This window comes from Pyrus communis, chromosome 10 (assembly GCF_041283825.1).
Source record: "Pyrus communis isolate YQ-2024b chromosome 10, ASM4128382v1, whole genome shotgun sequence".
In the NCBI taxonomy this organism is placed as follows: Eukaryota; Viridiplantae; Streptophyta; class Magnoliopsida; order Rosales; family Rosaceae; genus Pyrus; species Pyrus communis.
Window position 1 is genome coordinate 14349065 of NC_142574.1, and position 144179 is coordinate 14493243.

The window sequence follows — 144179 nt, forward strand, 5'->3', positions numbered from 1 at the left end:
TGTAATTAACCTATTAATATATACATGTAGCCACTAGCCAGCAAAGCGTTCGTGACTGCAATTGGCACATTCAGGTGTTTATAACTTTCATTTGTAATATATATAATTCCCTCAATACAAGCACAGTGTAGCTATTACTATCCATATATGGTGTACTTGTAAATTGGGATTTGTCTCCTGTAAAATTAAGTTAAATTATATAATGTGAGCTTATATAATTTTCAGTTATTAGGTTTTCTTTCACTTTGAAAATTTTAAAAAAATATTGAAAACTTATTTAGTAACGGTTTTTAGTCCAATTTTCAAGAAAATGAAAATTTAAAAACCAACAGAAAAAGTTTTCCAAAAAACAAGAACTAAACAACTGAATTGAAGTTGTGATCAAACGGCATAACAACTATCTTCCATGCATTTGAGGTTTTATTTTTTAATCCTCATCCTCTAATATTTTCTTGTATGAGAAAAAAAATGATTTTTTCCGCTGCACAAGAAAAAAATAATGTAGGATGAAAATTCCAAGTCGTGCCACTGTATATCCACGAGAGTATGAAAGGATCCATATGACCTCTAACTAGTTAACCTTTAAAACGCAAAGCCCAATGTCAAAACATGGAAGACAAAATTGATTGATTCAAAACATAAAGGGCCAAAATTATGTTTTGCAATACATAAATAACTATTTGAATAAAATTAGTGTAGATAATATCATTTGTTTAAAAATAAAAAATAAATAAATAAAAACACCATTTCTTCTTATCGTATACAGTCAAATAGTGCTACTGTTAAACTATAATTGAGCTCGCACAATAAAGGGGATTGTTCGGAATGCATTCCAAAGTTATGGGAGAATTGACCTTTCATGTGCTTATAATAAGTTCCATGTAAAAATTTAAGAAGTACAAGATCAAGTATTTTCAAAACTTAATGTCCTAAAATATACTTTAGAAGCATATTTTGAGAGAGTTGAATTGAGAAATAGAAGTTTTGTTAGGTTAGAAAATAGTAATTGTTCAAGTAAAAAAAAAAAAAAAAAAAGAAAATCCTAAATATGTATTATGAATATTTATGTTTTATTTCTTTTATTTATTTCTTCAATTATTAATTTATATATTTGTTGGGTCTTAAAGGATGTTGGGGACCTTTTGATCCAGTTGGATTTGAGCCTTGGTGGAAATTCTCAGCTCTCCTAGTTCGTTTATGGTACTAAGTCCTAAGATACCTTGAAAGAATTAGTTGAATCAATGGTTCAAAGACTGAATAATTGCAATAAATTATAACTTGCCTAAGCGAGGCTTGGCATGGAAGCTAAAAGCTTATTGGTTTAGCATGAGAGAGAACTCGATGCATGCTTGCATGGTTTTGGGAATGGCTAATCTAAGGTTCTTGATGTTCTGTGAGTATTCGTAGTGGCTAAGGAAATCTAAGGAAACCTAAAGAAATCCCTGGAAAGCTAGGAGAATTCTTTCTTCAAGAATCAAGGTTTCCTACACTCAGAGAAAAGCTTGCTTTGCCTGGTCCATCTTGCCTTGATTCTCCCTACGTTGTCTATGTTGTTTTCCCACGTTGTGTCCTCTCCCCCTATTGTGCTAAATTCCTTCCAATTTTATAGGCATAAGACTCCTTTCTAGCTTTCCCTGAGGAATCTTTTGGTTTCCTTATTTCTTCATCTTTTTGCTATGTCTTCCCTTCTCCTTTCCATAGGCGCATCTATGACTTTCCTTTTTGGTGTATCGTTTGAAGGACACTGCTAACCTCTTAAAGACTAGGTTAAGGGCATTGCCCACAACACCCTCATCCATGGTCAATTTCCATAGGCTTCTCTTTTGGCAATGCGTTTTCCATCCTCATTTTCCTGTGTAATTGTGGAAGGGAAAGATCCCTTCTCTCCTCATTAATAGAGCGTGATCCACTATGTTTGAACATGATCTTGTAGGCAACCCAACTTTGGATTTTGGTTTCTTCCTATGTGTCCTAATTGGTTTGCAAGGAAAAGGGAAATTTAGTCTTTCATACTTACCCACATGAAACAAAAAATTATAGGCTTGGACTTTTGATGCTCCTAAGCAGCCCAAAGTCTTCCATAACTTTAACCTTGTGCGGGCCCAATAAACTTCTGTAACAATCCATTCCACGATCCACTTGGCAAGCCCCAATATGGCTTGGGCCCACTTTAGTGTGTAGCGTGCTTGGCATGATTTAATTACAATGATGGTGTCGTAACATGGCTTGGCATGATAAATGTGCATGACTTTTCATGGGCTTGGTGCGGCTATACAAACGTCCAATTTATAGATTATTATTATATTGGCATGGTGTGATTGGAAATTCACATACCCCTCGATTTCGCACTTTTGCATGTATTTAGGTTTGGCTCATAGTATTTTTACAACGATCGGCCATTGAGATGCAGCTGGGCTTATAAGTAAGATTTTTGGGGCCTAACATTAGCCCTTTTCTTTTTTCGGTTTTGAGAATTGAATTGGGCCAAATATAATCAAACCTAGGCCGAAAAGTTTTCAAAACATGCTCCACTCTAATAGGACCCCTTCCCTTCCCACGTACCAGACTACATCGTGATGATGTCATTCTTCTAGTTTCCCATGCATGACACATTACCCTATGGAAACTCGTTACCTTTTAAAAACAATGGTTTAATTTAAAGCTCCTCTTTCCCTAAAAGAAGTCTTTAATTCCCCTCTGTTTTGCTCATTTTTCTTTAATTTCTATCTTGCCGAACCTCTTATCCTTCTTAGCTTCTTTTTCCTTTTCCCATAACTCATCGCTGACTTTGCACCACACTCTACTTCTGCGTCTTCTCTAAGCCTCGGTTCACAGCTTCCACAGATAAGAAAAAACTTCGGCTTCTGATTCCATTACTGTTACATGCGTGTCCTCTTCTCGTTGAACCTTGTAGTGAGTTTGGCTGTGATTTCTTCTTCAAACTTTATTTCTGCTACTTTGTTCTTCTTGCAAAATTTTTCCTTCGAGTTTTCCCCTGCTTGCATGTAGGTAAAAAATTCTAGGGTTTTTGGCGCTCGCCGTTTCTAGACGAGCATCAGCACTCGGAAGGCAGGAGTGCAATTTTCTAGGAAATTCGATTTATGTTTCTTGCAGTAGGTTTAGCTTCCTTGAGGGTTTCACATGCCATTGATTGATTCTTATTACTTCCTTGCATGCTTTATAATTGCTAATATTTGGAGCTTAATTTGATCACTTGACAGTTCTCATCGAGTCAAGTTTGTCTAGAGATGCCCGTTACTTTGGCATGATTGCTTAATTGTGATTAATTTGCTTTTGACATAGACATCTGTATAGCATGTTTTCCTTTTTGTTGAGAATTGTTTTGTTGCTTGTTGGCATGTCATGCAAAAGGGAAAAGATATGTCTTGCATGACAACATGGGTGTAGGACAACTTTATGCCCTAAAATTTAAAATTTTGACATGTGCTTGTTGTTCAGGACTAGATTCGCACGCTTTTATTTAAGCTCATTTTCCTTAATGAGTTTGCACATCTTGATTTGAATGGCCTGGTAAACTTTTGGCTCTTGCTTTCTGTTGGCTATTTCTTGTAGATGAACCATGGCTTCGAACTCTCCAGAGTGTCTTTCTGTAGTCAATGGCTCATCTTCCATTGAGGATAGACTTCAAAGAGGGAGGCTGCCACCGCATCTCGAGTTTCTGAACAAGGCCATCAAGGATAACGAGCCCTCATGGATTTCGTTGCTCCAGTCAACCCGAAGTGTATATATAGATGCTGCATCGAGAGCAGTTGGTTCGCAATAGTCCATGTGAACCACTACTCTACCCTAAGGAAAGCTAAGGTTCTGAATGTGGTATTCTTAACAAAGAAGCAAGTGGTTCAGGTCAAAGTCGAATTCCTTCATCACATAGCTAGAAGGTGGAGTACAGATACTCATACTTCGTTTTATGCTTGGGAGAGTTCATTCTGACTCTCAAAGACATGACCAACATCCATTTACACTGTAAACACAAAAATTCTGTATCGAATGAAACGAGAACACGTGTATAAAGTATATTTGTATAGATTTGAATTTGTAGGTTACAATCTCTGAGTCAATCTTCAAATTTGATGTAGATGGTTGATTGTTGATCCAAGGGTGGCAATGACTTGATATCGGACGAACGATTGAACAATTGCTTTAAGTTTTAAGCTTGAAAACAACACGTAAACGGTCTTCGCTTTAAAGATGCGGCAAAGATGATGTTGATGTAGGATTTTGTTGATTTAAGGGTCTTGGCGACTTGATCTTGAATCGAACATCGTTACAAGTTTATGAGCTTACAACAAAATCTTGAAGGAATCGACACGAGTGCTTGTTGATTCTTCAAGAGGAGTGCTTTGGCTTTGGTCAAGAGAAAGCTTCAGCTTTGATTTAATGTTCTTTGAAAAGAGTTTTGCCAACGTATTAGTCTTCAAAGGTTTTGCAGAGGTTCTTCTGAATGCAAGAATTTCGACCCTTATGCTTGTGGAGGACCTTGTATTTATAGGCTTCTCAAAGCTTGCCTCTGGGTGGATTTGGCTTTGATTTATGTCCTAATTTGTCCATGGGAGAATTTATGCATGTTTTGTGTCTTAATTTCAGCCACTTTACTCCCTTGGGCGAAATTATGAGGCCTTGTTGCCTATTTTGTGAGCAATCTTCAATTCTTGCTTGTTTTATGAAGATGCCTTAACTTTCTTTTTAGTTTTAGGACCAATCTAGACCCTTTTGCTGAATTTAAGGGAGTTTTCTCCCTTGTGCTAATTTTTGGTAAGATTTTATATTTTCTTTGCTTGATTTGTGCCACATATTATTGATGACTTGTCCGTTTGTGATGAATCATATGTCACGTGGAGCTTTGTGATGCATCACTTGTATGCAACGAAATTTACATGTCTACCTACTTTAAGGTGCGTTGTAGGCATGTGCTTGTCACATGTAGGAAACATGTTTTGAAGTCCTACAATGTGAATGTTCTAACTCAAGGGTCATTGAGACTTGATCTTAAATTAGCTTGCTTCTTCAAGGGCCGTATAGGCTTGATCTTGAACGAAACATTTCTTTAAGGGCCATTGAGGCTTATTGAATTGAGATGATGAAATTCATCAAGGGTTGTTGAGGTGTATTTCTTGGACAAAACATTTCATCAAGGGCCGTAAAGGCTTGATCTTGAATTGAGATGATGAATTTCATCAAGGACCGTTAGGGCATATTTCTTTGACGAAACATTTTTTTCAAGGCCCATTGGGGCTTGATCTTGAATGAAATGAAAATTTTCTTCAAGGGCTATAGAGGCTTGATCTTGAGTGAAATGAAATTTGTTTCTTCAAGGGTTGTAAAGGCTTGATCTTGAAAGAAATTTTGAAAATGGATAAATTGGTATATACTTATTGACAAAATACATTTGGTGCATTTTGAATTTTGCCTTGTGGTTGTAGGACAAATGTTTTCCTTCCTTCGATAGGAATCCCCTTTAATTTTGGTAGCGAGGGTGACTTCTTTCAAAGTGTTGGAAAGCTTTGGTGATTTCCTTCAAGGTTTTGGAAAGATTTAATGCTTGTCTTTAGGTAAGTAGGATGTGCATTTTTTCTTTCCTTCTTTCTTCCTCACAACAAGGAGGAATTTTTTTGTTTCCTCTTTTCTTTTTTTTTTTTAATTTTTTAATTTTTAATTTTTTTTTTCATGGCAAAGAAGGAGATTTTTTGTTCCTTGTTTTGATTTCCATGGCAAGGAGGACAATTTTCTTTCCTTTTTTTTTATTATTTCCCACGACCAGGAAGGAGTTTGTCTTCCCTTTTTTTTGATTTCCTATAGCAAGGAGGGATTCTTTTTTTCTTTCGATTCCCCAAGGCAAGGAGGTATTTTTCCTTTCCTTTTTTTTTTTTTTTTTTTTTGTTTTGGGAAACATGTCATCTGACATGCAAACCCAGTTTGAGGTTGATTTCTCTTCTGGAAAATTCTGTAAAAAGAAGCGTAGCTTTATGTCTTATCTTTTCAGGCATATATCGCATGTCACTAGGAAAAATCAGGAATATCTTCAACTTTGCATTTTCCTACAGCTGCGCAATCCTGACTGGAAAACAACTTCTAAGGGAATAACTTTGAAAACTGGAATGTTTGGCTTTAGGAAAAATTATGAAATTTGGATACAATGATCCTTAACTACTTAGCTTCCTTCTCTAATTGGTCTTGCATCAACACTCCTTCAGAAAGTTGAACTATCACCAAAAACGTCCTGCTTGTGCAGATTGGCTGAAACTTGCAACTTTTTGCTTGGAATTTGCTTCATTCTTTTGGTTGGAATGTGCTTCCTTGTTTTGACTTTTCTTTTGCTATCCGGGTATGTATTTTCCTTCTAGCATTAGAATCAATTGACTCCATTTATGGGACCATTGGGTTTGTATTTTTTCACACACATAATTCCTTGTCGTGGGCTTGCTTGGAGCTTTTGCCGTGGGTTTTACTTGTTGTTGTTGCTTGGAGCTTGTTGCAGTGCGTCATTGTTTACCATGTGGTGGTGTGCAAAAGACTATAGTGTGTTTATGCTGTGTAGTGCCTTTTGGTCACAGTATTCCCTTAGTACTGACGTTGTCAAGTGCATTTGTTGCTGCTGCTGCCATGTGCATTGTTGTTACTCCTTGTTATCCCCTTGTTACTGTTTGGTGCAAGTTGTAGTTGCTTGAAGCTTGTTACAGTGCGTCACTTTTACTGTGTGGGGCTGTGCAAAAGATTGCAGTGAGTTTATGCTCTGTAGTGTCTTTTGGTCACAGTTTTCCTAGGTGGTGACGTTGCCATGTAGTGCAAGAAACTGCTTGTGTAATCGTTGCGGGGCTACGTAGTGCGATTACGTGGCGTTTTGGTTTTCTTTGCCATTATAGTGCGCTTTGAAGGACCATGATGTAGTTGCCCTATTCACCATGCAATACAAGAAACTCCTTGCGAAATCTTGCGGGGTTGCATAGTGAGATTACATAGCGTTTTGGTTTTCTTTGCTATTGTAACGTGCCTTGAATGACCGTCTTGTAGTTGCCCTCTTTGCCATGCTTGATCAAGCTTCGTGGCTGATTTCTTCTTACCATTGTGACGTTGTCACCATCATTCTTCAACGTTCAAGAGGTTTGTCTCGCATGTCTTTTGGTTTAGTGAAACGATTTTTTTCTTCTTTGCCGCCCCAGTTTTGTGCTTATGTAGCTTTGTTTATTTTGTTGCAGCCATGGTATTTTCCAAGTGCTTTAAATGCAATACCATCACCATTCTTGCGAACGAAGGTGATTCGCAAGATATGGGGATGTCATTAAAACTTTGCACGCCGTTGACTGGCCCTAAGGTGCTTGTCCTTCCTGTAAAAGACAATTTGATGCACATCAAGATGTGATCTTCTGACACATCTTAGTAGGTGATAGATTTTGGTAGATGAAATACGAAAAAGAAGGCGTGTACGTCGAGGATTCGTATCTTGAATCATTCGCACCTTGTCAATTACTAGAGAAGCCATCTTTGGTTTTTTTTTTTCTTTTTTTTTTTTTCACTTTGTAATAACGATTTGTAGCCGAATTCTTCCTTTAAAAAAATAAAGTATTCATATTTTGAATTTGCTCTTTATTCTTCAAGGTGTTTGTGTTTCTGTTGATGATGTGACTGTACTTGAAGTTTTTTTTGAAGTTTCAAGTTGCCTATGTACCCTCGATTGAGGAAGGATCAAGTCATAACGTAGTTTAAGGGTGTGATGGGTTTTGGCGATCTTGATAGTGATTTTTTGTTTTTGTTTTGCTGTACATAATTTATGCTTTTGCGGGCCTGGAGCTTTGTACCGTGTGCAGTTTAGGCTCATGCAGGTGAGGAGCATTATGTTATGTGCAGTTTAGGCTCATGCAGGTGAGGAGCATTGAGTGTTTGGTTTAGGGGTAGTAGCGCTTCAAGAATCTACCATTGATGGGGCCGATCTTTAAGCCGTCTTCTGCCATGATTAGGTAGGCGCCGTTGGTGTAGACCACCACTTTGATGTGAACTTGCCTTTTGTTTTGTGAGTTGTGATGATGGGCCTTCGTAATGCCAAGACAAGATCTCCAGTTTGGAAAGACCTTGGGCGAACCTTCTTGTTGAATGCCTCGGATAGCCGTGCTTGGTAGCATTCCAAGTGTTGTTGAGCTTCGAGCTTCCTTTCGTCGAGTGCTTCCAACTCTTGAAGTCGTAGCTTTGTGTTTTCCTCTTCAGTCAAGCCTTCTTATATAGCCATCCTTAGTGAGGGGATTTGACTTTCGAGTCGCGAAACAGCTTCTACGCCATATACGAGAGAATAAGGCGTAGCTTGGGTAGGAATCCTATGTGTAGTCCTATATTCTCAAAGTGCTTTGCTTATTCTTTCATGCTAGTCTCAATCACCTTTTTCAGAAGGTTGCACAATGTTTTGTTGAATAATTCCACAAGATCGCTAGCCAGAGCATGATACATGGAAGACTTGTGCAGCTTGCATTTGTATTTCTCGTAGATCTCGTCCATGAATTAGTTGGAGAACTGTTTTTTGTTATCGATGATGATGTAGTGAGGCACACCATACAGGTAGATGATATGTTCCTTGATGAAAAGGACGACAGTCTCCTTCTTGACTTCCTTTAAGGGTACAACTTTATCCCACTTGGAGAAGTAGTCTGTTACAGCTAGGATGTAGGCTTCTTTAGCAGACGACTTTGGTGTGATTGGTCATATGATGTCCAATCCCCACGCATTAAATGGCCATGAAGCAACCATAAGGTGTAATGGCTCAGGTGGTTAATGTATGAAGTGGGCGTGGAATTGGCAGACTTGCCACCTTTTGGCATGTTCTAGGTAATCCTTCTGCATGCTTGGCTAATAGTAGCCCATCCTTTTGAGATGGAAGTGCAGCTTTGGTCTAGACTGAGGTGCTTCATATACGCCTGAGTGTACTTCTTCTATGGCTTAATTAGCTTATTCCTTACTTAGGTATCTTAGAAGTACTCCTTCAAAAAAGTGTCAGTAGAGTGTTCCTTTGTAGTAGAGGAAGCGAGGTGCTCATCGATGTATTTTAGAGCGGTGTCTAGGATCGTCCGGAAGCTTTCCGTGCTCCAAGTATTCGATTAGTGGCGATCTCCATTCTTCAGTGTCGACTAGAAGTACTGAGATGATGTTTGTATCATCTAGTAGCATTTCAGCAACGAGTGAGATTACCCATATTTGGCAAACTGGCATATCTCCAGCTTCGTCTTCTCCTTGCGCTATACTTGATGCTAAGTTAGCAAGAGCGTCTACTATTCAATTTTCTTTTCTTGGCACATATTCTAGCGTCATGGACTTGAAATTCTGTAGTAGTTGAGTTGTTAGCCGGATGTATAGGATGAGATCATCTTTCCTTATTTCTTATTCAGTCAAGAGTTGATTAATTATGAGCTTGGAGTCGCTATACACTTCTAGCTTTGTGATTTCCATGTTGATTGCCATTTGGAGTCAGATAATTAGCACTTGGTATTTAGCGACGTTATTGGAGCATAGCTCACTTAATCGGAAAGAATAGGGTAGTATCTGTCTTTGTGGTGACATGAAACTATGTTCGTGCGGATCCATCAAAGAACATTGTCCATGTAGGGAAAATGTCGATGTAGAACACCTTATCATCAGGCAAGTTGTCTGAGATGTTCCAATCGGCTATGATTGAATGATCAGCAAGGAAGTCTGCTAGGGCTTGTCCCTTGACGATTTTGGATGGGATGTAGATGATTTCATATTGATTGAGAAATAATGCCTATTTACCTAGTCACCCTGTCAAGATTGGTTTGGACATGACGTATTTGACTGGCTTAGCTTTAGCAACCAAATGGATGGTGTAAGCATGCATATAGTGTGTAAGCTTTTGGATGGCAAAGGCTACAGCAAGGCATATCTTCTCGATTAGTGAGTAGTTGATCTCGGCACCAGTGAGGGTTCTACTTAGGTAGTGCAGTGCTTTTTCCTTTTGGTATTCATGTTCTTGTCCCAAGAGTGCTCCAATGGAACCCTCTTGTACGACAATGTATAGGATGAGTGGCTTTCCAGGCATAGGCGCTCCGAAGACAGGTGTGCTTGCTAGGTACCTTTTTATGCTCTCAAAGGCATTGCAACATGCGTCATCCCATATGAACAGAGTGTCATTCTTCATGAGTTGACTGAAGGGTTGACAGCGTCCAGCAAGGTTAGAGATGAAACGCCTAATGAAGGCTGGCCGTCCTTCTAGATATTTCAGCTCGTGTAGATTCCTTGGCTCGGGCATGCTTTGAATGGCCTTAATCTTTGATTGGTCCACTTCAATGTCGCGGTGCTTGATAATAAAGTCGAGGAACTTCCCAAAGGTGATGCCAAATGCACACTTCAATAGGTTCATCTTGAGGTTGTAGTGTCATAGTTTGTCAAACACCGTTCGTAAATCCTTCAAGTGATTGGATCTCTTCTTGGCCTTGTCAAGTACGTCGTCTACATAACACTATACGTTTTTGTGTAGCATGTCGTTGAAGATCTTCTACATGGCGCATTGATATATGGCTCCAGCGTTCTTCAAGCCAAGGGGCATTACCTTGTAACAATAAATACCTTTTGGAGTGCGGAAGTTATTAATTCCTCATCTTCGGAAGCCATTCGAATTTGATTGTACCTAAATGAGCCATCCACGAATAATAGGTCCTTGTGGCTAGTGGTCGCGTCCACCATGATTTCGATGATTGCCAAGGGAAAGTCATCTTTTGGGCAAGCATCATTGAGGTCTCAAAAGTCTATGCAAACACGCATTTGTCCAGATTTCTTAAGGACAAAGACAATGTTGGAGATCCACTTAGGGGACGACAGGTTCATCATTTTGTTGCTTTGTACTCGTCAACTCCAACATGCTTATGCTACGGTGAGTGATGTAGAAATGGTTAATGAATTCCCTTTCATCCTGATCCCAACTGTTGATGGATTCGGGCTCGAGGTCGGTGTACTAGTCAAAGACATTACCTTTCAGCGAGTGCACAAATTGTTTGACAAGGTAGTCTCCCTCTGTCCTAGCGTTGTTGCAAGTTTTGATGAAATGGGCAATATGTTTTTTAGAATCGCCTTTTCCATCGAATTGCTTGAACTTTGGCGGTTAATAACCCATTGGCATCCTCAAGGTGTCAATCTTCTTGGAGTAGAGCTTTGAGTACAACATAGAGTCACGCAAGCTTCCTTCGCACTGCGCCTTGATGGTGCTAATGATCATTTGCTACAATTGCTGAATAAAAAGAGATCCCATAAGTTCCGTTGTTTGGTCAAGCTTCTCATCACCTTGCTTCATCAGAGGCTTCTCTTTTTCTTCAGCTTCCTCGTTTGGTGGATCAACCTTCGGGTCAACTTTGTTGTCGTGTTACGCCTTCAAACGGTTGATAAGCGTAGCAGTTTGCAAGTCATTCTCCTCTATGGTCCTTGTCAGCCTTGCAATTGCTTCACTCATTTGAGCCAGTTGCTTCTCGATGAAAGTCGCGTTAGTAGTCATGACTTGCATGACTACGGGACACGAGCTGCCTAAATCGACGTCAGAATTCAAAGACTCAGAGTACTTCCTCAAAATTTCTTCCCTTGGCACCCTTAACAAGGCCAGGGTGATCACAAGTTTGTGCCTCGGGTGCTCTTACTCCTTTGGCAGAGTTGATGTAGGGGTGGAAGGCACGGCAGAGAGAGCTCTTACCTTGCTTCAAGTTATGACTCCCAAAGTGCCACCACTTGCAACAATGATGTTCTTGTTCTTCACGTTGATTGCAGGAACAACTTAATCCTTTCTTGATGTCATGTGTGTTTCTTGTGGATTTGAAAACAGAGATAAGAGGTAGAGAGATCCAACCGGGCGTGCCAAATTTGTAAACAAGAAATTTTTGTATCGAATGAAACGAGAACATGTGAACAAAGTAGATTTGTATTTATTTGAATTTGTAGATTACAATCTCTGTTTACAAATTTTCCTTTGATTCAGTCTTCAAATTTGATGTAGATGGTTACGATTGAATGATTGCTTCAAGTTTTAAGCTTGAAAACATCGCGTAAACGGTCTTCGCTTCAAAGATGCGGCAAAGATGATGTTGATGTAGGATTTTGTTGATTCAAGGGTCTTAGCGAGTTGATCTTGAATTGAACGTTGTTACAGGTTTATAAGCTCGCAACAAAGTCTTGAAGGAATCTGCGCAAGTGCTTATTAATTCTTCAAGAAAAGTACTTCGGCTTTGGTTGAGAGAAAGCTTTGACTTTGATTAAATGTTCTTCGAAGAAAGCTTTGGCAGCGTATTAGTCTTCAAAGGTTTGGTAGAGGTTCTTCTGAATGCAAGAATTTTGACCCTTACACTTGTGGGAAGACTTTGCATTTTTAAACTTCTCAAAGCTTGCCTTTGGGTGGATTTGGCTTTGATTTATGTCCTAATTTGTCCATGGGAGAATTTAGGCATGTTTTGTGTCTTAATTTCAGCTCACACACCCCAACTGGCGTTGAGGCATGCTGGCCGTCGCCCGAAGGTGACGTAACCAAAAGTGGAAGTGATGTAAGAAAAATGTGGATAAATGAAAACCAAAATTAGGACTTAAATTAAATAATAAAGTGAGTGCGCAGTAGTGGGTGAAACCCCTAGAAAATTCGTGCGTCGCCATCTAGTTTGTCGGAAACTGAAAAGTGGCCAGTTTTTGGGGAAAAATTCAAAGCTTTATAACTTTTTCAATTCTCAACCATTTTTGATGAAATGTATATGGAAATGAAGCTCTTGAGGAGTAGAACGAGTCTATACCTTTTGGGAGTCCAAAAAATGGACGAAAATGGTCTGAAAATGGCTTGAAAGGTTCAGCCAAAAACTTGACTCCTAGAATTTAGGCATGTTTTGTGTCTTAATTTCAGCTCACACACCCCAACTGGCGTTGAGGCATGCTGGTCGTCGCCCGAAGGTGACGTAACCAAAAGTGTAAGTGATGTAAGAAAAATGTGGATAAATGAAAACCAAAATTAGGACTTAAATTAAATAATAAAGTGAGTGCGCAGTAGTGGGTGAAACCCCTAGAAAATTCGTGCGTCGCCATCTAGTTTGTCGGAAACTGAAAAGTGGCCAGTTTTTGGGGAAAAATTCAAAGCTTTATAACTTTTTCAATTCTCAACCATTTTTGATGAAATGTATATGGAAATGAAGCTCTTGAGGAGTAGAACGAGTCTATACCTTTTGGGAGTCCAAAAAATGGACGAAAATGGTCTGAAAATGGCTTGAAAGGTTCAGCCAAAAACTTGACTCCTAGAATTTAGGCATGTTTTGTGTCTTAATTTCAGCTCACACACCCCTACTGGCGTTGAGGCATGCTGGCCATCGCCCGAAGGTGACGTAACCAAAAGTGTAAGTGATGTAAGAAAAATATGGATAAATGAAAACCAAAATTAGGACTTAAATTAAATAATAAAGTGAGTGTGCAGTAGTGGGTGAAACCCCTAGAAAATTCGTGCGTCGCCATCTAGTTTGTCGGAAACTGAAAAAGTGGCCAGTTTTTGAGGAAAAATTCAAAGCTTTATAACTTTTTCAATTCTCAACCATTTTTGATGAAATGTATATGGAAATGAAGCTCTTGAGGAGTAGAACGAGTCTATACCTTTTGGGAGTCCAAAAAATGGACGAAAATGGTCTGAAAATGGCTTGAAAGGTTCAACAAAAAACTTGACTCCTAGAACTCGTACATGCTTGCGTCAACTTCACTCCAAAATTAGTCTTGGGACCTCAGGGAGTCGCCTAGAAGCTTCCACAACCTTCAAAACCTTGTAACTCAGTCGGAATCACGTCGGGGGGAAACTCGACCGAGTTGGAGCTTTCGAGTTGCTCCGTGTTGAACACCCAAAACTCATCCATTCAAGAATCGGTTAGTATGGTTGTGTTTGTGAGTTCGAGAGGAACACGATGGTATAGTTTGTTGGTTTTTTTTAGAGGTTTGAGGGTCGTTCTTTCCAGTTGCAGAGAAAGAAGAGAGTTTAAGGCGAGAGAGAAAGAGTGAAAGCTGAGTTCCGAGTGGTGATAGAAAATAGGAGTCGGTTTCTGATTAGAGTAAGGTAAGTGAGGGATGGCTTTTGATTGGTGGTGAGGAGGATTTTAAGGACAAAGTAATTGGTGAATGTATGAGGTGAAGAGGGGACCAGATCCACTTTTTTAGGAGAAAGGATTGTATTTGTTTGGTGAAAAGCATAGAGCACGGGTCCAATTTTAAAAAAGGAAAAGGATAGCATTTGTACAAACATAATCAGACGAAATCTATCCCAAACAGTGTTTCTAACACAGATAAAGTAACACGCACTCGTGTACAATTCTACCTGTCAATTATGTACTTTAATGTAACTAACTGTTTCGTTACGATCCCGATTTGGGTCTCACTGGCTCTCACGCGATCGTATCAATAAGTACTATTTAATTATGATAGTGAGAAAAATAAATTAAGAGCGAATAAACACATCCACGTCACTTTGCCAATAGTGGCATAACAGCAATTTACACAGTTGGGGAGAAATTACATAGAAAATTAGTGATGGGTCGTCACAACCTACCCCTCTTAAGAAAATTTCATCCTTGAAATTTCAAGACTGACTATAGATTATAATTAAAGAACAGACGTGGATAGAGATCTCGCATGCGCTCTTCTGTGTCCTAAGTAGCTTCCTTAACTGAGTGGTTTCTCCACAAGACTTTCCCCATGCAAACGGTCTTGTTCCTGTGAACTTCATCTTTCTAGTCAAGAATGGTAATGGTCACTAGAACCTCGTCGTAAGTCAAGTTTGGGTTGATCTCTAATGGCTGAGGAGGAATCACATATGACAGATAAGAGACGTATCTCTATAACATCGATACAAGGAACACATTATGTACCCTCGACAAGTCGGTAAGCAACTTCACTAACTCGCTCAATGATCTGATACGACTCAATGTAACAAGGGCTTAGCTTCATTTTCTTCCTAAATCATACAACACTTTTCCACGATGACAGCTTCAAGAATACCCAATCACCAACCTTATATACTCTGTCAGTCGAATGTCTATCAGCTATACTATTCTGCTGATCTTGGCCTACTTTCAGGTTAGCCTTTATCGCCTGAATATTCTATGTCATCTTATCCACTATCTCAGGGCCCACAAAAACACTTTCACCTACCTCATGCCAACATAGCGGGGTACGACATGGTTTCCCATACAACACTTCAAATGGTGACATACCAATGCTAGAATGGAAGCTGTTGTTATAGGAAAATTCTATCAACGGCAAGCATTTGTGCCATGCGTCTCCGAGTTGCAGAACTAAAGATCTCAACATATCCTCCAGTGTCTGGACAGTTCTCTCTGACTGCCCATCAATCTGGGGATAGTAGGCAGTGCTGTAGAGTAATCTTAATCCCAAAGCTTAGCCACCCAAAACTTCGAAGTAAATCTAGGGTCCTGGTCAGACATGATACTAATTGGAACACCATGATACTAGATGATTTCAGAGATGAACAGTTCGTCCAACCGACATGACAAGTGGGAAGTATGCTGACTTGGTAAGTCGATCTACTATCACCCAAACACCGTCATAGCCATTTTGCATACGAGGTAGCTTGTACACGAAATCCATGGTGATATCTTCCCATTTCCACTGAGGTATCAGAAGTGGCTGTAGCAATCCAAAAAGCTTCTTTCTTTTTGCCTTGACCTACTGACAGACTGAACAATGACTCACATACTCTACAATTTCTCTTTTCATTCCAAGCTAATAATAAAAGGGTCGGATGGTATGATACATCTTGGTACTCCTTGGATGCATCGCATAAGCTGAAATATGCATTTCATCCAGAATTTCTTTCTTCAGTTCTTCTACATTTGGTACATACATCCGATCGCCTTGTATTAACATGCTATCAAGCTTTTGAATCTTGAAATTTCCCTTTTTGCCGTTAATCACTGCTCGTTTTAACTCTTGGGATTCTGTGTCATTCATCTACGCTTCGAGAACACAATTCAACAAAACTGGTTAAAGTTGAAAACTGGCAAGTAATGCTCTATGTTGATCCATTTCTAAAGCTTGTAGATCTCAGATTAGTGAGGAGAAGAACATGACATACATAAAAAGCATTAAGTCAAGTGAGATTTCCTGCTAAGAACATCAACTACAGTATTAATTCTCGGTAGGTGGAACAGAACCTCAAAGAATTCTTGGTAGTCGCCATAGAGCTCAACCGCTTGTGAGTCCCCTTCTTAAAACGACAGAGCATCTCCTTGGGATTCTCAGCAATCTCGGGACAATAACGACATAAATTTGTAAACTTTCGGTGGTATTCTATGGCTGATATTTTACCTTGCCTCAGCTTAGAGAATTCATCCCTCTTACGATCCAAATACTCTGGAGGTATAAATCTAGTTTGAAATAGATGCTTGAAGGTCTCCCAATTTGTGGCATCTTATGCTGACAACGGGCGTGATTTTTGAGCCCACCATGATATTGCTCCCAAACGAATGAACCATGTCACTGTCTCGACCCATCTCTCTTTTGAAAGATTTCGTTGTCGTTGCATAACTCGGAAAGTTCTCACAACATGATCGAGCCAAAGCTTAGATTTCTCAGATCCATCATTGCCAAGGAAATTATTGATCTAAAGATGGGACACTGTCTCCAAAGTATTCCTTTGAGGATGACGAAGTGAGGACTGAATGGTGCTAGCAATAGCTTCACCAAGATGTTTGAAATTGGGAAAATTAGCCTCAGAAAGAACACATGGCTCTCTACGAGGTAGCATGATTCTGACATAAGGGATCAAAATTTATTAGGACCTATAGTACATTATTAGGACCTCTAGTGCTATGATCACGTGAAGACTGGCGCTATACGCAGGTCACCTATAAGTCGAAGTCACCTAATGCGACCTATACGACAAGACTGGCACCTACTTGGATCCAAGGCAAGTGTGTGGTGTGGAAGGTGAACATACACATGAAAGACTGGCCCTAGCCTGGGGCGGGAGCACTAACACTAGGGTGTAACATTGATGAGCAAACTATATGAATATGAGCATGCTATACTGATGCAACATTTCCAATCCACATAATAAACTTACCTGTACTTACCTGCACATCTCGTAAGGGTACTTTAGCATTGTACAACAGTATATTATTTTTGAGCAGGTAAAATGCATATGCATATGCCATGACAATATATAAATCTCAACCATGTAACAGCATTTTTAAAACTAAATAAATCATGGCATAATATGCATAGGTCAATTGAAAGCATTTTATGGAGACTATACAATATATATAACAAAATGCCTACTCACTGGTATGTTGAAGGATCGTAACCCCTTAGCCTCGCTTGTCCATGTGCGTCCTCAGGTTAAGTCTCTCCTATACGTGAAACAACTAATAACAATTATTAATTAACACATAAATGAAAAACTAGGAAAGACTCCCCATAATTTACTCAAACGAAAGGTTTGAATGTACGAAAATTTTCTACTCGAAGTCACGGACCCACACGTGTCAACCACCCACCAGTCGGAGGCCGGACGTGCCCTCAAGTGCCATCCAACCCACAGCCAGACGCACTACCATGCACAGGCACGTGCACAGCAAAAGATGACGGAACCTTAACAGACATTAGGAATATTCCATCAGAATTGATGGAATATTTCGTTAAACAGTAACGGTGTTACCTGATGCTGTTAGAATATTCTGTCAACTATGACGAAATATTCCTTGTCTTCTCCGGTGAGCCTCGTCATCCGCCACTGTCTGGTTCGTCGGAAACTAGAAAAAGTGGCTGGTTTCTGGGGCAAATTTCAAAGATTTATAAGTTCTTCAATTCTTAACCATTTTTTTATGAAATTTATATGGAAATGAAGCTCTTGAAGAGTAGAACAAGTTATACCTTTAGTGAGTCCAAAAAGTGAACGAAAGTGGTCTGAAAATGGCTCGAAAGGTTGAGCCAAAAACTTGACTCCTAGAACTCATAGATGCTCGCATTAACTCCACTCCAAACTTAGTCTAGGGACCTTAGGGAGTCGCCTAGAAGCATCCACAACCTTAAAACCTTGTAACTCGATCGGAATCACGTCGGGGGGAAACTCCATTGAGTCAGAACTTCTGAGTTGCTCTGCGTTGACTTCTCAAAACTTAACCATTCAAGAATCAGTTAGTATGGTTGTGTTCGTGAGTTCAAGAGGAACACGATGATGCAATTTGTTGGTTTTGTTTGTGAGGTTTGAGGGTTGTTCTTTCCAATTGCACGGAAAGAAGAGAGTTCGGGGATAGAGAGAGAGAAACTGAAAGTTCAGTTCTGATTGGGTGATAGAAAATAGGAGTGGGTTTCTGATTGGTGTAAGGTAAGTGAGGGATGGCTTTTAATTGGTGGTGAGGAGGGTTTTAAGGAAAAAATAGTTGGTGAATGTATGAGGTGAAGGCAGGACCAGATCCACTTTTTGAGGAGAAAAAATTGGATTTGATTGGTGAAAAGGATAAAGCATAGGTCCAATTTTAAAGAAGGAAAAGGATAGTATTTGTACAAATGTAATCAGACGAAATCTATCCCAAACAATGTTTCTAACACTGATAAAGTAACACGCACTCGTGTACAATTCTACCCATCAATTACGTACTTTAACGTAACTTAACTTTTTCATTACGAACCTGATTCGGGTCTAACTCACGCTCACCCAATCGTATCAATGAGTACTATTTAATTACAATAGCGAGAAAAATAAATTAAGAGTGAATAAACACATCCACATCACTTTGCCAACAAGGGCATAAACATCAATCTACACAGTTGGGAAGAAACTACATAGAAAATTAGGGACGGGTCGGCACATTAGCCACTTTACTCCTTTGGCTGAAATTATGAGGCCTTGTTGCCTATTTTTGTGAGCAATCTTCAATTCTTGCTTGTTTTATGAAGATGCCTTAACTTTCTTTCAAGTTATAGGACCGATCTAGACCCTTTTACCGAACTTAAAGGAGTTTTCTCCCTTGTGCATATTTTTAGGAAAATTTTATATTTCCTTTGCTTAATTTGTGCCACATGTCATTGATGACTTGTCCATTTGTGATGAATCATATGCCATGTGGAGTTTTGTGATGCATTATTTGTATGCAACAAAATTTACATGTCTGTATACCCATTATAGGAAATGTAGATCCTTTCATTATGAGATTTGTTCCGCGGAGACGGAGATTTTTAAAATTCTTCAGAAGGATGCTCCTGTCTCTCTTAGAAATACCATTTTGGTTCAATGAATGGGTCAAGCCACATTTCACCTTTTCAAGGTGGTGAGGACCCGAAGAGGCACCTGAAACACCACTGCATCGTGATGATCCTTTATAGGAACAATGACACCCTCATATGCAATATTTTTTATACTGTTGGAACCAAATTCGCTCACCACCGTAAGTGATGGTTAGGCACAAACTGTAGCAACCTGTAAAATAATAAACAACAATGAGCAAGCCTAAGACCTAGGGGCTGTGCCGGGCAAAGGCTCTCTAAATGTCAAATTAGTGAATGATTTTAGACTCAAACAGTGGGCAATGGAATTAAAGTGTTTAGGATAGAATGCTCGTTCTAAGTCGGGAGAGTCCTACAGGATATCTAGAAGTAGATATTGCACGCTTTTAGGAGTGATGATTGCAGTGCACGCCAATTCCTAGATTGTAGAAACTTCGAAGCTTAAAGGTTTTGATTGTGTCCATATTTGGATCAGATCGCGTGTCCTGTAGAACAAGCAGTCATCTAGCAGAGTCGCTAGGACTCTGCCTATTGCCCCAAAACAAGGTGTGTTATGTCTGATACAGCTCCGCCTGGAACAGGTGAGTTTATAACCCGACTTCTGAGGTAACTATATGCGGATCAACCGTTACTCCATGCTTAAAAAATCATGACCCCATAATTGTCCCTAACCATTCATCTGAGAGGCAATCCGTTCCCCTTGAGGATAGATTGTTTTCTAAAGACCATGCTTTTAAGAGTAAGCTTGAATACCTACCGTTGATGTTCAGTTTTTATACATGTAATTCAACTCTAGGCATTGAAGTGGAGGCATTTTAGATTCAGACATGCAAACTTGAACATCGTGCCAGAAAGTTTGTAATGATGAGATTTTGCATTTGTGTCGCATACACGAGAAACGAGAATTTTCTCCAATATTCTTCATTAATTTCAACTGTCAGATTGAAGTATACCAAAGCAAGTTCATCTGGATGTGATGGCTAGATGATTCTGTCGAATGGCACTTATATATCCTTAGATCTTTCCCTTCCACTTTACCAAAAAATTTCAAATCCTTTGGTGCAGAAAAGGGCTCCTACCAATTTCAATAACGTTTCCTTGAAGCTCTTCACATGGCGTCTTCAAGCAGCAAACCTAAGTCAGCCAAGATTTTGAAGGAAAATTTTGCGAAAACAAGTTCATTTTGGCAACATTTATGCATGCAATTAACAATTAAGTGCTGAATCGTGCTTGTATGCACTAAAAAAAACAAAAAAAAAAAAACTTTACCCATGAAATTCAAGGCCTAGTAGTTGTGGTAAACCAAGACTCAACTTAAATCTTAAAGAAATGAGTTGAGAAACTTTTACACCTTTGAAGCACCTCTTTGCTTAGCAAAGGATATTCACCCATCTGAGGGCCTTCTTTCCTTAGTCTCCTTGCTCCTTGGCTCCATGGATTTGGATGGAGGAACTTTGCTTCTTGGCTCCATGACTTCTTGGATATGGATGAAGGAATGAATTCTCCAAGTTCCCAAGAAAGGGAATCTCTAAGTTTCCACAACAAAGAGAGCATTGAGGAAGAGATGAGTGACCTAGGAAGAAATGGATGCTAGTCCGTGTCCGACCTCCTAAGAGAAGAGAGAGCTTTTGTGTTTTTCTCTTTTCTCTCTAGAAAACCCTTATGAGGGAATGGGTTATAATTTCTTTTCTATAGCCACTTACATTGAGTGACATAATTAAAGTTAAAACCAATTCTCCCTCAAACTCTCTATGCCCGGCCATGTGATTTCATTGGACTTTCATGCCGTTTGTGTTGTCAAGTTGTCAAACAACTTGAGTTACTGGACTTGACATTTGAAGCCCATTAGACCTTGAGGCCCAAAACTAACCCGAGGTCTAAAACAAACTCATTCGTTTGATTAATTAACATATTAATTAATCCTAGCCATAAATAATTAAACCATTTAATTATCCTTACTTATTGTCGTTGTTTCTTCAATCTCTACCTTACACGGTGCACGATCCATTAGGATCCTTTTAGCGAGGCAGTGGGTGATTAGAATTCTTCAAATCAATTGTGAATTGAAACTTACTTTTCAATTCTCCCTTTAGTGATTATACACCTTTAGGGCTTCCATAAACCATGAGTGACACCTAGCAGTATGTCATTGATGCGAGAATTATATGCGCACAAATTAAACCCTCTTTTTGACAATTGTAGTATAAGTATAAGTAGGGATCGTTCTGGACCGGGGATTAGGAGGGATTGCAAATCTCTTGGAAACTGACTCAAAAACGTAAAATAAAGTTTAAAACACTAAACTAGACTCAAAGAATGCAAAATTAAAGTTTAAAACACTAAGACAAACCAAAAACTCAAAATGCTTTAAAAACACAAACTAAATTGAATTCTAACTAAAATGAACATTAAAGCAAAAGGGGGATTGAGGTTTTTACGAAAATTGAAATAACGAAACAAGTTAATAAACTAGACAGAATGTAAATATGAAATTTATGGATGAATGCTAGCTAAGGGGTTCATCTCCAAACATGTTACACTTGCATACAAGATTGATTCTCAGTTGGTCTTTCGATAAATTATGAAACTCAACGCCCCGGGTTAATTAGGTCCGCTTAAATTAACCGTCAAGTTCTCCTTAAGTTAATGAATTGGATGGGTTAGCGCAACGCAATTCACCACATTCTCCAAAAGTCCTTTACGTGAAAAGCACAATAAAGATACAATCAAAGATCATTAAGCATTATGAAAACTATAAGTGTTGACGAGGCATTCGTTACTATGGAATACGCATGAAACTTATGCCAAGAATTCGTTTAACGCGATTGTTTATAAGCAACCTCCACTACTTGTGAATATAAGTTCATAACGATTAGGTGAAATTCACTTATATTCTAGCGTCATATTTATGCATGAAAATTAAGCGCGCATTCTTAATAAACATTCATAAATAAGTTATCAATCAAACGGTTAAACAAATTGAATTCAAAACTTATGAAATTCCAACGAAAGGTAATCAAATCAAAATGCAAGTATAAACATTTATTTCGAATCACCCCCTAGCTAAAGGGGGGGTTTATTTCCTCATAACTTTGAAATTAAAGAAACACCTAAACATTCCAACAACTCAAACTTGAATTGTATGAACGTTTAGGCACTCTTCTCTTCCATTCCTCATACGTACAAAACAAAGAGAATTGAATTTAAACTTTGAAATCAAAGAAACACCTAAACATTCCAACAACTCAAACTTGAATTGTATGAACGTTTAGGCCCTCTTATCTTCCTCGTTGTTGTAGCACAAGGTCTAAGGTGAGGTTTGGGGGATTATGGAAATGGTAGAGGAGTGGTTTGGAGGGTTGGGAAGTGGTGGAAATGGAAAGATGGTTTTGGATTCTAAGGGGACTCACGGCAAAGAAAGAATGGAAGTGTTTGAGGGGTGTTGTGTTGTGAATGAGATGTTTTGAATGATGGGAATGCAAGGGTATTTATAGGAGGAGTGGAGATGTATATGGCTATTTGTTTAAGGTGTTTGTGTGGAGGAATGATGGAGAATTGCATGTGGAATGGCTGCAATGATGAAGAATGAAAGCTGGAAAATAAAAGGGAAAGCTGGAAATCTGAAAATGCAAATGGGAATCCTGAAATGCAAAGGTGGCCACGATTTTGAGTGTGTTTTGTGTTGGAAATGCATGTGAATGCATGTGAATGTTGTTTGTGTGAAGTGTGTGTGGGTTAAAGAGTGAATGGTGGTGTAATGATGAAGTGTGATGGCTGAAAATGTCAAGGGAAATGCATGTGATTGCATGGCAAAGAATTTCAGGATGCATGTGTGTGTTGAATGGTTTCTTGGTGAGGGATGTGGAGTGGTTGAATGTGGTGCAATGATAATGTTTTGTGGCTGAATTGGTGGTGGAATTATGATGGGAGTGCATATGATTAAAGAGTGGGAGTGCATGTGGGTGAATGTGAAGGGAATGCATGTGTTGATGACTAGGTTAGTGGGTGGAAATCTGAAAATGGCATAAGGGAATGGGAGCTCACGGTTTTGAGTTGTTTGTTTGTGTGAAGTGTGTGTGAATGCATGTGAAGATGCTAATAAATAATGCATGTAGGGTTAGGAAATAAAATCATAACTTAAAGGGAGATGATTAAAGGGTGTTGAAAGGTTTGAAATGCATGTGTTGAATTGGTGGTTGAATGATGAAAGAATAAGTGAATGATTATGATAAGTGTATAAGTGAATGATTATGATAAGTGTATGATATGTTAAGTGATAAATGAATGATATGTTAAGTGATAAATGAATGATATGTGGTGAGTGATAAGTGAATGGAAGTGATAAGTGATAAGTGAATGGAAGTGATAAGTGAATGGTTTGATAAGTGAATGATATGATAAGTGAATGCTTATAATAAGTGAATGATATGATAAATGAATGCTTTAAGTGTTTAAAATAGGGAACAAAGCCCTTCCTTGCATGGCAAGGAAGGGAGACACAAGGAAACACACGACAATGTCCTAAGGTTGCAAGGAATGTTGTTTTTGTGTTCTAAAATGCGTAGGAGTCTTCAATGATGCTTAAACATGAGGTCTTTTAGGATTTAACTTTCCTACTTCAAGTCTTTAATTTCGTCCATCCTCTTGGCTCCAAGCATATGATATCCATTTCAATCTCTAATTTGCTCCAAAAGGCTCCAAAAGGCATCATTTTGCATACCTTGCCCTTAGAACCTGAAAACACACAAAAGAAGCATAAAGGACTAAAATAACTAGAGAAACATAACGTAAATGCACGAGAACAAGCCATTTAAGTCGCATGAATATGCTCCTATCAGTCATGGCTACCCAAGCTAATCAAAAGAGGTGGAGAACCTATTCAGTTTGGGATTACAATGCAATACGGTCTTTCTCTAATATAATACTCTTGACCACATTGTTTGATTTGATAGTTTATTCATGTCTATTATCCAATGTGATTCTCTTACTTATATGATAACCTTGAATGTGATTTGGAACGAATTTCTAAATCTCATTCATACTCTGGCCAGAGATTCTTAATCATATCATAGAGTAGTCTCCCTTAAATACTTTGAAGGTTAAAGATCCCTTGTTGTGCATTCACTTGCCTTCATGGCTAAGTGGATTAACCCCAATTATGTCATGGACACCCTTTCACGGAGTGACTTTGACAAAGTCAAAGATCAAGGACCTGACCACAAGACAACTATGATGCCTCAGGTCAAATGACTACTTTGCATTATTCCAACCATGAGTTTTCCTATGACATGAGTATGAGAACTCCTTGTTGATCGTGTTCAGTGGACTTATTCTCTATTGAGCACCTACATGCTTGTCTTGGTGTTAGTCATACCAATGACTCGAGACCAGTCACTTTCTCTAAGAGAAGATATAGCACGTACTGATCTTAACGGACTGTCAATGCCCAATTGGTAATCCTATGAACACGAACGTTTAAGATATGTATACGAAACAGAATGGTCCCATGAATCTAACTTCTTTAGATCACATTCTCCTAATTACATATTCCTTGGACTTATCGTTTAAGCATATAACATTTATATGAGATGGCTTTAAACAATAATCTTTGCCCTTTATGTTAAACTAGATTAGTTTAGCATGCAAAATGTCTGTAAAGTATCATCATATAAATTACCTACTTCACCTTCTTCTCTTTTAAAGCCAGTGTTGCCCCTGTCATCTGAACCTAAGCTTGAATTCCCTTTTTGGCCTTCATACTGGCTCTTCCGCCTGTATTAAATGAAACCACTTAACTTCCTACAACATCAATCTCTACTCCTATTCTTCCATCACAAGTGCTCGCGGCTGCACTTTCCCTACATGAGAATCCTTCATTGGTCATCTCAACAAGGTCTTATGGTATAGCGTGGCTTCCTTTCATGATTCGGCCTTTGGTTGACCACGTTGCCTTATTTTTCGAGCCTTCCTTGGAGCTTTAGTTTCCCTTGATGACTACAAAGAAGTTTGTACATCTCTTGAAGATGTCTTTACGGGATGATATGGAAGTCGTTACGAGGTGACTTCTTTTCTATGTTTCCTTTTTTTTTCTAACATATGTTGTCCTGATTGCCTTCCTTAATAATTTCTATGTATTAGGCTAACATTTGGATGAAGATGACCCTATTTCGACATGTGGGATGAATTCGGGAGCTCGAACAGATTGTTGGCTTAAAGATTGCTGTAAAGAGTAGGAGCTGATCAGCGATTGTTATCCCAATCAGAAGAGCTTAAGAATACACGAGTCGGGTAGCAAGCTTTGAAAAATGTTGATGAAGCAAAGATAAGCCCGTATATCAACCTTACTATACTTAAGTGGTTAAAGGTTAAAGATTACCAGAAAGATCTGGCGAGGACAAGGGAAGAGCTGATGATGAAGAGAGTGGCCAAGGAAGAGGTGGATCAGACTCTCGCTATCTTAAAGAAGAAATCGGAATGCGTGTTGGCTTTGGAGCGAGGTTCTTGGGAAAACAAGAGTATCACGGATTTCTAGCAACTTACCAAAAGACATGCCTCTAAAATGTCGGTGCTTCGAGATGACCATGAGAAACTACTCGCAGAGGAGTACGAAGAAGGATATGACATTGGGTATCTTATTGGTTAATCCTGGTTAGATCACTTAAGGGTTGGGATGACTACAAGATCTATGACAAGGTCAAGCGCATAGATTTCCCTTTTCCACAACATCTACTTGATGAGATCTAGGACTTAGAAGGGAAGCAAGTCGCAAAAGGAAATTAGCTTTGAGGCTTTTTTTGGCTAAGAGATGAGGCCTTTCCCTTCTGTGATTTCAAGCTTTTTCTGTCATAATATGAATTCTTCATTGTTTTTTCTCTGTTCGTGAAGGGATCTTAATATGATAAACTTCTCTCAATTAAATGAACTTTATATAAGAAATAAGTGGCGGAGTGGAATACGAGTAAGTTTGTGGGGACAGAGCTCAAAAGCCCCCTTAGCAACATTGATTTGGGAAAATGTTGCCTCCCAAACTTAGCATTAAATCATACCTGAAGATATCCTATAAACAAGGGTTGATTTCTTTATGCCTTCCCCCAGTTCTTGGGCTAAGGGTTTTAATACTTGCAACGTGGTGCTAGAGAGAGTGACCTATCATAGCCCGAATTGTGTATACATTTCCAGTGAATCTTAAACAAAAGTTCTTTGGAAACTTGGTCGTCAGCATATAGGTTGGAAATGCTTTTTGAATCCTTTTGTCAGAACCTGTGCGTCGAACTTGGCCGTTTCTGATCGGACTACTTTAATTGGCTTAATTAAACCACTTCCATGTATTGAAGTATCATTGGAATAAAATTCCTTTTGGGGATTGCCTAATTTGATGCCTGCATCAAACCTGCTAGCATATGATGTTGTAGAATATATTTGGCTTAGTATGTTGTTTCAGGATAGAAGTAGTCGTACTTAAGGTCAAAGTTCAGAGCCACATTCGGATGATTTATGGATCACCATTTCGACTATTCCCTCAAATGGTGTAGAGCCCAGGTTTAAATGTTATAACCCACAACCTTGTTAGTTGTATAAACTTTCCAGAGGCCAGATGATGCATTTGATTTCCAGGTCAAGACGCTATATGCCCGTGCCTGTAGCCCACCATTCGTTACCGCGCTTATTATGATTTGAGTCTCCCAAGCTGCTAACCCTTCGAGACGGACTGGACTAAGAGAGGCTCATTTGATAGTGTTACTTTGAACTTTTCAGACTTGCATTCGTGCAAATGTTCAAAGTTTATGCTTTGTTTGGGATGAGTAAAGTACTCCGTGCATCACCAAAAAAAAAAAAAGAGGAAAAATGGAACGGATATTGAAAGATCAAACTGCTTTATTCTTAATCAAAATAGGATTGATTGACAATGGGTTATGATTGAAGTCAAAAATGATTTTCTTTATATCTTCGGGATACAGAATCAAATCACTAGTGTAGTTCTTAAGAAAAGATGATATGGTGTAAAAATTACATTAGGGATCTTTGACGATAAGCCTATGGTAGGGCATGAAAAGATGAGTTCTCCATAGACTTTTCTTCGCGTAGACGGTGGCGTTGCAATTTGTTATGAAACAGACTACATGCATATCCCCGAAAGACAATCAAACCGTGTGTAGCTCGGATGGTGCTTGTTTTGTTTAACCCACTTATAGTAGCCTGCATGGGGTTTTCCTTTCACTAACAAAGGCCATTCTTTTGAGCATCAGTTCTTCAGTTTGTCTGGTGTTTAACCTTTCGTTGCTTGTCTCTATACCTAGATAATATTGCATGATTTTTCTACGAAGGGAACCTTGCCCATGATGTGCAATCGAGGATAGTATTATGGGGGGTTGGGTTGTCCATCATATGGAAGATCATCAGATGGTCAGACATTTTTGTCTGTACCTTGAGTTGTATTGTTCCTATAGTGCTGAGTAGAGTTCCATTAAGGGTTTAGATAATGGATCATCTGAAGTTAACTTTGTTGAGGATGCTCATCCTTTTAGTGGCACCCACGAAGATGATGTTGTCTTCTAACCTGTTATCAATTAGGGTGTGTTTGTTTACCTTCACTAACTTGGACTAGAATGGATTGTACAACTTATTAAAGTAGTCCCATGTTTATTATGCCGCAAGACTAAGTTTAGTGGGACTAAAGAGGACTCGCCTCGACTAAAACCTTCGCTAAAAGATCATAGCGAGAGCCCCTGAAAAGCACCGAACTAGCTAAACTACTTCGCTACGAACTGAGATTCATTTATTTCACTTCAACCTTGACTCATCTGCTTTGTTTTAACCTCGACTCATCTACTTCACTTTGACCGCAACTCATCTGCTTCACACGATTGACGATGGACCTGCATCACTGCCATTGAAACCCAAATCCCCAAAACGGGATTTTTGTGAACACAGTGGAGGGTGTGGAAGGAATATTAAGGCTAAGAACGCCAACTGAAATGCTGGGATGCCTTTCGAGAGTGGATGAGATTTTTAGAATTGGCTTTGATTTAATTTGATTTGCGATTGGAATTTGGAGATTTGTAATTATGGCTTTCAGAGAAAGGAAGAGATTTCTAAAATTTTGGTTTAATCTGATATGCAATTAATGGAATTGGGAGTTGGTTTTGAGATAAACCACCTGACCTGCAATTAATGGAATTGGGAGTTAGTTTTGATGTTCATCTCAAATTATGGAATTATGGAATTTGAGAAAAGGAAGAGTTTTAAGAAAAAATGAAAATGAGAAATGTAATAATAAAATATAAATATATATGAATTAAATAATGTAATATTTGAATTTTGTTAATTATTCTACTTCTTAGTCCGACACTGCACTAAATGCTTCACTAAGTTAGTCCACTCAACCTATTACAAGCCATTCCAGCATAGTTCCTGAAGCTAGTCCAATCCGAAACAGTCTAATGCAACGAACATACCTTTAGAAAACTGTATACCATGACATCAGAGATTTGTAATTTGATAACAAGAGTACCATCTGGGGAGGGGGGTGAATAAGTAATTTCCATCTCGATGACAGGGTTCCTTAGGTGATGCTTTCCTTGCATTATTGTCATTCCCTTTTATGCCTTTATGAAGTATTCATGTTGTCCTCTTACACTGTTGACGGTTGGGAGAAACTTCCCTTCTGGATTCCAGGACGGTGGTAAACCAGGGTCTTCTACAGCTTCACCAGGTGCACCGTTGGGATGAGTTCATGGTCTTACTTGCCCGGATCTGGGCCCACCATCTTTGGAGGGGCTTGAGCGGCAGAACTTTCGAGGGAGGCGATGGTGCCTTCAATTGTTCTTAACCTTTCATCTAGCCTGGTAAGTCTTGTCCGTTCCTTGATTTGTAGATTCTTTTGAGGATCTTTCATCGACATGCATATCTTTAGAATGCCATCCTATACCTGATCCATGAAATAGGCATAAAATGATATTCTAAACATATCTTGCATATGGTAGAGTGATCTGGTTAAGAAGAATAAGATTTTTCTAACACACCAACTATTTGAACCAAGTTCACTCAACGTTGTGAGTGGTGGTTGAGCACAAACTCAAACAACTTGCAGAACCGTGAACAACCCTGAGCTAGCCTAAGACAAGGAGGTGTAGTGTGCTGGCCAAAAGTTCTTCGATAGTCAAGTTAGCGAATGATTTTAGACTCAAGCAGTGGGAATGTCACATCCCAAAAACAGGCACTTAACAGTGCCACGCCTTATTGATAATGCAATGTTATAGTATTAAACCCCAACATTATAACACTACATTACCAATAAAGTGGCTACTTGAGAGGAATAAAATAAAATATTTATTTTTAAGCAGTACGGAAGCCAAAATCATTTTGATAAATCAACGAATAAAAGGGCAACGGGATTTGAATAACATTTTTACATCAAAAACAAATTTCACAACTTACAACAAAACCAAAGACTTAAAGGTAATTGTTGTTAATAATTGCAAGTGTACAATACCGTCCAGGTAATATAGTGATAAGTAAAGTGTCGTTCAAACAAGGATCGGATTAACCTAAATTTACTATTGAGATTGACTTCAAACTAAACTTCAATAAAAGAAGGATTACGTTGTCAAATTCAAATATGCAAAGAAACGAAATGTAAGTAAAAATAACTATTGATCGACCACAAGGTAAAGTAAATGAATTATAAAAGATTAAAGTATGGAAGTACTAGGACATCAAGTTCCTCTTTCTCAATCCCATCTAATCCCGTTATTCATAATAACTTCAAATTATTCCCATGTTGCTAGCAATTATCCCTTGATTCGTCAATATTTCCAGTCAAAATATACTAATTGTGCTTCTAACTATCTACCCATGCTATGTCTAACCACAAATATAGATAATCAAAACTCTTTACGCTGATGGATAATTTCACGATACTACACAAATCATAACCAGTATATCTACTCAATTATGTAATTCATGGTAATTGTTAAGAGAAGCAATCTACTAAACTCAACCTGTCAGTCACAATTTAGTTCTTCACACAAATAATAGTCAGTTATTTGATAATGATAAAGCACAATAACAATTACTCAACATGGAAAACAACTGAGGTCAATATAAAATAACGAGAATTAGATGTTCATGATAAAAGTACACCCTAGTCCTAGCAAAAAGACTTAATTCATGATCAAACAAATAAAAAACATGATTGAATTCGTTGACATGAATAAAACCCAAAGCACCGACTCCGTATTCGTGTGCGATATGCCCTGAGAATCTGCAACCTTCTGTCAAGTTCTCTAACTGGAAGTCTGTGAGTGTGCGTGATATCTCCTCATTTTTCTCCCTCTTCTTGCAGCGCTGGGTTCCTCCCTTTTATATGTCTCCTTTAATTATTATTATTTTCTTAATTTCACCACAAAGGAATTGATTCCAATTCATTGTGGTGATGGTTCACATCCCCAAACCTGCACCGCCTAGTTAGTTGGGCTGCTTAATTGGGCTGCCTTTAATGTCCAATGCACCACTTCATTCCTTGCTCCGTGCTCCAACCCAGCTGGCAATTCCTTGATTTTCTCCAAATTAAACCTCCAATTCCCTCTTTTGTTTTGTTCACAAATTATGTTCTCTACAAAAATTGCACAAAAACACATCAAACTCACCAATTTACTATAAAATCATGACTAAGTTATAGGGTAAAAGAGGTATAAAATATATATAAAATATCATCCTAACAGTAATTAACATACTAATCAACTCTTTAGTATGATTAGGAAAATACCAAGCATTGAGTTTGGCTACAAAAAGGTCCATTCAAGACGGTAAGAAATATGTACAGACAAAAACCTGTGAAAGAGTCAATAAATGATTGAGAAGTTAACAAGTAACAAACAACACTTGTCCCAACTTTAGTGCAGATTTTCTATTTGTAGGTGCACTAGTCTTGTAATAAAGTAGAGGGTGAGCATCACAAACGTTCATCACTCCCCCTCAGGGAATCCACCCTAGCTAGGTTTGAAAATAGCGTATGATAATTTATGTACTATAGGAAAATGATGCACAGTAAAAGCTTTTGCTCAGTTTTGAAAATAGATTGTATGCTCACACAATTTCCTTCAAAAATAAAACAAGGATCCCAATGATAAACCTAGTTCAGAGAATCCTACAAACCCTACAGATCAGTCCACGTCAGCACCAGAAATTCAAACACAACCTTCCCGCTGCAATTTGCAACAGAAGAGATTGGTTCCATCTCAAATACCCTCAGTGTTATCGTAACAACACAGTCCATCATCCACGCAACTCTTTCAAATACTTTTGTATCTGATTCAAATATTTGTATTTATCTTTCAAATGTAACAACCTTATCATTTGTAATTCTACATAAGGAAATGAATGAATACTCACTCATTATCGAGCCGAGCTTATACCACTCTTCAACCAGCAATACCCTAGTTTTTCAATCTCCTTTATGGAATCTTAGAGCTGAGAGTCTAATGACAAAAGCTTTATTTCTTTTCTCTCTTTCATGGTGTCCAGTTTAAGTTCCTCAAACCCCATCCCTGTCTCATCTCTTCCCAATGTTTCCAACTTTCTGACTATAAAGTTGGACCGTACCAACTATCCACTATGACATACTCAAATGGTGCCCTTGCTTCATAGCAGAAATCTGGTGTCATTCGTAGATGGAACCAACAAATGTCCTTCTACCTTCTTGAATGATGATGAAGGCAAAATAACTCATGCAGTTAATCCTGAATTTAATGCATGGATTCAACAAGATGCTATGGTCCTTTCATGGATCAACATTCGGTTTATCCCACAGTTCTTGCCTTTCTCATTGGTAAGACGAGTTCTTATTCTACATGGACTTGTTTACGTGAACGGTATGTCTCTCAATCTACTGGTCGTCTCCTTCAATTGCGAAGTGAGCTTATGAATACTCATCGTGGTGACTCCTTTATTGCTGAGTTTCTTGATCGTATTAATTATCTTGCTGACACACACTCTCTCTTTGGTTCTTCTACGTCTGACTCCGATCTTGTTGCCATTATCTTAAATAATGTTGGGCCTGCTTATGAGAGTATTGTTGCTTCTGCACAAGCACGGGATGAGGCCATCACTTACAGCGCCTTGGAGGCTCTTCTTCTTAGCGCAGAAAGACATGAAAAGCTTCATACAGTGTTCGAAAATGGGCCCACTGCTCTTGCTACTGGACGAGGTCGTTTAGGACTTTACCACGGTCGTGGTCACTTCAATGGTTGCTGTGGTCAGTTTTCTCCTCATCTTCAAGGCCAAAGACAACATGCTCCTTAACCTCGACCTACTCATGATGGTGTTCTCGATGTTCATCTTTCTCCCACCCAAAATGGTGGTCGAATCCAATGTCAAATATGTCATCGTCATGGCCATTCTACAATTGATTGTTTCAATAGGCTGAACATGGCCTATGAAAGACGTGTCCCTCCTACACGTCTCCAAGCTTATGCTGTTACTGCACCTCCTCCAGCATCGGTCTCTCCCTCTAGCGTTCAAAACTGGCTCTTTGATTCTGGAGCAAATGCACATATCATCGATGATTTGAAACAGGTTTCGAATCCTCGTCCCTACACTGGTACTAACAACGTGAATGGCGTGGTTGATGGCTCAGGTTTGCAGATTTCTTATGTTGGCACTTCTTTTATTCACACACCCAATCACTCATTTACCGTTCCCAACACCCTTCACTGCCCTCATACTTCTACTAATGTAATTTCCATAAATCAATTTACCAAAGACAACCATTGTTCACTAACCTTATATCCCAATTCCTACCGTGTTCAGGACTTTCAAACGAGGAAGATGCTTTTACAAGGCCGGAGTAGAAATGGTTTTTATCCATTTTCAAGTTCTTCTATGGTCCACAATGAAGTTTCTGCTTTTATTGGTAATAGAGTGTTAGATGCCATTTGGCATTCTGGGCTAGGTCATCATGCATTTTCTGTTTTACATAGTCTAGTTTCTCAAAATAAATTACCATTAACTGGTTAAGCAACCTTTGACTTTTGTTCATTATGTCCCTTCGGCAAAAGCCATAAGTTGCCATTTAATTTCTCCTTCAATGTCATATTTTCCTTTGGAATTAATACATTTAGACGTATGGATTTCTCCCTCTTATTCAATTAATGATTACAAGTATTATGTTGTTTTTGTGGATGATTTCTCTCGATATGCATGGCTCTATCCCTTAAAGTTAAAATCTGACGTTTTCCAAACCTTTGTTAATTTTAAAAAGCTAGCATAAAACATGCTCAACACCAAAATTAATTTTTTCCAATTTGATGGTGGAAGAGAGTTTGTCAATTCATTTTTTAAACAATTTTTCACTCAACATGGTATTCATCACTAAATAAGTTGTCCCCATCATCCTGAGCAAAACGGTCTTGCAGAACGCAAGCATTGTTATCTTGTCAAAACTGGTTTAACCCTACTTGCTCATGCTTCTGTTCATCAAACTTTTTGGGATGATGCTTTTCAAACTGCTAACTATCTCATTAATCGTCTTCCCACAAAAATCTTGAATGGCATCTCTCCTGTCCAAAAACTGTTTTCCAAATCACCATAGTATGATTTTCTCAAAGTATTTGGTTGTGCCTGTTTTCCCTATTTACGTCCATACACTGATACTAAACTTCAGTTTAGATCCAAACTATGTATTTTCTTGGGTTATTCATTAAATTATCAAGGTTATAAATGTTATGATCCTTTCACTGGCAAATCATTCATGTCTCGTCATGTTGTTTTCAATGAAAAAATTTTTCCATATAAAGAACTTGCTAATCCTAGTGCATCGGACCATATCCTGAGTATTGATTCCCTTCATTTTCCACAACAACAACCTACCCCACAATCTTCTACTACTATTCCACCACAACCTATTGCCATCTTACCCACTCAACTGCACCCTACACTCTCTCCCACTCCTACCATACCTCTACCTACCCCACACTCCCATCCTATCCTACCTCAATCTATTCCATACTCTCATTCCTAACCACACACTACCCTCACACTTGTAAATATTGAACCTGTCAACATCACTTCTAATACTACTTCCTCCACTCATCACATGCTCACGTGTGGTTAACCTTAATCCACTCCAGACCCTCATTCCCACCCACACACTAACCCCACTCCCATGAATATTGAACTTGGCAACATTACTTTTCATACTGCTCCTTCTACTCATACCATGCTCACGCGTGGTCAACGAGGCATTCGAAAACCTAATCCTCGGTATGCTTGCATCACTAATGTTACTAATCTTATGGTTGAGCCAACTTGTTTCTCCCAGGCTAATAAGTCTCCACAATGGTGCCAAGCAATGGCAGATGAATTCAATGCTTTACAATGTACTGGCACTTGGACTTTGGTTCCCTATCAGCCTTCCATGAATGTGTTACCAAATAAATGGGTGTATAGCATAAAAAAGAAATCTGATGGTTCAATCGAGCGTTTTAAAGCAAGACTAGTTGCAAATAGCTTTCATCGACAAGAGGGAATCGATTTTTGGGAAACTTTCAGTCCTGTAGTCACTCATGCTACAATTCGTCTCATTCTCTCCATTGTCCTTCATTTTCAATGGCTTCTCTGATAGCTAGATGTATAGAATGCCTTCCTTCATGGGACGTTGAATGAGGAAGTTTATATGAGACAACCTACAGGGTTCATTGATCCTCAGTTTCCTTCTCATGTGTCGACTTCGAAGATCCTTTTATGGTTTGAAACAAGCACCCCGTGCTTGGTTTCAATGCTTTTCTCAGAAACTCAAAGACTTGGGCTTCATTACTTCACAGGCTGACTCCTCACTTTTCACCTATTTCGATGGTTCAACAATCATTTATCTTCTCATCTATGTGGATGACATATTAATCACAGGGAACAATAATGCTCAATTGTCTCATTTTATTATGCAGCTTGGTACTCAATTTGCAATGAAAGATCATGGGCCATTACATTATTTTTTGGGCATGGAGGTTTCACAGACGGCTTTTGCTATGCATCTCACTCAATCGAAGTATATTTTGGAGCTTCTGTAGAAAACTAATATGACTGATGCCAAGCCAATCTCAACACCAGTTTCTAGTGATCGACGTTTACGTTTATTCGAAGGTGAGCATCTCTCGGATGGGACTTCCTTTTACAATTTTGTGGGAGCTCTTCAATATCTTTTATTTACACGCCCTAACATTGGTTACGTTATCAACCAAGTGTGCCAGTTCATGCACTCCCCAACTACTGGACACTGGGCTATAGTTAAATACATATTAAGGTATTTAAAAGGTACTCATGATCATGGTTTAATTTACAAACCTAGTTCCCTTACACTCACTACCTTTGTTGATGTTGACTACGCTAGTGATCCTGATGACTGTCGATCCACTGGAGGTCACTGCATATTTCTCAGAGATAATTTAATTTACTGGAGTTCCAAAAAGCAATGTGGTGTGTCAAGGTCCAGCACGGAGGCAGAGTATCGCCAACTTGCCTACACTTCTGCTCATCTATCATGGTTTCGTAATATATTCCGTGACCTACATCTACCATTACCGCCGCCTCATCTCTGGTATGGCAATATTAGTGCAATTGTTGTTGCTTCCAATCTAGTTTATCAAGCTCGCATACGTCATGTTGAAGTGGATTATCACTACATAAAGGAAATGGTCATTCGTAAGGAACTTGAAGTTGGTTACGTGGCTACAACTGACCAACTTGTAGATTTTTTAACCAAGGGTTTGTCTTCTGTACGCTTCAACTATCTTGTCTCCAAACTTCTAGTTCATCAACGTCCTGTCATTTTGCGAGGGCTTGATAAACCTATTTCAGAAAATCCTATAAACCCTACAGATCAGTCCACGTCAGCACCAGAAATTCAAACACAACCTTCCCACTGCAATCTGTAATAGAAGAGATTGGTTCCATCTCAAATTCCCTCAATGTTATCATAATAACATAGTCCATCATCCACACAACTCTTTCAAATACTTTTGTATCTGATTCAAATATTTGCATTTATCTTTCAAATGTAACAACCTTATCATTTATAATTCTATATAGGGAAATGAATAAATACTCACTTGATATCGAGCTGTGCTTATACAACTTTTCAACCTGCAATACCCTAGTTTTGCAATCTCCTTTACCCAATAGATCGCTACATGTCTGATGACCGGTCCAATGACCAACTATTCGCTTACCTGGACCAACTATGAATGAATATACTTATGGTAAGGTGTAGCAATAGTGTCCTTTAATGCCCTACCCTTAGATATGCTAGTACCTCTCCTTGAAAGGTAGCAGTACTAGTCCCCAAACTTTTGATAATTGCACTTTGGCCCTTGAACTTATAAATTACACACTTGCCCCAAAACTAAAATTGTTTTCATAGTTTAGTCCTTGGTGTGAAACTAGCGGCTTCTAGGTCTATTTTCCCATAAATTCAACATATATTTTCAAGCCAAAACACAATCCATCAATAGTACAACTCATTTCTTCCATAAAAACGTCCTTTAAAGTCCGAATTCGATGTATTTCGAATGAAACATCATATTTCTCTAAATCTCATTCATATGAAAACTTGTACAAAATCCCAGCAATCTAAGCATATGTAAATCTTTACCTTAATGTCTCAAAAATCATTCTCAAGTCATCAAATAGACTTTAAAGCCCTCAAATTGTGCAAGGACAAGCTTGAAATTGAAGATTTGAGCCTAATTAGTCATAAACCCAATCTGAAAGAATTATTCAAATCTATATAATAATCCTCAAAATTTACCTTAAAATGTTGAGTTCGATTCACTAAGCATGTTGGGGAAAACCATTCCTCAATCGGATTCCCGTAAAAGTTATGAATTTCGAAAGATGAATTTTTCCTTTTTCTGTTTTCGTTTAACGTTGCCTCACCTCTTCAATTTCTAATGTCCAATGGCAACTTGTCAGTGTCAAAGTAAGAAGCAAATTTGATCTTTCTTGTCAGTGTCAAAGTAAGAAGCAAATTTGATCTTTCTTCCATTTTTCTATTCCTTTTTCTTTTGGTCCAATCCCAACTTACCATGTAATAGGATGGTGAAATTAGATGATGACCAGCGTGCCTTTTGCTAGAATTAGTGGTTGCTGCCATGTGTAAAAACCAGCCATTCTTTGCTTCCATGTGTTCTAACCAGCCATTCTTTGGTTGCCACATGATGTTCTCCAATCCGTCAATTTAAAGTTCCAGTATATGTTTATTTGAGCTTTGAAAATTAATCCGAAAGATGCCATGAGCTCGTAATCTCGTCCACTAATCTTTTCACCTTAAAATAATCTTTGAACTCAAGTAAAATTATCACCCATTTAAAATGAACCGTAAATCGTAAAATTCGTGGGCACCCAACAATTCATAACAACACTTCCTAAGCACTTTAAAAATTCTGGGTCTCACATTCCACCCTCCTTAAAACAAATTTCATCCTTGAAATTTAAAATGCTATTAAAAAGATAGGGATATTTTTTTTCATTTCGAACTCCAATTCCCATGTGGCTTATTTAGTTCCATGATGTTGCTATTTAACCTTCAGATAAGGCACTTCTCGGTTCCTAAGCTTTTTCATTTCCCGATCAAGCATACAAATCGGTCTTTCTTCATAGGACACATTATGCTCCATTGGCAGATTATTCAAAGGGATGATTTGTTGGATATCGGGTGCACTCTTTCTTAATTGAGATACATGAGACACATTGTGTATGTACGACAACTCTGATGGCAAATCCAATGTATAAGCAATAGGTCCAATGCGTTCACTAATCTTGAACGGACCTATGTATTTGGGTGCTAACTTCCCATTCAACCCAATGCGTTCACTAATCTTGAACGGACCTATGAATCTGGTTGCTAATCTTGAACAAACCTATGTATCTGGGTGCTAACTTCACTAATCTGCCTTTTCCCGCCAAAATCATGCATGTACGAAGCATATCCTCCAATAGTTGAATTACTCGCTCTGACTGTCCGTCTATCTATAGATGATAAGCTGTACTGAAATCAAGGTTAGTTCCAAGCTCATCTTGTAACTTATTCCAAAGTTGTGATGTGAATCTTAGATCTGGATCTGAGATTATTGTCTCTAGAATTTTGTGTGATCGAACAATCTATTCAATATACAATTCAGCAAAATAATTGATAGACGAATCCATCTTCACAGGCAGAAAGTGAGCTACCTTAGTAAGTCTATCAACTATCACCCAAATACCATTATGCTCTTTCTTCAATCTTGGTAAGCTAGTAATAAAGTCCATCATGATGTTGTCCCATTTTCATTATGGGATCAGTAGTGATTGTAGCATTTCAAACGGCTTGTGGTGTTATGCCTTTACTTGTTAGCACACTACACATCGGCTAACATAAATAGCAACATTAGGCTTCATACCTTTCCACCAATATCACATTTTCAAATCCTTGTACATTTTAGTACTTCCAGGATGCAATAGCAAACTGTGTTCTGTGTACTTCATATAAAATTTTCTTCCAGACTTCTTCATTTTCAAGTACAACCATTCGGACTTTGTACCTCAAGCTATCATTTTCATGAAGCTTCCATTCATTAAGTGCTTCTCCTAAAACTATCTTCTACCTTATTTCTTGTAGTTCAAGATCTTCATGTTGTTTTTGCACTATATATTGATCCAATTGAGGTGCTAAACTAAGATTAGCCAAATAAACACTTATTTCGTCATGTTGCACCTTTAGATCATAATCTTGTATTCTATCAAACCTCTTTATCCGCCAACATCTGACAGGATAAAGAGCTCCTAGTCTTTATACTTAAAACATTAGCATATACATTTGCTTTTTCAGGATGATAGGATAATTCAAAATCATAATCCTTTATGTACTTCATCCATCTTCTTTGCCTCAAATTCAAATCACGTAGAGTAAATATATACTTAAGACTTTTGTGATATGAATAAACAGTGAACTTACTGTTGTACAGAAAACATCTCCAAATCTTCAATGCATGTACTACAGCAGCCGGCTCCAAGTCATGTATTGGATAATTCCTTTCATAACTCTTTAACTACTTTGATGCATAAGCTATAACTCTTCCATTTTGAATTAGCACACATTCAAGTCCTTGTGCCAATGCATCAGTGTATATCTTAAATGGATCCTGGTTATTAGGCAGTACTAATATCAGTGTTGTCGTAAGTCTTGTTTTCAATTCCTTAAATGATAATTCACACTTATCGTCCCATTTAAACCTTACTCCTTTTCTTGTGATTCGGGTTAGTGGTGTCACTATCTTTGAGAATCTCTAACAAATCTCCTATAATAGCCACCTAACCCAAGAAAACTACGTATCGCCAAAATACTCTTAGGTTGCTCCCAATTCAATACCGTTTTTATCCTACTTGGATCCACACAAATTCCATCACTAGATATCACATGTCCAAGGAATTTCACTTGTGTTAGCCAGATATCACACTTCAACTTCTTAGAATACAATTCATTGTCCATTAAAGTTGGTAAGACTATATGGAGATGCATTTCATGGTCTTCCCCAGTTTTAGAATAAATAAGGATATCATCAATAGAAAACGATAACGAACTTATCCAAATACGACTGGTATACTGGATTCATAAGATCCATAAATGCAGCTGGTGCATTAGTTAAACTAAATGGCATGACTACAAACTGAAAGTGTCCATAACGAGTGCAAAAAGTAGTCTTTGGTACATCCTCTTCTAGTACTCATAATTGATGATAGCTAGGTCGTAAATCAATTTTTGAAAAGTACTCGCTTCAAATAATTGATCAAACAACTCATCAATTCTTGGCATAAGGTACTTGTTCTTGATTGTCATATTCTTCTTATCATTAGCAATACCATCAGAGTACTCACTCAACCCAATAGATTTGGCAACATACTCAGCCACAATCATATTCCCTTAATATAAAGAAATTCTTGAATCTTAGTATGCTTCATTGCATCAAGGAAGTAACCCTTGAGAAAAGGTTGCTCAAAATCATCAAAATTCATATCTTCAACATTATACTGAGTGCGTATAGTACCCACCATAAATTTGCTTCACCTTTGAAGACATGTGAAGCAAGGTTAATTTGAAGTTTTGGTGGTACATAAAGAGTTCTCATCTTCTTCTTAATATGTTCCAACAAACTCTTAGCTTTTTCGGCATTAGGCGTTCCCCAAAACATGAGCGACTTATTTTTCATAAAACAATCAAGATAAGACATCTCTCAATCATGTGCACGTTCCTCCTTAGTGCGCATATAAGTATTCGTTGATGCTTGAAAGGCCCTAAACATTTCAACTATTTGTTACGCATCTTACAGTACTCTATTTTCTTTTGGACTTGTCAAAGAACTAGGCATCTTGCCAATAGAGTAGGAACTAAAATGAGAGAGATTGAATCCACAACTCATTTCAGATTTGACTCGACAACTGAGGAAGTAGAAATTTGAACTCAAAGGACAAGGCAAAGCCTTTTAAAATAAGTCAAAGTTAATCCGAAAAATAAATCGATAGGGGAATTGAAAACTATTTTTAGAACCAAAACAATTTAAAATAAAGAAGAACAACAAAACTCTTTTGAAATGGATCAACCATTGCTCTGATACAATTTTGTATCACGCCCCAAAAACAGGCACGTCACAGTGTCACACCATATTAATAACACAATGTTATAGTATTAAAACCCAACACTATGACACTACATTACCAATAAAACGTAAGGCTACTTGAGAGCAATAAAATAAAATTTTTATTTTTAAGCAGTACGGAAGCCAAGATCATTTTGGTAAATCAAAGAATAAAAGGGCAACGGGATTTAAATAACATTTTTACATCAAAAACGAAGTTCACAACTTCCAACAAAACCAAAGACTTTAAGGTAATTAACATACTAAACCAACTCTTTAATACGATTAGGAAAATACACAGAGCTGAGTTTGGCTACAAAAGATCCCTTTAAGATGGTAAGGGAATAAGAAATATGTACAGACCAAAACCTGTGAAAAAAATCAATCAATGACTGAGCAGTTAACAAGTAACAAACAACGATTGTCCTGACTTTAGTCCAGATTATCTATTTGTAGGTGCACCAGTTCTGTAACAAAGTAGGGTTGAACATCACAAACATTCATTGCTCCACCTCAGGGAATCCACCCTAGCTAGGTTTGAAAACAATATATGACAATTTATATCTTATAGGGAAAGGATGCAAGACAAAATCTTTTGCTCAATTTTGAAAATAGATTGTATGCTCACACAATTTTCGTCAAAAATAAAATAGGGATCCCAATAAATTGTTACATGTTTGATGACTTGTCCAATGGCCAACTACTTCTTTAACTTGACCAACTCCAAAAGAAATAAACTTATGGTAAGGTGCATCAAGAGTGTCCTTTAATGCCCTACCTTTAGATATGCAAATACCTCCCCTGGAAAGGTAGCGGTACTAATCCCTTCGTAGTACCCCCTCCTGAGGTTTAGGGGATTGAAACCCAAAGTGATCACCATGCCTCCTTCACTCCCAAGTCATCAATTTAGTTTGTCGCGTAAAAACAACATGCATAGCATGATATAAAACAAAACCATTTTCCTCATGGTTCTATCACAACTAAATCTATGCAGCCTTCACAAAATTCCATACCTAGGGTAAGTGAGGATCCCCCTACCTGGTCTCCAAGCCAAGCAAGCAATATTCCTCGCCAACACCTCGGTTAAACACTAGTGTCACGAGTAATTGGAGTCCCTAATCCAACAATTAAAATATGTCCATATATAGTAACTAAACTTTATTCCCCACAACTATATCCAATAGGGACCTTCACTTAATCAAAATAATAATTTTGTCATTAAACGTTTTAACATTTCAAATAGGTTTATGAACTTTTGATAATTGCACTTTGACCCTTAAACTTTTAGTATATTACACAATTGCTCCAAAACTAAAATTGTTTTCACAGTTCAATCCCTAGTACGAAACTAACGGCTTCTAGGTTTGTTTTTCAAGAAATTCAACATATATTTTCAAGGCAAAACACAATCCATCAATAGTACAACTTATTTCTTCCATATAAAAGTCTTTTAAGGTCCAAATTTGATGTATTTCGAATCAAACATCATATTTCTCTAAAATCTCATTCATATGAAACTTGTACAAAATCCTAGCAATCTGATCATACGTAAATCTTTACCTTAATGTCTCGAAAATCATTCTTCAGACATCAAATAGGCTTCAAAGCCCTCAAATCATGTAAGAACAAGCTTGAAATCGAAGATTTGAGCTTAATTAGTCATAAAACCCAATTGTGCAAGAACAAGCTTGAAATTGAAGATTTGTTCTAGCTCCAAAAATTAATAAGAAAGATGCCACAAGCTCGTATTCTCGTCCACTTTCATTTTTTTCACCTCAAAATAATCGTTGAACTCAAGTAAAATTATCACCCATTCAAATGAATCATAAATCATAAAATTCGCGAACACTCCACACTTCATAACAACATTTTCTAAGCACTTTAATAATTTCGGTCTCACAAGGCAAGAAAATTCAAGTGTTTAGATTGTGTTACCATAGATGAACCCTAGTTGGGTGATTTATACCTCGGGGAGAAAGAACCTTTTTGGGATAGAAAGCTCGTTCTAAGCCGGGAAAATCATAGAGGATATCTAGAAGTAGATATTGCACCCCCTTATGAGTTATGATTACTTGCGGTGCACGCCAATTCCTAGATTGTAGGAACTCTAAGACTTAAAGGATTTGATTGTGTCCATATCCAAATCAGATCGCGTGCTTTGCGGAAATAGCATGATCATCTAGCAAAGTTGCTAGGACTTCACCTATTGCCTTGGAACAGGGTGACGGTGGCACCGCTGCTCTTTTTGATACAGCTTTGCCCAGAGCTGGTGAGTCCATGACCAAACTTCTAAGGTAATTGTATTCAGATCAGCCTTACTCCGGTCCTAGAAAATCATGGTCCCACAAGTACCACCCTGCAAGGCGAACCGCAAGACTGGTTCTACACCCTATTGTCGTGGCCCATTTGGAGTTTCAAATAAATATATTTGGTTTTCACTACAGAATATTCGTCTTACTGCTTGATCAAGAAGAAGTCTGACCACTTGTTTTATATCAAGAAGGATATGGAGGAGACCTTTCGTAAATACATGAAGAGGTTCAATGTGGAAAAGGTCAAGATTATCGGTTGTGATGACACGATAGCCAGTGCAGCCTACAGAAATGGGCTCCTAGTTAGACCACCCACTGTTTAGAGAATTGATCATGGGAGAAAACTTAACCATGGTAGACTCATTTTCTTTGATAGAGAAGTATGCACTCTGGGACGAAGCCCGACAAGCCCACAAAGCACTCGAGTAGCCTTAGAAGAAGCCAAAAGTAGCCAGACAATGGTGGATGAAAAGAATTCCAGCAACAAGAGCAAGCTAGGATCCAAATGTAGGGACTGCTCCCCGACAAAAAGGGGCCCGACGCCCAAGACTTATACGAAGTTCTCAATCCTAATCAACCAGATCCTCTACGACTTAAAAAATGAACCATGGTTCAAGCTGCCACCATTGTCTAAAGAAGACACTTCCAAACTAGATTAATCAAAATATTGTGCATTCCACTGAGCTTCAGATCACACAATGGAGAATTGCTTCAAATAGAAGGATTACACGAGAAGCTTGTGAAAAAGGGAAACTGTGATAATACTTAGACAAGACAACTATGCAGCCCAAGCGAGACACTAAAGAAATGTGAAGCCACTACAAAGGTTAACTAAATCTATGGGGGCCATCAATAATTTTGAGCACCTGGAGTTTGAGCATTTTGAATAGAGATCTTTACCATCGACACAAACACTCATTCAATTGTCTCTTTGTAGACCTTCTTGGTCATTAGCAACCCAACTTCCCACAACGGGATCCTGGGCCAGCCCTAGCTAGTGAAGAATTGAGCAGTGATTTCAATCAAATATCAAAAGAACATGATTTTGCATCCTAGGATGAGGAGTCAAAGAGTTCAAGTCAAACCAAGGCACATCCCAATGACGCATTGTACAAGTTCTAAAACAGTAAAATAAGAAGTCATTTACCCTAGTTAGAGCAGCTGAGGTGCAGAAAAATGACCCGACTACCTAATAGCAATTACAGCAGATAGACGAAAATGACATACCCCGACCCCAATAACAGAAGTTACAAGGCCGAGATGTGCTAGCCATCACCAAATTGATTAAATGGCCCCATCGGAGAATAGCCTCACAAGCCAACTCAATAACATCAGTCATAGTAAGATATTTATTATGTGCAAGAATTTGAACCAAAACGTTCATTAATAATAAATTCAAAGCTACTACAAATTTCACTTATCAACCTCCCCACATAGGGACACAAAACCTTAGGATTTAATCCCATTATTATAACATCAAAACAAAGCAGCTAGAAGTTTCACGCAACAGTAACCACATAAAAGTGTAGTATTGTGCATTATCAAAAGTACGGTCATGCAATTATTACAATAAAGATAAAACTACAGTAAAAGAACAATCACCCTAAGTCCAGAGGATGAAAGCCTCACTGCCAAGCCCACTCGTCACCACCAGTATTCTCCTTATTCTCGTTACGTCCTAAAGGGGTTGACAAAACAAAACGTGAATAGACCAGCTTTATCTCGTCAAAATCATTCGAATATAATAACCCCCATTTTGAAATCGCATATATAGTAAAAACTACATACATAATAGTACTATAATAATAGTGGTCAAGATCAACTCAATCTTGCTCGTCATATCAAGGAAAGTAAATCATTCACAAATAATGTAATGTATAGTAAGCAGGTGAAATGGTGTCTACTTGATTAATATCTACCATCTACTAGCAAATTCTAGCCTCTATTGGAATAGAAAATGTGACTGCAATAAATCTTACGACCGTAGATAGCTATCCGATATGTATGATAACCATGTGGTGAAAATAACTCACCAATGATCCCAAGGTATCTTCTAAGTTAAGATATGTATGATAACCTCGTCAATAAGCTTCTTGCCTATACTCACTTTATCCTAAATAACACCTATGATTATACTATAAAGCTTAAGCATTAATTTACATTTTATGGAAAATTATCCAAAACTACCATTTAGGCAATGAATTTGCCCAAACGGAGGATGTCACTCGATTCAGAACACAAAAAAACCTATAGATAGGTTATGGGTCCTGTATGCACCGTCGGCGTTATGGTGTCACTCGCCACTGTGTTGTGTCGTCACCAGCAAACGCACAGCAGTACTCGCCGTAGTGGTTTGGCAAGTATGGGTCACGCTTATCGTCGCTAGTGCCACATGCCGATGCAGTTAGGGTTTAAGCAAGTTAACAGAATATACCCTCTCCTTTAGTAGATTCCATTAAGTCTAAAGGAATCTTAGCTCTTACCGTTAAAGGTAAAGGTGACCGTCGTCAATTGGTGGATCTTTGCTAGAAATTATAAAGAAAACCCAAAACACGATCAGGCTCTCCTAAGCTCGATTTCAACGATTTTATAGCCAAAACTAGTAGAATTATGTCCCGAAAATGACCAGAAGCGTACCTAAAACCTTTTTAGGACAATGAAAGGGGTTTAGGCAAAGGGCATGTATGGTTCGCAAGATTCTGGAAACGATAGACAGAGGGCATGCATGTTAGTTCCTAGTAATTTTCAACCAAAAACTCACATGCAAGAAGGTAATTAGTTACCTAAGACTGTTTTTAGAGGAGTTCGTGCACTATTTTTAGAGGAGTTCGTGCACCACCAGTTACAAACTTATTGGAGTTTGCTCAAAGAAGGCCACCAAAAACTGGAGAAATGCACAGAATAATGCAGGGATTAAATCCTTTGTTTTCGAATTAAAAATTACCGTAAGTTTTGTCCCAAGGAAAAATAAAACACATCTACAAAAGGATTAGGACAAAATCACACCTGGGTTTCAGCTTTGGAAACTTGAAACTCTCGGAGCTCCCGAGTTAGGACATTTCCCCATCCCAGAACACACATGCAACGGCCTTACTGACTCATCATGTCACATCCCGGCCCGGGCTGGATCACTTCCCGGGCCTGCTCCACCACCGTAGCACGATATTGTCCGCTTTGGGCTTACCATTCCCTCACGGTTTTGTTTTTGGGAACTCACGAGCAACTTCCCAGTGGGTCACCCATCATGGGATTGCTCTAGCCCCCTTCTCGCTTAACTTCGGAATTCCTACGGAACCCGAAGCCAGTGAGCTCCCAAAAGGCCTCGTGCTAGGTAGGGACGGGAATATACATATAAGGATCACACCCCTGGGCGATGTGGGATGTCACACATCAGGGTATGGCGATGCATGAATTAAAGGTTGGGAGTGGGGATTGATGATGGAGAATGGTTAAGGTGGTGGTGGTGTCTCTCGGCGTTAGATAGAAAAAGGCTTTAGCATAAATGGTCCCTGAATGACACGCCTTGATCTTGGTGTCCGAAGAACAACAAAGTGGCCACATGCTGGCTGACACCCGAGGGTGATGCAAGCCCTTTCATTAATGCATATGCCGACAACATATAAAACATGTATATAATTTTTGCGTATAGCCACGCAATGTAATATCAAAATACAAATCTTAACAAAATAATAGTAATAAGGTACAGGTCACTAAACCAAATGAGAATATTCAACTGCCAACATGTAAAAAGTGATAATGCATAAACATGTTCAAAGCATATTACTAATTCGAAATACAAGTGAAAGGAATATTAGAAAGGGTGATTATAAGAGGTGTCCTACTAGAGAAGAGGACACAAATTCTCTGATATGGGAATGCCTCGTAGCTCGGATCGTATGCCTCATTCCTAGGTCTTGAAGGGACTGCAAAACAAAACATTAGTAGACCAAGTGTATATATAAGTAATAATAAATCAAATACTCATCAAAAGTACTACCCCCAGTTTTGGAAAACTCATATAGCATAATGTGTAATAGGTTTTCCAAAAAAACTAGCATGCCATAAAAACCTTCATAAAACATATATCATATATAGTGTCTTTAGTAGTGATATCATAATCGCTCGAAGGCACATCCATCGCCTGCCCGAAGGCACATATATCATCCTCCCGAAGGCATATTGTATGAATCTCTTACAAGTAAGCATAGAAAATCATGAACATAATCTTTCCAAAATATATACCATCGGAGCTCAATAGCTCAAACATCATATCATAAATTAATGTTCATAAATATCTTAGTAAGCGTAAATTTGATAATGCATGATATTCCATAAAGTGTAAATCCAATAACTCATAAACGTTTCATAAAATGTAGTCATAAAATTATGCTTTTCATGTATGCATTTCTAGTAATAAAAACATGCATTTTGAAAGGGGTCCACTCACAAATACTTTGTCGTTGAAGAGCCGTTCAAACTAGAGAGGATGAGGTTGCCACTAACAAACGCACCTAAGTATATAAAAGGACCAATTAGTAAAACTCTACTACATGATCGAATTTGGGAAAATGGAGCACGGATTTGGAATCAAGACGTTGAAATTAGTCTAGGAGGGGTCCCAGCCGAAACCCAAAAAAAGTCAACGTTGACAAGTCAACGGTCAATGATCAACGTTGACTTTTTTTTTTGTTCTTTTCATATTTTTCTAGGAGTTATATTGTAAGCCTTTACTTTTTTTTTTTGTTCTTTTCATATTTTTCACTTTAAGTTGTAAGCCTATAAATACTTGTATTTGTCAAGAAAAGGGGGAGAAGCTATTTGAATTATCATATTGATATTTGAGTTGTAAACTCGTTTTTATGTGCCTTTCTCTTGTGTAAAAGTCTGCTGCTTTGTTCTTTCTAGTGTTTATGTTGTAGGCTGGTACTAGAACCAAAGTTTATAGGGTTTTCAGGCCTCTCCTCACACTAGGAGATAGTGGACCCTACCTATCAATTTATTTCGTTTCTATCCACAACGTCTTGCATCAGTTGTTATCAGAGCGTCAGCTCGATCCAAGTGTGACGCTATATTCAGCATGTCACAGATGCCATTAAATGAAGATCTTAATCTAGACCTTCCTCCAATATTTGATCATTGCTTGGATAGTTCATGTCCAATATGTTGTGAAAATTATTCAGGTGATTGATCTTCCTCCTGAGTTTGATTGTTCTCCATATGGCACTTATCACGTTTGCTGTCAAAGTTCTTGTGTGGTTCAACAAAATGTTGATATGGAATTTTGTCTAATTATTAAAAATGCTAATTACAAAGAATTTGTAAAGTTAGAGTTTCATGATTTAATGAGTTCATTGGAAACTTCTGGATATGTTGATCTAATTGGGGTTGATGTCTTCTACTTCAGAATTTCCAAAGTTTTGGTTGACATTATAAATCAAATGAAAGAGAATGTCAAGGTTGCGAGGTATGCTATTAGGGGTGCTTTTCACACTTCAACAGTCAATATTAAATGCTCCAAATATCTATTTGTTTGGACCAGTAGAGTTCAATTTTATCGCTCCAAATCAGATGGTGATCCGAATTCGGGGACGAATTCTCTCCAAACGAGAATGATGCAGGCCAAGGACTAAAGGCTTTATTGCATAAATTACTAGCAGCTGGGATTTAAGTTTTATAATATAATACATGCATTTTTAGAGTTATAATGCATGTATCTAGCTTTAAATTTGTGGCTTATGGAATTCCTAGGTTAATGACATTTTATGAAATCAATTAGTTTTTTAGGAGTTATATTGTAAGCCTTTATTTTTAATGTCTTTTCATATTTTTCACTTAAAGTTGTAAGCCTATAAATACTTGTATTTGTCAAGAAAATGGGGCGAAGCTGTTTGAATTATCATATTGATATTTGAGTTGTAAACTCGTTTTTATGTGCCTTTCTCTTATGTAAGAGTTGCTGCTTTGTTCTTCTAGTTGTCTACGTTGTAGGCTAGTACTAGAAACGGGACTTTGGGGTTTTCAGGTCTCTCCTCGCACTAGGAGATAATGGACCCTATCTACTAGTTTTCTTTTTTCATTTTTTTTTTCTATCCACTGCACCCTGCATCAGTTCCACTATCTCCTAATGCAAGGAGAAGCCTGATAACCCTATAAACTTTGGTTCTATCCGCTGCGCCTTGCATAAAATTCATTCTTAACAAGATCTAGATAAATAGTATACAATTACAACTATACATGTTGAATAACCCTAGCATTCGCCGTACGACAAATCTCAGGCATAATGAGGTGATAATCATCCAAATCTGAGTAACTCTAGCATCTGTCGTACGACAAATGAGATAATCATCCAAACACGACGAACCCTAGCATTCTTGTCAGTTGGGGATAACTCTCCAAGAGAGAAATGCAAAGGAGACTCTCTCAAAAGTGAGACTCTCTATGAATGCTCCATCAACATGTTGGCACAATTCCCGTGCCAACATTATAAAACATTGTGCCAAAAAGATAAGGTGGCGGAAAGTCAACAGAAAGTCCTACTTCGAAAGAATCTTCTTAGCGTTTCTCAAACACAAGACAGGAAGTAGTGTTTTGAAAAGTCGTGTATTTTGTTTCTGTTACAATGTCAAATTCTGCAAAGAGTAGTAATTCATCCACGTGGCATTTTGTAGCTAGCTACTGTGTGCACATAGAAAGTGTTATAGAGAATCAATCGCATTCATGAATCTGAACCATAAGTACAACCTGAATATAAATAAAATTTTAGGCAATGAAAGGTGATGAGTTCGAAAAGTCAATAATGCAGGAAATAATTTGTGCTAGCACAATAGTGTTGACAAATTCAAGTCCGAATTATCGCCGGATCCTCTTCGTGAGGATCTTGAGGATCCATAAATCATATTCGTTCATTGTACATTGTGCGATCAAAAATTATTTTAAATATTTTTATTTAAAAATAAACATAAACAGTACTTGACAAAAACTGATCACACGATGTACGATGAACGAACACGATTCACGGATCCCCAGAATCCTCACCAAATGGATCTAGAGATGATCCTATTGGGACAAATTCTAACCGCTGATGTACTGCAAGCCTAACATCCATCAATTATTAGAAGAGAGAGACTTGGCTGCTCAAAATTGAGGAGAAATTTTCTATTCACATAATTTTATTAAGTGTGATTTATAATATGAACAGTTTTAAATATAAATATAAAATTTTGTGAATCAGTCATGTAGTGAACTGAGGACCCAAGTTAATTCTTTTATAGAATTCGCCCACCCGTTACAGTGGCAGAGCCAAGTACAAGGCTCCCTTAGGTTATAGCATACGTAGAGTTTTGACTCTTAAGCTTAATAATATTAATTTTTTAGGCTATTTTGTAATTTTAAATTGTCATATTCCACTTAACAAATAAAAATTGTATCTTAAAGTTGCTTTTATAAAAAAATCAGAGCTAATAAATGTTAAATAAGAGCATCACTTTAACCAATATTATAATTTAATAGTAATATACTAAGAGACCATACAACAAATGGTTCCCTATTTCATTCTTGAAAGTTTGGAAGACTGAAGCCTAGAAAACATAGTATAAATTTGTTGCTTCAAATTATTACCTTCAAGCCACTCAGCACTACGGTGTGAGAGTGTTCCTCTTCACTCAGAAGTGAGAGGTCTTAGGTTCGAATCTCATAGATGGTGAATTTGATACCAAATTAGGTTGCTCATTGTGTGGCTTAGCCAAACTCCCCCTCTCTTTAGTGTAAAAATATCGATGTACTAAAAAAATTAAACAAAATTATTACCTTCAAATTAACTATCATATAACTTCATGTAGGCAACAAAAGATCAAAAAATTGATTTCGTAATAATAATTTTAGCTTAGCTAACCCACCAAATAATTCCTGACTACGCCGTTGATCCATTAGTCAACTACCTTTAATTTGTTTTTTTTTTTTGGGAAGTGTTACACTCCTCACAAGTGTATTTTTCTTTCCTAATATAGAAAGTTTGGAGTGTAGAATGAGATTTTTGGAGTGCTAATAACAATTCTCTTTTTTTTTTTTAATGAAATGATATTATCTACACTAAAAGGAAGGATGTGCTTACCTCACAATGGCTAGCAATAATGTGATTCAAATTCGCCTTTGGTGAAAATCGAACCTATGACCTCTCACTTACAAATGAAAAGGAATACCACTAAACCGTAATACTAAGTGATAACTTTAATCTGGTAATTAAACGAGAAAACTAAGATAGTAAAGCCAAGTTTACCTTTTGACAAAAAAAAAAAGGCCAAGTTTTCTTTTTCGAAAGTACCAAGTTTGCAATCTTTAAGTTGAGTACAAGGATACAAGTACCAACAGTGGACCAAGAACATATGTCATCCATGCGACTGTCCTCCGTTTCCGGTTGAACCCACCGGTCCGACGTTGCCATTGCACTTGCAGAAGTCCATCTTGAAGTAGAAATTATCTCCTCCTCTCCCTTGTCTGCTTAATAGACAAAGAATAAAGATAAACCTAATAAGATACAGGCCACATTTTTCTACATTGATAATGCTACATACAATATATACACATCAACACTTCTACTGCAGTACATGCGTAAACACATTGATTATATGTTGCAGAAAGCAGTCGCATTAAGAATTACTAGATTTTCCCCCATGACCTAAAAAACCTAATCAGGGGGTCATGGAGGTCTTCTTTGGCTTTAACGCACACAATGAAGTCGATATGACCATAGTTCTCGAGATAAAGCAACTCCGGAGTGGACTGCAATTCCTTGAGAGTGATGGAAATCTGTCAAATCCGCTAAATCATCATTTCCCCCACAAGCCATCAACAGTGGCAATGATTCGGGTATGAGGCTAAGATCAAATGCAGGGGGTTTCAACTGACCATACAACCCTCCTAACTTTTTAACAGGCCATAGTCGTATTGTGAAAAGGTTCCCTTACGGATCACCGCCCAACACAAAATGCAATAATCAGTGTACGAAAATAATATAGAATGAGAGAGGGGGTGTGGGGCAAAAGTATATTTATGCAAGCACAAGCGGTATAGAGCCTACTGTGGAAGAGATGGTGCAATTTCTTTGCGGATGTTGGGCGTGGTTCATAATCAAGATACAAGTCCACAGATGGACACTGCACAATGCATATAATAGATGCATGAGCACATGCATGCACCCGTACGCACACAGATGGAGGGAGGGAAGAACCGAAGAAGTAGTATATATATGAAGTCGAACCTGTTATGGAAGTTAGCAAGTCGTTGCAGTCAACATGGCCATAGCAAGATTAATACTAATAACCTCATAACATTTGAGCAAAAAGAATATTAGCGGAACAAAGGTGGACAGTGTGCAACAAAACCTTCTAAAGTTATGTTGATGGATGCCCATAGCAAGAATCATCTGAAAAAAAATGAACACATGTATCAATTTTATTACAATAGCCATTCATGCACTATACTTTGAAGCAGATAATGAGTGCCTGGTCAACATGCATGTTGACCATTCTAAGTGCAAATTTAGAAGTGATATGCTCCAAGTATGATATTAGACAGAAAAGAGCGGCAGCTTCAACTAGTTCTGCGATATCCGGCTGGGTGAGAGCAGCAAAAGACATAATTGTTCCCTGACAATATGAATAAACTGAGTTAACACCAAAGATAGCAGCAAGGCAATGAAGTTTGAAGTAGATGAAGAGATGTAAGACCTGTGAATGTCCAACAACAAAGACTTTGGAGCTTCTTGTTGAATATATGTAGCGGATCATTTCTGATAGATCAAATGGAGCCAATTCCTGCCAACCCCAATCCCAAAATTCCTACAATATAGAATAAATCCATGTATTCTCAGATTCCAGATAAGCAAATTATGAATTGCTGAACATGAACATTCCTTTTTCTGCTAACTTTCAAGTAGGCTCACATTACCAATCCCCCATATGAAGCTATGTTGAGTGTATTAAGACGAGTTCTTGAAATAAAAAACCTAAATACAGATGTCTCTTATCAAGGCAAACAGGTAGCACAAAATACTGATATCCTAGCAAAGGGAGCCTATCATTGAGTGTAATTTTCTTTAATCTGTTTTAGCTATTCCCTCTTTCTAACTCAGTATTGTCATCTATCAAAGCTTCAAACTTTGAGGAAGGAACAATAACGTTGCTTTTCATATGTGATTATGTTTTTCCTTCAAAGTATGAAGGGGACAATCCAGACTTTCAACATAGAACGAGTTTGATCAGCAGCCGATTGGAAACCACCAATAACTGGAGTCACACCTTATCGGTGAATGAAAGACAAAAAAATTGTGAGATGAATAGATTCTGAGCCTGAAAAATAACCCGAGCGCAAACGGGCAACTCTAACTGAGAAGAGTACAAGAGCTCAAACCTCCAAGTCTTCAAAAGCTGCCTTTGCTTTAAATACTTCAAATGTTGCTGTTTCCATAACGGGCAGGCAGAAACGGACAGCCTTCAGTAAGTGCATCTTGCCTTAATCCTCCATTTATATTTTATGTTTGAGAGCTAACAAACTTATTTTCTTGCATTTAGGACCCCCAACATCCAAGAAGCCTATTATTGTGTCAAGGGGGAGACCCTTTAGGGGCTAAAATGTATCAGCTGGTTAATGAACTTCGAGATTTATCGCTTAAAGAGCTGGAGGTATAATTTGCCATTTCCTCGAATTTTTCTCCTTTTCTTTATTAATAATTCTTTGTCTGATTGTTTGTTATAGGAGATTCGGGCAGAAAAGATCTCACCGCCCGATGCTTCTTCTCCCCCAGCCCGATCAAGGCAAGCTCCTTCTTCTTGGGCAACATCCATTCCTTTGGTGGTGACTCCCATTTCTTAATTTGATCCTTCAACTAGGAAAATGATGCACTTTGTGGAGGATGACAGTAATTTAGTAAGTGCCTACTTTTAACACTCTTATGCCAAGAATCTTTTTTTCCTTGTACTTATTATCTTCTATTCTTTCCAGCCTTCCCCAGTACAGAAGTTCTACTGAACACCAGCTTCTACCTTTGGGGAGCTAATAGCTCCTGAGATTCCCATGGTTTTAGAAGTAACTAGTCCGCAAGCTTCTCAGGCGGCTCCAACTGATGTACTTAAAGCTTCCACAACGCCGGTTTCGCAACCTAAGGTCCCCTCCCAGGTATATCATTATTTAGACTTTTTGCTTCTTTCCTTCATGAATTAGTCACTGACTTTTGTTCCTTCTTCTATTGTTTATAGGTCTTTGTTGAAGGTTTGGACACCATCTCTCATTTCCTAGCAAGTAACAATAATCTCCCCCAACCATCAAAGGAAACAACTCCCCCTCCACCTCCTTCCAAGGCTCCAGGCTCAATTCAGGTATATTGACTTTCCTTACTTTGTCCTCCTTTGTTTTGTAATTCCTCATCTTAACACATCTGTCTTGGTTGTACCAGGGTTCTATAGAGGGTTCGAGCCAGTCTCCACCTCGCATGGTGCCCAAGATAGATCTTCCACTTCCTCCTTAGGTTTCTCGGGGTACAGGGGTCTCCATCCCTAGGCCTGAGAAAAAGCAAGCCAAAACTACTGCAGCAGCTACCCTCATTCCTGCTCCTGCTTTAACTGAGGTTGCCCTCGCTGTCACGGCTGTGGGTATTAGAAATGTGCCCTCAGGTTCATCAGCATCATCATTTGCCAAACTTGGTAAAGAAGTTTGGGCAAATCAAAACTAAATTGCAGTCACCTCCAACATCCTCTGAGTCTCATCTTTTTCAAAATGCTCGCCAAATCTTCAAGGATTGGACGAAAAAGGACTTCACAGCTTCTTTTAGCCTTAAGATTCTCTATGACGTAAATAATGCCCTTATTGAGCTCTGCAAAGCTCAGTTGATGTCCAAGGCTCAGTATGAGTCTTACCTGAGTTTCTTCGAGAATTTGCGGGCATTAAGGGATCAACATCATAAGGCGAAGTGGGCATCAAATAAAGTGAAGTGATTTCAGGAAAAACATGTGAAGAATACAGCTACTCTTCGACAGTTGGTGGAAGAAGGGTCAGTGCTGGAAGAAAGGATTACAGTGGTCGATTCTGAAATCCAGTGTTTGGAAGAGTAGTTACCTTCACTTAGAGCCGAGAAAGTGACCTTTTCCAACCATCTCTCCCAAAAAGTCGAAGAAATGGAGAAGATTTCTTAAGAGGTTGAGGATTCCAAGGACTAACTTGTGAATAGCAACATGTATTTAGAATAACCAAGCCGAATTTTCACTATCATGCAAACTTATTTCTCTAGAATAATTGCTCTGGCCGAAGATGTAAAGTTGTTAGACTAAGATCTTTGTAATCTCTTCATGAAATGAATTCTTCTTCTATTTTAACTTTATTTTCTAACGTTTAATAGCAGAAGTCTATCTCCACCCTTATCATCTTGGTTTGATCTCCAAATTTGCCAGATCTTGTCTCTAACAAGCCACTGATCTCCAAAGGGTCTTGTACTTATGGTGGTGGCCTGTCAAGTTCTACGCATAAGAATTCAACTAACTTTGGATTCTTAGGCAAATCCTCTGGCCCATCCAAATCATATATACATTAGCCATTTGGATGGCAGCTTCTAACTTCTTCCCAAAAAATTCTTCTTTACTCATCTGGCTACTAGAATTCTCTCTATTCCAATCCTTTTCTTCCTCGACTGAGTTCTCCCCTTCTTGTTTTCACTTTTTCCCATATACCAACAGTCTTTTTATTAAGGACCTAACTGCAACCACATGGTCCTTTCTTTTTTGCTCTGACATTTGATAGGATTAAAAGCACATCACAAAGTAGCACAAAAATATCCTATTAATTTTCCTTATTAACAATAAGATTTCTCAATTGTAGCATATGAAAATAAGGGTCTTTCCCGCAAAATATTGTTTTATCTAACTACTTAAAATGTCACAAAAACTGGGCTGTTGTCCCTACTGATCAGCCACCGAAAAATAATTATTAGACTGACTTACACTTATCTAGACACACAAAGCTACACTCACACAAATTTTTGGGATTTTTGGAGTTGATTTTCTATTTAAATTAAATCGAACAAAAACAGGACAAAAACAGATTTTAAGTAGTTCACAAATTAAGAAAAACGAGTTAGGGGAATTACTATCCACCACCAAATAATCATGCAAGCATGTTATGTTTCATTCAAATTCCTTTCATTTTCGGATGAAGATGCTCAAGTTGGCTCAATGTTAGAACTCAACCTATTACTCTTTCTTATGTTAAGAGAATGGCGTTTTCAACTTAACTTAGTCCTTAACATGCAATCTAGAATGGCGTGTTCATAGATTTAACAAGTAGAAACCATTAAGAATGAAAGGAGTTTTGAGTCATCACAAGGCATCGTAAGTACTGGCGTTGTCTTATTTATCCTAGAAATTGGTTCACATGTTAATCGCAATTAACAAGTACTACTCTAGAACATATGTAGGTCCTCATCCGACAAGGGCAGGCACATACATATTCATAGCATTAGAATCCTAGATATGCTTACAAAGTATGCATCCGTAGAAAACACATAGAATTCATCAATGAGACAAGTAGTGAATCAATTTTCATCCGTTCATAAAAGTAATTCAAACGAAATGTCATAACAAACTTGCAATCATATTCGGGGCTTCAAACAGCCCCTAACTACTAAAAGTTTAGTTACACAACCCTTAAGTTAAAACAAAAGATAGACATGAGTTTGAGAAAATAGAACCGAAAGAAATTGACTAAGGCTTCCTCTTTTCCTTCATTCCCTAATGCTACTTTTAAACCAATTCTTGCTGCATCATTTTCTTCTCCTTAACTCACCCACTGATAGCCATATAGTGATGACAGTAATTGAGAGGAAATGGTAAAACAATTGTAACTCCTTGGGTAGCCTTTATGCCAATTACTCCCTCTTAATCCTCATCTTTAATTCCATTTCCTCTGATATTTGAATAGGTGACAGCTGGTTTGTTCTTGATTGCATCAGTTTTGGCTGCTAGATTAATTGGATTTATTGCTTTCAATGCTTTCTTGTCAGTTACAAACTGCTCAACCTCTTGGAAACCTTTCAGTGTTAAAATGGCCATAACTTTTTCTTGAAAAATGATATTTACAATCCGTGGAATGCTTCAGAAAATAGACATCCATAGCTTTCCAAGCATATCAGGCTCATTCTCTAATTCATTCTGAGTTGTTCGCAACTTGCTTCCAAAGTCAGCTGACGTGCACAGGTAGTTTTGACGAATTTGTTACTTAAAATCCCACTTATGCTATTTTTCTTTTCTTTGCTTGACAATTCTACAAAACAAAAAAACAAAGTAAATAGCTCAAAAATATAAGAAACTAACTAAGAAAAGACAAGTGACTTTGATATAAAATATATATAAATATGAGCTTGTCAACATTACTGGTGTTGAGGAGTTGGGATGATATGGGGCCGATCTCATTCTTCCCTTGTAAGAGATAATCGTTGTTCTAGAAGCTTCTGGGCCGTCACCTTAGTCGAGCGGTCATTCTTATCAGCTCCTAAACATTGAAGAACCCCAACACTGGGATTGTAGAAGTTGGTTTTTACCACGTTGGCTGTAAGGAAGAATGGTCGTGATTCGTCCTCCACTATCTCCCAAAATCCAGGTCCTGCTTCCCCCTCTTCATGATAGACAGCCACTTGTTGGTGTAAGGTAGATGGCATAGAGAGACTCTGATGAATCCAATATCTGCCCAGTAAAGCTTCATAATTGGAAATATTATCCACAACAAAGAAAGCTAACATGATTTACTTGGAACCCAAGTCAACCTCCAAAGGTAATATCCCATGAGTTTTGGTGATGGCCCCAGAGAAACTTGAAACTGTAAGATCTGTGAGGTTGAGATCCTCTTCACTTTACACACTCTCTTCATTTACTTGTAAGGTAACACGGTGACTGCATCTCCACCATCAATTAAGACCCTCTTGAAGGGCACTCCCTCCAGATGAGCAGTTATATAAATGGGATTGAGATGGTTGGCCATGGCCAAATTCGGGCGACTGAAGACCATATTGTCCGTGTACACTCTCTCGGCTCTCTCTTTGTGGGCTCGGGCAAATCTATTCTGCCCGACCCTTCTTTTCCAACCCATTTGATACTAACTTGTGTCATCATAGGTTCTATTGCTAAGTAGTCACCCTTCATTGTGGCAGGTTGATCGTGCTCAGGACAAAACATAGCAGATAAAACATATGTCATGTTTACGTGGAAGTTACTAGGTCCAGATAAGTTCTCCTTCTTGCCCCCCAAGGTGGTTTATCAATTCATTTAACCAGGCTTCTGCTTTTGCTGACAGCATCAGCTCAGGTACCCTCTCTTCCCGGGTTATGTCAAAGTTTGGCATTTGTTCTGGAACCTCACAGAAAGTATCAACCAACAATGGTGCAGACAATTCCCTCTCAGGTGATATGGTTCCAAAGCATATTGGTTTCAGGCTCCATCTTGGGGTTGGCATCATCACCATATCCTCTTGAGCTCTTCTCAAGTTTTGTATTTCCCAGGATGGGGGTTCTGCGGCACATGGTCTCCTTCCCCTTCGATCTTACTATTAAGCCTCTCCACCTCCATCTTGGTTCTCCAATGGAGTTGATTTCTTCCCCCATTGGGTACTTTCTCAAATTTACATTCTCAGAGGTTTCTGAGGCAATGAAGATTTTCAATGATTTCCTGTGGGCTTTATGTTGCCTCTGGACCCTCCTAATCATAGAGGCTCCCATTTCTTTAAAGGGTCTTCCATCATTTCCGAACACCTACCATTTATGCCCGAGTGAAGCAGGATTCTTCTTTATGACTAGATTCATGGTCCTCCCTTTAACTCTAACATATCCACCGGAATAGCTTGGTTGGGGTGGCCTCACATCAACCCATCTTGGCATCTTGGCCTCTCTGTCCTCCACCTCTTCAGAAGCTTCATAATTCTTGAACACTTCTGAGAAGCTCTTTGGTTGAAAGTCTCCTCCTAATCATTGGAAAACATTCCTAGAGGTTTCCCTCTCAGCTACCCACATGATGTTTCTATGGGCTTCTTGTTCTTCTTTGTCTCTTCTTTTGATCAGCTTCTGATCAATTATGGCTCCTGTTGTCGGGACCTCGAGCTCACATTCACATTGGCATCGACTACACAAAACTACTCCTTTAATTATGGTTGTTTTGGGCTTCTCGGGCAACTTGATAACCCCTTCAGTTGGCCTATCAACTTGCCTCTTTTCCGCTTTTACCTCCCAATTGACTTTGCCTTTCCCATTCTCAACCCATGTCAAGTTCAACATATTTATTGGGACTTCTGGAAAGGGGTTATTGTCAATCATGTTGGCATGTGGTTTGTCTTGCAACAACTTTCCTTTGATAAAGAGGTCTTGTATCCAGTCTATAAACTAGACACAGTTGGTAATGGAGTGGTTGAAGGTGTAGTGCAACTTGCAATATTTTTTTTCCCTTAATTCCTCGGGCTTAGGTAGCGTTTTGGTGTTGCCAGGCACAATTACTCTTGCTCGCACCAATTCTTCATAGATTTTTGCTGCCCTGGTTAAGCCAGAAGAATAACTCTGGTACTTGGGGGGGCTTCATGGGGACGAATCCACCATCATTCGTGACCATTTTCTGGTCCTTAACTGGCTGTACTAACCCTTTTACGGTCAAGGGTTTGAAAGGGTTAGTCATCCCCGCCATGCACACATCCATTTTCCTCCTTCATGGCCATTATTCTTTTTTGGCTCTCTTTCAAACTCCACTTGGTGAATGACAGCTTTTTTTTGTAGAAATCAGGCACTTTAGATTAGTGCTTTACTTGCTGCTCCTCCAACAATAGTTTCTCATACTTGGTACCAACAATCACTAGTTCTTGCAACTTGTTAAACTGCATATCATAAAACTTCTTTCTTAAGGGCAGCCTTAAGGCCTTCTAAGCAATAACTATAAGCTAGACATGGTTGATAGGGAACTGGCATCTTATTCTCGTTCTTCTAAACCTCATTATGAAGTCTTCTGTAGACTTATGCACGTACTGTTTCACCTCTACAAGGTCATTGATAGACATCTCGAGCTCGACCTTGTAAAACTACTCATGGAAAGCCATCTCCATTTGCCCCCAGTTGGCAATAGAATTAAGGGGTAATAGAGAGTACCATTGAGATGTTAAGCCCACCAAGGAGTTCCTAAACAGTCTCAACTTGTAGTTTGGGGTTGTCTTCAAATGCTACATAATGGTTGAAGAACTTGAAAATGTGGTCCCTGGAAGACACATTGTTATCTTCTCCGCTGAATGTTGGGAATGCAGGCATCTTGAAGTTAAGAGGACAGGGATTCTGCTCATCAACGAACTCCGGGTAGGGCTTCTAATAGGTGACCCTAAATAGTGGGTGAGCTTGTGGTTGAGCATTCTGGGCCAACATCCTTCTTAACTCGGCTAACTCATTCCTAAGCTGTTGATAAGCTGTGTTATCTGGAAGGGTATGAGGAGGTTCTCATTTCGGGCTACGGTCACTACCCGAGAAAGTTTCTTTTCTTGGCTCGGGCTTTCTCCACTTAACATTCCCTCCCTTACTGGCCAATGGTGGAGGCCTATAAGGAAAAGGTTTGTCTAGCTTGGTAGGTCCGCTTTTTCCACTGGATTCCCCGATCAACTGGGGCATCCCATACTTTACCCTCTCTTGCTTACACTGCCTCCTACTATTAAATAGAAATAATAATGGGTCAGGCAACTTCGCTTCTAGGATTTCCTCCAATACTGACCCACTGGCTCCAGATTCTTCCTTGTTTTTTCTTGTATTCCCCTTCTCCTCAAGTATAGGAAACAAAGGAATAACTGGTTCCATCACAGGACTGGTTTCTCTCATCATCTCTTTAGTACGATTTTCTAGGGTAGAGTACTCCAGATCTAGCCTTCTTTGCAAATTTCTTGTTATGGAACAAAGTCTGCTTACTTCCCCTCTAGTTTCTAAAGAGATTCTCTCCATTCTTCTTAATACTTGTATCATGGTAGCCTGCAGATCTTCGTTGGCCACCATTCCTCCAAATTTCTCAGTTGAAGTCAAGCTTCTCAAAATAGTTGATCCTTGTGAGGGGGAAGTATTCTCTAGATATGTCATGTTTGACATTGGTAGACATTGGGGCGATTTCTGTTATGTTTTCCACCATAAGGTTTTGTTCTTTTATTCGTCTTCTTGCCATACAAGACTTGTGAGTCCTACCGTGCATGCCAAAACTATGTTCAGGTAGGAATTTCACTAGTAAGGATCCTTGGCGCGAGCACACAACTCCTCGAGGAGTTAGCACTTTGGTTGTTTGTCGGGCTACTACTTGTTGAGAGGCTACAAGAAGAGAACAGAGTTAGTTTTGAAAGGTGCTTTTGTGGGGCCTTAGGTGTAGGCCTTGAGGCTTGCAATCAAAACTAATTGCTTAGGCGTGCCACTGCCATCTCAGTATGGCAGATGTAGAACAAATGTGTTTAAGTCGATTACTTGCGCCCCAAGTTTTCTGACTTCTTGTTATCAAAGGATTGTCATATATGGGTTAAGTCTACATTAAGTTCTTTTCTGTGCCTTAAGATCAAGGACTTTTAGTTCATTATCTTGTATGCTTTAAATGGCAGGAATCCAGATCTAACTAAGTCATCAGTTCGGTCCTCATTTTGGCTTTTATGATAGTAAAACCACTAAGTGAACCAGATGTGAGGACCAATGGAACTTTTGATCACCAACTGACTGGAAATAACTTGAATATATACTGGAGAATACATCATAATACCAGATCTACTAATTGAAAGACGAAACAAAGAGAGTCGAGCAAGATTTCACCTCGTCGGCCAAGGTCAAACGTCTTGCAATCTCTTTCCTTAGTGATTATAGAAGGTTTTGTGTTTAAAAGGGATGGATGGTAAATAAGTTTGCATGAGAGAATCAATACTACGCCACTAGGGGTGATAGCAGAGCTTTAAACTAAACAAAAGATGGCTTTTGTAAAGAATGATCTTGAAAAGGATTGAAATCTAAGCTGATTACAACTTTGAGATGCAAATATGGCTTGAGAGTAGAGTTTGTATGTTTGTTTGTTTAATTGGTTGAATGTCTTTGTCTCTGAGGCTTCTTCCTCCTTTTATAGATATTTATCTTGACTGTTGCAAGCTTTGCCCGAAAGCACTTTAGTGAATCATCACTTTTTTTACATGTTCTGCCATTAGAAAGTGCTTTTGGGCTAAGAGTAGGTTGATTTCTATCGGTTGTCACTTCTCTTGTAAGCACATAACCTTTTCATTAATAAGGGGTCGCCATATTGTCTTGAGATGGATGGCTAGGCTTGGTGCTAGGCCTCGGGCGAGTTCCTTCACTTTAGCTCTTTTGGGCTTCCATTCCTTTAAGTCCAAAGTTCAAATATTAACCCAAACACTAAGTAAATGGAAGATCCACTCAAATATCAAGAGAGCAGAGTCAATGACTCAACAAACCACCAAACCTGCCTTCAATCTCTAATCCTCCATAACTAATAATTTGGCATTGGCTTATTGAAATTTAAAATATACCTGCCAAGGATAAAGTTTTGAAATTCCTTTCTGTTTATGGAAGCCAAGTGCATACCCAAGCTATGACGACCCGTCCCTAATTTTCCATGTAATTTTCTACTCAAGTGTGTAAAATGATGATTATGCCCTTATTGGTAAAGTGGAACCTGATGTGGATGCAGTTATTCGGCTTTTAATTTATTTTTCCTACGTAATTAAATATTACTCGTTGTTACGAATGCATGAAGTTAGGCTTGAATCAGATTTGTAATGAAAAAGTTACATTTAGCTAAAGTGCATTAACAACGGGTATAATTGTACACATGTGTGCTATTTAGTGTTAGAAATTACTGTTTTTGATAAGATGAGCCAAATTGTGTAATTTTAAAGTGCACCAAATCTTTACCACTTCTCTCTTTACATCTGTCCCATGACCTGCTCTCCCTCACCAACCAATCAATCACTCTCCTCATTTTTCTCACCCAATCAGATAGCTTCCCTCTCTCTTTTGTCCAATCAGAAAACCCCTCTTTCTTCTTCTTCTCTCCTTCACGTCGAGCCTCTCTTTTCCCACTGTAACACGCATAATGGCAATGACGGTATCTGGGTTGTTGTTGATTGGCTTACCAACTCAGCGCATTTCCTACCTGTTCGTGAAAACTACCCGCAAAGTGGATTGGGCGAACTTTTTGTTTCTGAAATTGTCCAGTATCACGGTGTTGCTGTTAGTATTATTTTTTATCGGGACCCGAGATTTACTTCGAAATTTTGGGTAGCTATTCAAGAAGCTCTTGGTTCGAAATTACTCTATAGCACCGCCTATCATCCTCAAACCGATGGACAATCAGAAGAACTATCCAGACTTTGGAAGATATGTTGAGATCTTTAGTTCTGCAGTTTGGAGATGAATGGCACAAATGCTTACCTTTGATAGAATTCGCTTACAACAACTTTCACTCCAGCATTGGTATGTCACCATTTGAGGTGCTGCATGGGAAACCTTGTCGTACACCGTTGTGTTGGCCCGATGTTGGCGAAAGAGTTTTGGTGGGTCCTGAATTTGTGGATGAGACAACACAGAATATTCAAGTGATAAAGGATAACCTAAAGGCAGCACATGATCCAAAAAAGAGTATAGTAGACAAACATTCGACAGAAATAGTTTATAAGGTTGAAGATTAGGTATTCTTAGAGCTGTCACAATGGAAAGGTGTTGTACATTTTGGGAAAAAGGGAAAGCTAAGTCCTTGTTACATCGGGCCATATCAGATCATTAAGCGAGTTGGTGACGTTGCATACCGACTTGATCTACCTCCAGAATTGTCAAGAGTACATAATGTGTTCCACGTGTTTATGCTACATAAATACATCTCTAATCCGTCACATGTGATTCCTCCTCAATCGTTAGAGATTAACCCATATTTGACTTATGATGAGGTTTGAGTGATGATTCTTGCTTGGAAAGAATAAGTTTTCAAAAACAAAACCGTTCGTTCGGTAAAGTTACCTAGGAGACAGAGAAGTGTATGCAAGACCTTTACCCACATTTGGTCTTTAACTATGATCTTCAGTAGTGTTGAAATTTCAGGCATGAAATTTTCTTAAGGAGGGTAGGTTGTGACTACCCGTCCCTAATTTTCCATGTAATTTGCTTCTCGAGTGTGAAAATGACAATTATGCCCTTATTGGCAAAGTGGAACTTGATGTGCATGTAGTTATTTGACTTTTAATTTATTTTTCCTATTATCATAATTAAATAGGTCTCGTTGTTACGAATGCGTGAGCGCGAGTTAGGCCCATATCGGATTTGTAGCGGGAAAGTTACGTTTAGTTAAAGTGTGTTAACAACGGGTAGAATTGTATACATGTGTGCTAATAATTTATTGTTGGAAATTACTGTTTTTGATAAGGTGAGCTGGATTATGTAATTTTAAAGTGTACCAAATCTTATCACTTCTCTCCTTAAATCTATCCTGTGACATGCCTTCCCTTACCAACCAATCACTCTCCTCATTTCTCTCACATAATCAGACAATTTCCCTCTCTCTTTTGTCTAATCAAAATCCAAAGAACCATGCAGCGGCATAGGTGGCAGAGCTCTACCAGAGAAGAAGGAGAAATATACCGTTAGGCTAACAGAATATTTGATGTCGTTAAGGTATTTAACTGACGCCGTTAGATATAACGGAATATTCCATCAAATCTGACGGGATATTCCTTGAGGATTTTGTCAGAGCATGCAGGTGCGTGGGCACGTGTGTGGCTGCAACCTAGCGGCGTGTGGTAAGTACCTTAACTAGATTCAACTTCTCTATTTATGTCATATTGTCATCTATGCCCTGACTATTTATGTTTTATGGGTTCTTCACACTACTGCACACTCTCTGTATTAGTTTAAATAAATGTTAGCTTTGGTTTAAATTTATCCATATTTTTATGCATCACTTTCCTTTTTGGTTACCTCACATTCAGGTGTCGACCAGCATACCTCGACTCTGGTCGAGGTGTGTTAGTATGGTATCGGAGCATAGGTTTGGTAGTCCTGCGTTCCACGATTGTGTTCTCGAGGCTCAGATGAATGACTCATAATCCCAGGAGTTAAAGCAATCGGCGTTGAATGGAAATAGAGGAGATCTAAGGATTCAAAGGCTTGATGGTATGCTCATGCAAGGCGATCGAATGTATGTACCGAATGTGGAAGAACTGAAGAAAGAAATACTTAGTGAGGCGCAAATCTCAACTTATGTGATGCATCCCGGGAGTACTAAAATGTATCATTTATTCGACCTTTCTACTATTGGCCAGGAATAAAAAGAGAAATTGCGAAGTACATGAGTCGTTGTCCGGTCTGTCAATAAGTCAAAGCGGAAAGAAAGAAACCATTCGAGTTGCTACAGCCACTTCCTATACCTCAGTGGAAATGGGAAGATATCATAATGGATTTCATGTACAAGCTGCCTCGCATGCGTAATGGCTATGACGACATTTGGGTGGTTGTTGATCGGCTTACCAAGTCAACGCATTTCCTACCTAACCTGTTCGTGAAAACTACCCGCTAAGTCGATCAACCAGACTTTTTGTTTTTGAAATTGTCAAGTATCATGGTGTTCCAATTAGTATTATTTCTTATTGGCACCCCAGATTAACTACGAAATTCTGGGTAGCTTTTCAAAAAGCTCTGGGTTCGAAATTACTCTACAGCACCGCCTATCATCCTCAAACCGATGGACAATCAGAGAGAACTATTCAGATGTTGGAAAACATGCTGAGATCTTCAGTCCTACAGTTTGGAGATGAATGGCACAAGCGTTTGCCTTTGATAGAATTCGCCTACAACAACAGCTTTCACTTTAGCATAGGTATGTCACCATTTGAGGCGCTGTATGGGGAACCTTGTTGTACATCGTTGTTGGTCCGAGGTCAGCGAAAGAGTTTTGGTGGGTCCTGAAATTATGGATGAGACGGTACAAAATATTCAAGTGATAATGGATAACCTGAAGGCAACACATGATCGACAAAAGAGTATAGCAGACATATATTCGACAGATAGAGTTTATAAGGTTCGAGATTGGGTATTCTTAAAGCTGTCACCATGGAAAGGCGTTGTACATTTCGGGAAGAAGGGAAAGCTAAGTCCTCAATACATCGGGCCATATCAGATCATTGAGCGAGTTGGTGAAGTTGCATACCGACTTGATCTACCTCTAGAATTGTCAAAAGTACATAATGTGTTCCACGTGTTTATGCTACGAAAATACGTCTCTGATCCGTCACATGTGATTCCTCCTCAGCCATAAGCGATTAACCTAGATTTGACTTATGATGATGTACTAATGACGATTCTTAACTAGAAAGACAAAGTTCTTAGAAACAAAATTGTTTGTATGGTGAAAGTCTTATAGAGAAACCACTTTGTTGAGGAAGTTACCTGGGAGACAGAGGAGCTTATGCGAGACCTTTACCCACGTTTGTTCTTTAACTATAATCTTCACTAGTGTTGAAATTTCGGGGACAAAATGTTCTTATGAGGGGTAGGTTGTGATGACCCGTCCCTAATTTTTCATGTAATTTTCTTCACGGGTGTGTAAAATGATGATTATGCCCTTATTGGCAAAGTGGAACCTGACGTGGACATAGTTATTCAACTTTTAATTTATTTTTTCTATTACGTAATTAAATAGTACCCTTTATGAATGCGTGAGCGCGAGTTAGGCCCGAATCGGATTTGTAACGAAAAAGTTATGTTTAGTTAAAGTGCATTAACAGCGGGTAGACTTGTACACATGTGGCTAATGATTTAGTGTTGGAAATTGTTGTTTTTGATAAGGTGAGCCATATTGTGTAATTTTAAAGTGCACCAAATCTTATCACTTCTCTCTTTAAATCTATCTTGTGACTTGCTTTCCCTCACCAACCAACCAATCACTCTCCTTATTTCTCTCACACAATCAGACAGCTTCCCTCTCTCTTTTGTTTAATCAGAAAACCCCTATCTATCTTCTTCTTCCCTCATTCATGTTGAGCCTTTCTTTTCCTTCTGTAACACAAACACCATCATCAAATGTCACAGATCAGACCTCAAACTACCACCATCATCAACCCTCATGGATCAGACCTCAAACTACCACCATCTATACGAACCGATTCTAAAATGATTGAGTTTTGAGCTTCCAAATCAGAGCAACTCGAAGCTCCGACTCGAGTGTAGGTTCCTCAACGACTCTCCGTTCAAGTTACAAGGTTTTGGATGGTTTAGATGCACTACACAACTCCCTGGAGTCACTAGCTTAAGTTTTGAGACGACGAAATAGGTCTGAGACCTTTGAGGCTTTTTCAGTCCATTTCCATCCACTTTTTGGATTTTTAAAAGGTATAAACTTGTTCTTCTCTTCCCAAGCTTTATTTCCATATAAAGTATGTCGAAAATGGTTAAGAAATGAGAAAGTTATGAAGTTTTAAAGCTTTTACAAAAATCCAGCCAAATTTTTCAGAATTCGGCAAACCAGACGGCGGCCCTGGCGACGGCGGATGACGGCAGAGCTCTATTTGAAAAGAAGGAGGAATATTCCATTAGGTTAATGGAATATTCTGAGGCCGTTAAGGTATTTAATTGATGGCATTAGATATAACGGAATATTCCATCAAATCTGATGGAATATTCCCTAATGATTCTGCTAGCGCGTGGGCGCATGTGTGGTCGCAACCTAGCGGCATATGAGGGCATGTCTAACCTCCGAGCAGCACGTGGTTGACGTGTATGGGTCCGTGACATCGTCCAGAATGTTTTTGTATATTTAAACCCTTCGTTTGAGCAAACTATGCGGGATTTTCCTAGCCTTTTAGTGTATGTCCTAATTAATTAATTAGTATAATTGTTTCACATATAGGAGAGAATTACCCCGAGGAGGTACGTGGACAAGCAAGGCTAGGAGGCTACGATACGACTATGTATCAGTGAGTGGGCATTTGTTTTTATATATTATATATAAAGTTTTATAGTTTCCACAAGTGCTTTTGGATTGATTTTATGCCTATCATGCCATATTTTGTTTAATTTTAAAAATGCCATTATATTGTTGGGATTTATTTATTGTCATGGCATGTTCTTATACATTATACTTGCTCATCATGCATGCTTGCACCGGTGTAGTACTCACCCCGGGCCAGGGATAGGCTTCACGTGTATGTTCACATTGCACTGCACGCTCACCTTGGATCCATTGTAGGTGCCAGTCCTGTCCTAGGTTGCAATAGGCAACTAGGACTCGTATGTTATATGCCTAGCGTCATTCTTCACGTGATTGTAGTACTAGAGCGTATATTATGATTACACCCAGTCTTGTTCATGTCAGAATCCCTCTGCAAGAACTTGTGTGTTAGCATAGATTGATGATAACCTAATTTTATTATGCTTTGATTGAGATATTATGAATGACGTATTTATGGAATTATTGTTGAGTTACATTTGATTTCGTACTTATACGTAGTATGATTTTCTGGAAATTATACATGTTTTATGGCAAAGGGTTAGTATGTTCAGAAAATAAATGTGTTTTATAAATCTTTGCTTTTGCCCACTCACACCTTCTGTTTTTCGCCCTTCCAGCATTTAGCTAAATTCTCTATGGCATACGAGGAATCTCTGGCGGTTCTGACATATCTCTAAATAAATGTAGGAGCTTATTTCTGGTTGTGTAATAAGTACCTTAACTAGATTCAACTTCTCTACTTATGTCGTACTGTCATCTATGCTCTGACTATTTATGTTTTATGGGGTCTTCCCACTATTGCGCACTCTCTGTATTAGTTTGAATAAATATTAGCTTCGGTTTAAATCTATCCATATTTTTATGCATCACTTTCCTTTTTGGTTATATCACCTTCGGATGTCAGCCAGCATACCTCGACTCCGGTCGGGGTGTGTCACATGCCAAAGGTGCAAGGGTTAAGTAAAATTGCAAAAACGAAACCATTTTAAATCTTTCAAAGGATTGCTAAATGAAAGAAAAAAAGAAAACTCAAAAGTTATATTAATATCTTTCAAAATAAATTTAAAAAGTTGACGTTGAATATAGTGGTACATATAGCTCTATATATAAACCATCCAAAGAATGGCACATTTGTACAGAACCCAGAAGTTAAAAAAACCAAAGGCACTAGCTTAACATAATTCACTAGTCACAGGCCATGGTTCCATTTCACCATATTTGTTTCCTCTCCTTGCTCATAACACTAGCAGTAGGCCTCCTTCCTGGCACCCATGCAGTCGACTACTACGTCACAAACACCGCGGGAGGAAACCCCGGCGGAATCCGCTTCAACAATGAAATCGGAGCAAACTACAGCAGGCAAACCCTAATCTCCGCCACCGACTTCATATGGAGCTTGTTCGAGCAAAACACAACCGCTGACGGAAAGTGTCTCCAAGGTCACCTTAATCGTTGAAAACATCACCGGGTTCACGTTCACCATCAACAACGAGATCCACGTCAGCGCCAGCTACATTGCTGGTTACTCCGGTGATGTGAAGGCGGAGATCATCGGTGTGCTTTACTATGAGTTCACGTGTGGCAATGGAATGGGAACAGTCAAGCCCCCCCCCGGGGGGGGGGGGGGGGGGGGGGGGTGGGATTTGGTTGCTGGCTACTCCGGCTATGTGAAGGCGGTGTGCTTTACTATGAGTCGACGCACGTGTGGCAATGGAATGGGAACAGTCAAGCCCCGCGGGGGGAAGGGGGGGTTGATTTTGCTGATTACGTGAGGTTGAAGGCCGGCTACACGCCAAGTCACTGGGTTAAGCCCGGGCAGGGGGATAGATGGGACCAGGGGTACAATGTCACTGCTCGGTTCTGGACTATTTGAATAGTTTGAGAAATGGGCTTGTGGCTGAAATGAATAAGAAATTGAGGAGTGGTTATAGTGCTGATTATTTTGTTGATTTGCTGGGGAAGAATGTTGATCAGCTTTGGAGTGGGTACAAGGCCAAGTATGCAGGAAACTAAATTGTAGTGCTTCTGTAGCCAATAATTTAAGGGAAGAGATCCTCTCCGTATCTATACACCCTAAGTCCAAAGATCAAATTATCGTGGCCTTTAAAATTTGATTCCACGGAAAAAAACTATTGTAACTTGCGAAAGTTTTCATTAACTTCTCTACTTTTGGCCGTAGAATCAAATTTTAAAGGTCATGATCATTTGATCCCTAAGCTCCGGATGTATAGATCCAGACAGGATCTCTTCCCATGATTTAGAGCCGTCATGCAGGACAAGGACTGATATCAATTTGTGTTCTAAATTACTATTAAATTAAATAAAAATTTGATATAATCAATAATTTATAGTCAAACAACATAGCGAGCCAAAATCTTAACTACATTAATAAAACTCTCTTTGTCAACCAAAAGAGGCTACCACAGAACAAAATCATGGGCATTAAAATAAATTCACACAAACTAAATTTTATAGTTTTTTTTTTTTCAAAACCTCACCCAGAGGTGATCCTAACATCCTCTAATTTTGAAAAAAAAAATATTTAAAAAATAAAAAAATTAAAAAAAAAACGAAAACTTCTCTCTCAAATCCTCATTGCTTTTTTTCTCCCTTTCTCCTTCCCATTTGAAAATAAAAATAAAAATTATTTTCACACACAAAGTGTGGGGCATATACTAGTTTTAATAAAGAAAACATAATATTCTATGATAAGACACTTATCTAGAGTCGTTTTAACTAATTTAAGGGTTTCTAAAGCTCAATAAATTGCATAACTAAAATGGATTATCGCAATGACAACAATACAGAGTCGGGAAGTTGGCCAAAAACTCTTCAGAACTTCTTTTATGAAATGAGTTTATTATCATTGTAACATTCCGATTCTATCGTGCCATGTTATGGGTAAGTTTATCTGTACATGGTATGACCTTACTAAATCGTGATGTCACATAGTGGTAAACCGGGTTCGTGTAAGTACTTCTCCAAGAGAAGAGCCTTACTGCTTTAAAAGGACTGGAGTATTTTTACGCATACCCCACTTCAATACAATGAAATTACATATAGCTTGGAAAATAGATGAGGGATGATCAAGTAGGACATTAATCAAAGCAGTGAAGTGAACTCTCAACCTCCACTTCGGATCAATGAAACACATGTGGTATTAATTCCAAAAGTACAAGCACCGGAATTGGTTTCACAATTCCGACCCATCAGTCTCTGTAATTATTCATACAAGGTGCTTTCAAAGGTAATGGCAAACGGGCTTAAAACGATTTTACCAGAATTGATCTCTCCTACTCAAAATGCTTTTGTAGCTGGTAGACAAATACAAGACAATATTGGTATTGCCCATGAACTGTATCATTTTCTAAAACTTCGAAAAGCCCCCCATAAATTCGAATTAGCACTCAAGTTAGATATGCATAAGGCCTATGATCAGGTGGAATGCGACTTCTTGTTGGCGGTGATGGAGAAGATGGGATTTGATTCACGATGGACCCGTTTGATAATGGGTTGTATCTCTTCAGTCAATTTCGCTATTCTTCTCAATGGACATCCAGGCTCTAAGTTTGTTCCTACGCGAGGTTTAAGGCAAGGAGATCCACTCTCGCCATACTTATTTTTATTCGTCAGTGAAGTTTTTTACCTTATGCTCCAACAAGCCAATGATCGACAGTGGATTCAAGGGGTTCAGATGAATCTTGGTGGTCCGGTCTTCACACATGTTCTTTGCTGATGATACTTTGATCTTCCTTACGGCTACACATGCAAATTGTAGGCGCCTCATTCAGTTGATTGATCATTACTGTTTAGCGTCAAGACAACAGGTTAATAAATTGAAATACGGTGCTTTCTTTGCGGGTAATGTGCCAGAGGTTTTATCGCAGGAATTGTCTGCCATTTTGGGAGTGGGGAAAGTTGATGATCCGGGTTCCTATCTTGGTGTGCTTGCTATATGGGGTCGATCAAAGAAATGTGGATTGGCTTATGTGGAAGGTAGATTGTTGGGGAAACTTCAAGGGTGGAAGCAATCAATGCTGTCACAAGCGTGGAAGAGAGGTTCTGATTAAGGCGGTGGCGCAAGCAATCCCGACGTATCCGATGAATCTTTTCAAATTCGCTATTACGTTCTGTCATGAATTAGATTCTCTAATTTCTCAATTTTGGTGGGGGCAAAAATCCAAGGAGAGGTTATGCAGATCGAAGTCTGACGACTGGCTTGGTTTCCGAAACTTTGAAAAGTTTAAGGATGCTCTTCTGGCAAAGCAATGTTGGAGATTGATAACTGAACCGAATACTTTGTGGCCGACAATTCTTAAAGCTAGATATTTTCCTAATTGTTCCTTTCTTGAAGCTAAGAGAGGCAGGAGAGCTTCCTGGCTTTGGTCTAGTTTATTGGTGGGAAGAGACATTCTGCTGAGGGGAGCTCACTGGCAAATAATGAATGGTCACGATGTTCGTGTTTGGATTGAGCATTGGCTCCCATCTCTCCCATTGAGTAAACCGGAACCATTGAGTAGTGTGCCAGTTAAAACTCGGGGACTTGGGATATTTCATTCTTGAAACCTTTTCTGTCGCCGAGAGACTGATGCGATTTTAGAAACTCCCATTGGCAATCCATTGATTTGGGATTGACTAATATGGCCTTGTGAGAAAACTGGAATCTATTCGGTTCGCTCAGGTTACCATTGGACCATGGATGGGCAACGCTCCCACAGATCTCTCCTACCCTCTACTTCGGTCAACACACCACATTTTCTTTGGAAATGGCTATGGAGTATGGAGGCGTTACCAAATATTAAGTGTTTTATGTGGAAGTCACTTAATGAGGCACTTGCTACCATGGAAAATTTATTCAAAAGGCGATCCTCTTCATCTCCTATATGCCCTATCTGCAATGCTCAGGAGGAGACCATTGAGCATCTTCTCCTTCTGTGTTCGTGGGTTGAGTTACTATGGTTTGGGGGGTGCTTTGAGTCTGCGCATCCAACGTGAGGCGGTCACCACTTGGGTAAACTGGCTTTCGGATTGCTTGCAGGGGGCTCCAAGATCGAAGTTTGACAAGCGACGCTTCCTGTCTTATATTACTTTTACATGTTGGAATATATGGAAAACCCGCTGCAATTTCCTTTTCAACCATCAACCCATTTATCCCTCGAAGGTAGTCTTTGAAATTTCTAATTCTATCGGAACTTTTCTGCATGCTACTCCATTATCGGTGGTACTTGTCACGTGGACTCCTCCAAGCCCAGGGTTTATCAAGCTTAATGTGGATGCTAGTTGGGAAGCGTCATTGGGCTCGGGTTTTGTTGGGGTGGTTGCACGAAACAATGCTGGGGGTTTTTTGGGTGCAGGTAGATATAGTGTGAAGGCTCAAAGTGTGGCTATGGCAGAGGCTTTGGCTGTTAAGATTGGATGTGAACTTGATCATCAATTGGGTTGGCATTCTGTGGTTCTTGAACCTGACTCCTCTAAAACCATTTTAGCTTTGCGGGACTCGCCTTCCAAGGGCAGGTGGGAAGCTTTCCCTCTTCTTCAGCAGTGTATTCGCTTGGGAGATTCTTTCCATGTTTGTTGCTAGTCTTGGATTCCAAAATCAGCTAACAAGGCTACGCACTTTTTGGCGTCGCGACAATGTCGGGAGATGAACAATGGGGTTTAGGTTCACAGACCTCCATCTTCCTTGATTTATGTGCTTCGCAATGAGGGACTTCCTTGTCCACACTAGTTATCTCGAAGGGTAGTGTAGGGAGTGACATTTTAGCATCATATGCGACGTTGGGATCCTTGTCTCTCCTTGCATTGCCTGTTTGTAGTGTAGTTTTTGCCTCTTTGCAGGCTTACTTGTACTCTTTTGGCTGTTATGCCCGTAAATCTTATCTAGTTTTCCGAAAAAAAAAAAAAAGGCAATGAAGTGAATAAATATCACATAAAAAGCAGCCAAATAAAGAAAATAAATAAATAAATAAAAAGTCACGTTTTTATTTAGCATGTTCATGGCCAGACGAAGTCAAATTACAAGCAGCCACACCAAACATTTGTATATTTCTTCCCAAAAATCACTATTTCAAATTTTCAAGCACGTTGCTAATTTTTCGTAGAACCGTCTCAGAAGTCGTTACTTTTACTGGTTTTGTTGAATGGCGGAAATAACTTCGTTAATGTAATGAAATTTTTTCCTCTCCTTGAGAAGGAGCTTTGCTAACTCAAGAGCTCGACGCTCACAACCCGCCCGCTTGCTGGCATCAGCTATTGACTCAAAATCTTCAACGTGTGCAACTCCAAGGATTCGCCTGTTAACAACAAAAATAAAAGCATTATTATCGAAATTAATTCAACAGTTTCTTGAAGCGCTCTGTGTGTGTGTGTTTGTGGTGTTTGTTCTAGTAGGCCATCCTTCACCGTGAAATATTTATTTTAATTCTGGTCTAGAAGCTCTTCCCTCTTGGTTTTAAAAGGACTACCGAGTTATTAAAATAAAAATCTCATAGAAGCTACGGGTAAGAAGTTAAGAGACCAAATAAGAATGGCACAAAACTACAAACAAGAAAGCAGTCTGTGCATATGGTTATTGCAACGAATTGGAGAAGAGGATTCCAGTTAAGAATGAAAATAAATGAAAGATGCATGATCATGATACTGAATAGATCTCATTATTAGTTTTCAATAAATTTCTTTTGTGCAAAAACATCAAATACGAGAACTAAAGAAATATGCAGTCTGTTTTCTCACCTTATCATTTTTGCAGCACCAAATCCAAGAGTCTCATGAAGCAGATCTTTAATAAATTTCTTTTGTACAGACTGTACAAGCTCAGGGTTGTTATAAATTGCAGGTAGATATGCGTCGCCAGAATCTTTGTTTGCATCCCATAGTGCAAGGAATTTCCTGTCGAAAAGGTTCCAAGTGTTTTCAATTGTCCTCAAAATCCAAGCCTTGTATGCCTGCATCATAAAGCAAATTTCATACAAGACCATGACACCACACCATAACTAAACACTAATAATAGCAAGTCGAACTATGAACCAATCAAGGGCGGAGGTAGAGTATGGCTAGGTTGGGCTATAGCCTAGGGTAAATTTTGGAAATTTAGAAAACAGCATGTAGTTTGATAAGCCAAAGTTATCTAATTTTGAAATTAGCACAGCCTTCTTTGATAAAATTAGCCTACCTCGAACACAAAAAGAAAAATAGCCCACCCATATAAACTTTCTTAGCTCCGACCTTGTAACTATTACTCCATAACACTCAGGTTTAACATGTTATAGAACAGGCCTTATACAGTCAGAAATTATACTGAAACTACATGAAGTTTACTTTTAGTTGCACAAACACCCCTGCTGTTGGATCATCATAAGCCAGGCACATGCATCGGTAGGAAACCATTTTTAAATACCAATAGTAACAATAACTAAATCTAAACTATCTGGCAACCAAAACTGCATCCAGAATTCCAAATACTCAAAATGTATTTTAAAAAAAACACCACATGTTATATTCCAGAAACAGCAATGCTTTTTCTACTACCGAAACTAAAGCAAATCTCGAATCCACCATCAAATGTGAAGGACAAACTCTGCATCTATTCCTTCTATTCAAATCTCGATCTTACAAAAGCTTATATTTTGATAACTGAATTGAGATCACATTCTTCTCTGATTTTTACCTTTCCTCATAATCTAAGAAGTTTCTAAAAATGTCTTAAGAGAATCAAGCTTTTAACTTTACCAGTACTGACCGAAGAGGTGGCCTTCCCTAATTTTTAATCTGTTCTTCAACTTGAACACTCACAAGGCGACCACCGATTTCACTAAAGAAACAGAGCCGGCTTCTTACACTGAAACATCTAGCAGATGTTGCCAACATTTCCAGTCCACAACTATCCAATGGATGGTTATCAAAATACAACATTTCCAGTCTCCACCGGGTTACATTTCAAAAACGAAAAAACATATCACAAACATGAAGGTTGATGAAATTATTTGAGCAATCTGGAAGATCAATTTAACATGATAGTTAAGATGATTAGCAAGGTCTTGATAGGTGACACAGGGGAACAATAACAATTTACATGTACAGAACTAAATGACTTAACAACAATTTAGAATAATCACATGGAAATACAACATAACAAATTATATGCAAAAGACAAATAACAATGAAAAACAAATAACGTCACAAGAGCAGAAAAACTTGAAAAGAATTCATCAAGAAGAAAAGAATAGTAGAAAGCAACAAGTTAAAGATAATGATTTAAGATGAAATGGACCAGGACATACTTTTCGATCATTCTGGTCATTAGCATGCCCATCTTGTGCATAGAAAGCCAAAATCAAGTTGCCCAGAAAAGCGCCAATATCAAAACCCATTGGTCCATAAAATGCAAACTCTGGATCTATAACTTGAGTTGAATCATGAGTCACCATTACAGAACCAGTGTGAACATCTCCATGTACTAGGGCTTGGGCTCTCTCACAGAACCTACAGAAGAGGCAATTTGATCGTTCAAATGACAATTAAAATGAAAACATGATATAGAGAGTCATACTGCTACAAAGATTCGATAGTCTCATTACAAGGATTTCAACTCAGCAACTTCAAGCTTCAAAACGTTATCCCCCCGCACAGCCTCAGCATCCGAATCAAGATAAGGAGAAGTCCATCGGTTATATTGAGATACTTTGTAAGGGTCAGAAAAAACAACCTGCGCAGTATGCCTGCATAAATCCATATTGCCACAAAACTCGGCAACTGCAGAAAGTGGACATGAAGACGAGTTATGATATATATACAAAAGCAGATTGTTCATAAGGCAAAACTGAAATGGAATTGAATCTGTACACAATGAAATCAGTTTTAGAATACTAAGATTCACGTCGAGTTCCTTTTCTCACGTCATGTGTTAAACTGAACAGAATTCAACAAGAGATTATCAATCTAAGAAATTGTTTTTTTTTTTTTTTAACTCAATAACTTTCCTAATCATTTTGGATAAAGTATAAGCGAACCAATTATGAACCATAAGTGGAGAACATGGTGCATGATTATTCTCTTCTCTTGCAACCAAATCAAACTATTGGCAGGGTTCAAAACAATACCACTTCTGGAATAGGACCAAAATGTTCAACCAATCAAGATCCAGGACAAAAACATCCTTTCAAATGATATAAGTGTATGATATGATTCACAATTTCATATACATTCCGTTCAAAGCATTTCAACATCATGCATTCTATCTCCATGTTATAAGAACACAAAAACGTACATGACAACTATGTGAAAGCAAACTAAAATCAACTAAGAGAAAATACATTCATACCAGCTTTTTTGTGGTCTGTGGTATTGTGATACAGGAGGGATGTAAAGAACAAAGTCTTTGCAATATAGTCGGACATGTGGTCAGCCAGCAAGGGGTACTCAACTCCAGCAATCAACCCTTTTCTCAGTACGATATGCGGGGGCTCCAAATAGCGCATGCCGATCAAAGACATGGTCTGATCGAAATGATACACTTCAGGAACATGATCAGGACTCAAACTTCCATGCTCTTTAAGCGCCAATGCCTCAAAATATGCTCTTTCCTTTGTCATTGGCCATGACTCCCCAATACAACGGATATATGGAAGAGCCTGCAAAACCAATCAACATATTTCATCAGACGACATCCAAAGCTCACTAATTTTACATTTTCACCCAATCAAAGTGAAAAAAAAAAAAAAAAAAACAAAAAAAAAACAAAAAAACAAAAAACAAATAACACTCCCATTGGAGTTGAACCCTAGTAAAACATTTTGGAGTTGAACCCAACAAAATTTGATCTAACACCACAAGCGCATTAACATATTTCATCCAAGGACATAAAAAACTCACTGATTTTAATTTTACCCCCATCAAAGTCAAAGTCTAAGAACACAAATTAAACACTTTGGAGTAGGACCCCCAACAAAACTTGATCAAATCCCACAAACCCATTACTACCCAAGTGTTGAAAAATCCAATACAATTTGATCAAATATCCAGAACCCATTACTACCCATATGGTGAAAAATTATTTACCTGCTTGATGACGAAAGAACCAGCAGAACCAACGACGATGAAGACGAAGTTGAGATTGCCATCGCCAACTTCATTGATGGTTAAGTTGTCGAACTTGTTGCCGAGCTTAGAAGCGAGAGAAGGCGTGGCTTTTATGTACTCTATGAGGACCTTCTCGTCCAGCGGCCGGAACTCGGAGAAGGCCATGGTGCATCGGCAGCGGCGACGGAGGTGGGTGGAGAGTTTTTTTCGTAGGTTTTAATCAATATTCTAAAAATCCTGCCTCCGTCCTAGACGGCTGCCACCGTTCTGATTAATGTTTGAAAAGTAAGAAAGAGCGCAGACTTGCTGAGCGTCTGCCTAGACCATATAGACATCCGCTTCGCCCGTTCAGAACCTTTTACGCGCCAGCTTAAGCTTAAGTTGCAACTCATTTAAATAGAAAATAAATAATTTTCATTGTACATTTTATTTTTTTTAATAAATTGTGAAAGACATTTTGTATACTTAAATGAACACATATTATATCCTTATTTCACATGTTTTCATTATATTCCAATACTTCATAATATATATGCATTTTACTTTGTAGTTTATGATAAAATATATTTTATGTACAAGTAGATACTTATTTACACGAAATATGATAGATTTACTTAAATTCGCCTAATCCGCCTAGGCACTTGGCTTTAGCCCGCCGCCAGAGCTTGACTTTTTTTTAAACAAGAAAGTGTGACTGAAGAGGCTTGAAAAGCGGTCTGAATAATAACGTGGAATTTGAGTGCCTTTTTGCCCACTATCAAATTGTAATAATGCTTACTACGTTTTAAATGTGTTTGAATTTTGAGATTTGTGACTATTTACTATACGAATTTCAAAATTCAAACTCATTCTGTAAGATCCCACATCGTCCAAGGGAGTGGATCCTGTAAGCTTTATATGTATATTCTCATCTCTACCTAGCATAAGACCTTTTGAGAGCTCATTGGCTTGGGGTTCTATTAGAACTCCGAAGTTAAGCAAGTTCGCGAGAGAACAATCCCAAGATAGGTGATCCAATAGGAAGTTCTCGTGTGAGTTTCCATAAACAAAACCGTGAAGATATGGTAGAGGTCCAGAATAGACAATATCGTGTTACGATAGAATCAAGCTCAAGATGTAATGGAAATCCGAGCTGGGATGTAATGCATTTAATGATGATAAAGAGATGATAAATATACATCATAACTTATAATGGTGAACAAAAATAATCCTTTCGAATTTGGACGGTGAGAGAGGATTTGTGGACTTTTATGAGCCGAAAATAGAAAATAAAAAATGGAGACTATAGATTGGTGCAATGAATCTGGTCCATTTGTGGGTTTTCTCATATTGGTTGAATTGGGATGTGGCGTGGATGGAACCAGATTCCCGCAATCTCAGTTATGATATAGGGCCGGATTCTTTTCTTGGGAATCTTCGGAATCTCGTGATCATGACTGTTAATCGTACATCGTGTGATTAGAAATGATTTGAAATTTAAAATTTAAAATTAAATATAAATAGTATTTAACGAAAAATGACCGCATAATGTACGTTGAACGGCCAAGATTACGAGATTCTCAGAATCTCAAACAAAAAGATCTGGCAAGGATCATTTTCCATAATATAGTGGGAATAAATCAAACATGTATAAAATATGTAAAGTTTGACCAGTTGAATATAAACATGTAAACGGATCAAATTTAGATTGGATAAACCTTGACCCATAATTAAATTAACGAATTCGATACTTACTTAAAAAATCGGATCTGACTTGTCGATCCATATTGATTAGCATTGAATTCGGATCGATTTGGAACCTTATCGAATTTAATTTAAAACCTAAAAAGGATTAAACATCATTATTAACTTCACTCTTTTATTATATATATTTTTTAATTAAAATTTTCACATTGAATAATAAAAGATAGGATATGAGTGTGTTTATTGCAAAAACCTAAACGACCATTACACAAAAGTATACAAAAAGATAAAAATTAATAATATGCTATATTTAATCGGATTGAATTAGTATCAGATTGGATCATCCTTGATGGATATTTAGATCTATTTATATAATTGAATTATCGGATTCGGATCTTATTCAAACACTACAACAAAAATGATCATTGCGCACAATAAATTATATGTCCCTTTGAGGTCAAAAAGCACCAACAATTGTGCTCATAGACCAATAGCAACAGTACAGCAACTAAATTTGTATATGTGCCCTCTATGGGCGCCACCATTGCTAAAAGGACACAATACACTATTTGGTGCTCAAAAAGGCAGGCGCAAATAGTCCACTATTTGTGCCGGTTTTTGACAACTTTATCAAAAGACCTTTTCCAGATATATTGACACTAATATTATAATGCCAACAAGAATTAAATATAAAAAAAATCAAAATTAAAAAAACTAAAACTGAATTGAGGAAATGCAAAAATTTAAATTTTCATAAAATGAAAACAGACTACAACCATGAAACGGAAAGTAAGCACAAACCATGTTAAGCACCATGTAAGCACATATCAAGAAAATTCCAAACTTTAGAAAGCTACAAAAAGATAGTATAAGTCTTTAATTTGGGAACTCAACATAACAAAGTCAAAAACAATTGAGGAAATAAAGATATGCAGAGATGTACTTATACTGAGAGAGCGGAGCAGTTAGAGACCTACACTTTACAGATTCAAATCTCCTCTTCTTAGAATTAACATGCATTGTACCCTCAAAAATGTTAAAACTACATATTCAGAAATAGAATAAAACAAATTTGAAATTTGGAATTACAAAAACCATAAACGCTTAACCCATCTTCCTTTCAAAGTTCTCCAAATTTATCTTGGACCTTGCTTCCAATAACACCACAAACACGCCAAATAAGTACTTTACTTAAAAATTCAAATTTCAATTCTCATAATTATTTGTTTAACCCATGAAAAATAAAACTCAAATTAAGAAAACAAATGAATAGATCTGATATCAACACTCTTAGCAAGAGTAAGGTAATAGGAATTTCATAAGTTACAACAATGAATTGTAGCTGGGTTCTTAACAGTGCTAAATACTAGCTTTCTTACAGCTTAAATACAGTTTGCCAAAGCTGGAAGCTAGTTGGAAATTAACAGCATCATATCAAGCAATTTGACGAGAGCATACAAAAGCTAGTGGGAAATAAAATTAACTACAAAGGGAAGATTAGGAGAAAATTTGGAAGATACTTGAACAAATAAATCATTTGCCACTTCCAGTACCAGAGCAATTTGACAACAACATATCAAAGTACTACCAGTGCCAATTCATTTAATAGAGATGGAAGAGGAAGCAACAAGGGGCTGGGAGGGTAATGTAGGACTTATGGGTGTTGCATAAGCTGCAGAGACAGAGAAAAGGAAGGAGGAAGCAGATCAAGCCAGAAGTTCCGAACAGGATAAAGAAAGTATCATCTATAGTTTGGTAATCCCATTTGTTTATAGCAGACTTATTTACCATATTTACTTTGACACGATCAATTAAAATGACAAGGTTCAGTTCACAGTTAATAAGTTATGCATCAAACCGCACACAGAAGGAAACAAAAAATAAAGCTGGATGCCAAGCCGCATTGCCACTAAGAAAACAATGTTATATATTTGAAAGAAAATGGATGAACTGTAAAGTGACTATAACTTACAAAACAATATCCATATGCCGAGGAGCATAATGTCCACCGCCTAATCTAAAAAGAACTTTATTCTTATCCTTCTCCCTAGAGCACCAATAATATAGAAAATGAAGTTAGAGAAGCATCAAACTTTGGTTAAAGTTCCAGTTTCCAACAGCAGCTCCCCCACCAAGCCCAAGTCCTTCCCAAACTAACTGCAAGCCCAGAAATTGCGACCAATTTATTCTCATGAGTTGTTTGTTCTGTTAAACTTCATAAGCTCAAGGTAAACCAGAAACATTACGAAGAGAGGAAAAGTATTTATTAAAAAAAACCAAAAGTAGGACGTATCAATGACTTGCTCAAATGATTGAAATCGGTAGTTGTCTACTTGACTAGAGCCATAACTTGTGTTGCATCTTGCCTCTTCCAGTACTCATCCGTGTTGCCTATATCAACCAAGTAACATAAAAAAACAATAAACCCTCAAGTGCATAGTAAAAAATACGAAAAACCATGTCACATATAGAAGCTTCAGACTGAATAACAGCTTTCCAAAGCCAAATATACCATTGGCTAATAAATTAATTAGTAGATATACAACTCAATATTTGTTAATTCATAAAAATAGCCAATCACCTTCCAATCTAAACCTATTCGAAGTGACAGCAGGTCACTTTCCATTCGAAGCAAAAATGGGTCTGTTTGAATCTGAACCAGGTCAAATCCCCTTTTGATTATAACCCAAAAGAGAAAAAAGCTCAGTTCCCTTGTGTTTCAAATGATCACTAACCCTAAAATTAACCAATACAAGGTCTAAATTGCTACCATTTTACCTGGAACAAAGTGGAAAGGAAGGAATCACATTATGCAAGCACTGAACTGAAGGGAAACTGGGGATGAGATAAGCGTTGAGGCTGAATGATTTGCAGATTGTGTGTGAAGGAGAATGATTTCCAGAGTCTATGAGAATGTGTAAACTCGACTAAAGACTTGAGTTGAGACCCACCTATTCGCAGTGTGTGTGAAATTTGAAGGGGAAGGATTTGCAAATTTTGTTTCTGCATGACTTGAGAATTGAGATGAGAGGCGAGAAAGACAGAGAGAAAGGGAAATAGCAAAATTTGGGGAAAATATAGAGAGAGAGGCTCGGTTCGATTGGGAAAGGGAGAGGAAATGCGAAGGAATTATGGAGAGGCTAGGTTTGAATGGGGAAACACAGAGATGCGGAATGAAGGAAACAAGGAGAGAGTGAGGTGTGAAGATTGAGGGAAATGTTTTGTTTACAACATTATTTTAAAAAAAGGCACAAAAAATCTACCTTTACTTTAAATATATTAAATTGTAGGGCATAATTACAATTACGGTGTCATTGCAAATTAATAAAAAAATTTCATTGCTGACATTAAAGCCACCAAGGAAGAAAGGCACAAATCCATAATTGTGCCAACATATTCTTTTGATATAGAGTGATTTATTATTTATTAATATTTATTAAACACAATTTCAAACATTTGTGTCATAAAAAATAATTTTTAATTACTAACATATATTGTCTATCTAAAGACCCAATGGGACGTACAGTGATGTGAAAATTAACTTAACACACAAATTAAACCCTCTTTTGACAATTGTAGTATATATGTAAGTAGGAATCGTTCTTAAACCGGGGATTAGGAGGGTTTGCTAAAACACTTTAAACTAACTCAAATAGATAAAACTAAGCTTTAAAACATTTAACTAAACTTAAAAGACTCAAAACAAGTTCACAAGACTCAAAATAAGCTAAAAACACTAAAAACTGCCTAAAAACACAAACTGGACAGATTCTGACTCTAAACACAATTTTGGACGAATTTTAGTTATAACTTGACTCAAAACATTTGAAAACACAATCTAAAACAGATCCTAACTAGTTAGACACTCTAAAATAAATCATTGCTCTAAAAATCCCCACCTGGGCATTTAAAAATTTAAGAAAGGGCACCTGGACCTACTAAGGCGCCCACCTAGACAGCCTAGGCACCCACCTAGCTCGCGTAGATACCCGCCTGGATTGTGACTCACTTAGACAGAAAATAAATAACTTTTATTTGCATTTTAGCTTTTCAATAAATTGTAAGAGACTTGTTGAATACTTAAAGGAACACACATTATATACTTGTTCTCCAAGTTTTCATTATGTTTCAATAGCTCATAATATATATGTCATTCCATTTTCTAGTTTATGATGAAATCATATATATTTTAAGTATAAACACACATTTATTTATACGAAATATAATAGATTTAATTAAATCTTCCTAGACCCCTGACTAGCTGCTTAGGCACTAGGCCCAGCCCGCCGCCCGACTAGCGTCTAGTGTCTTTTAGAACCTTGTTTAAAATTTGATGCTAGGGCCAAAAGCAGAGAAGTTAATGAAAACTTTTGGAAGTTACAATAGTTTTTTGCCGTAGGATCAAATTTTAAAGGCCACACTTATTTGATCTCTGGGCTACGAATGTATAGATACAGACAGGATCTCTTCCCTTGTTATTGGCTACAGAAGCACTACAATTTAGTTTCCTGCGTACTTGGTCTTGTACTCACTCCAAGGCTGATCGACATTGTTCCCAGCAAATCAACAAAATAATCAGCACTATAACCACTCCTCAAATTCTTATTCATTTCAGCCACAAACACATTTCTCGAACTATTCAAATAGTCCAGAAACCTAGCAGTGACATCGTACCCCTGATCCCACCTATCCCCCTGCCCGGGCTGAACCCAGTGACTCGGCGCGTACCCGGCCTTCAAGCTCGCGTAATCAGCAATACACTCAATCAACCACCCTCTCCCCCCCACCCCGGCGGGGGGCGCCCGGGGGGCTTGACCGTTCCCATTCCATTGCCACACTTGTGTTGATTCATGTTAAAGCACACCGGTGATCTCTCTCTTCACGTCGCCGGAGTAACCAGCTATGTAGCTGGCACTGCCGTGGATCTCGTCGCTGATGGTGTACGCGACCCCAGTGATGTTTTCTATGATTAAGGTTACCTTGGAGACGCTCTTTCTGTTAGCGGTTGTGTTTTGCTGGAACAAGTTCCATATGAAGTCGGTGGCAGAGACTAGGGTTTGCCAGCTATAGTCTGCTCCGATTTCATTGTTGAAGCGGATTCCGCCGAGGGTTCCTCCGGTGGTGTTTGTGACGTTGTAGTCGACTGCATGGGTGCCAGGAAGGAGGCCTGCTGTTAGTGTTATGAGCAAGGAGGGGAAACAAAAATGGTGAAATTGAACCATGGTTTGTGACTAGTGAATTAAGTTAAGCTAGTGCCTTTGGTTTTTTTTTACTTCTGGGTTCTGTATAGAAGTGCCATTCTTTGGATGGTTTATATAGAGAGCTATGTGTAGCACTATATTCAACGTCAAGTTTTTAAATTTATTTTGAAAGATATTAATTAACTTTTGAGCTTTCTCTTTTTCTTTCGTTCATCATTAATTTCTTTGTCTACTTAAACCATATTTTGTGGACAACATAATGTGACAGTTGATAGTTAGATTACTTATTTAGATCATCAAAAAAAATATTCAACCGTTAACCGTCATATCATATAATCTACAAAATATGATCCATAAGCATGATCTCCCTAATATTTTTCTAATAAATTTATCTAGAATTTAAAAACATCTTACCTATCACCACCAAAAGTTCTTCCTAGTAGGTGGATTCGGAAAACTAAAAACCGAAAAAAAACTCAAAGCGAAACGAAAAACCGAAAACAAAAAGAAAAATGAACCAAAATTGGTTAGTTCAGTTTTAGTAGTTTAGAAACCGAAGCGAATCGAACCGAATCAAAGATTCAAAACGGCGACCCCTGTACCTTTGGCTTGGATATATGCACTTGGCTTCCAAAGAAAGAAAGCAATTTCAAAACTTTATCCTTGGCAGGTATCTTTCAAATTCGAATTAAGCCAATGCAAAATTATTAGTTGTGGAGGATTAGAGATTGAAGGCAGGTTTGGGTGGTCTGCTGAGTCGCTGACTCTCCTCTGTTGATATTTGGGTGGATCTTCCATTTACTAGGTTTGTTTTGACATGTGATTAAGTTATTGTGCGTTTTTGTTTTTCTTGTTTGCCAAATGGAAACTAGGTCTGGGTAGTGTTTAATTCTTCTATTTGGTTTAACTATGAAGGACAATGACACAACCTGAACTTTTCTTCAAAATTTTTATCTGAGCTACATACACTTAAAATAAATTACTGTCTATGCAGTCAGTAGTTGTGGGATTTGGGGATGAAAAATTAGAAATAGAGTTTGGATGGACATCATATTAAAAGACTAATCATCGAACCCCAAACCTAACCAAAAAAAAAAAAACAAACACAAGTTAAACCGAACCAAACAAAAACCGAAGAAAACCCAATCGAACTAAACCAAACAATACTTTCGGTTCGGTTTTTGGTTTTGGCAAAAAACCGAACCTGCCCCTACTTCCAAGAGTATCTAGCAGGTGCCACAACAAAAAGCACCAAAATGTGGTAGAGAATGATTTCAAACTTCTCATGAGAGTGAGCCCTAGTTAAACCTACAAACACATCAATAAAATTAACTTTCTTCATCACATGGCAAAACCGGTAGCCTTTATATGCACATAATATATATGTTACCCGAAATGTCTATTTCTCGTATCTTGAACTGCAGAGAGACTTTAATATGTAGGACGATACCTTATAATAAGGAAGTTGAAATCCTTTCTAAATCTCACTACCTGGAGTCCGAGGACTAAAAAATCTGGACAGTGAGAAATGTGACATCAGCAAGTGGAATAAGTTGATGAAAATAATGAAATTCAATTTGAATGGTTCAGATTTTTTAATCCTAGCACTCTAGACAATGAGATCCGGAAATGATACTAACTCATAATAAGGGAGCTTGCTATGTACCATTGACCCTAACTTGGACTCGGGCTTTTTTGCCTCTTGAAACCTAGCTGGCTATAGATAATGCTGATGGGACATGGTCATAGAATCAAGTGCCTCTTTATCTCGTTCCCGCCATATATTTTATATCTAGGTTGGAAAATTGGCCTGACCATTTTATTTTATATTTTACTATGATTACTTTATATTTGAAGAAAAACAAGAAAACAAAACCCTTATACAAAAACAAACATAAAAAACAACAAAAAGACACGAAAATGTGTAAGCACCATCCGAAAACCACCTTGCTAGACGGAAAACATTTGTCATATAAAAGTAGATTCCGTTGCCCAAAACCTTGGACACGGAAGTTCGTCGGAAAAGTTTGATCGCGCAAAATCTGTCGCTCAAAGTCTTAGTGAAAATGGAAATTCATTAGGCGATACTAAGTTTGCCTGACGACTTTTGTGTTGAGTAAAAATGTGTTGACCGTCTTTATCCAACGAAATTATCTTGCCCAACAACGTGATTTTGTCATCCCGTACCAAATTAATTACAATAAAAAACTTGACATGACGATATTTTCATCTAGCAACTATTAAAACCAAACTAAAATAATAAAACAAAAGTTTACTCGACGAATATATATAGTCATCGAGCAAACCTTTTTAATTTTTTTTTTAATTTGGTTTTAAAGCAATATTTATAGTAAATAATTTATTTAATTCTAATTATATTAATTTAAAAAGCTAAAATTTATTTAATTGCATTCAAAATAAAATTGTTCGTACAATTTTGTAAAATAAACTAAACTAATTAACGTAAACTACTCGTGTTACATCCCACATCGTCCAGGGAAGTGGATCCTGTAAGCCTTATATGTATATTCTCATCTCTACCTAGCACGAGGTCTTTTGGGAGCTCACTAGTTTCAGAGTTCATTGGAACTCTGAAGTTAAGCGAGTTTGTGTGAGAGCAATCCAAGGATGGGTGACCCACTGAGAAGTTCTTCTCTGAGTTCCCAGAAACAAAACCATGAGGGTGTGGTAGGGGCCCAAAGCGGACAATATCGTGCTACGGTGGAGTCGAGCCCGAGATGTGGTGGGGGCCCGGGCCGGGATGTAACAATTTGGTATCAGAGCCAATCCCACCGGATGTGTGCTAACGAGGACGTCAGGCCCCTAAGGGGGTGGATTGTTACATCCCACATCGCCCAGGGGAGTGGATCCTGTAAGCCTTATATGTATATTCTCATCTCTACCTAGCATGAGGTTTTTTGGGAGCTTACTGTCTTCAGAGTTCATTGGAACTCAGAAGTTAAGTGAGTTCGCGCAAGAGCAATCCCAGGATGGGTGACCCACTGGGAAGTTCTCGTGTGAGTTCCTAGAAACAAAACTATGAAGGCATAGTTGGGGCCCAAAGCGGATAATATCGTGCTACGGTGGAGTCGAGCCCGGGATGTGGTAGGGGCCTAGGCCGAGATGTGACAACTCGAGTAGGTGCTGAGGTGGTTGGGGGAATAGGGCCTGAAGTTCACTCAGGGGCTCAAAATTCAAAAGCTGACATTACTTCAGCTGTCCCATGAATGTACACGTGTACTTCTCGGTCGCACTTAGCAGCTTCTTGCTCACGAGCAACTTCTTCTCTCAGGTGCACCCCTTCTTTTCTTTGGCGCTCAACTTCTTCTCTTTGGTATGTTAGCTCCATCTACACCTACTGAAGTTTGGAAGATGTCGTCTCGATTGAAAAATATGAGCTCGCTAAAGAAGAAGACACCTTCATGTCCCAAACCGACCCGCTGATGTGATATAAAATAGCACACAAATTAAACCCTATTTTTGATAGTTGTAGTATGTGAAAGTAGGGATCGTTCTAGGCCAGGGATTATGAGGGATTGCTAATCTACTCAAATTAGACTCAATTACACTTAACTAGACTCAAAAACAAAAAACTAGACTCTAATGACTCAAAACAAACTCTAATGACTCAAAACAGCACAAAACAAGCAAATTGACTCAAAACAGAAACTAACAGTGATTTTGGACGAATTCTAACTTAACTTTGAATCAAAACACTAAAAGAAACAAAATTAAACAGGTTCTAACTAAGTAAACATGAAATATTAAAGGGGGGATTGGTTTTGACGAATTTAAAACTTAAACAAACAAGTCACAGCAACAAAGTAAATTGATACGAATTTGGGTGAATTGATGGGTGATAGGCTAGCTAGAGGGTCCTTCTCCACACATGACACATATGTATACAAATCAATTTCCAAATATTATTCCAATAAACCATGAATGACAAAGCCCCAAGTTAATCGTGAACTGCACAAATTAACCATCAGATTTCCCTAATTTCATTGAATTGGACTCAGAGACGCAATCAAATTATTCTTATCAAGTTCCCTATATGAACAGCATGATAGAGATACATATCAAAGATCATTAAGTTCTATGGAAATCATAAGCTTTGACATGACATTCGTAACTATGAAAAGCATGATACTCTTGCCAGAAATTTACTTAACACGATTGTAACTAGCAACCTCCACTACTTTGTAAATATAAGTTCATAACGATTAGGTGAAAATCCCTTATATTGTAGCATCAAATTCATGCATGCAAACTAAGTATGCATCCTCAATCAACATACAAGAATAAGTTATCAATCAAGCAGATAAGTAAATCGCATTCCAACTATCCAAACTTGAAAGGCAGGGCACGGCTCAAATAAATGTCAGAATCCAAACTGAAAAGATTTACACTCCAAATCCTCAAGGAGAAAGGGTAAATAAATGTCAGAATCCAAGAGGAAGAGGGAAAAGGATATGCAGTAGGACCAAGAGGGAAAGGGAAAGGGATTTGCGGCAAGGAAAGATCTTCTAGAAGGGATAGGTGTGGCATCTCTTGTAGAATTAGGATTAGGCCTTCTAGAAACATATATTTAGGTGTCCTAAATTATTTAGGTGTCCTAAATTAATTAGGTACCCCCTTAACAACTGGAACTTAGGTAGTGAAGGATTAGGATTAACTAAGACAAAATAAGGTAGTTTGGCTCATGTTTCCTTCTTTCTTGCTGAACTCCATATCTTCTTTGTCTTGAATTAATTCTTCCATCTCTTTAGCAAATTATTAGCCCTTCTTGAACTTCAAATTCGTCCATCCACCTTGCTCCATGCATGTGCTATCCATTCCAAGCCCAAAACTGCTCTAAAATGCTCTAAATTGCCTTTTCTTGCCACTTTAGCTAATTGAACCTACAAACACACGAAAATAGCTTAAATCACTATAATTATTAGAAACTAACTCACTAAATTCAAGGAAATAAGCTAACAAAGTCGCATAAATATGCCCCTATCACCCGCTTATAGGGCGCGGAGTTTCTTGCCCTTCCGTCACCTAACCCCGTCCATCAGCAATTGTAGAGACACCTTTAGATCAGGCGTCATCTCCTCCATAAGCACGTTTAGTTGCTGCTGGGAGAGGTTGGTGAGGTATTCGTCCTTTTTTGCATCGTAGAAGTCTAGAAGAAAACAATAGAAACCATTTAAGATTATTGATCATAATTTAAAACTCATTTTTTATTGTAATTAAATTTAAATTTAAAACGTAGAACAGAATACTTACATAAATGTCATCCCTGACTTGGTTGCCATATTTTGCATGCATCTCATACCTCCAGTACTGAGGAATACGTACCACTCGCCCACTGTTGCTCGAGCTTTGTGCGACAAGGGCATTTTTTCAAGTTTTTCAATTTTCTTCCATTTTAAAATTTTCATCATACAACAGTGGTGCCAAAACCTAGTTTACCATGAATTTTAAGGGTTTTGCAAATAATAGTTCGTCACGCAAAGATATAATGTTGTGGCTCAATTTTGTTTTAAATGTTTTGTGTTTTCTGTAAAGGTTTTTCAGCAACAAAATTTAGGTTTTCATCACACAAAGCTTCCTTACGCAACAAATATTTTCTCCTACTAGGTATATTGTTGCACGCAAATGATGGAGCCAATGTGACAACCCATCCCTAATTTTACGATTTTATTAATTTTAAAGCAGTGGATTGATGAAAATACCCCTAGAGGTGATATTGTTGACTTTCGTTAACCGTCATTTAGTGACATGTGTGAGCTATTATTTTATCATATTCTCGAAGTACTCAACAGTACGAACACATAGGTGCAAGCAAAATTGAAATCGGAGTTATGACGAAAATTTTATGAAACTACGAACATGAAGGGCGATCTGGTAATTTTACATTGCGTGGGAGATATTTTCTTTTGTAGCTTTGTTTTGTGAGCCAGTGTGGCCCACATTCCACTCTTCTCCCTTCCCCCATGTCTTCCAACTCTCTCGGATAGACTCTCTCTCTAACTTAATTCACTCTCTCTCCCTCTTCTTTTTCAGCCACCTCATTTCTTTGGAGGTAGATTGTCTGCTCTCCTGTTTGGGTGCCCTTCCCATCCCCTCCTATTTGTGCGGTCACAATTAAGCCACGTCAACATTTTATATTCCTATTGCTTTTTGTCTTATTATCTCTATAAAAAAAAATCAATATAAAATGCTGACGTGGCTTAACCATGACCGCACAAAATAGGATCGGATGGGAAAGGCACCCAAACAGAAGGGCGGACAATCTGCCTCCCATTTCTTTTCTTCCTCTCTAACCCTCTCTTACTTTCTCTACCTTCGTCATCTTTCTTTTATGTGTGAGCACTGAGATGATGACCTAGGGAACTAGCATCATCAAGCCTCGCCACTCTGGCAAGCAATTGAACCTCATCAGGCAACCTTACCTCGTCCTCCTATCCTCTCCAAGTCTTACCTCACGAACTCCCTCTCCCTATTCTCTGTGCCTAAAAGCACTGTGCCATCATCATCATTAGTTACTGTGAAGGTAAGTTTCAAAATACCTTATGTGAACTTATCTTGATGTTTAACATTAAATATAGGTATGTTATGTTACTTTGGACTAGTTTTGTAACAGAAACAACTCGGGGAAGAATTTTCCCATGATTCTGGAAATCTGGACCGTGACCATCAGGCCACTTTTAGGCCGTTCCCCCGGCCAACTCCAGCCACCATTGGACCTCGAACTGGTATAAACCCCTTCCCCACATTCCTAGCTTCTAATTAGCTTTTGAATCATTACTTTTAGTTGAAAATCGAGCTCGAAATGAGCTCCGAAAGTTGGGGGCAAAACCTGCAAAACTACAGGAACTCGTGAGGAAAGACAATACCAATGTACTCGCATGCGCATGGGCACGCGTGGGAAAGTCTTATGCTTGGCGTGTGGAAGAACCCAAGTCCCTCCTTAGGTTTTTCGACGTGCCAAACCCGAATCAACCCTTCGTTTTCCAAAATTTGATCGTTTTAAAATAGTTTCTTTATTAGCCATACTTTGTACAAATATGCGAATTTACATTAATACGTTTTATATTAACGTAAATGGTTTTGTTTCTAGGTGAAACGCATCGCAAGAATCTTTGATGCCCGCAAGACGAGTTTGACTCAATGGCATGATTTGTGAGTAGGTCTTTGCTTTTAATTATTTTCTATTTATCTAGTTTCCATTTATATATTTGATAAAGAATTTTCTACGTTACGCCTAGATTAGATTAGCATTTATAAGAATTAGTGTATTAACAGAATTTATGAAATTACGCTACGTCATACGAGATGCACATGTATGCGCATTATTATTGATGCCTTAATTGGATTTACAGTCATGAATAGTTTTTCATTGATTAGAATTATTAGATTATTGATTTACCGTTATATGATTATAATTACTTTATCAGCTCATCGTGTGCTACACCATTACATAAATTGTTTTGTTCCCATATATGTTCACTTCACACCGCACGCTCACTTTAGATCCATTGTAGGTGTCATTCCTGTCCTAGATTGCTATAGGCAATTAGGACTCGTATTTGACATGCATAGCACCGGTCTTCATGTGATTGTAGCACTAAAGCATAAATCATTATCACACCCAGTCATGTTCATATCAAAATGTCTTTGCATGAACTCTTGTGTCATCATATGTTGATGAGCACCTGATATTATATGTTCATTCATTTGAGTTATGGTGATTACTGGTTGTCATGTGTTTTATATGCTGAATATCATGAATTGTTGCATTCTGGTGATATTACTGTTTACGATAAACATTTTCATACTATATGTAGTATATATATTTGGAAACTATACTTGTTTTAAGACGAGAGGTTATTACATTTTCAAAAAGGTTTTACAAAGATTTATTTGTAGGCCCACTCACCCTTGTTTTTCGCCCCTCCAAGTTTTAGTGGCCAAGCTTTGGTGTCGACGAGGATTCTTGACAAATCTTGGTTTAGGAGATTACCTTTGATAGTATAATTCTCATTCTACTTTACTGTATTTTACTTATGCTCTGACATAACGTGTGAAATGTGTTCATTACCGCTCACAAGACTCTTTCATTTAGGCACTTTTAGGTTTAAATTTACTCATATTTTTCACCTCACTACACTTGTATGACTTCGTCACCTTCCGGGTGTCGGCCAGCACAACTTGATTCAGAGTCTAGGTGGACATTCTGGGTTGGGGTGTGTCAGCCAAACCCTAGTTTACCGCAAATATTTGGGGTTTTGCGCGATGGAAAAGACAGTTGCACAAATAGTCCTCAAGTGATTAAGGGTTCCTTGCGCAAAGATACAATGTCGCCGTGTAAGAGTTTTATTTTTTAAAGTTAGAGCGCGGCAAAATTCATTTTTTCATCACACAAAAACGCCTCGAGTGACAAAATACATTTTGTCACTCAAGGATTTTTTGCATAAGTAGTTTTTTTTACTAGTGAACGAAAAGAAAAACGGATCGTGTAGTGATAATATGAAAAGAATTACCTCTTCTAATACCTATAGAAGCCTTTACTTGCTACATTTTTCTTTTTCCAACTTCGATAGTGTTCGACGGGTTTGAACATGTATTTATAAAACAGTAATCTTACATATGGTAAATTTGTGAGTCGAATTTGTATTTAAATGTAGGTATATTGTTCTACTGGCACTTAAAAAACAATTTCTTATTAATACAATCATCATTATCTTCCATCTAGATTTTAAAAAATTTTAATACAGTTGTTCTACGAGCATTTACTAAACCTGGTATTCGTGTCGTGTTTTTCATGTTCGTGTCATTTGCGTAACATACCCGATATCTTAATAGGTTATGTCGTGTAACATCCGTTAAAATAAATAGGTAATATGACCCGACCCGAAATCGACCCGTTAATATTGTCAGGTAATATGACCCGACACGTTACCCGTTAAAGAAAATATATTTTAAACCAATAATAAAAATGAAAAATATAATTTGATCCAAAATAAATGGAAAACATAATACTAAATTAGTATATGCATATCACAGTGTGACACAAATATTACGTTAAACATAAAAATAAAAAAATAAACATTTGTCTTTCAAGTATTACATACCCCAAAATAAGAGTCTAATGAAAAAATATTAGTGCATTACTAAAAAACACCAAAGGTTCAAGGATATGCAAAATGAAGGAAGTCCCTACATTTCAAGATTGAGGATGCAATTACAAGCGTTTATATACGCCTTCAAATTTTTCAAACTTGTGCATTAATGATTATGAATTTTATTTATTTTGACTCCCTTAAATATATTATTCATGAGGGTTTGTATCGTTCTAAAATGAACCGTTTGGTACGCAGACAGGACAAAACAGGATAGAATGGGACGGGATGGAATAGAACGGAACTAAGGTTCCATGCTACGTTTGGCGTACACACAGGTCGGAATGGAACGAATGATTAAATGGCAATCATACTCATCCACTTCGACGAGTTCGACCTTACCTGAGCCACCGTCGATGAGTTCAATGTCATCCCTCACATCTTCCACCTAATCCTCGTCGTCCCATCCCTCAAGCGACGGCGTCAGCCACGTCCTGCGAGTGGTTGGTCTTAAGGTTTTCGCAACAGAGGGCGACGGTCTTGTCATGGGACTAGCAGGAAGGAGGAAGGTGGTGAGAGGAAGATGGAGTCGGGTTTGGATGGGTTTACTAGGATTGGGTTAGCCTTGGTTGCTAGGTTTATGGTGGAGGACGAGGAAGAGGCTACATGAGAAAGGGAAGGTAAAAGAAAGGGAGGCTACTGGAAAGAAGGGGTAGGTAATGAAATTAATGACAAAGATGAAGGGTATTGTTGTCCAAAAAGTTATAATTTTGTGTTCCATGGGTTGGAACAAGTCGTTCCAAAGGGGAGGGTGGCACAAAATATTGATTAAAATATGTTCCCCGGGACAGCGCGTCCCAAGCAAATTAGCGCACCAAACGTGGGACGAGTATGTCCCGTCCTACTGTATTCCGCCCCATCCCACGTATCAAGTGGTACCAAAATTCAAACGGTGATGTACCCAACCTCAAAGAATCACGAGCGTTTACCTAATTTTTTTACATTTTTTGCACTGTGAATTAATTATTATAATTTTTTAATGTGTTTGGTATTTTTAAATTGCTTGATATTTTTATTTTTAATGTGTTTTATAATTTTTTTAATTGTTGTAGCCTATTTTATCTAACAAAAAGAAGAGGGCCGGTGGCAGAGGGATAGATTGTAGAGAGGTGTGTTTGTATTAATGTAGGGGAATGTGTGTGTTAAGGATATGTTATTCCCCCTACACAGTGCCTTTATTTATATTAAGAAGAAGAAGAAGAAGAAATCATTCATCCCCCAGGAATACAAGTCCTTGTAGGAAAGAATAACTATAATCAAATGTAATCTAGGAAAGTTTACAACACTCCCCCTTGAGTGTATTAATACTCAAGGTTGATTCAGCATCATGTAGAAGTTAAGGAAGTCGACTCGTCGACACTGATTATGGGACAAAAGTTATCCTCAATAAGGTAGGAACTTGCATAAAGAAGACAGTCTCACCAAAAAAACCCTAAGGCTAGGGCAAAAACCTGAGTAAGGACAAAATTCATATTCTAAGGAAAAATGAGTGAGAAATGCAAAGTCAAATGAAACGTCTACAGCACATCATCAGGGATATGATCAACCAAAGATGGGTGTCTCGTTAAAACCTAGTTAGGTAGCAAAAACCCAATGGGAAAAATGCTCCTAATTGTAGGGAAAAAAGTACATTAAGATCAAGCAAGTATACTTCAGGATACTCCTCCTAAGTTTGACACAATTCCAAAGAAAACTAGCAATGTTACAACTCAGAAGGTTTACACATACCAATTCCTTGAACAAACTTCTGAAATGTTGCCTTCGGTAGTGATTTGGTGAAGAGGTCGGCCAGATTATCTTGTGAACGGATTTGCGTGACTTCAATCTTTTGATGCTCTTGTTATTGATGTGAGAAGAAGAACTTCGACGAAATGTGATTTGTGTTGTCTCCTTTGATGTAACCCTTCTTGAGTTGTTCGATGCATGATGCGTTATCTTCATAGATCATCTTCAGGACATCCACGACAGGGTAAAGATCGTAGGAGCTTCGAATATTGCCCACAACTACTCTCAACCAAAAGCATTCCCGAGTTGCTTCATGTAAGGCGAGAATTTCAGCATGTTAGACGAAGTGGCAACTAAGGTCTGTTTAGTTGATCTCCAAGATATTGCAGTGCTTCTAACGGTAAAGACATAACCCATTTGAGAGCGCGCCTTATGCAGATCAGATAAGTATCCTGCGTCGAAATAACCAACAAGGCGAGAATCGACTCGAGAAGCAAGGGGTGCAGCATCACTGAAGGATACATAGGGATAGAACAAGCCCAAATCAGTAGTACCCTTAAGGTAATGGAATATGTCTTTAACACCAGTCCAATGTATGCATGTTGGTGCATTATTGTATCTTGCCAAAAGATTAACAGCGATAGAGATGTCAGGTCTAGTGCATTGAGCTAAGTACAATAAAGCACCTATCACACTTAGATAAGAAACTTCAAGCTCCAAAATCTCTTCATCATCCTCTTTTAGATGGAATGGATCTCATTTTGCATCTAGGAATCGAACGACCATATAAGTACTCGAAGGTTTCGCTTTATCCTCATTAAAGCAACGCAACACTTTTTGGGTGTAGTTTGATTAATGTACTAAGATTCCATCCAAACGGTGCTCTGTCTCAAGACCGAGACAGTATCGAGTCTTTCCTGGATATTTCATCTCAAATTCTGACATTAGGTGCGCGGTAGTTCTTGCGAGCTCTTCAAGAGTTTCGATAAGGTTCATGTCATTGACATATACTGCAACTATCACAAAATCGAAATGTGACTTCTTAAGGAACACACAAGGGTATAGTTCATTGTTCACATGTCCCTGACTAGTCAAATACTCACTTAGACAATTATACCACGTTCTTCCGAATTGCTTCAAATCGTAGAATGAATGCTTCAGCCAAATTGAGAACGTGTTTCGGGGTTTGGAAATATTTGACCAGTCAATGTAAATCCTTCAAGAATTTTCATATAAATTTCCATATCAAGATCCCCATAGAGATACACAGTTACTACGTCCGTCAGCTGCATACTCAGTTTTTAGGAAACTACCAAATTGACACGGTATCGAAAAGTAATCACATTCATAACGGGTGAATAAGTTTCGTCATAGACAATTTCGGAGCATTGTGAGAAGCCTTGTGCAACAAGACGAGCTTTGTAACGCACAATTTCGTTACATTCATCAACGGAACGAGGTTCAATGTCATTGTTCAACATGATCTCCGTAGCTACTGCATATGCTAATGCATTATCGACGATCATTTCATTTCTACACCACACATCATCTAAGCTAACATAATAAACCAAGAGGATTTGTCTCTTCAAGGATGCTTTCGTAATATAGAATTTCCTCATGAGTTAGATAGAATGACTAAGCGATAGTCGGATTCACGGTAGGCTCTTCAGGTGCTTGTGTCGTGGGTTTCCTCTTCCGAAGGTGTGAATCCTTTGAACTAAGAGGTCTACCATACTTTTTTGTGTAGGGGCAGATGATTGATTAGCCGCTAATGTACGTGGATCACCGAAGTTGGCGTCCCGGGTTTCCAGGAAGGAAGTCCGTCATACATTTGGTACATCCATCTTTACAAGCACATTCGCAGTTGGAATATGTGATCTTGTCACTCATGCTAGATCGATGAGAACATCTGGTATGCCATTAGCTATGCTCTAAAGATCTAATATGCGCTGCACTTCAGTTTCAGACTAAGCGATCCGGAGATCTAAATGAGACAAAGTGGGAGTCGTCCACAATAATCTGTGTTGTTCTTCAAGAACGTTAACGTTCTTATCTCTTCCTAATAACGAGAAGCTTGTCTCATAAAAGTGACAATCCATGAAATAGTGGTAAACAGATCGCCTATCAAAGGTTCTAAGTAACGAATAATCAAAGGAGAATCATATCCGACATAGATTCCCATCATACGTTGAGGCCCCCTTTTTGTACGTAAGGGCGGCGAAATCGACACATAGACCGCATAACCAAACACGCGCAGATGTGATATGTCAGGTTTATATCCAATAACCAACTAAAGGGCGCTATATGGTTGGGTCGCAACAGGCATCAGGCGGACCAACATGGCTACATGCAATATTGCATGGTCTCAAGCAACGATCGGGAGCTTGGCACTTATGACCAACGATCGAGCAATCATTTGTAAGCGTTTAATGAATGCCTCAACAGGCTATTCTAGGTGTGAACATAGGGTACTAGATATTCAACTTCAACCCCAACCGATATGCAATAGTCATCAAAAGTTTTAGATATGAATTCTCCAGCATTATCCAATCGAATAAATTTGATCGGATAATCAAAATGGTGAGCCTTAAGCTTGATAACCTGACCCAACAGTTTGGACAATCCAGTGTTTCTTATGGACAACAAACGCATGTGTAACCAATGTGTGGAAACGTCAACCAAAATCATAAAATATCTAAATGGTCTGCAAGGAGGGTGAATTGGTCCACAAATGTCCCCCTGAATCCTTTGTAGAAAAATGGGAGGATTCGAACGAATCTTGTCATAAGAAGGCTTAGTAATAAGCTTTCCCATTGAACATGTATGACATGTGATTCCTTGAATCAAACCTAAACTTCGGGTTAGTGGATGCCCGTGTGATGATTTGAGGATACGGTGCATTGTTATTCGTCCAGGGTGTCCCAAACGATCATGCCAAAGTGTAATTTTATATACGGTCCCAGAGGTAAGGCTAGCCACATAGTGGCTCTCTATAGGGCGTATGGTCATAGTATACAGATCACTCGGGATACGCTCCATCTTCTCTAGAATACACTTCTGGCCATATTTATAGGAAGTTATACACAGAAATTCAACTCCATTTTCTACGTGGGTTTCAGCGTGGTAATTGTTATCTCTAATGTCCTTAAAACTCAACAATATTCTTTCGGAACGCAGAGAATAAAATGCCTCATCAATGGTCAAAATTGTACCATTGGACAACATTATATGTGCCTTACCGTATCCTTCGATCAGGTTGGATAGGCCTCAGAGGGTTGTCAGAGGTGTATCCTTAGGAATAAAGTTAGTGAAATAGATGCATTCACTCAAAACGGTGTGCATGGTTGCACTATATGCCAAACAACTAACTTCCCCAATAGTCATACCTAGAATGAAAAATAAATTTGAATCAGTCACATGCATAAAAGTTCTAAAAACAAATATCCATTCAAAATAATTTTAAGTATTGAAGGATGGAAATTAATTAAAAACTTAATATCCAAAACAGATCACCAATAAATAATCCAAATATAAAGGAAAACTGTTCAAAATTAACCAAAAAATACAAGAGGGTTCGGCCACCACTATGGAATTCGGCCCCATTGTCTAATTTTAACTAGAAAAATAGTTTATGTCTAAGATTCTAATCTTCCATAGGTGTGGTATCCTCTTGAAAGTCAAAAACCTCCATCTTGTTACTCTCCGGTTTGTCCACTTGCAAAAAGTTTGATTCGAACTTCTTACGATGAGAATGATATTCAGCTACAACCTTTTAGGGAGCACGGCAAACACTAGACCAATGATCCTTTGAACCACAACGATAGCACATATCTGCATCTATGGTTTCAGGTGCTTTGCCCTTATTCTTGAATTTTGGGGCCTTGGGAGCGAGGTTAGGGCGCTTCTAGGCTTCGTTTCCTCCCTTAGATGGCCCTTGACTCTATTGTTTTGGTGTTTTGGGTGTTGGTTCACGTAATAATGTGCTTCACGCACAACAGTCGCCCCAATAGGTTGAGCTTGATGATTTTTCATCAACAGCTAATTCTGTTTTTCAGCGAGAAGTAAAATAAAGATCAAATCCGAGAACTTAGTGAACTTCTGAGCTCTTTATTATTGCTGCAGGACAATATTAGTAGCAGAGAAGGTCGAATAAGTCTTCTCCAGGAGATCTTTTTTGGTCAAAGTTTCATTACAAAACTTAAGAAGTGATCGGGTTCGACAAACTTCATAATTATATTCATTCATAGACTTAACATCTTGGAAGCGCAAATGCTGCCAGTCATGTCTTACTTCAGGTAAGAAGATGTCCTTTTGGTGACCAAAACGATCAGCCAAAGCGACCCATAGTGCTCGTGGTTCCTCCTCAGCAAGGTACTCAGTTTGCAGGGCGTCATGAATATGTATTAGAATGAAGATCATGGCAATAGCTTTCTCAGCTTCGCCAACTAGGTTGCCCATCTCATTTTCAACGGCGAAACACAAATTCTTTGCAATGAGGTGGAGCTTCACATCTTGGACCCATTTGAGGTAGTTCCTTCCACAGACCTCCAAAGCAGTGAAGTCGAGTTTGTTCAAATTCGACATGTTCCTATCACAAAATAGATGGACAAGATATGATTAGTGTAATGGAGAAAAATATCAATCCATTCATATAGGAGTAGAACATTCAAATTCTAATAGACATGTGTTGGTTAAAATTTGCATGAAAAATTTTCAAGTCTTCATGGATGATGTTTTAAAGGAAAACTTCAGGTTTTCAAACAAGGCATGCTTGTACAAACTTCAAGTTTCGAAATAATTATGAACTACGGGTTCATATGTTCCTGCAGACAAACACAAATATATATAGAGAAATATGCAATAAGCAAATATGCAAATAGAACTTCAAGTCTATAATTATAATTGAATTAATTATTTGGACTTTGGGCCAAATTTAAAGTGTGAGTGAAAAAATATATAACTCATTAGGCCTAAAATAATTAGGCAATTAAACTCAGGGCCCAAAATAAAGCCAAAGCCCACGGGTAGGCTAATCAAATAGGTGTTATGCATCCTAGGCCTAAATATTGGGTTAGTTTGGTCTCGGGCCAAGACTGCATGCTAGCCGATACATCATAAAGTAAGTGGGCTACATACGCAAGCCCAAAATAGAGGCTTGTGAAGGGATTAGCTGTGATGCAGACATGGGAGCATGGATACTCCAGCGAAGCTAGGATCTGGTGCGGCACACACATATGTACCAGCAGTGAATGGGAAAAACGGCAGGAGCCCAGATGGGCTCAACTGGTTCTCGGGTTAGGTTATCACCAAAGCCCAAAAGGCTGGTGATGTAGGTTGAAACTTTCGGCACAAACAAGCCCAAATAAAAAGGTGATGTGTGAATGGACCGAATGGAAATCGAGGCCCGTTAGTGCTCGAGTGGGATCTTCAGGCTACCCCATCAGCGTTGAGTGTAGGGATTTGTTGAAACTAGTCAATGGCGCGCACTTCAAGCGGTGTTTCCATGGTTGGTGCAAGCCATGGTTTATCTGAGAACCAATTTTTGTCGACGAAGGTGTAATCTCAACGTGGGCGTGAGGGGGAGGAGGGAGGGGAAAAACGATGAGTTTCGTCCAAATTACACGACTACCAATCGTATTTGAGGGGGAGGAGGGAGGGGAAAAACGATGAGTTTCGTCCAAATTACACGACTACCAATCGTATTTTATCAGAAAAATTGACTGGGAGGACCTGGGCTTCAGGTCGGGGGTCAAGACGGTGGTGCCTCAAACGCACTATTTCAGTTTGGGCTTGCAAATTGGGTTTCGATGCTGGGCTGGGCTCGCCAGGCCAACGCAAGCTGCTAACCTGGTGCTGGTGGCTTGCACGGTTCAGGTCATATGTTCGAAGAACCCTAGTAGTTTGCAATCTTTTTTTCTTTTCTTTTTTTTCAATTCAATCGAATGCATATTAATTTATAATTCAATGCATGGACATATATTTGATGCAATTCATGGCAATATCAAATTCACATAATTCAACAATTTTGAATATAATGCATACACAATTTATGTAGAATATAAAATTCGAAAAACGTAAAGTTGGGTCATGCATTATGGTGAATGATCATGCTATCAGAGCTGCAAAAATATCGAGATAAAAACCTTTTTTTTTTTTTGGAAGAACCTGATTGCGTGATGATATATGGACACGTCAGATTCCAAAGCGTAGTGGTATGAGCATGCTGATAACGTGTCGTAGCCTATTTTATCTGACAAAGGGAAGAGCGTTGGCAGCAGAGGGAGAGATTGTAGAGATATGTGTTTGTAGGAATGCATGGGAATGTGTGTGTTGAGGATATGTTATTCTCCATACGCAATGCCTTTATTTATAGTAAGAAGAAGGAGAAGAAATCCTTCATCCCCAAGGAATACAAGTCCATATAGGAAAGAATAATTAGAATCAAATCTAATTTAGAATTTACACAATCATACTTAAACTAAGAAAGTTTACAACATTAATCTCACTCTTTGCCTATAGTTTACTATAAAAATAAATAAATAAAATAAAATTTAAATTTTTTAAATTTATATAGAATAACAATACCATAATACATATTTGATATACAATATATACAAATATACAATATATATACATATAAACTATAGTTATTGTATTTTATAGTAATTTTTTTTATTAGCTTAAAAAATTAACATCATCAAAATAACATTTTTCTTAACGTGTCGAACCGGGTTAGCTGTGTGTCACTCTCATGTAAATCTGTTAAGGACCCGTTATTAACAGTTCTTATTGACCCGATTAGTTATCGTGTCGACCCGCAATCCGTTATTTTTGTATCGTTTAAATGTCGTGTTAACAAGTCATGTAAGAAATTGTCAGGCCTAGCATACCTATGTATATGCGTGTTCTACAAGCCAACTCGTCATGATCAGCCTAATTGAAGACTTGCAACCCATGGATAGTTTAAACTTTTGCCCCAGCTGCATTCCTTCTAAACCCTATCAGAACTAAGAAAATTAAAAAATTAAAAAAAAAAAAAAAAAGTTACCTCACTAGAACAAAAATATTGGGCAGTACGCTTGAGATAAGCTATGACCAGAAAAGTCATTGGCCTGAGACAAAGTGGCTTTGACAAATTCTGTCAAATCTTTTAGCCTTGAAAGTTCAAACCATATTCTGAAGACAGTTCAAGAAACAAATCTGAATACTCACATGCTAGTTTAGTTGTTAGTCTTGTGGCATGTGTACAATTAAGTTTTTATCTCGCATGATGATGGTCATGGGAGGTTGAAATGCCTTTGTGAGTCTTCCCGACTTCTGAAATGATAGATTGCCATAGCGAAGCCACCAACTAGTCCGCTTTTAAATATGAAAAGAGATATATTAACATATTATCTCATTTTCTTCCAAAATATAAATAAGGGCAGCTTACTATATAATACCATTGACCTTGACTTGGACTTGAGCTTTACTGCCGACTTGAAACCCCAGCTGTTCTTAGATAATGTTTCTACTCCACCATATAAGTCGGAAATTTGCCTAGTCCATTGTATTTTATATTATGCCAAGAAAAAGTCACAATAAATGTTGGTATAGGAAGTCTGTCACTTTTTATATTTGAATCACGCAATGAAAACAGTGAAACAGAATTAACGTTTGCCTAACTGCCTAGATTAATTAGTAATCACAAACGACAGTTAGCTCCTAATTAAGCTTACAATTTCACGGAAACATCGGGCTTTTACAAAACTTTGCTTTTCGGCCCATTCATTTTTGTTTTTTGTCCCTTTAAAATTTAGTGGTGGAGCTCTTGTGACAACGAGGATTTCTAGTAAAAGTTGACTTGTAAGAGATTTCTCTTTACGGTATATACATTCTCTACTTTTACTGTAATTTTACTTATACTCTGATATCACGTGTGAAATGGGTTTAATCCTGCTCACATACTTATAGCAGTCACTTTTAGGTTTTAATCTATTCACACTTTTCCACATGACAACAATTATGGTTTTGTCACCTTCTATATGTCAGTCATCACACAACTCGATTCAGGTGTCCAAGTGGACACTCCAAGTCGGCCTGTGTTACATTTTATTTTGTTGTTTTAAAACTTGTTTTGTAGGATTACCTTTTAGATTTTATTTAGAGGGTTAGACTTGTGCAGGTTTATACCTTTAAATTTTGTTAAAAGGGGTTAGATTTAGACCTAACATTTGTGTCTTATTTTCCGTGTTCGTGTCGTTTTCATGTCATACCCGATATCTTAATAGATTGTGTCGTGTAACAATCATTAAAATGAACTGGTAATATGACCCAGCCCGAATTCGATCCATTAATATTAACGGGTAACATGACCCGGCCCGTTACCTGTCAAAGAAAATATATTTTAAACCAATAAATAATCAAATAAAAAACATAATACAAAATTAGTATATATACACCACATGTCACGTATGTCACATCCCGGCCCGGGCCCTTACCACATCTTGGGCTCGACTCCACCATAGCACGATATTGTCCGCTTTGGGCCCTGAATACATCCCTCACGATTTTGTTTCTGGGAACTCACACGAGAACTTCCTAGTGGGTCACCTATCATAGAATTGCTCTCGCGCGAACTCACTTAACTTCGGCGTTCCAATGGAACCCGAAGCCAGTGAGCTCCCAAAAGGCCTCGTGCTAGGTAGAGATAGGAATATACATATAAGGCTTACAAGATCCACTCCCCTGGACGATGTGGGATGTTACAATCCACCCCCCTTAGGGGCCCGAAGTCCTCGTCAGCACACTTTTGGCCAGGGATTGGCTCTGATACCAAATTGTCACATCCCGGCCCGGGCCCCTACCATATATCGGGCTCGACTCCACCGTAGCTTTGGGCCCTGACCACATCCTTCATAGTTTTGTTTCTGGGAACTCACACGAGAACTTCCTAGTGGGTCACCCATCCTAAGATTGTTGTCCGCTTTGGGCCCCGACCACGCCCTCATGGTTTTGTTTCTAGGAACTTACACGAGAACTTCCCAGTGGGTCATCCATCATGGGATTGCTCTCGCACGAACTCGCTTAACTTCGGAGTTCCAATGGAACTCAAAGCCAGTGAGTTCCCAAAAGGCCTCGTGCTAGGTAGAGATGGGAATATACATATAAGGCTTACAGGATCCACTCCCCTGGACGATGTGGGATGTTACCATATAAGTATTACTTCAAAATATAAAAACACATTGTCTTTCAAGTATTACATAAATATTAATTAATGTAGAAGTGTGAAAATAAATAAATGCTCGTAATGACAAGTTTTACAACTTTCGTAAAGGGCTCAACTTCGAAAATCACCACTATAATCACATTAACTATGATCGAAATACTACATTCTTCTCACCAATTTTTTTTTCTTCAAATTTTGTTTTTTGAAAACATGATTTTTTTTATTTTTTATTTTTAGAGGATGCAGGAAGAACGTTTCGATCATTTAGAGTTTTACCATTAGTGAAAATATTGCTCGGAGTTTACTTAGTCTCTAGAAACTATCAAAAATTGCAAGTTTGTCTTTTTGCCTATACTAATACTAGTTAATTTGAATTTTGGACAACAGGTCAAGTAAAATTTGTCACAACAATGATAATAAGAAACTCTCATAACAAAAATAATTAACTAAATAAAACTTAATTTTTATTAACTTATATATTAATACAATAATACATATTTAATATACAATATATAACTATAGCAATTGTATTTTATAGTAATTTTTTTTAGTAGTTTAACTTTAAAATTATCCAAATAATTTTTTTCTTAACGAGTCGAAACGGGTTACCCACGTGTAACTTATTAAGGACCCGTTATTAATGGGTTCTTAACTGGTGACCTTATAACAACCCGATTAGTTATCGTGACCCGAAACCCATTATCTTTGTGTCGTTTTTTGTCATGTTAATGGGTCGCGTAAGAAATTGTCAGGTTTAGTTAGACGTTATGTCTCACCCCACCGCAACCAGTTTTTTTTTGTTTTGTCTTTTACTTTTTCTTTTCTTTTTTTTTTTTCTTTTTTTTGTCCTTTACTTAGTTATGAAGTATTACAATAATGTAAATACATTTTAGTCCTCCAATACACTAACTCACTGCCCATATGAGTGGAATATGAGACATCCCACTTGTATGAATTAGGGGTGGAAATTTATACCAAATAACCATACCAACCGCCTTACCAACCATACCATACCAAATTATCACCAAAAATTTGTACTAATTGGTAATGGTGTACCGTACCATATTGTTTCGGTACGGTATTTGTAACATCCCGTCCCGAAACTAACGAAACGTACATTGAAATTACGATTTTACCCCCTAGTTGTTATTTTACGTGTATATTTGTGTTGTATGGGTGGTGGGACCACACACAATCATACATTTTCTTTTCTCCCGGGATTCCCTCCCTCATTCCCTCACTCTGTCTCTCAGTCTCTCTCTCTCTCTCTCCCCGAGTCCATCTTCTTCCTCTTCCTTCTGCAAACTTACGGACCACACACAAACACACTCAAAACATCAACCATCGAGGAAACAAATTGCACCATTGAACTCGTGAGGTTGTGAGGAGCACAACCAAAACAATTCCAGGTAAGAAAACTACCATTTTCACGTCGTTTCGAAGTGGTCCGAATTATGCATTGTTCATGCAAACCTAATCTAGCTTGTCTTAGGAGATTCTAAGCTTGTAGTTGTGTTTGTGAAGTTCCCAGGAGCTTGGGAGTAGTTCGTTGGACGAGTTTGGACGTCGGGAAGGCTAGGTTCGAAGTTGGCCGAGTTTTGGAGATTTGGACAGGTATAATCTCGACATTTTAGGCCTTAAAACTTGTCGGATCATGTTCTACTAGCTTTAAGGTTCATTTTGGTGCAAGAAACGTGGAAAAAGGTGGAAAAACGAGAGAGATATAGTGAGTTGCAGGTTTTCCGGCGACGGTGCCGGCGACGGCGACGGCGCCGGCGTCGGGGTTAGACTGGAGAAGGAGACGGAATATTCCGTCAACTTTGACGGAATATTCCTGACGCCGTTAACGGCGTCCGGTTAAGTCTAACGGAATATTCCGTTAGTTGACGAAATATTCCTGACGGCGTCTGTTGACACCGTCAGTGTGCCTGGCACGTGGCCGCGCGTGGGGGGCGCGTAGGTCCGTGCCTTGGCCGGCGCGTGGGGGCGCGTGCGTGGTCCAAAAATTTTTCTAAAAATATGGGTGTGATCCTGAGGTTGTGTAGATCACGTTGGTATATTCATATGTCCAATTTGAGCAATGTATGAGAAGTTATTACGAGAAGTTGCTTAGGTGCTTTTAAATTAATGTTTTCGTAACTTTGTCGCGTATAGGTGATTCGTTTTCCGAGGACGAGCGTTCACACTCGAGGCAGGGGGGCTACGACCCTTCTAATTATCAGTGAGTGGGCTTTTGTTTTCCGTATATACCTATATACATATTAATTCCCAAAAATAGATTAAAAAGAATAATTGTTTTATGCCATACATTTTATTATTAATACTTATGCATCATCACATGCATTAGTAACGGTATACATTTATATATGTGTATTGGTGCTGTGGACGCACAGGTAAGTGCCAGGTAAGTGGTATTTATGTTTGTATGCAATAGTAGTTTGAGATGCTTAGAGAGCTCATAATCTGCACCCCTGGTGTTAGTGCTCCCGCCCGAGGCCAGGGCACAGCCTTCACGTGTATGTTCACCAGCACCGCATGCTCGCCTTGGATCCAAGATAGGTGCAAGCCTGTCGTACAGACCACATTAGGTGGTTCCGACTTGTAGGTGACCCGCGATTATCGCACAGCTTCACGTGATCGTAGCACTAGAGCATACATATATATATTACACCCAGCTTGTCGTACAGACCACGTTAGGTGGTTCCGACTCGTGTGCAGATTCAGTTATTGAGTTGAGAGTGGAGCTCTAGATGCAGCCGTACAGGTCACGTTAGGTGACTCCCGGCTGCCAGATTATGTTATTGATGTGAATTACGCTTGAGCATTTATATTTGATTATGATATTCTGTTGTGGCATATTGTGAGCATGAATGGCATATGGTGGAGCATGACTGGCATACCTATACATATGTATATATGTTCATTTTCTGGGAAGTATACAGGTTTTACGGCGAGGGGTTAGAATGTATTTTGCTAAAGAGTTTTCAAAGAACTTTGTTTTTGCCCACTCACGCTTTTGTTTTTGCGCCCCTCCAGGTTCTAGTGGTCTAGCAAGTTCGGTGGTTTATCCCAGAGGGCGTCCCGGCAATTTCTGACAGACACTCACCATTGTAGGGTCACCTTCAGGTGTACATATGTCGTATCTTTTCCTTTTGGACTGTCGTAGATTTGCTCTGAATTGTGTCTCACATACACTAGTACTTTGTATGCTATTAGGTTTTTAATTATTAGTACTTTTATATTACCTTCTCATTAGCTTCCGCACGCGCACATGGCTACGTCACCTTCGAGTGACGGCCAGCACGCCCTGATCTCGGTCGGGGTGTGTCAGCTTGGTATCAGAGCCTAGTTTTGGCAGTCCTGTGTCTTTGTGAGTATTCTAATAGTTGGTGTCTTCTGTCAGAACCATGCCGCCCCGTCGGGAACCACGTCGCTCAGATGAGTCTAGTTTTCCTGATCTTACTCAGTTGGGGGAAGTGATTGCCACAGCCCTTCAAACAGTGATGTGCCCTCCCCAGAGGACCCCTCTGGAGACTATGTATAACCTGAAGTTGGAAAATTTTAAAGGTAATGAGGGTCACGAAGGCGCAGAACGTTGGTTGGAACACATAGAGAAGACTTTCCGTGTGTTACATAACCAGGGGAACCTTCCGATGGAAAGGTGGGTTGAGACAACCTCTTGGTTTCTGGAGATGGAGTCTGCAGCTTGGTGGGAACAAGAACTTCGTAGGTTGACTCCAGCTCAGAGGACCGATTGGAATGTTTTCAAGGACGTGTTTCAGAGGAGATTTGTACCCCCTGAATATATCGATCGTAAGAAACAGGAATTCACTGAGTTGAAACAGCGAAAGATGACGGCTAACGAGTATTATCGTAAGTTCACTGATTTGTCTCGTTACTATCCTGATGTCGCTGGTAATCCGGCGGAGATGCTTCGTCGTTTTCGCTTGTGCACTAGAAAGAGATGGCGTTCTATGGCCACTACTACTCACTGTGAGTCCTACCAGGAGTTCTATGAGATACTTTTGAGGATAGAGGACTCAGAGAATATGTCGAGTGACAGTGATGAAAAGAAAGATGACAAAGGGAAAAGTCAAGTGTCGCTTGAGCCTCGCCAAACTCAGAACTTTAAAAGGGGTGGTGTCAGTTCGAGTTCGTCTAGTGGTGGTTTCAGTGCCTCTGGACAAGGACGTGGAGGTAGGTTTTATGGAGGCGCTCGAGGCCAGAGACAAGGTGATGGTGGCCGAAACCGAGTTCCATTTTGCCGTAGGTGTAATAACCGACACTTCGGCGAGTGCAGGCAGATTAGCGGTAGTTGTTTCACGTGTGGACAGGTGGGACATAGAGCGGTGAATTGTCCCCAGGGTCAGCAGCAGAAGCCGCAGCAGACCTTTATGCCGCCACCTGCACCGATTCGACAAATCCAAGGTCCGAGTAATTATGGTCAAGCAGGTAGAGGTGGTGCCTATCACTATCAGGGTGATGTTGTTCCCTATGCTCCGGGACCGTATCGGTACCCCCAGGACCCGTATTCACAAGGTGGTTATCCCCCGTATTCCAACAACTACATGCCGTATCCTCCAGCTCCAACGGATGGTTCTCAATGGTACCAAGGAGGACAGTATCAGCAGGGTGAGATTGCCACTAGTAGTGCAGGGTCTTCGAGACAGATGGGTCAGCCCAGTCAGGGGCGTGGAGCTCAAGGTCGCGGTGTTCAAGCTAGCAGAGGTCGTGGCGGACGACAGCAGGGCCAGGGGCGTATTCACAATATTTCCCTGCAGGATGCTCAGAACAACCCGGACTTGATTATGGGTACATTAAACATTATTGGTTATTTTGCTAGAGTCTTAATTGATTGTGGAGCTACACATTCCGTTATTTCTCATACATTTGCTCAAGTAACGCAACCTCACCCCACACCTCTAGGGTACGATTTAGAATTCGCTATGCCTAGAGGAGAGAGATGTGTTGTAGATTGTATGTACCCAGGATGTCCAGTGATAGTAGAGGGTGTTGTTATGCCCGCTGATCTTATCCCGTTAGATATTGTCGATTTTGATGTGATTTTGGGCAACGATTGGTTGCACTTCTATCGTGCCAACATTGATTGTTACGGGAAAGTAGTTACGTTTCACCGTCCTGGATTACCTAAGGTTACTTTTGTGGGTGAGCAGAGTGGGGTAAGACATGGTGTTATTTCGACTTTGCGAGCAAAGAAGTTGTTGTCTAAAGGTTGTCAGGGGTATCTAGCTCATGTGGTGCTAGAAGAGACTGTTCCTAGCAGAATTGAGGATGTGAGAGTGGTTAGACACTTCCCTGATGTTTTTCCTGAGGATTTACCTGGTTTACCCCCAGATCGAGATGTGGAGTTCACTATTCAGTTGCTTCCAGGTACCAATCCTATTTCTTTAACTCCTTATCGTATGGCTCCTGCTGAGTTAAGGGAATTGAAAGTGCAGTTACAGGAATTAGTGGACAAAGGATTCATTCAGCCTAGTACTTCACCTTGGGGCGCTCCAGTGTTGTTTATGAAAAAGAAAGATGGAACTTTGAGGCTATGTATCGACTACAGACAATTGAATCGGGTGACGATTAAAAACCGTTATCCATTGCCTCGTATTGACGATTTGTTTGATCAGCTGAGAGGTGCTAGTGTATTCTCTAAGATAGACTTGAGGTCTGGGTACTATCAGCTGAAGGTTAGTAGGGATGATGTTCCTAAGACGGCGTTCAGGACTCGTTACGGTCATTACGAGTTTCTAGTTATGCCGTTTGGGTTGACGAATGCACCAGCAGCTTTTATGGATTTAATGAACCGGGTATTCCAGCCTTACCTGGATAGATTTGTCATTGTCTTCATTGACGATATTCTGGTGTATTCTAAGTCCAAAGCAGAGCATGTTCGACATCTTACTTTGGTGTTGAAGAGGTTGAGAGAACACCAATTGTATGCTAAGTTTAGCAAATGCCAGTTCTGGTTAGATCAAGTTGCATTTTTGGGGCACATCATTTCTGCTCAAGGTATTCTGGTTGATCCTCAGAAGGTTGCAGCTGTGGAGAGTTGGGAGCAACCACGAACCGTCACTGAGGTGAGAAGTTTCATTGGTTTGGCGGGATATTATCGGAGATTCGTTAAGGATTTTTCGGTAATTGCCTTGCCACTGACGAGGTTAACAAGGAAAGATGTTAAGTTTGAGTGGAATGTTAAGTGTGAGCAGAGTTTCCAGCAATTGAAACATTGTCTCACTCATGCACCTGTTTTGGCACTCCCGGACGATAGTGGTGATTTCGAGGTTTATAGCGATGCTTCCTTGAATGGTCTGGGATGTGTATTGATGCAGCATGGTAGGGTAATTGCTTATGCTTCGCGGCAGTTGAAAACCCATGAGATGAATTACCCTACACATGATTTGGAGTTGGCTGCTATCATCTTTGCATTGAAGTTGTGGAGACATTATCTTTACGGAGAGAAGTGTAGGATCTTTACAGATCACAAGAGTCTTCAGTATCTTTTCACCCAGAAGGAACTTAATCTTCGTCAACGGAGGTGGTTGGAGTTGCTCAGCGATTACGATTGCACGATTGATTATCACCCTGGTCGTGCGAACGTAGTAGCCGATGCACTTAGCAGGAAGTCACATGGCCGTATCAATGCGTTGTACGCTAGTCGTATTCCTCTTTTGGTGGACTTGCGTGCTACGGGAGTAAGGTTAGAAGCAGAAGATCGAGAAGTGGCGTTACTTGCTAATTTTCAAGTTAGGCCAGTCTTGGTTGATCGGGTGCTTGAAGCTCAGGTAGCTGATGAACAGATTCAAGAACTAATTCGAGCTCGAGATCAAGGAAGGAGACGAGATCTCAGAGTTCGTGATTCTGATGGCATGTTGATGTTAGAGGGTAGAATGTTCGTGCCTAGTAATGTGGAATTGAAGAAGGAAATTCTCGATGAAGCACATATATCGGCTTATGCCATGCACCCAGGAGCAACCAAAATGTATCATACCATTCGACCATTTTACTATTGGCCGGGTATGAAAAGGGAGATAGCTGAATATGTGAGCAGTTGTGCTGTTTGTCAGCAGGTTAAAGCAAAAAGAAAGAAGCCGTTTGGATTGTTGCAGCCGCTTCCCGTTCCAGAGTGGAAATGGGAAAATATCACTATGGATTTTGTGTACAAGCTTCCGCGTACACATAATGGCTTTGATGGCATTTGGGTGATTGTTGATCGGCTCACTAAGTCGGCACATTTCATTCCAGTGAGAGAGAAGTACTCTTTGAGCCGGTTAGCAGAATTGTTTATCTCAAAGGTTGTGAAGTACCATGGTGTCCCTGTAAGTATCGTCTCGGATCGTGATCCACGATTCACATCGAAGTTTTGGGTAGCTTTTCAGGAAGCTTTGGGTACGAGACTACTTTACAGTACGGCATATCATCCACAGACGGACGGACAGTCCGAGAGAACTATTCAGACCTTGGAAGATATGCTGCGAGCATCGGTGTTACAGTTCAGCGATGCTTGGCACCAGCGATTAGATTTGATGGAATTTGCTTACAACAACAGTTTCCATTCGAGCATTGGCATGGCGCCATTTGAGGCCTTGTATGGTAGATCTTGTCGCACTCCGTTATGTTGGTCAGAGGTTGGCGAAAGAGTCTTAGTAGGTCCGGAGATTGTCGATGAGACTACTCAAAATGTTCAGGTAATCAGGTCTAACCTGAAAGCAGCTCAGGACAGACAGAAAAGTTTAGCAGATCGGCATGCTACGGACAGAACGTATGAGGTCGGAGATTGGGTATTTCTAAAGCTTTCACCGTGGAGAGGTGTTGTGCGGTTTGGAAAGAAGGGGAAGTTGAGTCCCAGGTACATCGGACCGTACTTAGTCACAGAAAGAGTTGGTGAGGTAGCTTACAGATTGGAGTTGCCTCCGGAATTGGCTAAAGTGCATAACGTGTTTCACGTGTCTATGCTCCGACATTATGTTGCCGATCCGTTACATGTGATACCTCCTCAACCATTAGAGATAAATCCAGATTTGACGTACGACGAGGAACCGTTAACGATCTTAGATTGGAAAGAGAAAGTTCTGAGGAACAAAACGGTGAATTTGGTGAAAGTTTTGTGGAGGAATCACTCAGTTGAAGAAGCTACATGGGAGATGATAGAAGCATATTTATGCGCCTTAGTTAGCTAGTTCTTATGCATTTATGTTGTGTTTTCTTACTTAATTTAGTGTTTAAAGTCATTTTCGTGTGTTTATAGGTTCATATGGCTAAGGATGCAAAAGGATGCCTTTCGGAGCCTTTTGGAGCAAATTAGAGATTGGAATGGATTGCATATGCTTAAAGCCAAGTAGATGGACGAAATTGAAGACCAAAGGAATGAAAATGAAGAACAAAGAGTTCACATTCATCACCAACACAACCATGCATCCACACATTCTTTCTCCATCATTGCCGTGCAAAACACCATCATTGCATCCACATGCACATTCCACTTCATCATTTCAGATTTCCACCATCAACAAAGAACCATTCATTAATCATTTACACTTTAATCATTCAACCACATTCACACATCACCCATTCACCTTTGTGCCATGCTTCTACCTTTGTTCAAGCCCTTCCACATAACCTGCCTTCATTCATTCAGAAAATGCATTCCTTGCCGTGGCTTACATGCACTTCCCACTACCTTTCATTTCAGCCAAATCACATGCATTTCCACCCACATACACCCATAATCATTCAACACATGCATCCATAATCATCTCTCAAAACCGTGCATTTCATGTTCATTCCAACCTTTATTCCACATGCACTCCCTTTAAATAATCAACCCACATGCACCATTCAAACATAAACCCATTCACCACCACAAAACAACCATGCCGTGGGTTCCCATTCCAGATTTCCAGCATTCCCTTTTATTTTCTGTCAAAACACATGCATTCCCACCCTTTAATCACATGCATTTCTGCCACATGCATCTCCCATCACCATTTCAGCTTTCCACCTAATTCCTAGTCATCATGTTCCCCCCATTTCACCTATAAATAAGCATGCATTGCAGCCACAAAACACACACTCTTCCATTTCAGAAAACCATCTCTCATACACATTCATTCACGCCAGAAATTCCTCCCCTCTCTCTAGCACTACCATACTTCACCATTCTTCATATTTTCTGCCCAAAAACACTCCTTACCTTCCCCTACATCCATCCCTACCCTAAACACATCCTTCTACATCATCCATAACCCCCAAAACTCACCAAAACCCCTTGTGCCGCAGCAACTAGAGGAGAAGAGGCCTAAACGTTCATACAATTCAAGATTGAGTTGTTGGAATTTTTAGGTGTACTTCGATTCTTGTTTTCAATGTTTACTTTGTTATTACTCTCTAAGTTTGTTGTAATCATGAGTGGCTAAACCCCTAATTAGTTAGGGGAAAGTTTGAAGCCATGGATATGTTTGAAATATGAATTGATTTCTTCCAATTGTGATTTGTTAATTTGTGATTGCAATTCAATTATCATGTTTATTAAAGACTTGTTTTTGTATGTTGATTAGGGATGCATACTTAGTCTTCATGCATAAACTCGATGCTAGTTTATAAACGAGTTTAACCTAATCGTCACAAGTTTATAAACATGAGTAGTGAAGGTTGCTAGTCACAACCGCGTTAATTGAATTCTTGGCAAAAGTATCATGCATTCATAGTTACAATTGCCTCGTCAACACTTATAATTTTCATAGAGCATAATGATCTCTCATTGTATCTCTTCTATGCATTCATGTTGAGAACCATTGGAGAATGATTTGAATTGTCGCATGCATCATCCAATTCAATAACTTAAGGAAAATTTGAGAGTTAATTAGTGCATCACGGTTAACTTGGGGTGTTGAGCATCATAGTTAATGAAAAACAATTGGAGAATCGATTCATATATAAATGTGTCATGTGTGGAGAATGGACCTCTAACTAATCCATCCATCATCTTGTTTCTCAAATCCGTTTATACAATCTGCCTAGTTTATTAACTTGTTTTATTTAATTTAATTTCGTCAAAACCTTAATCCCCCTTTACTTTAGTGTCCAACTTAGTTAGAATGTGTCTTAGTTTGTGTTTTTAAGTGTTTTGATTCAATTTGTTACACAAATTCGTCCAAATTCACCAAAGTGTCCAAAACTGCCCAGAAAGTGTTTTTAAGGCAGTTTTGAGTGTTTTGGGTGATGTTTGAGTCTTTTGGTTTGTTTTAGTGTTTTAAAGTTTAGTTTTGCATTCTTTGAGTCTAGTAAGTGTTTTATATTGTGTTCTTACATTTTTGAGTCAATTTCACATTGATTAGCATCCCTAGTTAATCCCCGGTCTAGAACGATCCCTATTTGCTCATTTACTACAATTGTCATCCATAGGGTTTAATTTGTGTGTTTAACTATTTACGCATCAGGAGACGGAAAATAGAATGAGGGATTTGTATCCTAGATTGTTCTTCGATCATTAGGGGAGTATGTGGTTGTTTTGAATTTCGGGACGAAATTCTATTAAGGAGGGTAGGTTGTAACATCCCGTCCCGAAACTAACGAAACGTACATTGAAATTACGATTTTACCCACTAGTTGTTATTTTACGTGTATATTTGTGTTGTGTGGGTGGTGGGACCACACACAATCATACATTTTCTTTTCTCCCGGGATTCCCTCCCTCATTCCCTCACTCTGTCTCTCAGTCTCTCTCTTTCTCTCTCTCCCCGAGTCCATCTTCTTCCTCTTCCTTCTGCAAACTTACGGACCACACACAAACACACTCAAAACATCAACCACCGAGGAAACAAATTGCACCATTGAACTCGTGAGGTTGTGAGGAGCACAACCAAACCAATTCCAGGTAAGAAAACTACCATTTTCACGTCGTTTCGAAGTGGTCCGAATTATGCACTGTTCATGCAAACCTAATCTAGCTTGTTTTAGGAGATTCTAAGCTTGTAGTTGTGTTTGTGAAGTTCCCAGGAGCTTGGGAGTAGTTTGTTGGACGAGTTTGGACGTCGGGAAGGCTAGGTTCGAAGTTGGCCGAGTTTTGGAGATTTGGACAGGTATAATCTCGACATTTTAGGCCTTAAAACTTGTTGGATCATGTTCTACTAGCTTTAAGGTTCATTTTGGTGCAAGAAACGTGGAAAAAGGTGGAAAAACGAGAGAGATATAGTGAGTTGCAGGTTTTCCGGCGACGGTGCCGGCGACGGCGACGGCGACGGCGCTGGCGTCGGGGTTAGACTGGAGAAGGAGACGGAATATTCCGTCAACTTTGACGGAATATTCCTGACGCCGTTAACGGCGTCCGGTTAAGTCTAACGGAATATTCCGTTAGTTGACGGAATATTCCTGACGGCGTCTGTTGACACCGTCAGTGTGCCTGGCACGTGGCCGCGCGTGGGGGGCGCGTAGGTCCGTGCCTTGGCCGGCGCGTGGGGGCGCGTGCGTGGTCCAAAAATTTTTCTAAAAATATGGGTGTGATCCTGAGGTTGTGTAGATCACGTTGGTATATTCATATGTCCAATTTGAGCAATGTATGAGAAGTTATTACGAAAAGTTGCTTAGGTGCTTTTAAATTAATGTTTTCGTAACTTTGTCGCGTATAGGTGATTCGTTTTCCGAGGACGAGCGTTCACACTCGAGGCAGGGGGGCTACGACCCTTCTAATTATCAGTGAGTGGGCTTTTGTTTTCCGTATATACCTATATACATATTAATTCCCAGAAATAGATTAAAAAGAATAATTGTTTTATGCCATACATTTTATTATTAATACTTATGCATCATCACATGCATTAGTAACGGTATACATTTATATATGTGTATTGGTGCTGTGGACGCACAGGTAAGTGCCAGGTAAGTGGTATTTATGTTTGTATGCAATAGTAGTTTGAGATGCTTAGAGAGCTCATAATCTGCACCCCCGGTGTTAGTGCTCCCGCCCGAGGCCAGGGCACAGCCTTCACGTGTATGTTCACCAGCACCGCATGCTCGCCTTGGATCCAAGATAGGTGCAAGCCTGTCGTACAGACCACATTAGGTGGTTCCGACTTGTAGGTGACCCGCGATTATCGCACAGCTTCACGTGATCGTAGCACTAGAGCATACATATATATATTACACCCAGCTTGTCGTACAGACCACGTTAGGTGGTTCCGACTCGTGTGCAGATTCAGTTATTGAGTTGAGAGTGGAGCTCTAGATGCAGCCGTACAGGTCACGTTAGGTGACTCCCGGCTGCCAGATTATGTTATTGATGTGAATTACGCTTGAGCATTTATATTTGATTATGATATTCTGTTGTGGCATATTGTGAGCATGAATGGCATATGGTGGAGCATGATTGGCATACCTATACATATGTATATATGTTCATTTTCTGGGAAGTATACAGGTTTTACGGCGAGGGGTTAGAATGTATTTTGCTAAAGAGTTTTCAAAGAACTTTGTTTTTGCCCACTCACGCTTTTGTTTTTGCGCCCCTCCAGGTTCTAGTGGTCTAGCAAGTTCGGTGGTTTATCCCAGAGGGCGTCCCGGCAATTTCTGACAAACACTCACCATTGTAGGGTCACCTTCGGGTGTACATATGTTGTATCTTTTCCTTTTGGACTGTCGTAGATTTGCTCTGAATTGTGTCTCACATACACTAGTACTTTGTATGCTATTAGGTTTTTAATTATTAGTACTTTTATATTACCTTCTCATTAGCTTCCGCACGCGCACATGGCTACGTCACCTTCGAGTGACGGCCAGCACGCCCTGATCTCGGTCGGGGTGTGTCAGTATTGGTATCCAAAACCAATACCGGTGGTATACCATACCTACCAATATTATTAATATTATATTGTGTATTTATTCATATAATGATTTGAGGGCAAAATTAATAAAATTAATAATAATTATTGTAGAAGTGTAAAATATGTATTAAAAAAAAATTATATATATACACACACACACACACAATCACTCATAGTGACAAACTTTACAACTTTCATGAAAAGGTCAGCTTCAAAATCCAATGTTATAATCCATAAACCTTAAATTTACATTTAACCATCGATTGTCATTTACGCTTTATTCTTTTTACTGAATTTCATTTTTAAAATTTTCCTTTTTGAAAACATGATCATCTAGCGGATGTAAGAAGATGAACGGTTCAGATCTTCGATATCACGTTTCGATATTTACGGTTAACTGAAATATGAGTCAATGTCATATAGTTTGTAGAAACTTTATAAACATCAAGCAATATTTTTACTAACTGTAAAACTCTGAATATAATATCAACGATCCAAACCATTCATCTTCCTGCATTCTCTAATAGATCATGTTTTCAAAAAAGAAGATCCAAAAAAAACAAAATTTGATGAGAAAAATGAAACATAAATGTAAACAACAATCAACGGTTAAATTTTGATCTATGATTTATATGATTATAATGGCAAATTTCAAAATTAAGCTCTTCACGAAAGTTGTAAAGCTTGTCATTACGAGCGTTTATATATTTTTTCTATATTTTTTACACTTCTACATTAATTAAAAAAATATTAGATTTTAGGCAAACTAAGTGGCGTAAAACAAAGTAGCAATTACCATTGGCATACCATACCAACCAAACTATTCGGTATACCGAAAGTTTGGTATGGTAATGGTAATAAATTTTGCCGTACCAAATATTTGATATGGTAAGTAATACAGAGATTTTGGTACGGTAATGTACCAAAACCACCCCTAGTATGAATCACTAGAATATACTGCTACAAAAATTTATTATAGTATGTATTCCTTTCATATTAATTGCATACCAGTTTCATGTAGTGTCAATTTTGTATAACCTTTAAATACGAACATGAGATTAAAAAAACCATAAACAAAAACATAACGTTCTGCATACTTTTTATTTGAGCGATATTCTAATATGTAGCTCTATCCAAACTGGCAATACTGAAATACTGCATGAACTCTTGTATTAATATAGTTTCTAATTGTCAGTTCATACAATAAAATAAAATTTAATGTGTACTGTGTGCAATATTTTGTTTGTGTTGGTTTATATGAGGAACCAAAGCTATATTACTACGGCATGGTTTGGTACTAAGATGATTCTGAAAAAAGCTGGTATCAAAAAAAGCTGGGAGCTATTTTTGTGTTTGGTAAACATTCAGCTTCATTTTTTTTTCACAGTTTTTGGTGAAAAAAAAGTCAAAAACAAGAAGCTGCAAAACCCAGCTTTAAAAAATCGACTTTTTTTCACATCTGTTTTACATAAAAGTTTACCAAACACTAATACTGTTTTTTTTTTTTTCAAAAGCACTTTTACAAAGAAGTTTACCAAACACTCTGCTGCTTTATTTCACAACTGCTTATTCTCACAGCACAGCAGAAGCAGCTTTTTTTCAAAGCACAGCAGAAGCAGCTTTTTTTCAAAGCACAGCAAAAGCAGCTTTTTTTTTCAAAACACAGCAATACCAAACCAGCCCTACGTCTATTCTAAATTTCTAATGACTCATCTCGTACAAAACCTCTCAGCTTATTGACTTCTTCAACAAAGTCTCCCAGTTATATAAGAATATGTGTTGAGCAGATGCAGCATCCATCCATCGATCAGTGACCAGGTCCCCTGCGGCTCGACTCGGAGTAAGCTTGTGCGATAAGGAAACTCTTTATGGACTTAAAAGTATGTTTATCTTGAGCACCTATAAGAAGAGGTCTTGAGGCCTCAACATGCGCAGAGTAAAAGAGCAGGAGGAAGACGATGATGAACATGGAAATGACATTGAAAGCCAATGGAAGAGAATTTTGAGATTTCATTTTGGTTGAGGGTCAAAGAAAGTTGGGTCGAATTGGTGGCACAAATATAATACCAGAGGTAGCTGGTTAGTTTGCTCATGTAGAGACTAGCTACTAGCTAGGGTAGCTTAGTTGGCTATTTATTTGTTGACTTTTTGGTATTTGTGGGCTGCCGCTGGATTGTGTTGCTATGACTTTGGAGTTTGAAAATGTTAACCTCAACCCTTGACTATTAGTCTGATACAACACCAAATGTTCGGTTAATTTAACCAGCATTATCTGACGATTATTTATTCTATCCAATTGAAATAGTTAGTACAGTTTGAGCTACCAAATGAAGCCTCAATGTTTTTAAAATACAGAAATAGGAATGCATCAATTGTCAAATAACATTTAGTTAAGTTGGTAGGTTTTTTTTTTTTCTCCTTTTAAGATGCGGTAGATATATTTTAGGGAACTTTCATGAAAAGGGTTTAGGTTAAGTTTATTTTAACCAAAAACCGTGCTATAATTTTATTTAATGAAAAAAAATTAAATTTTAATGAAAAACCCTCAAATTTTAATAAAAATGACAAAAAAAAAATACTTACATTTTAATGAAAATGACACAATTTAAATAAAAATAAAAATAAAAAATAAAAAAATGAAAAGGGTAATAACTAGACACTATTTATGAAACTGAACACTATTTATGAAACTGCACTATTTATAAAACTAAACGGTACTATACTATTTATTGGTCCAATTTCATAAATAAACCTAATTTTTTGTTCACTTTCATAAATATTGTCTAGTTCTTGGTCATGTTTCATAAATAGTGTCTAGTTATTGGATCCAATTTCATAAATAATGTATAGTAATTGATACAATTTTATAAATAGTGTCTCTTTCTTGGCCCTGTTGACACACCCTGACCTAAATCAAGGTGTGTTGGCCGTCACATGACAGTGACGTAACCATGTGCATAGTGCGGAAGCAATAATGATATAGAGAAATACGAGTGAATAAAAACCAAACTACTAAAAGTACTAGCTAAAATAAGGTGCTAGTGCGAGATTAAGTGTGAAATACACAACCAGAGCATAAGTAGCCTAAGTGTAGTCAGGCATGACAAGTACTAATTATACAACACCCAAAGGTGATCCTACATTTGTGATGTTCTGTCAGAACCACCGTCAAAATCCCCGTGAGCCACCAAAACACTTTTACCTAAAACCTGGAGGGGCGCAAAACAGAAAGTGTGAGTGGGCAAAAACAAAGCTTTTCAAAATCATTTCATTTCTCAAAAGTTTTAACCCCTCGCCGTAAAACTTGTATAATTTTCCAAAAAATATAATATAATATATGCTATATCAGAAATCATGCTTAGGATGAAAATCCATAGAAATATACCATGCCAAAGTATCACAATGAAATTCCATAAGTAATCCAGTTAAAATATATCAATGCCAGATATCATATCAGCCGAATCCACCTAACGTGATCTACATGGCTGAGTCTATAACTCATAACTAATCTCAATCATATCAAATCCTGCACACGAGTCGGAACCACCTAAAGTGGTCTGTACGATAAGACTAGGTGTAAAATAAATATGATATAGTGCTACGATCATGTAAAGACTGTGCGAATGATTGCGGGTCACCTACGAGTCGAAATCACCTATAATGGTCTGTACGACAAGCCTATGCACCTAACTTGGATCCAAGGTGAGCATATGGTGCGGGAGGTGAACATCACGTGAAGGACTGTGCCTTAACTTTGGGCAGGAGCACTAACACCGGGGTGCAGGTTTGTGAGCTCTCAATCATATTTCGCATAACTAAAGCAATCTCATAACTTTAATTTATGAACTTACTTGGCACCTACCTGTGCGTCCGCAGCACCAATCATAAATATATGCAACTATTAATGCATAAATAAAATAGGCAGATACTTTGCATGGCATTTCAAAACGTATAATCATTCAAATTCATTTTCTGGGAAAAATCTCAAGTATATAGGTATATACGGAAAACCAAAAGCCCACTCACTGATATATCGAAGGGTCGTAGCCACCAAGCCTCGATTGACTGCGCTCGTCCTGAGGATAAATCCACCTATATGCGAAACAACTATATAAATGTTATTTAAAGCATATAACCAAAACTAGCTAATAACTTCTCATACAATTCTCAAATGGAGTGTTTAAATACACCAACGTGATCTACTCAACCTCATGAACATCACCATATTTTTAGAAAATTTTTCCGACCACCTACGCGCGGCCAACCCTGACAGAAACTTAACTACTGTTTGGAATATTCCGTGGAATATTTCGTTAAAACCTTAACAGAAGTTAACGGCGTTACCTAACGCCGTTAGAATATTCCATCAACTCTGACGGAATATTCATCTCCTTCTCCAGCGAGCCTCACCGATCACCGCCGTCTGAAACTTGAATTTTTGCCGGTTTCTAGAAAAACTTTAAAACTTCATATCTTTCTCATTTCTTAACCAAAATCCATGAAATTTGTACCAAAATGAAGCTTACAACGAGTAGAACAAAACCTTACCACTTTTAGGACTTAAATCCAATGGGATCTCGCTGGAAAAATCCATGATAATCTGCCCAAAATTTGAAACTCGTCAAACTAAGCTTCCCGACGTCCAAAACACTTCAAAATTACTCCTCGTGCTTCGTGAAGACGTCCTAAAGCTTCATAGAACTTTAAAACTCACTGAAAATTCCACGATCATGATCACATGAACAGTGCTCACAATCTGGGATTTCTGGGTTCTCAGGTTTTCGAAGGATTCACATTCTAAAGATGGTATGGATATGTTCCTAAGCTCACAAGGAACACAAAGATGGCTTCCAAAACCTCGATCCGTGCCTGAATTGATTGGTTCACGAGTTGACCGTACAATCGTACGGATAATGGATGAAAACCAAGAAATGGAGGAGAGAGGAAGATCAACAAGTAAGGGTATGGGTGTGTGTAAGTGTGTGTGGTCCTAGTTGGCAACAAAACAACCAACCACAAACTAGGAAAAATTTAGTTCTAATTGGGTCCAAACAATTAGGACTTAACATACTAATCCACCTCTAAAAGCATGTCACACACAACACATCTCAATGTCCAAGGGCAAAATAGACATTTCACACTATCGATAAAAAAAATAATTCGGGACGGGCTATCACACCTATTTCATAAATAGTGTCTAGTTATTGGTCCATTTTCATAAATAGTGTCTCATTCTTGGTCATGTTTCATAAATATTGTCTAGTTCTTACTCCAATTTCACCTATTGGTTTAGTTTTAGAAATAATGCCTAATTCTTGTTTTTCGTTTCATAAATAGTGTCTACTTATTGGTCCAGTTTCATATATAGTGTCTACTTATTGATTTAGTTTCACGAATAGTGTCTACTTATTGGTGAAGTTTTATAAATAGTGTTTAATTCTTGGTTCATTTTCATAAGGTTTGAAACTTAGACCCTTTTTGGTCATGCAAAAGCACCCATTGCGCCGAAAATGATGAACCCAGAAGTGACTATTTAGATCAAAACCTTGAGAAAATTATGTTATTTAAAAAGTTGTTTTCAATTATCAAATTAAAATTTCATCACATTTTTACATACCTACAATTAAAATGTCATCTTACAGAAATTTTTCCTTGTGCCCATAACACAAATGGTATACCAAGTGTTATTATGTAAATGGTGGAAAATTTTATTTTTGATGTTATTAATTTTTTAACACAAAAATCTCACAACTTTTATAAAGTGTATCATCCTGTGTTCTAGGCACATGTTTCTCGTCATCATAATTACTGTTGGGAAACAACACCACAAAAATAAAAGGGGGTACACGCCCCAGCACAAGTTGGGTTTTTTTTTTTTTTAAATGATTATTTTGTCCTTATTATTAAATAAAGTTAGTAAGTGGTTTTTTATTAAAATGTATAGATTTGAAACCCTTTTCATTAGTTTTCTTATATTGATCAACAAAAATGATCACAATCGGTGTCACATGTCTAATTTTTTCAATGACAACACATTGGTCTAAAGCTAATTTGTACAGAAAATATAATGAGTAAACTCCTATTTAGCTACCACATAAGTATATTTGTAGTTGTATTGTATTGCAATGAAGAATACATATCAGTCACTTGTATTAAGGGATTCTTCAGATAGTTTGTGGTGCTGATTGTGTAACTTTTTATAAGAAAATTTATAGATTATTTTTGCAAAAAAAGAAAGTAGACAAATTTAAAACCATTAAGACATCTAATTGCAGTAAAAGAATAGACGAATACACTTCTTCAAAGAGACACTAAAATGACTACCATTTAATTCAACATTCATACAATTTCGTATTTGAATAGTTTTGTAGATATAATATTTGAAGAAATACCTAAAAAATAGACAGTTAGATCGATGAAATGCATTGTAAAGTAAGCTCTACCACTAATCCCTCAAATAAGCTTATTTGTTGAAAATGCTGATGGGTAGTGAATGCCTACAGTGTTTTGGTGGAGTTTTTCAATGCCCTCACAGATTGGCTTTTAACATTTGAATTGTTTATGACTAAACATATACATTGTCAATTCCCATAACAATTTGAAAACTGACTTTGGGAATTCAGGATATCATTTTGTCAAAAAGTGTGTTGTAAATTTCAAATGTAGTAATACGAGTTGCTCTATAAATAGAGCACTCGACTACAATCAAAAGATACAGAAAAATATAAGAAGAAGAGAACGAGAAAAAAAATATCAGTAACATCATCTATTCCTCTGTCTTTATTTGTTATCCTCTTGTGCTATATTTTTAGTGTGACATTTTACATCTACCTTGCACCTACCATTAAAAAGGTTATCTCTCTAACTTTGACCTATTTATAATACGTTATCAGCACGAGTCTCTAAATATAATTATTCTCTCATCTCTCTTCGCTGAACGAAAGAAAGAAAAAAATGTTTCCCTTAAGGTTTTTACTGTTCATCTTTTTCCTCTACCTCAACTACGCGATGTACCCTCGCGACGAATTGTTTGCTCCATGCCTGCTCTTAGTTCTCAATCTAACGGTTACATACATCTTTGATTACTTATTTGGTGTAGAGATTGATTACTAACCCAGTATTTATTTATGTTAATTTTACTACAATCCAAGATGGTGCGGTACAATCGCCCATCTTGAACTGCAAATTTATTCTTACTGTAATCCAAGATGGTGCGGTATCATCGCCTATCTTGGACTGCAGATTTAATTTTACTACAAATTTTAGGTGGAGCGGTATAATCGCCCACCCTACCCTGCATATATAAATTTACCTGCTGTTTAATTTCTTTGCAATTTTAGGTGGTGCGGTATAATCGCCCACACTGCTCTGCATATTTAAATTTTCCTACTACTTGAGTGGTGCGGAATAATCGCCCATTCTATATTACATTATTTCAATGAGAATGGTGCGGTACAATCGCCCTCCTCATTCATCCTGAAAATCTCGAGCCAGAAGTTTCGAGTGCTTATCATTTTGGCCTGAAGATCAAAATGAAAAATTATAAGAACCAGAAGTTCTAACATCATATTCCTCTAGGAATACATATTATTGCAAGTTCTTACACATCTCATTTTCTTTCAGAAAAGAAAATGACGAACTTGGCGAAGCTTGAATTTGCTACCCTGGATATTACCGGGAAGAATTACCTGACCTGGGTACTGGATACCAAGATGCATCTGGAAGCAGGGAATCTTGGAGATACCATCAGGGAAGAGAGCAGCTCATCCTCTCATGATCGGGCAAAGGCCATGATTTTCATTCGTCGCCATCTTGATGAGGTGCTAAAGAACGAGTACTTAACGGTTGAAGATCCGTTAGCTCTCTGGAATGCCTTGAGAAACAGATACAATCACCAGACAACGGTGATTCTTCCAAGGGCCCGCTATGAGTGGACTCATCTGAGGATCCAAGACTTCAAGTCAGTGGCAGAGTACAATTCTGCGTTGTTCAGAATTACCTCTCAGATGAAGCTCTGTGGGGATATTATTACTAAGGAACATATGCTGGAAAAGACTCTCAGCACATTTCATGCCTCCAACGTGCTCCTGCAGCAGCAGTATAGAGCGCGAGGCTACAATGAGTACAACCAGCTGATATCTGTGCTCTTAGTAGTTGAACAGAACAATGAACTCCTGATGAAAAACCATCATTCCCGACCTACTAGATCTGCATCATTCCCAGAAGTGAATGCTGCTTCCCTCGAAGTGAACGCCACATCCTCTGGTGGTGATAATCATAAACGAGGACGTGGCCACAAGCGAGGTCGATGGAATAGGAAAGGCAAGAACCATGGAGTTCAGTTTCACAACCAGGTTCTGAGGCATAATTCAGGCCCGAGCTTCAAAAATGTGAATCGTCACAAAGGCAAAACTCATATGAACAATGCTCCCAGGAACTCTGAAGGAGCCTGCCATAAGTGTGGTGGCAATGGGCATTGGGCGCGTACTTGTCGTACCCCAAGACATCTAGTGGATCTATATCAAGCCTCCCTCAAGGAGACGGGTGTCGAGACCAATTTTCTCGACCAGGCTAGACCAATGGATATACATTATCCGGTGTTTAACTAATCAGGGCAGTTGAACACAACCTACCTAGATGTTCCAGACTTTATTGTGGAAAGGGGAAATGAAGTATACCGGTCCGATTAAATCATTGATGTACTTTTATTATGCTGAACTTGTAGTATTTCAGATTACATAAAAGTGGCATGTAAATTTCTTGTTATAACTTTCTTTTAACTCTGATTCTCTAACTCAGAGAGCATGGATAAAAACTGTGGTTATTCTCAAAACATGAGAAATGGTGGAGATATTTGTCTTGCAGACAGTGCAACCACACATACAATACTTCGTGATCGAAAGTATTTCTCAAGCTTAATACTTACAAGAGTAGGGGTAACAACAATATCAGGACCTTTAGATGTAATTGAAGGTTCAAGGAAAGCCCAGATTATGTTACCAAATGGAACAATATTGTCCATACAGAATGCATTGTATGTTACTCGATCTACTCGAAATTTGTTGAGTTTCAAAGACATACGTTTAAATGGATACCACATTGAGACAAAAAGTGCAGAAAATGTGAAGTATATATGCATTACCTTCAATGATACCCAGAAGCGTATATTGGAGAAGTTGCATGGTATGTCGAGTGGATTGTATTATACATACATAAGGACAATTGAATCACATACTGTCATGAACCAGAAGTTCATTGATTCAAAAGTTTACATGATTTGGCATGACCGTCTGGGTCATCCAGGATCTACCATGATGCGTAGGATCATTACCAACTCTAATGGACATCCATTAATGAGCAGACACATTGTTGTCTCAAATGATAACCCTTGCAAAGCTTGTTCTCAAGGGAAATTGGTAATTAGACTATCTCAACTAAAGGTTGATGCTGAATCCCCATCATTTTTGCAAAGAATTCAAGAGGATATTTGTGGGCCTATTCAACCATCATGTGGACCATTTCAATATTTTATGGTTTTGGTTTATGCATCTACCCGATGGTCACATGTTTGTCTCTTGTCTACTCGGAATGTAGCCTTTGCGAGACTTCTTGCTCAAATAATTAAGTTACGAGCACAGTTCCCAGATTATCCCATTAAGTCCATCTGACTTGATAATGCTGGTGAATTTACGTCTCAAACCTTTGATGATTATTGCATGACATTGGGCATTGATGTTGAACACCCTGTTCCTCATGTCCATACTCAAAATGGTTTAGCAGAAGCATTGATCAAGCAACTTCAGTTAATAGCTCACACTCTGCTTATGAAAACCAAATTACCAGTCTCTGCATGGGGACATGCCATCTTACATGCTGCATCATTGGTTCGATTGAGACCTATAGCCAACCATCAATACTCTTCAGTACCGCTCGTGTTTGGACATTATGTGCTATTTATGTGCTATTTATATGCTTATTGCACCACCGCAACGCACTAAAATGGGACCTCAGCGTAGACTGGGAATTTACGTGGGTTTTGGTTCACCATCTATCATTAGATATTTGGAATCCTTGACAGGTGATATGTTTACAGCTCGTTTTGCTGATTGTCACTTTGATGAGACAATTTTCCCGTTGTTAGGGGGAGAAAAGACCGTTCCAGAAGAACGGAAAGAGCTGACATGGGTTGTTCCCACCTTGTCTCATTTTGATCCTCGCAACATTCAATGTGAAAATGAAGTGAGAAGGATCGTTCATCTTCAAAGCATTGCCAATCAAATGCCAGATGCATTTAATGATGCTATGAAAGTGACAAAATCACATATACCAGCTGCAAATGCACCTGCAAGAATTGATGTCCCTGTTGGACAAAATAAAGTGGCAGCGAATAATTCATCTGGTGCACGCTTGAAGCGTGGTAGACCCCAAGGTTCAAAAGATTCAGCCCCTCGAAAGAAAAAGTCGAGGGCACAACTAAATCCAAATGAAATCATTCAAGAAGAGAAAATGAATGACACATCCACAATTCATGATTCTGGACTTCCGGAAAAAGAAAATGTCCTTGATGAGACACATGTCCCTGAAGAGACAGAAGTACATGAAAGCAAAGAAATCTCCATAAATTATGCATGTACAAATGAATTGTGGGATCGGAATGAAATAATCATCAACGATATGTTTGCATTCGCAGTAGCCACTGAAATCATCTTAAATGGTGATATTAAGCCCCGCTCTGTTGATGAATGTAAACAGAGACAGGATTAGCCTAAGTGGAAAGATGCAATCCAGGCAGAATTAAATTCCTTGGAAAGGCGGAATGTTTTTGGACCAGTAGTCCAAACCCGGCCTAGTGTAAACCCCGTGGGTTAAAAATGGGTATTCACAAGGAAACGCAATGAGAAAAATGAGATTGCAAGATACAAAGCACGACTCGTTGCACAAGGTTTTTCTCAAAGACCTGGAATTGATTATGAGGAGACATACTCTCCTGTAATGGATGCAATTACGTTCCGTTACTTAATAAGTTTAGTGGTTTCAGAAAAACTTGACATGCGACTTATGGATGTCATCACTGCGTATCTATATGGAGAATTAGATACTGACATCTATATGAAAGTCCCAGAATGACTTAAGTTACCTAAAACAAGTAACAAACCACGAGGTATGCTCTCGATCAAATTAAGGCGATCATTGTATGGGCTGAAACAATCTGGACGAATGTGGTATAATCGTCTCAGTGAGTGTTTGATCAAAGAAGGGTATATCAACAATGTTATTTGCCCCTGTGTGTTCATTAAGAAATCCAATTCTAGATTCGCTATAGTGGCAGTATATGTTGATGATATGAATCTAGTTGGAACTCCTAAAGAGCTCAATAAAACTGTTGAATATCTGAAAAGTGACTTTGAAATGAAAGACCTTGGGAAAACAAAATATTGTCTCGGCCTGCAGATCGAGCATTGTGCTAGTGGAATTTTGGTCCACCAATCAGCTTACATTGAAAAAAATTTGAAGCAATTTGGTATGGACAAGGCTTATCCACTCAGTACGCCAATGGTCGTTCGTTCTTTGGATATTAAGAAAGATTCATTCCGTCCAAAAGAAGATGATGAACTGGTCCTTGTCCAAAAGTATTATATTTGAGTGCAGTAAGTGCTTTGTTGTATTTAGCACAATGTACTAGACCAAATACAGCTTTTTCAGTTAACTTGTTAGTAAGGTATATCTCTGCTCCAACAATTCACCATTAGAAAGGTATCAAAGATGTATTGCGATACCTTCGTGGGACAACAAACATGGGTCTCTTCTACTTAAAGAACTCCACAAATGACCAGTTCCTTGTTGGATATGCAGATGCTGGTTTCCTCTCTGATCCGCATAAAGCTCGCTCACAAACTGGATATGTGTTTAAGAATGGAGATAAAGCAATCTCATGGCGCTCAACCAAGCAAACATTAGTTGCTACATCTTTAAATCATTCAGAAATACTTGCTTTACATGAAGCAAGTCGTGAATGTTCTTGGTTAAGATCAATGATCCATCATATTCGGAATTCATGTGGTCTAACTTCGAAGACAGACAATCCAACTGTCATCCATGAAGATAATGCAGCCTGTGTTGCCCAAATGAAGGAAGGATTCATCAAGGGCGATAAGACTAAACACATATCTCCAAAGTTTTTCAGTGCACTTGAGCTTCAGAAGGCTAAAGTTATTGAAGTCAGACAAATCCGTTCGAATGAAAATCTGGTAGACTTGTTCACCAAATCTCTACCAAAGTGCACGTTTCAGAAGTTAGTGCAAAGCATCGGATTACGTCGACTTACCAAACAGCTAAATTTGGAGAATGTGGAATCAGGAGGAGATACATATCAGGGGGAGCATCCATGATACATGCTTGTTGTACTCTTTTTCCTTCTATTAGGATTTTTCCCACTGGGTTTTTCCTATCAAGGTTTTAACGAGATAACATAAGCATACTTGACACTATATCAACGATCCAGGAAAAGTTGTACTCTTTTTCCTTCGCTATGGTTTTTTCCCACTGGGTTTTTACAAGCAAGGTTTTAACAAACAACTGATGTTGATATGTGGGCATCCAAGGGGGAGTGTTGAAAATGCTGATGGGTAATGAATGCCCATAGTGTTTTGGTAGAGTTTTTCAATGCCCTCACATATTGGCTTTTAACATTTGCATTATTTATGACTAAACATATACATTGTCAATTCCCATAACAGTTTGAAAACTGACTTTGGGAATTCAGGATATCATTTTGTCAAAAAGTGTGTTGTAAATTTCAAATGTAGTAATACGAGTTGCTCTATAAATAAAGCACTCGACTGCAATCAAAAGATACAGAAAAATATAAGAAGAAGAGAACGAGAAAAAAATATCATTAACATCATATATTCCTCTGTGTTTATTTGTTATCCTCTTGTGCTATATTTTTAGTGTGACATTTTACGTCTACCTTGCACCTACCATTAAAAAGATTACCTTTCTAACTTTGACCTATTTATAACATTATTTGACATATATATATATATATATATATATATATATATATATATATATATATAGTCCATCTCTCTCTCTCTCTCTCTCTCTTTGCCTTCATAAAATATTTTAGTTACCCTTTTTTATATGTTGATTTTATATGACTCAAGCAATGTACCCCAGAATCCCCATCACCGACCAAAAAACGTACTCCACAATTACATCCAACTAATCTTTTTTGCATCATCAACTTTTTTTCTTTTGAGCTATATATGGTCAAATGGAGATTCAAATTCACACGCAACATATAAAGCCACCTGTAAATTTGGAACATCATTGCTGATGTTAAAATGTATGCATTCTGTTTCATTTGGTTCCATTTTTTGCTAAATTGAAGATTAAATCGAAATTATTGTTCAGTTCGGTTTGATTTGTTTTTTTTTTCTTTTCATTTTTCATTTTTCATTTTTTTTTTTGTTTGGTTTGTTTGTAGTTCTCGACCTGGCTCAGTTTCGATTTGTTTTATTAATAAAGCGTCAAAATTTTTTTTTTTTTTTTTTTTTTTTACACCTTTGGGGAGAGCTTCAATATTTTACGACTATTGAAGGAACTCTAAGATGAGATTATGGATGAGCCTCCTCTTATCGATAACATATTCAAAGTACAATTAGCCCTTTCTAAATTGAACTAAAGAAGGGCATTCAAGTAATTCTAAAAAGTTATTTTGCAGTCTTTGAGGCGTAATTTTCTTCTAGTGATTTTATGCTTTGCATAATACTTGTTTTCAGAGCGCCAAAAACAATTCATTTTGAAAGTAAGGTTTGAGCAAAATTTTCAAAGCAAAACTTGGTAATACCTTGGACCATGTGAATTCAACCATATACACTTATTTAACAATTGGTACAACATTGAAATCACTCAAAGAAGTAGCCGACCGCAAAATATAAAAATAAAAATTGAAGCATATGAACCGTAAGACTCAGGAAATGTGCCATGCCAACACATACAATGGCAGTAAAAAGTTGAAATGGTCTCAATCCTCAAACTTTTCAAGTCGTTGGAAGTGGGCCATTTTCTGTGGTCTGTTGCGGTTTCAGACTCTCACCCCACTGACTGCTCAATTAGCATATTACAATATTCTACACGAAAGGAGCAAGAAAGGGTTTGAATTCGCAACACAGGGAATTGAAGTGGAATGATCTAACGACCAAGGCAACCCACAGGTTGCAACAGTCCATAATCTTAAAAAAGCTTGAGTTGGTGGAAAATGGAAATGCAATGAATCTTTTTAATTATGCACAGGTCAAAGGCAGGTGTTAATTAAGTAGCACCAAATGTTTGACAAGATACGGAGATAAATAGCAAAAATTATTTTCACACTTCTTTTTCCATTTTATGCACACATTTATTTAATTTTAGTCTTTATATCGAGTAAAGTAAAAAAAATATATGTACCGTTTCAAGCAAGTGTATGCAGAAGAAGAAATATGGTATGTACATATCATTTTTCACCGAAGCTCGCTCTACTCATGATAGTACATTTACCCTTATATCAATGGTCAAAATTCAACTCTTATTTTTCTCTATCCTCGTATTGCTCTAGATATCAATGGTTATGTCATTACTCCCGCTCTTTATTTTTGTCTGCTGGATTGAATAAACTGAAGAGATACAACGAACATAATTAAACATAGGTGTAGAAGAAGAGAAGGAAAAAAGAAAAAGAAAAAAAAGAGATTATTTTAATTAAACATATATTGTTGTCCCTGCAAAGTGAGCAAACAGCTTACCAGGCAGGCAATGTATGAACATGTCTCGGCGTTGAAAGGTGATTCCTTTTGGGTGGCACCAAACGTGCCACTGCATTCTCCTTTGTTTTGGATTTGACCAATTGCATTTTTCAAACTCAAAATGTTATAAAGTTATAAACTATGGGAAGATGCATATATGAGTTTAGCTAAGCTATAAACTATTTAATGCATTCCGGTTTGGATCGTCATCTCCAAAGTTTAAGTGAATTTAGTGTAACTGTCTGATTATTTAAAAAAAAAATTAAAAATCATGGGGAGAAGTTGTAGTGCACTTCAAATACTTTTGGAACCTAAAAATATTTTCTCTAAAAACACTTTCAGTCATTTTAAAAACACTTCCATACGAGTCTTTTATCAATAAAACAAAGATAACCAATTCATATTGCAAGCGTACGTCATTTTATAAAATAGGTAAGAATATTTATACATGCATTTGAAATGTGATGTTTGATTCTCCCACTCCCATTAATAGAAATTAGAATTATTTTGATTTGTGGACATGCGTTTACTAAAATATAAGTAAGAGAATTATTTCACTCTTTAACTTTTCCTTGCGTTTAATTACGCGTAAAAAATGGGAAAATTGCAACATTTTCATCTTCATGGGGTTTGTTACGGCAAGGTTTTAATGAGGCCAGTCTTTTCTCTTCTATCCATCAATTTATTAATGAAATTCAACCCTTGTGATAAAAAGAAAAATCAATCTAAAATGCGGGAGGGGGGAAATTTAAACTTAAGTGAATGAGAAAACACATTTGCTCGGCAATATAACTATGTCCATATATGCATATTTACTTATATTTGTAAATTAACAAGAACAAAGTATCAAAGTCGATTCACTTTATTGAGCCCATTGTAGCTCCGCCACCATATACCTAAACCTTATGCAGGAGCTCCATCATTTGAGTTTCTGTTCAAGCTCATCATGGAATCCTTTTACTTTGCCTCTGCAAATCTTTCACGAACTCAATCGCTCTTGAGGGGGGAAGCGTTGTCCGTCTGAGAATTTGTGGTCCATCAAGCACTACTCTTCGATGTTACTGTATATTGTCATTGTGTACCAAAATTGCTAGTGCTAATCTGCCAGCCCTAAATTTAAGGCCAATTACCATAGTGTAGGGAACGAAGGCCCAATGGAGATAGATTCTTTCTTTAAGCTTCCTCCTTCTCCTTCTCTCTTCCCAAAATCTTTGGATCGAGGCCCTTCGCAATGTTTCATCACCGTAATCTCACATCCTGTTGTGACCACACGTAAATTACCAAGGTCATATGTTAATCACAGAATCAAGTTAATACAAGTATCAATGACGTAAACAATCCTCAGAAACATATTACTCAAGCTTTGAAGCAACAGGAATGCATTCTCACCTGTGTTGATGGAAAACGGATGTGAATGCCTAACTAATGGGTGTCGAACTTATGATTACAACTTTACAAGGTATGCCTGGCTGAGAAATGGCAGGTTATGCTCCTTAGATGTTAAAATCAGCACAATGTGTAGCCAAATGACAAGAAGCACAAGTCTAGCTATATGTGCAAGTTTCCTCCATAACTCTCAGCGACAGATGCCTATAAAGATTAAATCAAGACAACTGTGAGGAAGAATGAGCAGAACACAGGAAAGATTAAAACATGAAAATAGTGGATCATAATACTTAACAGCGAAAACTCTACAAAACAAGAGCTGGATGATAAGGAAAATCATAGGTCTGACAATATTAAACGGATTAAAAATGCAGTACATGAAGAAATTAGTCGCATCGATCATGTCAAATACAAAAAAAAATTACTTCAGTTGGCTAGTGTTTTTTCTTTACTCTGAACTTCTAGCTCATGCTAGGTAGTGGTGGCAGCCCTAGTATTTATCAGAGAAGAATGTTATCTGTATGCACATGCTACTGTCATAGGAAAACAGATATTGAGAATTTTGATTTTGGAAACACATGGAGCACTACAAAAAGTAAACATAACTACTCACCTGAAGGTAAGGAAAGACATCGTTGTATACTTGTAAGAACAATTTTGATTTCATTGTAAACCTGATAGAACATATAAACTCCAATCAGTTAAATGTAACTAATTAGCATTCAAAAATATAAAAAGCAAGCAGAAACAGGTCACAAACAAACATAGATCTCAATTGGCATCTATATTTACCTTCTAAGAAGACGAAAACAAACATAGATCTCTTCAATATCTGAGTCAATCTTTAAGTTAATATACTCCCTGAGAAGCTCAGAGAAGCTGTATACAGCTTCAATCCAGCTGTCAGAACTTGGATCCGGAGGATGTTGAGATTCCAAAATAGTATTTCGGAGAATGGTGGATAAATTTTGACTTGACCCTGATTTGTAATACAACTCAGCAAAAACATTTAACACCATGCACTTGCTGGATTTGAACTCATCAACCCACCCAGGAGGACTTCCAATCCAAAGTTTGTGGTTCAAAGCAGGATCACTTGGTCCCGAATGATCCTTGTTACTTGGACCTAATAATTCCGGAGGCTTTTCTGCAGGAGGGCCCAAGGAAGCACTTGAAGATACGTCATTTTTCCGGTGTGCAGGAAGCTGCCCGAGTATGTCAACTCTCAGTTCTTGAGGCAACTGTTGCAACACTGAGGTATCTATTTGACTTAAAGATGACGGCATTATATCAGTGTTTCCAAGACCTGATGTAGAAACTTCCACATGATGGTTCCCTCCCACCACAGCAGAAGGAATTGCTTCTTTTTCTACTATTGTATGCTATATCACATGAGGAGAGATACCAATTATATAACCATAGAAGTCTAAAACGTGGACATACAATAGACAACTAGAACAAAAGATTCTCAATAACAATATATTTTTTCTGGAATAAAAACATAGGCATCGAAAGAAGGGGCGTAAGAACAAGATAGACCAACTGAACCTTCATTTAACATTTGCAACAGACAAAAAAAGAACACAGGGATTCTTATATAAAAAAGTTCAAAATCCAACCACAACTTGATTTAGTACTGTCCAAAACAAGGCAGGAATGTTATCTAAACTTAACACTGCATCACAACTACAGCCATATCACCGAAAGCTATTATTATGGAAACTGAGCAAACAGCTAGATTGCTAGTAAAAGAGAAAGTCAACTTATAGTTAATCTGAAGTCCAGCAGAGAAGGTTTCTTTTACGTAATTCTGATGAATGATACTGGCTGAATAAATGAAGCATTGGCAAAATAGAACTGTAGAAGAAAGAGAAAAAGTTGGAACAGAAAATTTACCCTGATTTCTACTGATGCTTTGTTCTTGGGGACCACATCATTAACGAGTGGTCTCTCAACCCCAATCCTTGCACCTAAGTAGACAAAGCCATTATGTACATTAGGAATTCAGGACTAGTGAAATATAATGGAGTTTGCAATGAATAGACAGTTACGGAAAAAACATTACCGTGTACTTGTTCATGTGGTACAGTAGCACTGGAATTTTCTCGTTTATTTTTAGCAACATAATCAACTAACTTCCCACCATAGATTCCATTTAGTTCCGTAAATAATTCTGGAGGAAGACTCTCAATAACTCCCAAATCAAGATGACATAAAGGTGGTGGCTCAGAAACCTGGTCCAGAGAAGGTTCACCACTAGACAGACTATTGAGCACTGGAGTTTGAATACCATGTGAATCGTTGCCAACCAGGCCTGAAGTTCCACCACTTCTCCGATCCTCACAATCTGTAAGATAATCCACTGTGAAATCTGTAAATATTTTATTCACAAAAGTAGTTTTTCTACTAATAACAGAACAAAATGTGGAGAATAAACTGTAGCTGAAAAATAAATATATATTACCTACATTCACCTTCACCCTAGATATAGAATGAAAATTAGATTTCTTTTCGGTACTCCCTGAGGCTGATGTGAGCCACGACTTTAAAGATTTTGTGCCAAATCCTTCAAAATCAAGTCAGGAGAGAGGTCAAGACAATAATTAAAAAAAATATAGGACACTTCCTGTATAGCCCAGAGACGCAACATATAAAATTTAATGATTGAAAACAAATTGAATGTAATCTGCACCTTGCTTTGGAGTGTCTATGCTCTCAAGCTTGGAAACTTGCAAGCCAATACCACGGATCTCCTTAACATCTGTGTACAAGCAATCAAACGATTGAAATGAAGTTATTACTTGTGCATAAAAATTATCTCCAACCATAGGCCAGTTATATTTTGAAACTAAGATATGTGCATTTTTCTTTGATTTTGTCTGAATTCTATAGTTGTTATAGCCATGCAAATCCCATTGCCCCTAAAACCCATCACCAGCACTATTGCGAAGGTAATTCTAATTAACATTCTCCTCTTACGTCATTCTTTAGATACAGCCAAAATAAGTAATAAACCTAGAAAACAAAAACCCAAGTTGATGACAACTACATCAAACACAAAATTACATGAAATTCTCTTCACTGTGCTTTCCTAGGATTTCTTCCATCCATATGAAAACATGAATATTTTACGGAGTAAATTTACCTATAGAGAAAGACCCAAAGAGCTGATTCGCTATTCTTTGAAGAACTTCCACATCATCAGTAGCAGCTGGAACCTAATGTTTAAACAACTTAGATATTGGGCCCAAAAAGCACAACACTGTAATATGGTGCATTATACAACAATTCTTACATAAACATGCAAACATGCTTGCATGCCTGCTACTTGCACATATGTGATTATTTATGGAAGGTAAATAGTGTATATGTCGATACCGTTACAGAGTGGCTCAAGTTTTCACATTCTCCGCAGCCCATATACTTGACTGGCTCCCCTGCATCTTTACATCTTTTTTTAATCTAGAACAATGTAAAATAAAGTAGACCAATGTCAAACTTGGTTCAGAGAACACAATATCACCAAGACACACTAATCCAGAGATAAAGAAAGACACACACAAAACAATGCCCATTCAACCCCGCAACCCAATTTTGGACTAATAAACTTCAGAGAAGAAATACACCTTAAGGGTAAAAGTACGGCCCAGCACCCCACATCCTTGCAAGCGTAAAGACACCTCTTTGCAGAGACTTGAGAGGAAGTGTTGACTCTGAAAAAAAAAAAATAAACGGTCAACTCTTTACCTGCTAACATATAAAAGTCATGTTAATAGATATTTTAAGAAGGGAATTGTTATTGGCACTCCGAAAATCTAAAGGTGCACTCAAACTTTCTATATTTAGAAAGAAAAATACTCATATGAGGAATGCACAATTAGATATTTAGAATGTCAATAATAGTTCCCTTCTAAACAGTTTAACAGACTACCGACATCTTTCAAATCCTTGAACCTCACGCCCCAATTCACTTCAGCACCAATAGACTTGCTATCCTGCGCAAAACCACACGTAAGCAATGATGGTATAATGGTCAAAACACACCAAAAAAAGCATGTTTAAAGTTAGAGAGAACATTGGGACAAGAATTTCCTCGCTGTATAAAATTGTAGTGTGAAACAGTGCACTTCTATAAATAATGCGAAGCTTAACATGGTCATCCTCCCTCTTCCGCACCGGAGGATTTCAAAGTATCTACGGTCCACAAAATTAGGTTCCAAAGAAATCACTCGACATCTACTTATGCATAGTTGTGTTAGCCTGTGCAACCTACCAAGTGATACTAAAAACAACTATTACATATAGAATTATCAACCATACTTGTCGATTACAAATTACAATATAGAATTATCAAATACATGATTGCGTCTTTCCCACACTTTTGCAAAGTTAATCATATTCATATTATTACCTCATTCAGAATTACTTCAGGTGTTAAGTAATAACAAATTACAATTGATCATAGAGCTACCTAAGTTCCAGGAAACTATGAACTTTAAAAGGAATTATTTTGATAAGTAGCATGCAACAAAGAAAAAAAGCACCAAAACAATCGGACAGCAGCCAATATGGAAAAGCACAACTGCAATGGGGAATTCTATAGAAAAGAGGAGAGTTGGAAAGATATGTGAAATATAAACGTAGAAATTCAGCAGATGATCTCAAAGTAAAGAAGGTATGTTCTTTTCCAAACCTGAATCACCCCAACTAGCCGGTTATCAATGCCCCTACTATGATTCCACAACATCACCCCAGTTTTCATCCCAAAGTTCTTTTGAAGAGAGTCCTGAACAAGAAAATAAGACATAATTAACATCTGAACATCTCTAATGTTAATACAACCAAGTTGCAACTTATTTTTCTATAAGTTAAGGAATTTGAATAATGACTAACCAATGGAAAGTGTTGTAGAATATCACATCAAATAGACCACATTAACAGACAACTCAGCAACTTATTGTCATCATAAATCTCTTAAAAATAACAGTCAATGATAAGTTGTCACTCGATGATGTGTTGTCCATGATAAGTTTTCTAAGCTTTGCCCTTCAGAAAGTTATTACTTCCATTTATACAGTATACGTAGCTGTCTCCATAACGAATTTCATATAATTTTCTCTACTCCGAAAACAAACAAAACATCAAGCATAAATTTAACTAAAGCCATTGAGATCATGGTCTTCTCATCTCAGAAAAGTTGATTAAATATTGCAAACTACTCCTGATAATGTACAACTTAACCATCTCAGTACATGAAGAAAGAAAATCAAGACCCAGATAAAAAATAAATAAATAAACCTTTGAAATCATACGCAACTGTCCACACGTCTGAACATTTTGTTTCTTCAACTTCTGCTCTAAAGTGTGTCCTATTCCTGGAAGTTCCTTGATAGGAAGTTGATGTAAATACTCATCCACCTGATGTACTAAAAAACAATGTAAGTGTGTACAGCAAAGAGCATTCCATGACTTGTCCATAATCCATATTACAAGCTGATAGTCATTTGAAATTCAATACAAAAGTTCATAAGTTAAAAAGAAAAATCACTGTTCCAACTAAGTATTAAAAGGTACATAGCATCTAAGTCCTCCTTACTTTTTTCACCAACACAAAATGAAAAGTTAAAGAGCTACATAAACATTCAAGGGTTTGTGACTGATGCGTGTATGTTTAATACACGAATTAAATGACTAGGAGTCTACAGTCTTCCTTAATAAACTACTACAATCACTAGAAAGTCAAAATAAATCGACAAAACAAATCCATCACAGACATGAGCAAGGGAAAATACCTTGCCTGTTATATATATCCAAAAAACCAGAAGGTTGTAGTGAAAAAGTTAACCAACGCAACACCCCCACCCCCCTATAAAAACTTAACCTCACTTATACACATCATTCATGCCTTACGCCACCTTTTTCCCAGTATACTTAAGTGGATTGAAATGCAAAGAGAGTTCATAACAAAACAGGTTTCCACATACTTTGCATTCAAAATTTCATTTGATGTGTTGGCTAGATACCATAATCATATATATATGACATTCGAAGGAAAAAAATACATTGGTTTTTAATATGAAGCCAAGAACACAAAAGAATAGAAGAAAGAGCACACCTTTTCAGTAGGAATATAGCATTGACCATCCGGCTTAGCAGTTTTAGTGGCAAGGCGAGACATAAGCATATTTATGGCTATGCCAGCACTTGCAGAGCATCCAGTTGTCTCAAAGATCTCTTTTCTTACAATTGAAGCTAACACCTCAGGATCTACCCCTTCCACATCTGTGACATCTAAAAATGCTTCATCACAGCTTACTGCCTAAATTCAAAAACTTCAATATTAACACAAAGGCAACTGAAAACTTAATGTATTTGTGACATCTAAAAATGCTTCATCGCAGCTTACTGCCTAAATTCAAAAACTTCAATATTAACACATTAACACAAAGGCAACAAAAAACTTAATGTACTTTAAGAATTAACTTCCACAAGCAAACATACCTGTACTTTATTGCAGTGCTTATGCAAGATGTCATAGAACTGATCAGCTACCTACAAAGCAGATCATATAGCTTATAGAATTCCAGTTGACAAGGTAAAATACAGTAAACAAATGACAGAACGTCTCTGTAAAAACGTATCTGAGACAAAACAATGAGAATCTTCCAGAAACATACCTCCTCATAAGCTTCAAAATCATATGGAATAATGACAAGGTTTGGACAAATAGCCTTGGCATCTCTAACAAACATCCCAGCCTTCACTCCTGCAAGTTAGAAATAAAACTATTAAATGCAAAATATAACCTCCCAAGACAAAATAAAATTAAAAAGGTAAAAACCTGCTATAAACACATGTCACCAAAACCAACCATAATTTCGAGCAGGGTAGTTTGCAGATGAAATTTCAGCAGTTCCCTTTGGATTATCAGAATGGCATACAGCTACAGGCCTATCCTTAAACTCAGGACGTTTCCTGATGACCACTGACACGAAAAAACAGTCCTACAACAGCACATTGTTCATCTCAGTTACATTCTCAGTTGTACAGAAAACTTCATCTCTTCCAAGATATTCATATTGCTTATTATATATAAGACCAATCAATTTTACACCTCTAACTAATCCATCAATAACATCCCTAGGGATTAAATGAAATTATAGGAATCATGTATTTTCAAACTTGGCCCTTAAGATAGAGGTTAAAACTTAGAAAGGGTTTGGAAAAAAATGACTTTGGTGTTGGAGATGAGAATTTAAAGTACAAGATTTAAGAATGACAGTCGTCTTGGTAATAATGGTATCCGCGGCCAATAGTGGAGAAGATGACAGTGATGAGTTGTCAACAGATAGCATGGCCAATGAAAATCAAAATTTATAACACACAAGGGATGCCCATCTGGTTGGCTGATAACACAGGGAGACCAGTAATTACCAGACAAGTATAAGGACATAATAATCAAAATTCAGGTTTAACAGCCTTGGATTTGGAAAGTACCATGTCAATATGTATAATGGCAGCCTTCTGAAAACTCGTCGAAGCACTAAGATTAGGCTCTGTGCTCTTAAACCCTTTAAAGGAACTCGGAAAACGTTTACGATACCGATTTCTCCATGTTCCTATGAAGTGCAGCCTTGAGCTCTGCAGTAACCAAAGACAACATGAAAATAAAACAAAAATGCAAGTAAGTTTAACTAGTATGCTATACAACATCCATTAGAAGTTTGGAACCACATAAAAGATATAACTCAACATCAGAAAGTTATGTAACTGTACAAGCAAATATACAAGTATCATCTCAACCACAAAGCCCAAACTGCCCACCATATACAAATTCCATGGGTCATCCAAAAGATACCTTGTGAAGTTTCAATTGGCAACTGTCAGGATAATTGGTTTTGAAAATGCCATAAGATCAATTACATTTGAATTTCTAGAAAATCAATGCAAGGAGCATGCCAACAAGAGTCATGGAGTATGCCAACAAGTATCAATAGAAAGTATATAACCTTCTCAACAAAGACATCGTAAGAAAAAACAAAAAAGAGGTGAAGGCATAAATAGCTTTTGAAAACTAATGAAACCATTTTTATTTTTAAGACGAATAGGAATTAAGAATCTTGATGGGACAAATCAAGATGAAAAAAAGTGGCACTAGTAGAGAAAGCACACAATTACTATCCAGTTCAGTACCTTAAAATAGTTTTCCACGAAATTGGAATCCCCAAGAGTTGAATGACTTCTACTAGACCCGACATTTGAAGAGCTTGGCAAGTGGTAGCTGCAATCGGAAGCTGATGTTTGGTGGGTACCACACTGAAGTTCATCTTTTACACTGTCATGCACTTCTGCGTCCAAAGTAGTCATATCTGCAATTTGCACTTCACAATCTTTTTCACTACTTACATATGGCACCTGACCAGGTTCTCCATTGTCGTTCTCAAACATAATGTTATCAGATTCTCCACTAATTTGCCCTCTATGTTCTGTGGATCTGCCCACATCAGATCCAGTAGCATCTTCCACTATGGCTCCCACCAGCAATGTAACCTCACTTTCATATGTTACTTGATTAGCAGCATCTCCCAAAGGATCGCCAGAGTCCGGGATTACTTTTGGGGAAAAGAAGGCTGACAGCAATGGTTGGTTGCAAGCAATCTGTTCAAGTTGGTAAGGAACCCCTGGAATGAGAAAATGAAAATCCCTCACAGTTAAAATTTTAAATTATCCATTCATGAAAATATATAGTTCTTCATGTCACTCATTCAAAAACAAAAAATAATGACTGCAAGTAGACATCTCCAAGGCATGATCAATAACACTGAGGGGAAACATGTCAGAATCTCCAACACAAAACATTCCTTCAATCAAATACCCCTCATCCAATTTCACACTGCTACTTTTTGTTCCATTTAATATAATTATCCCATGTATCAAGATACAACCCAATTAGTCAGTACATGGTAGTAACGCTTAGCTGAGTCCTAAATTTCATCAATTAAAAAAAAGACCAAATTAAAACTTTTAAGAAAAATAAGAAAGAAGAAAAAAGAAAAAAAAAACAGAAAAAAGGAGAAAAAGGCCCATGAACTTACAACTCAAGAGTTTGTTAGCAGCAACTGAATCTAATATCCAGGAGGGTTTCACCACTGGGAGCCCTCCACTAAAAGACCTGTATTAGGATCAGGAACAGTACATGAAACTTATTGGAGAGTAATTAAATATCAATATTCACGATTTTATTGATGTGAAACTAATTAAAAACATACGAACCTCAAATTTTTAATTTTGCTGTCAGGCAGATTACTGCAAATGATATGTGTGACACGATGTCTGGAAAAATAATTCTCATATTTTCCACCGAAGTTCAACATGTAGCCTCGCAGTTCCTGAAACAGATTATCATCAACTCAAAGAAAACCCACATGTAGTAATGAAACAACTCGTCTCCCTATCGCTGCCACGAATCATTGAGGAAAACCAGGAACCTCAAATTATACATTCTCCACTACTAAGTTGCAAAAAATGTTAATGCCATAAATGGAACGTAATGAACATGGCGATTCAGATTTCCTTTTCCATTTTCTTTTTATTTCTTGTACATCACATCCGTTCTCAACAGCCAACAGTGGCGAACAGAAAATCACAAGAAGTCAACCAAACCTGATTGGGAGGAACCGTGTAGCCATCTACAAATATCGAAACCCCACGAAAAATATCATTTCCGGTATTTGAACCACTGTGTGAAGAAGCTGAAGCTTCTGTACCGAACTGATTATGAAGTTTCCTGTTCTTCTCTACCATGTAACTGCACCCAATTTCACAAAGACCAATCAGAATATAACTCCAAATTACTAACAAGTACACAGATT

The 144179-nt window shown here is 38.2% G+C and overlaps 4 protein-coding genes, 1 long non-coding RNA gene and 3 pseudogenes across 7 annotated transcripts in view; 3 read left to right on the forward strand and 5 right to left on the reverse strand.

The window, feature by feature from the left end:
• Positions 1–51650: 51650 nt before the first annotated feature.
• On the reverse strand, positions 51651–54712 carry LOC137728166 (triacylglycerol lipase 1-like; annotated as a pseudogene).
• Positions 54713–69442: 14730 nt separating this feature from the next.
• LOC137727376 (uncharacterized) lies at positions 69443–70257 on the forward strand (annotated as a pseudogene).
• Positions 70258–73141: 2884 nt separating this feature from the next.
• On the forward strand, positions 73142–73825 carry LOC137728168 (uncharacterized). The gene has a single exon (XM_088678046.1). The coding sequence runs from the start codon at positions 73142–73144 to the stop codon at positions 73823–73825; it is 684 nt and encodes a 227-aa protein (XP_088534172.1).
• A 377-nt stretch (positions 73826–74202) lies between these two features.
• LOC137729106 (methylthioribose kinase) lies at positions 74203–78688 on the reverse strand. The gene is made up of 6 exons (XM_068467935.2): positions 78301–78688; positions 77564–77873; positions 76821–76995; positions 76524–76725; positions 74977–75188; positions 74203–74537 (listed from the first exon to the last, which is right to left on the reverse strand). Exons 1-6 carry the CDS (start codon positions 78484–78486, stop codon positions 74369–74371), a joined length of 1254 nt encoding a protein of 417 aa, XP_068324036.2. The 5' UTR covers positions 78487–78688; the 3' UTR covers positions 74203–74368.
• Positions 78689–80983: 2295 nt separating this feature from the next.
• On the reverse strand, positions 80984–83221 carry LOC148693551 (uncharacterized). Its single transcript, XR_015951981.1, has 2 exons — positions 82783–83221; positions 80984–82395 (listed from the first exon to the last, which is right to left on the reverse strand). It is a non-coding gene; the product is annotated as an uncharacterized LOC148693551 (long non-coding RNA).
• A 1283-nt stretch (positions 83222–84504) lies between these two features.
• Positions 84505–85226, reverse strand: LOC148693552 (uncharacterized; annotated as a pseudogene).
• A 40540-nt stretch (positions 85227–125766) lies between these two features.
• Positions 125767–126744, forward strand: LOC137743124 (uncharacterized). The gene has a single exon (XM_088677494.1). The coding sequence runs from the start codon at positions 125767–125769 to the stop codon at positions 126742–126744; it is 978 nt and encodes a 325-aa protein (XP_088533620.1).
• Positions 126745–133696: 6952 nt separating this feature from the next.
• Positions 133697–144179, reverse strand: part of REV1 (DNA-directed DNA polymerase) — a 10872-nt gene continuing 389 nt past the window's right edge. Inside the window, exons 2-25 of one of the 3 annotated variants that reach the window (XM_068467866.2) lie at positions 143971–144115; positions 143581–143696; positions 143403–143479; positions 142501–142988; positions 141805–141948; positions 141179–141311; positions 140985–141073; positions 140809–140859; positions 140423–140626; positions 139606–139725; positions 139001–139093; positions 138243–138302; positions 137934–138020; positions 137686–137769; positions 137453–137525; positions 137000–137068; positions 136772–136873; positions 136373–136669; positions 136204–136277; positions 135100–135689; positions 134921–134981; positions 134311–134511; positions 134052–134178; positions 133697–133941 (exon numbers count right to left, since the gene is read on the reverse strand). In XM_068467866.2, the coding sequence (XP_068323967.2) occupies positions 134470–134511; positions 134921–134981; positions 135100–135689; positions 136204–136277; positions 136373–136669; positions 136772–136873; positions 137000–137068; positions 137453–137525; positions 137686–137769; positions 137934–138020; positions 138243–138302; positions 139001–139093; positions 139606–139725; positions 140423–140626; positions 140809–140859; positions 140985–141073; positions 141179–141311; positions 141805–141948; positions 142501–142988; positions 143403–143479; positions 143581–143696; positions 143971–144115 (3199 nt within the window). In that variant the 3' untranslated portion in view covers positions 133697–133941; positions 134052–134178; positions 134311–134469. Of the gene's footprint in view, positions 134179–134310; positions 134512–134920; positions 134982–135099; positions 135690–136203; positions 136278–136372; positions 136670–136771; positions 136874–136999; positions 137069–137452; positions 137526–137685; positions 137770–137933; positions 138021–138242; positions 138303–139000; positions 139094–139605; positions 139726–140422; positions 140627–140808; positions 140860–140984; positions 141074–141178; positions 141312–141804; positions 141949–142500; positions 142989–143402; positions 143480–143580; positions 143697–143970; positions 144116–144179 lie in introns of all 3 variants that reach the window. The other 2 variants (XM_068467868.2, XM_068467865.2) reach the window with 2 other exon arrangements.

Bases quoted from the DNA above. Each gene is read 5' to 3' on its own strand.
- LOC137728168 (XM_088678046.1), top strand. From the start codon at position 73,142: ATGCTCAGGAGGAGACCATTGAGCATCTTCTCCTTCTGTGTTCGTGGG.
- LOC137743124 (XM_088677494.1), top strand. From the start codon at position 125,767: ATGACGAACTTGGCGAAGCTTGAATTTGCTACCCTGGATATTACCGGG.
- LOC137729106 (XM_068467935.2), bottom strand. From the start codon at position 78,486: ATGGCCTTCTCCGAGTTCCGGCCGCTGGACGAGAAGGTCCTCATAGAG. The intron at 76,726-76,820 runs GTAATGAGACTA...CCTCTTCTGTAG, and splicing joins GTTGCTGAGTTGAAATCCTT to GTTCTGTGAGAGAGCCCAAG. The intron at 75,189-76,523 runs GTATGTCCTGGT...TTTATGATGCAG, and splicing joins ATGACCAGAATGATCGAAAA to GCATACAAGGCTTGGATTTT.